This window comes from Aplidium turbinatum, chromosome 6, assembly GCF_918807975.1.
Source record: "Aplidium turbinatum chromosome 6, kaAplTurb1.1, whole genome shotgun sequence".
In the NCBI taxonomy this organism is placed as follows: domain Eukaryota; kingdom Metazoa; phylum Chordata; class Ascidiacea; order Aplousobranchia; family Polyclinidae; genus Aplidium; species Aplidium turbinatum.
Genome location: NC_137477.1, coordinates 14,391,038 through 14,523,404, shown reverse-complemented (window position 1 = coordinate 14,523,404; position 132,367 = coordinate 14,391,038). Strand labels below are relative to the sequence as shown.

The 132,367-nt window shown below is 38.0% G+C and overlaps 7 protein-coding genes and 1 long non-coding RNA gene across 10 annotated transcripts; 5 read left to right on the top strand and 3 right to left on the bottom strand.

Moving 5' to 3' along the window:
* Positions 1-1,428: 1,428 nt before the first annotated feature.
* LOC145772665 (uncharacterized) lies at positions 1,429-5,080 on the bottom strand. 2 transcript variants are annotated; one of them, XR_014289309.1, is made up of 2 exons: positions 4,946-5,080; positions 1,429-2,353 (listed from the first exon to the last, which is right to left on the bottom strand). It is a non-coding gene; the product is annotated as an uncharacterized LOC145772665 (long non-coding RNA). The 2 variants fall into 2 exon arrangements; XR_014289308.1 differs by lacking the exon at positions 4,946-5,080 and adding an exon at positions 2,786-3,179.
* An 11,322-nt stretch (positions 5,081-16,402) lies between these two features.
* On the top strand, positions 16,403-26,881 carry LOC145772434 (interferon regulatory factor 5-like). Its single transcript, XM_082584312.1, has 6 exons — positions 16,403-16,582; positions 17,374-17,560; positions 18,410-18,585; positions 22,691-22,895; positions 23,375-23,485; positions 23,746-26,881. The coding sequence occupies exons 1-6, from the start codon at positions 16,403-16,405 to the stop codon at positions 24,390-24,392; spliced, it is 1,506 nt and encodes a 501-aa protein (XP_082440438.1). The 3' UTR covers positions 24,393-26,881.
* An 11-nt stretch (positions 26,882-26,892) lies between these two features.
* Positions 26,893-51,874, bottom strand: LOC145771909 (uncharacterized). Of its 2 annotated transcripts, XM_082583671.1 has the most exons (9): positions 51,696-51,874; positions 45,330-45,449; positions 37,375-37,506; positions 36,812-36,931; positions 36,104-36,222; positions 34,837-34,933; positions 29,950-30,046; positions 29,337-29,404; positions 27,359-27,517 (listed from the first exon to the last, which is right to left on the bottom strand). In XM_082583671.1, the coding sequence occupies exons 1-9, from the start codon at positions 51,760-51,762 to the stop codon at positions 27,477-27,479; spliced, it is 861 nt and encodes a 286-aa protein (XP_082439797.1). In that variant the 5' UTR covers positions 51,763-51,874; the 3' UTR covers positions 27,359-27,476. The 2 variants fall into 2 exon arrangements, with proteins under 2 accessions (XP_082439796.1, XP_082439797.1); XM_082583670.1 differs by lacking the exon at positions 29,337-29,404 and having other exon boundaries at positions 26,893-27,517.
* Positions 51,875-60,262: 8,388 nt separating this feature from the next.
* Positions 60,263-80,286, top strand: LOC145772433 (caspase recruitment domain-containing protein 11-like). Its single transcript, XM_082584311.1, has 14 exons — positions 60,263-60,357; positions 61,831-62,000; positions 62,259-62,381; positions 64,886-65,081; positions 65,720-65,906; positions 67,840-67,986; positions 71,470-71,610; positions 73,257-73,382; positions 74,290-74,475; positions 74,859-74,919; positions 75,131-75,165; positions 75,618-75,680; positions 77,087-77,212; positions 77,370-80,286. Exons 1-14 carry the CDS (start codon positions 60,263-60,265, stop codon positions 77,460-77,462), a joined length of 1,749 nt encoding a protein of 582 aa, XP_082440437.1. The 3' UTR covers positions 77,463-80,286.
* A 3,414-nt stretch (positions 80,287-83,700) lies between these two features.
* Positions 83,701-95,329, bottom strand: LOC145771997 (uncharacterized). Its single transcript, XM_082583797.1, has 2 exons — positions 93,878-95,329; positions 83,701-86,101 (listed from the first exon to the last, which is right to left on the bottom strand). The coding sequence occupies exons 1-2, from the start codon at positions 95,294-95,296 to the stop codon at positions 85,913-85,915; spliced, it is 1,608 nt and encodes a 535-aa protein (XP_082439923.1). The 5' UTR covers positions 95,297-95,329; the 3' UTR covers positions 83,701-85,912.
* Positions 95,330-100,405: 5,076 nt separating this feature from the next.
* Positions 100,406-113,147, top strand: LOC145772432 (transmembrane protein 198-like). The gene is made up of 8 exons (XM_082584310.1): positions 100,406-100,538; positions 103,994-104,116; positions 104,388-104,495; positions 105,343-105,541; positions 106,362-106,450; positions 108,707-108,763; positions 109,561-109,793; positions 109,909-113,147. Exons 1-8 carry the CDS (start codon positions 100,406-100,408, stop codon positions 110,506-110,508), a joined length of 1,542 nt encoding a protein of 513 aa, XP_082440436.1. The 3' UTR covers positions 110,509-113,147.
* A 9,034-nt stretch (positions 113,148-122,181) lies between these two features.
* LOC145772431 (uncharacterized) lies at positions 122,182-126,798 on the top strand. The gene is made up of 2 exons (XM_082584309.1): positions 122,182-122,749; positions 125,109-126,798. The coding sequence occupies exon 1, from the start codon at positions 122,182-122,184 to the stop codon at positions 122,737-122,739; it is 558 nt and encodes a 185-aa protein (XP_082440435.1). The 3' UTR covers positions 122,740-122,749; positions 125,109-126,798.
* A 2,355-nt stretch (positions 126,799-129,153) lies between these two features.
* LOC145772430 (uncharacterized) lies at positions 129,154-129,870 on the top strand. Its single transcript, XM_082584308.1, has one exon. The coding sequence runs from the start codon at positions 129,154-129,156 to the stop codon at positions 129,868-129,870; it is 717 nt and encodes a 238-aa protein (XP_082440434.1).
* The last annotated feature ends 2,497 nt before the right edge of the window (positions 129,871-132,367 follow it).

The following is a 132,367-nucleotide window of genomic DNA, read 5'->3' as shown; positions in this document are numbered from 1 at the left end:
AAATTTATACTTTCTATTCGAACTTTGATTAATGATTGTATCTTCCTTGTGTCTCATCACAGCAAAGCGAATTTGATAAATTAAATTGGTAGGAATGTATTCTACTCCAAGTAGGTACCAAATGCACAAAAGTGCAAAATACAGGTCGCTCGTGTTCTTCAGCGCAGTCTAAGCCCCTATTTATGACATAATTCAAATAAAACATAAGACTTTTAGTGTTGCAACTGCAAACGAGGAATGAGTTTGCGTCAATATCGATGATCATCTTGCAGTAGAATGTTGTTTCTCGAAGCAGCAAACATATTTTAAAAAATGAGAATTTGTTTTGTTCGTGATAAGAAAATGTCTACAAAAACAATTCATTTATTTTCAGTGTGGTTTCTGTGACAAAGACAAGTTGATAAAAAGAGCGCAAAGAGAAAATCTCCTGCTGCAGAACTTTTCAAGTTTAAGAATTCTTTCAAGCCAAAGTCAATCAAAGAGCAAATTACAGTTGGATGACTACACCAACAAACTTTTGGAACAACTCCCACATTTAAAATCAAAACAAGCAGTTAAAACAACTCCAGATGGAAACTGTTTGTTTAATGCTGTTTCTATAGCTATGTGTGGAAACGAATCATTATCAACTGAGCTTCGACTAAGATGCAGTTTAAATATGATATTAAATGCAGAGATGTATCAAAACCATGAGTTTGCAAAATCATTTAAGATAGTGTCTCCCGATTATTGGATTTCTGTACGCGATTGTATCCTCGAAGGGGGATATTCTTCTTCTTGGACCCTTCTAGCTATTGCGGAATCAATACAGCGGGACACATACTCTGTGTATCCAAAATGTAATGGACCATGCGATCTCGTGTACGGCATTTTAAACAAAAAAATATCACCATCCATCCAATCGTCTCTTTCGCCTGTCTATCTCATATGGACAAGGGTGTCCGAACACAAGCCAGAAAGCGTTTGGATACCCAATCATTTTAGTGCTTTACTGGAAGGTGACCACAGCGATTTCAATGTACCTTGTAGTCCTAGCTGTTCTTCAACCCTAATTTTCAATACAACCGACTTAGATGATGACGAAGAAGATGAAAAACATGCGAATTTGCCTGATAATGTCCAACCACAAAGAAGTAATGAGAAACCAGGCGCTAAGGCATCGGGACCTCAATTGAACTCAAAGAAGAAACAAAAAGGTCAACCACTAGACAACAAGTTTCTGGAAAGTAGGCAAATTATTGAAACATTAAGTAACAAGGAAACTAAAGGATTGGAGAATATTCCACTGGGCAAAAAAGAAAATATCTACTTTGTGACAAAAAATATGAAAAACATCCAAAGACGAAAAATTGGGCAAACGCGGCAATTTTATGATGATTGCGGCAGTTGGAAAAAAGGGTCTTACTATTCAACCTTCTACAAAAAAGATAGCCTACGACAGATATATGTATTCAAAAATAAGTTTTCGTTTCGAAAAGCTACACAAAATGAATACACAACCATGGATCCACAGCCAAACCAGAGCGAAATTGTAAAAATGACAAAATACACATCGTTTCATGCAGCAGATTGTAATTACAAGCGGAGAGTAACGTGGCTGAACTATTTTGGAGAATGTAACATTCAAACCTTGTGCATATTTGAATATCTCGGTTTATCCCCTGGCCATATTCCACATGGAAATAGTAAACTCAATACAAATGACTACATCAGAGTAAAACCAGACATCTTTAACGATTTTCGAAAACAGGTTCCTTTGAAAACAGCCAAAAATGTATATGATGAAGCCATGCAAACAGATGATATGTCTCGTGTTCCCAGAAACTTACAACAGCTCCATAATTTGAAATATAATACGAAAAAAAATATTGATTACAAACCGACAGTTTACGGCCAAAATTACAGCGACGATATTCTAAAAGTCATAGACATGACTCAAACACATACATTTGTCCAAAAAGTATCTCATTCTAAAGGAATGCCAATTTCCATCATTTTGTTCGTTCAGGATCAAATTTTGGACATCGAACGATTTTGCTGCAACCAAAATGTGGTATTGTGTGTTGACAAGACGTATAATTTGGGGAAAACATTTCTCACCACAACGGTATATCAAAACGTGTCAGTGGTGAGAAGTACATCAGGAAAGGCTCCTCTTTTTTTAGGACCATCGTTTCTGCATGCCAAATCTGATTTGCAGACGTTTACAGAGTTTTTTTCGTATCTTAAGTTTTCTTTGAAAGGTGATCGCTTGATATTTGGAACCGACGATGAGAGGGCGATGCATCAAGCAATCTTGAATGCTTTTCCAAATGCTACTCATGTGTTGTGCTGTCGCCATTTGAGACAAAATCTGCAAAAGTATTTAGCTGATAAGATTGGTTTAGGCACATTCTACAGAAATAAAGTATTGAATGGTGCATTTTCATTATTGCAATCAAAAGATCACGTAGAATACGAAGAAGAAGAGAAGAATTTTTTGGAATATTGCACATTGCACTGTTCTACTGTCACACCATATTTGAAAGGGAGATTTCTACCACTGTTGAAAGACAAAGTGTGACAAAACAGACATACAGTGGACGTGGAATGGAGCAACAACTACGCTGAAAGCATGAATAACGTAATCAAAATCAAAACAAATTGGAAACAAATGAAATTATCTGAACTAATACAAGTTATTCATGAACAAGTGGCATCACAATTTAAAGAAATTGAAAAAGCAGTGATTGGTCTTGGGCCTTATAGTTTACGTGAACCTTATATGACATATAAAACGTCATACGAAAACTGGTGTTCTTGGTCGTTGGCAGATCGAAGAAGTCATTTTCAACGCTTCATGGCATTTGCTCCAAAAACGGAAAAACCGTGCATTTCGACAGATGGAAGGTTGCATACAGTGCCTCCTCCCAATTCATGTGGTAAAAAGCCAGGGCAGAGAAAACGTAAAAGGCCTGAAAAATGTCATTATCGTTCTTAGACAGTTCATGTGCAGAATGATATAGCCTATGCCTGACTATAAATGTTGTTCTGTAATTCTTTGAGTTCACATTTTCTGCGTAAACTGGCTTTTTGCAAAATGTGTTTCAATATTGAAGGCCTAACCTGTTTACGTATATTGCATTTTCGTTGTTATTTCACCGAATGATTATCACATTTATATTTTATTTTTAAGCCATTTTTATTTTAATCTCACATTAAGTTTTTTGGATTATTTTTTCAATCTTGATTAGCCTACAATACTTTCACAAAGGAAATCTACCTATCACGTTAAGTAGAAATCGTCATCGTTTAATTCGTCAGTTCGCCTTATTCGTCACATTTTATTCGCTCCCGGCAGAATTCTTATCTTTTTCAGTAGCCTACATGATAGTTCGTTTAATTTGTCGTCGTCTAACTCGCTCAACTCGTCAACTATATTTATATCTCCGAAAAGCATTTTGTTGGGGTAATTCGCCATTCGATTAATGCTTTCAAGTGCTTACGTGCTTAGATCGTTTGTTTGGCATTGACTTCGCTCTGACTATAATCCTGAAATGAAACGCAGAAAACGCAACTCCGATTCGTAGCCTACTGTCAAGTGAGGAAGCTTTTTTTAAAGCTAAAAACCTGTTTAATTTACTTCTTATATTTTATGTCGCTCTATTTAAAATTAACACTTCTCAAATGTTTACTAAACTTACACATTTTCTACCTGCTTCACAGTAAGGATTTAGAACGCGTCTCACACTTCGTCCTTCGCTTAATCCTATAAAGTCACAGCTTTGTTAGTTACAGCAACATAGATTATTTCACGCAGTCTCGTTAGTTAGATCAACACACGTGCGGTCCCAAATGAACAAAAGGTCATTTATAAATACAAATAAATGCGCCATGTATAGGCTACGATTCGTTATAGTTTTGACCTGTTTGCATAATTCGTCAGTTCGCCTAATTTGTTAAATTTTTCTAATCCACTTGAGGTGACAAATTAGGCAAATGCTAGTCTTATGATTTATTGTTTTGATGCTTCGGCAAGATTTTGCGAGTCACTGGTGCAACAAAAAACGCAGAAACCAATGTATTCTTGTTCAGTAGCCTTGTTTTTCTTCGTCCAGTTCCCTGGTACAGGCATGAGATCCAATGCACAATGACATTTCCAGTGTTGCAGAAGATTTGCTATGACAGACTAATCCTACATGGACAGCCACTTTATCTGGTCCAGATATGGTCAAATCCGTACCCGATCTGGTAAAGATCTGAACCAGATAAAGTGATTGTCTGGGTATAGGCCTACATTGCAGGTAAATGTTGATTTCGAAAGTACTTTATTATTTTGACAGAATCTGCAATCGAATAAGCTCTATCAAAGAGGTTTGGTTGATTTAACAGATCGAAATTTTGCAACCATGCCCAAATAAATTGTAGTTGCAGTCCACTACAACACATGCAACCGAATTGTTCATATCAAGCATTCTTGTAAGTTTGACAGCCGACAAAACAAAAAAGTATTTACAAGAAAAGTTGGAATAAAAACACCTATTTAAAAAAAGTTTGGCCTACACGTAGGCGTGGATGTTTTACTGAAGTAAGGTAATTCCAGGGGGATCAGAATTCCCACTAATCCTGAAAGTGATTTTTCAAGTTGCCGATTTTCAGTCTAAACGATTGTTATGCACTATTTGAGAAACCAAATGTCGCGATTGTCGTGCAACATTTTGTGCACTATGTAGTTTGGCTGTAATTGCGTAACTTTGACTAAACACCTTTGAAGACAAGCAGCGAAACCCTCGCATGCTTAGGACTGGGTTAATAAATACTACAACCCAATGAATGTCTTTCGTTCAGGTTTAAATAGCCTATGTCGGTCAATCAACAAACAATCCCCACAAAACAAAGATATATTATAAAGATAGAATGACAACAGTGCACAACAGTTTTGGTTACTACATGTCTGAATACCTACTATTGGCAATTTTCCCTTCACACAATCCTGATATATAGACTAGCTTGAACAGTTTTTGCATTCTATTTGTGAAATGAAGTCACAAACTTGATCCAAACTTGTTGCGACGGGTTTGACTTCTGGAAACAAACTCATCTACGGTTTCGATGAGATCGAGGGCTTCCACATGATCTCAATATGTACTTATGATAGCCAGGTCATTTAAACGTTGCTGTGTACCATAAATACGTTTACAACCTACGCAAAATAAAAAGGGATCATTCTGCTGCGCATGGAAAATGTTCGACAATGCCTGACAAACGTGTCAAAAACCAATAATGATCGACAATGCCTGGAAATCCTAGACAATGCTAGGAAATGCCCAACAATGCCTGAAAGTAGCTTAATCTAGAATGCCTGACTCCCCTTGAAAATGCTAGACAACCCCTGAAAATGTTCGACAATGCCTGACAAACCCGTCAACCACTAATAATGATCAACAATGCCTGGAAATCCTAGACAATGCCTTGAAATGCCCAACAATGCCTGAAAGTATAGCTACACTACAATGCCTGACAACCCCTGAAAATGCTCGACAATCCCTGAATATGTTCGACAATGCCTGAAAATGTTCTATAACGACTACCAAACCTGTCAATCACTGATATTGATCGACAATGCCTGGAAATCCTAGACAATGCCTGGAAATTCCCAACAATGCCTGAAAGTAGCTACTCTACAGTGCCTTGTAACCCCTGAAAAAGCTCGACAACCCCTGAATATGTTCGATAATGCCTGAAAATGTTCGACAATGCCTCATAAGCCTGTCAACCACTGATAATGTTCGACAATGCCTGGAAATCCTCGACAATGCCTGGAAATTCCCAACAATGCTTGAAAGTAGTTAGCCTACTCTACAATACTTGAAAACCAATGAAAATGCTCGACAACCCCTGAAAATGCTCCACAACCCCCCAAAAAGCCGACAATGCCCGACAATAACTGACAATGCCCGACAATGCCTGACATTGCCTAGACAATGCCCGACAATGCCTACAATGCCTGACAATGGGTATTTAGGCGTAGGCCTACCCCCTGAGAACCTCTGACACCTGAAAATGCTCGACAACCCCTGAATATGTTCGACAATGCTTGAATATTTTCGACAATGCATAATAAGCCTGTCAACTATTGATAATGATCGACAATGCCTGGAAATCCTAGACAATGCCTTAAAATTCCCAACAATGCCTGAAAGTAGCTACTCTACAATGGCTGACAACCCTTGGAAATGCTTGACAGCCCTGAAAATAAATGTTTGATAAAGCCTGAAAATGTTCCATAATCACTACCAAACCAGTAAACCACTGATATTGATCGACAATGCCTGGAAATCCTAGACAATGCCTGGAAATTATCAACAATGCCTGAAAGTAGCTATTCTCTACAATGGCTGACAACCCCTGAAAATGCTTGACAGCCCCTGAAAATGTTCGACAATGCCTGAAAATGTTCGATAATGACTAAAAAATCTATCAACCACTGATAATGATGGACAATGCCTGGAAATCCTAGACAATGCCTTTAAACTATAGACAATGCCTGAAAGTAGTTACTCTACAATGCCTGACAACCCCTAGAAATGCTCGACAACCCCTGAAAATGCTCCACAACCCCCCAAAAAGCCGACAATGCACGACAATAGCTGACAATGCCCGACAATGCCTGACAATGCCCGACAATACCTACAATGCCTGACAATGGGAATTTAGACGTACCCCCTGAGAACCCCTGAAACTTGAAAATGCTCAACAACCCCTGAATATGTTCGACAATGCTTGAAAATTTCCGACAATGCATAATAAGCCTGTCAACCATTGATAATGATCGACAATGCCTGGAAATAAATGTTCGACAATGCCTGAAAATGTTCCATAATGACTTCCAAACCTGTCAACCACCGACAATGCCTGGAAATTATCAACAATGCCTGAAAGTAGCTACTCTACAATGCCTGACAACCCCTGAAAATGTTCGACAATGCCTGAAAATGTTCTATAATAACTAAAAAATGTGTCAACCACTGATAATGATCGACAATGCCTGGAAATCCTAGACAATGTCTTTAAATTATAGACAATGCCTGAAAGTATAGCTACTCTACAATGCCTGACAACCCCTGAAAATGCTCGACAACCCCTGAAAATGTTCGACAATGCCTGAAAATGTTCTATAATGCCCAAAAAACCAGTCAACCACTAATAATGATCGATAATGCCTGGCAATCCTCGACAATGCCTGGAAATTCCCAACAATTCCTGAAGGTAGTTAGCCTACTCCACAATGCCTGACAACCCCTGAATATGCTCGACAACCCCTAGAAATGCTCCACAACCCCCCGAAAAGCCGACAATGCCCGACAATGCCTGACAATGCCCGACAATGCCCGACAATGCCTGACAATGCCTGACAATGCCCGACAATGCCTGACAATGCCTGACAATGCCCGACAATGCCTGACAATGGGTATTTAGAGGTACCCCCTTCCATGTGGTAGCAATGAAACTCAAGCAAAGATAATTGCTGTGGATGTGAATTTTCTTATTAGTATGGTATACAAATTCTCATTACTTGGCCACACAGATGACAAAACATGTAAAATTTCACTTTTTTTTATTTAAACCTACTCCGTGAACTGTCAAATTATTTTAGTCCATTTGATTGCAGATAGCAATACCATGTCGAGCTTCTGTTTACAAGTAGCCTAATCACCATGCTAAATAGGCTTAATAAGCTATAGGCCCAGAGCTTACCACGTTATAGAGTTTACAAAGCTTGTAAATTGGTTGAGTACCTTGAAAACAATTACGTAGTCTAGACTCTAGATAAAGAAAAATTTCAAGTTTTTGATAAAGAAAACTATTTGTAAGGTATTACAGTATAAAGTATTTTGACAGACTTCAAAGAGATAGCCTGCAGCTAGTGAACTCATCACTACTGAATTGATAAATAGGTTGAAATGTAAGTAAAATCTAGTTTCTCCTGCCCAACCCAAGGCATGAAACTTTACATTGTTTCCAAGGAAACAACAACTTAGAGGAAAACTTTAAAATGCGGAAATGCGGAAAACATTGTGAAAACTGAAAAGTCGAGGGCAAAGTTTATATATATTTATTTATTTATTTATTTATTTGGATTTTGTTTCAGACACAAGTAGAATTGGTCCATAGGATACAAACACACAAAGAAAACGAAATACAACACCACACAGAAATCGAGTAGGCCTAGCAGCTATCGGTACTACACAAATATTAAGCACAAGTTTCAGGCTGGAGAGCACGATCACGATGCTGGAAGAAAGCAGATTGATGATAACACTCGGAATTCATCAAATGCTGAATCCACGTATTCGATGTGTTAAAGCAGCGATCAGTAAATTTATATATACTTTTACGAAGGAGAGCATGAAACGTCGTAATTTTGTTAGTTACCATCACAGAGCTTATACTTATACGTCTCGGAAGATGAAATGTAATTCTATAGCTGTTATTATACGCTACACGTAGACGATTGATACTGTACGAAAAATATTTACACCACAGCTGAGATCCATACATTGGCATACAGTAGGATCGAAATAATACGTTTTTGACAGTGGTAGAACACCTGGGGAATCTTGCTCTCAGCATATTGCCAGAGCAGTTTTGTTTGTTCACAGGGATATCTGGTATGTTCAATACTCACGCTGGCTTGGTGTTCATGGTAATATTCAGTATATACAAAATCTACTAAATCATATGTGATACAAATTTTTATATGGTAAAAGAAAATGATACACAGTTGTCTAAGGCCTATTATATTCCTTTCATGTTTTTGTTTCTGACAAATAGATAAACTGACTGACTGCCTAAGCTACATTTTTCTCCAAAAAGCTATAAACAAAAACGGCAAGATTAAACAATGATGAGTCAATACTGGTTCAACTCTCGGGGACAGCCTAAGCTTGGGTAGCACATCTTAGATGCAGCTCTGTATTCAGCAGCACCTAGTAATTAGTACAGTAGTTTGTGGATCACTTAATTTACAAGCAGCAATACTTCAACAAGCGAAAACTTGACTTTGTCAATCGCTGATAGACCTCAGCCAGGCCAGGCCCTCCGCAAGTAGGCTATAGCAATGGAAAACTTCTAAGATTAAGCTTGCAGAGAATGTTTCAGTTTAAGAATAACGATTCCTACAATGAACCAAAGAACTGAAAAAAAAAAACATTTTTCTGCACTGCTTTCTGAGATTGATGTAACCTGTGTTTCGTTCACCAGGTTTCGTTTCGAATGCACAGGCGAAAAACGATTTTTTATATTCAGAAATTGATTTTGAAGCAAAACCAAAATAATGATTGTTTTTCTTGAAACGAAGTAGCCAACATTTATTTCCAACAGTAGGCTACTACAAATGTAACTTGCTCAGTTAATTCTGTGAATGAGAAACTGCTGAATGCATGCATTTTCTTGTAGCCTAAATGTTGTGAAGTAGGCTACTGTAGGCAAAGAGTAAAAATTCCGTTTTTCAATTCAGTTTTTTTTTTTTTTTTCATAGCGAATAAACAAAAATACACACAATATACAAAAGTACAAAAAATATACTCAAATATAAACAATAATATACTAAAAACGTCTTGCGCATTTACGCTCTAGCACAGTGGTTCCCAACCGGCGTGCGGCGGCACTTTGGGGTGCCATTTGCAATACTCTGGACATCCCTGACTCTGGAGACTGGAGTGCCGAGAGCTATTTGTCATGTTCAGTTTTTATCCGTCTTCAAACGGTTTGCTAAGATCAATGTTGCTGATGACATTCTCATGCGTGATTGTTTTTGTGACATTTCTGTACATGTAGGCGTAGCTCCACCTCCCAAGTACATGTAGCTCCACACAAAGTGAAATTTGCATGATTTTGGGCTCTTTTTTATGATTTCTCTTGTATCATGGGCCAATCCTATAGAAGTTTGCTGGTAATCTACATCCCTTCGTTTTCTTCAGACTGTCCGTCTATTGCACTACCCAGTGGTTCCAGAAGAAACGGAGTGGAATCAAATTACTCCTGGTGATTATTCTGGAGGAAGGCGTTCACAGCAGAACGTATTGAGAGAAGCTTCTGGGCCACACCTTATGCAAAGAGAAATGTGTTAGCCGACAGCCCTGCAAGTACATAGCGTCTTCTCGTCGTTAACTTTATTCGCAAACACAATACAAAATGCACCGTTGCAGAAGCGCATCGCCAATTACAAAGCCAGACGTTTGCTCTTACTGATAAAGAATTGAAAGCTTTCATTGCTGTCATGTAGGCCTATGCGCGGTAATTTGAAGGAAAAACTGATCTACCATTGGACTTAAAGATGGAGTGTGTGTAGGCCTACCATTGTGCAAAAGCGCAATGTCCAGAAACCGATTCTGTGAAATTCTCCGGCTCCTACGTTTTGATATAAGATTAAATTGTTCACACAGGCTTCAGACCGCTAAATTTGCTCTATTTTGGGAAGTCTGGAACCGATTTGTAGATAACTGCCAAACATCTTATAAACCTGGAGCTTTTATCATTGTGGATGAGCAGCTGTTAGTGGCTACTGTTACCTAGCAAGGCTATAGATGCCCCTTCACCCAATTTATGGCATCATCAAAGCCAGACAAGTTTGAGCACCAATATTGGTTAGCTGTAGACAAGGAAAGCAAATATTTGATGAACAACTTTTATATGTCGGAAAGGACGAAACACGCCCCGCAAATGACCGCGTTTCTGATCGTGTTGTAATAGCCTACAACTCATGGTCCCTTATCTGAATAAAGAAAGAAATGTAACAACTGATAGCCTAATTATTTTACTTCTGTGAAATTAGCCACTCAACTGAAAGAAAAGCAGACGATTCTTTTGGGAACAATAAACAAAATCAGGAGAAAAGTGCCATTATCTTTGAAAAATGTGAAAGAACTTCATTCTTGCAAGCTTTATAAATTTGGAGATATTACCCTAACTGTGTCCCAGGGAAAGGTGAAAAAATATGTTCTAATGCAATGCACAAGGACATTAGGCTACAATAGCTGATGATAGGCTAATGCAAAAAAAACACATGAAACAGTTGCTTCCTATAATGAAACAAAGTAGCCTACGGAGTCGATATACTAGGCCAAATGGCTAAGAAATACACTTGCAGAACCGGCACACGAAGGTGGCCAATCCAATACGCAGTTTTCAAAACACACTGGATTTTGCTGCTATCAATGCCTAGGTTCTCTATAAAGAGATTACCAATGAGAACATTTCTCGCACTCGCAGAGACTTTATACCCGCATTGGCGAAGGAGTTGGCTGAGCCACAAGTGCAGAAGCGAAACGGCGTTCCAGGACATGTAGCCTAACACTCGCCACCAGCAATGAAGAAAAATTAAAAAAGTTCTGTCAAGTGAAGATTTTGTGTAAGAGAAACCGCTCTGTTAGCGTGTGCACTCACTGTAAAATATCTTAATAAGGAACTTGCACTGCATTGACAATCCAACATGCAAGTGAAACTCCCATATAAACATGTTGACAGTCGATTTAACTATTATTAGAAAATCACAAGTTAGCCTACATACCAGCAAATAACACAATAAATGTTAGTGTGCAGAGGCAGGCACACTACTTCAATAAATAAAAAGGGTTCGCCCCGGGTTCGCCACTGAGACTGAGAAACAATTGCTGTTGGTTTGAATCTCCATTCTCAGACTGAGTAAGCCGAGGACGAAGACTCAAACCAGCGACCAAGAATCAACTAACCAGCGGCGCCGGAACAATTTTTGACTGGGGGGGCAGGATTATGAAAAAAAGGACATTTATATTGCTGAAAGGCATTTTTTTAAGTTTTAAGGTAAGATATAGCGATAATACTCATCTATCAGCTCATTAATGATACAAGTGCCCGGTATGCAATGAACAATGGCACGGAAGGGCATCATACAATGTTATAATTCGGGCCATTTTTATTTTGACATAAAAACATTTTTTTTTGACTTCATATTTTTATTCTATTTTGACCTAACGAAATTGATTACTTGCAGAGAGCACAGTTCTTCCTTGAATCCTACCAGTTACCCAAACATAATATTTTGTCGATTTCAGAAATTATTAAAAGTGCGTCGTGTTTTATGGCGATAGAAAAATCTCTACAAATCTGTCTAACTTTTGCTGAAGACGATTTCGCTTGCTTATAGGCATTTTTGTATTGTGGAATGCAGGGATATCTAAAGAAGGGGATACGAAGGCTTTTATTACGTCTGACAATAGAAGGGCTTTTGTTTATCGTAAATAATCTGTGTTTATCGTAAAATGACAATTGGCACCGATAGTAGTTTAATAAATTTTGTTATGATAACTTGCATTGTGCTATTAGCATCAGGCCTGGATATTCACAGCATGCTCATGGTTGCTTGTTAATTCAACTACCCATATGCTTGCTTTACATCTAGCCTACTGCAAAGGCTTTGTTCAAAAAAACAGCTTACTGGTAACTTTTCAACTGTCTTTGTAAACAAGTATTCTTTAAATATGCTCTAAGTAACATTTGCTAACTGTTTACTGTAGCTCACTGTACCAGCTGCACTACAAAACTTTCTACGATTTTAAAAAGAACCACATGTTTAAAGCACTACAAACTACCGCCCTGGTAGTGTCACGAGAATAAGGCAATCGCTGCGAGCCTTCATATCCCCTTCTCTAGATATCCCTGGTGGAATGTCATTAGGCTATTCCTAAAATCAAAACTGTTAATTTTCGAAAAAAACACGTTTGTGAAGAGGGAGTGTTTTATAAAAATTATTTAAATTGCTTACGTAACAATGAATAAACAATGGACAATTTGCGATAAAAGTTACTGCTGATCCGTGGTCATTGTGACATATTTTCTGCTTTTGTGGATTAGCCTAATATGGTTTAATTGTGTCGCAGTTCCTGATTTGGATTGCTTCCACGAGAATTTTGACAAAAATTGCTCTCAAGAAACACAAAAAGTTTGTCAAAAGCCATAATTTGACAAATTTTGACTTTATTGTCAATTTTGACTTGATTTTGACCTATAAACTAATTCTTAGAAGTAGTCCTTTAAGTGCTGAGAACAACTTTATTCTTTGAATTGCGGATAGACGAGGACGAGGTCCTTAAAACATTTTGACTTTATTGACTCTTGCGGGAAGTTAGTTATAATGATGTAACCTATACTGTGATACAGAATTTTGTGTCGTGAATGTTATTTTGAGGCAAAAATGAAAGATTATAATTAGGCTAAAAGCGAATAGCAGAAATGTTATATTGCATAATGCGCAGTAGCTTCCATGACCTTAAAAAGGCATCATTACCCCCCTGCCCGCCTACTCACAGAAAAAAGAGGGCAGGGGCATTTGCCCCCCTGCCCCCCCCCCCACTTCCGGCGCCCCTGCAACTAACGACCAATATGTGATTGTGTGCTAGAATAGGCTACAGCACTTGCGATTTGCGAAAGTTTTCCTGAAATAACGGGGAGAAACGTGAATACTGAATACCACCACCGAATTGCAACAATTAGGCTATTATGTAAAACATACAAAAACAGGACAATTTGATACTATTGTAGAGAACAAAGATTAAGAAGTACGATACGATGATATATTGTAAAGGTAAGTTATCCTTTGTATTGAGCACTTAAGGTACGCATGTATATCCAATTATCCATGCAACAGTTGGTTTTTGACATTTTTTTAAAGCCATTGAACGGTAAATCTTTTATGTCAAGAACAAAGCAAAAACAAACAAAAAGTAGCCATACAGGCAGTAGGCTACAGTTTGCTCATGGTAAGTTATTCAGAGACCGCTGACGTGTCACTGTTCAAACAATCAAACGATGAAAGCACATCGACTTTTGTTCATGCATTGGTTGGCTGGCTTGGTGTCAACAAACAAAGCAACAGCATTGCTGATCACATGATCAGTGAGTAATGATACCGAACCGGCGGCAATGGCCAATTGCGCTCGGAAGGGGATTCCCCTTCCACAGGATACCAGTTTTGCCCACAGTGGCAACTGGAATGTAAATACACGTCACACAGCACATGGGGATGACTGCAGCAGCACTAACACTAACAGATTCTGTTTATTGAAAAGGAATCGAACATCCAGATAAAGGGTACAACGCTACCGTCTGCTGAGACCGGAAAATAGCTGCGTCTGATTAGATAAACATGTAGTGCAGTAACTGTTACTAACTGGTAGGCTATAGGCCTAACTCTTAAATAACATGCACTTGTGCAACGGTTTGGAGATATTTAAGAGCATTTTAAAATAATCTAATATTTGCAATATACTAAATCTTGCTTTATGGTTTAAAACCTGGCAAATCTGATACCAACTGCAACATCTGCAGTGTAGCAATATTTAGAAATTAAATTTAAAGTTCTGACAGTTCATAACATACTTTTGATGAGACTTTCTTTGTTGCACAGATTTTCCGACTGAAGTAAAAACAAAAGGGTTTCTGACTTCATTAGCATAGAGCCCTAGACCTACTATATGCATGGTATGAATGTCATAGGCTATGTCTGACTCCATTGTCATATAGTACCTTTTTCTTGACCTTTGCTATGTTAACGTGTATTGTTTTTTGCTGTGATGGTCAGAAATAAAAACAGCTGAACTGTATGAAGAAAAGAAAACTTACCACTCCCACTAAGTTACCCACGTTTTATTGAATATGATATCTTATTATTGTATCTTCATGGAGATAGTTTAGACAGTATTACTGTTACAAGCTAATTAGCCTACCTGTGAATAAACTGCCTATTATCACCCAAGATTTTTGTTAGATTTGAAGTTCATAGCCTAATAACTTCCAGAAGTGGGTAGTAGAGAAATCATTACTAATCAGAAACGTCTGGTAAACTTAAAATGTAAGTCTGACTCCTCCCAGTTAATCTCATTCCTCACTGCTTCAACAACAATGCAGGAGGTAAGATACAACTCTTTTGTTTTTGAAGAAAACCAATTAGGTCTGAACTCTGAACGCGCTGTCTAACAGCCGACAGCATTTCATGGTTATAATATAACGCTTTGTATGGAGACAATATCGAAAGCCCATGAGGGCATCTGTTTACTTATATAATTATATGGATTATTTAGGGCTAGGACAGTGACCTTGCGTGACTCATTGGGGGGCAATTCAATACCACAAATATTTAACTTGAAATTAATATTTAGTTATGGGCAATTTTGGTCTGTAACATTTGAAGTTTTACCCACCCTCTAATAAACACGTTTGTAACATAATCTGACCATTTTCACTTTGTGCGCCCGCGAAAAAAAAATCATAACAGATAATGTGAAGACATATACGCAGTATGGTCTGGGACGGCAAACAGGTTTTACATAATATACTACCGTGACAAACAGTGAATTCGTATCAGAAAGTAGCCTGCTTCTAGAATTTGTAAGCTAATATCTAGAATAGTTAATTAGTTGTATATGTGAACTTTGCCATGTGATTGAGTCTAGGTTTTTTTTTCGGTCATATATCGGTCATTGACCAATTTTTTAGCAAAATGTCCGAAAAAAATATAGTAAATTTGGTCAAAATGTCCGAAAAAATATATAGTCAATTCTCTTTTCAGATAAAACACGACAACGTTTCTCAGCGAAACTTAATGTTATAGCTAGTCAGGAAGTGCAAATTTTGGTTTGTATCAGCTACTTGAAAGGAAATATTTTTATCAGAAAAAGTGACTGGATTTTTTCGAGTCATTTTGGACAAATGACCGAAAAGTCTCAGCAAAAAAATAAAAACAAACCAGGATTGAGTCTCACTTGGTTGGTGCAAACCTCACTCATCCAACAAAATCAAAGTTTAGATCTACTACTTCTTGTGTGCTGATCTTCTTTCTGCACACAACCAAGCTGTGCACATGATCTACTCAGCTTGTGTTAATAGTCTCAAAGCAGTCATAACAAAACTATTCAAAAAATAACTAAGTCTCGCATCATTTATGTCTTACGACATTCAGACCTAGGCCTAGGGATAGCATCATTTGTGTTTGTGTCATAAGTTACCTAAGAAGAAATCCCCTCAGTGCTGGATCAATGCTTTACATCTGCTTATACCAGTTCTTAGATAGTTGAGGCATTTTCATGATTTATGGATTTCAATGGTTCAAGTTTACCAGGAGTTTCCGCAGGAGGAAGTTCCTCATTGGTTGGTGTGGTTCCAGTGCCGGCTTTTTCTGCCACATTTGTTATTTTTCCAATAAATTTTTTCACTAACAAAGAGGTTTTCCTAAGTTTGCGTTACACATGAAATGTACTTGGCTTGTATTATTTGTTCAATGTAGATCTGTACCATTCATACAGTATTCTGTTCTCTTATTTTAAGTTTTATTTGTAACATAAACATTTTTATAGCCTATTTACTGTGATTGGTAGCTAGTTTTAAAATGCCATTGCGACAAACAGAAGAGGAGTTTAAACTTCCTTTGAGACAGTGGCTGATACATAAGATCAAGCAAGCACGATTTGAAGGCTTAGAATGGGTGGATGAAAATCAACAGCTTTTCAAGATACCATGGACACAGAAGGGCCATCCAAACTGGGAAAAGCACTATGAAATATTTATTGTAAGTTGTGTTACATATAACATTGACAGGTCCTTAAAAATGTTTGACAATTTGGTTTACTGGTATATTATTTTTTCAGGTAAATAGTAACAATACTGAGTGCTTTTTATAGTGATGTGTTCACTATGGGCAAGCATTGTTCTCAGTGCATTAAAAAACAGAACATTTTGATGCAGCGGTATAATAGGTTTCACTCAGTGGTGTAGCAGGACCATTTGTTGGGATGTTCACTTTTTTAAGCAATCATAAGTCTATTTGTGAAATGCTTTGTGTGCAGTTCAACTGAGTCACCTCCACTCTTTGATTTTTTTAAATACAAGTAGGTTAGGTGTATATGCTTCAAGTTTTCTAAAGTTATAGGGAAAAGATAAAAAATAGTCACGCTATACCACTGGTTTCCATATAGGTACATCCAAGCACATTATTCTAAATTTATTTCTCGATACTCATTACTCAGTGGGAGCAAAATTTAGTGTCATATTCATTAGCCTAGGTGTTTAGTATGACCTGATAAGGTTGGTATTGGCCTCTTGTCTGCCGACTTTAGTTGGGTTTAGAAGTTGTATTAGGGTAAAACTCAATGCGAATCTCTTCTTGCTTGATTGCATTAAAAACAATTGTAGAAGTGGAAATCAATAAAATTGTAGCGTAGAAACTTTATACTACAGTATTGCCATTCCCATTTTCTCAATTAGACAGAATGTTTGTATCAGTGACTGATTCAGAATATCATTTTTATGCATAACTATCATAACATGCCTTTATATTGGTATTTTCTCTTTCTCAATTAGGCTTGGGCAAAGCACCGTGGAAATTACGATGAAAACAATCCTCCTGATGATAAGAAACTGAAGGGAAACTTTCGTTGTGCCCTAAATAAATCTGATGACTTTGAAGAATTGAAAGCAGAGAGCAGAACTAACCAACAAATGGGAAACTACAAGCTTTTCAAACTTTTGACCTCACAAGAAGTAAAAGGTTTGTTAAAAGTATACAAACTGCTATGCAAACATTGTCGCTTAACATGCTTTTCAGTTAGGCAGTTTTTTGGAATTCAGGTAGGCTACATACCATATACGGTATTTGCTTTTTTATGCAACCTGTTGGACTTTGTAATCTTACAGGGTTCAAAAAAGTACCTTTTAATTTTGTTTTATTGAGTTGTATGAAAACTTACTTGACAGAAAAAATGATTATTTTGCTCAGCCATGCGCATTTCAAAAATGTGGTGTGATAACTTCTGATTGGTATCACAGAGGAACAAAGTGCATGTATGCAATCCAACAAGGTTCTATCCGTGTAGCGTGTATTTCCAACAAGGTTACCTGGCTGTGTAGCGTAGGTTTCAAGTGTCACATAGCTCAAGTCTTCATTTGCAGCTGCTGGGTTAGAAAAGACAGACCCTTTAGACAGGCGAAGAACACTCACACGAATTCATTTGTGAATTTGACATGATGTTTGTGCACTGTGCCTTAAAACGATTTATGAAGTTAAAACTGCTTAATTTGGCTGATTCGTCGTCGTGTCCGGACTACACTGGACGGCTTCTAGAGAGCAGCAGTCTTTGGTTTCATCATTCGAGACGTGCAAACCTTCCACTCCGTTTGTGGGCTTGATGATTTGGTCTGTTTCTCAGCACCACATTCACAAAAAGAGGAAGAGGCCATTCCCCATTGGTGCATGGTTGAGCGGAAAAGCCCGACGCCCGTACAAAGACAGTTGACTCATACTAGGTTATACGCTTATAAATAAATTAGTACCGGTAACGATATAGGTTGTAGATGTTAAGTTTATTTTTTCTGACTTCGGTGAACTTTATTTTCGCAGCTAAGCGAGAAATTCGTCATCGAAAACGTCCTCACCCTCGTTCCAACGACACTCCAGCCGCCCATAACTCACTAGAGATGCCCGACCAGAAGAAACCAACAGAAAGAATGCAACCACAAGCCCATATTACGATGCCAGTACCGGTGGATTTCAATGAAAACGAGATTGTAGACACGGTAACGTTTGCTGTGAAATGGTCAACCGTTAAAAAAAAAGATAACGATTTTTTGCAAAACAATAAAAGGACTGCTTTTGTTTCAAGGGTTGTTTTTATTTGTGTATACATACCGTATTGATTGCGATGTGTGTGTCATAAGCTGAAGTCTTTTAACTTCTTGTGACAATAAACTGTAAAACTAAGGTTTGCATTATCTTATATTTTAACCTAAAATATTACATAACTCTGTATCACATGAACAATTCAAAAGAACATTGAACAATTGTTTCCCTCTACATTTTCCAGTGCTGTTTCCCTGTTTTACAAACTAAAACATTGTTTACATTTCTTGCAACAGCTCAAATTTAGTCTTGCCTCTAACGCAGATAGGTGTTGCTGTCAGTTGGCTACTTTACTGTACAATGCAGGCAGTTTTAACGCAACTGTATAGATCCGCAGCCGATTACATTAAAAAACAATTAAAATAGAACCAATTTTGCTAGCTGAGGTAATTTTGAAAGGTGTTGCAGCAACTTTCCATCTACTCAACTGGGAAGCTAATTGTGAGCTAAATGTCCAGAACAATGAAAAGTCTCGGTCTCTCTGCCCCGAACCCAGGCCCGTAGCCAGACATTTTCAAGGGGGGGTTCCCAAATCCAAAAATATGGACCTTTTGATAACACTTTCTTTTTTGCGTGTCTCCAAGCAAGCAATCAAAACATAGGAAGTAGCAGTAGGCTACATAATATATAGACCAGAGGTGACAAACCTGCGGCCCGTCAAAGAATTTTGTGTGACCCGCAAAACAATTTGACAATCGCTCATGCATTGCATGCATCGAACAGTTCTTTTCTAAAATGCACTTTACAAAAAGTCGTTACAGTTAAAGTCGAGGCTGACAGATGAAAATCTTAGTAGGCTGTGCAGTTGACAGTTGCCACATCGTCTGTTCGACCTAATATTGAACGCTTAGTCAAGCAAAAACTTTCCAAAAATCCCAATAAGCAAAAAAATTCAATGCTTCAATGTTATTTTTTAATATTTTATGCTTCAATGCTGCATTAGATAGCTTCAGCTGTAGGATTTGCATGGGCTTTTGTTTGTTGTTTGAGAAAGAAATTTCATTAACTGATTTCTTGTTTCGGAGCATAATGGTCGAAACATTTAGTCAACTTGAGCAAAAAGGATATAGAGCCAAAAAAAGAAGAAATCATACCCATATGAAAAGAACGCTTCTAAAATTAAACTATCTTCATTATCAGTGCAAGTAGGCTACTGTTGCTCTATCCTTTTTGCTCAAGTTGATTTGTTTTTATTTTTTACTGTTGTAGGCCTTTGTTTCGATTCTGCGTAAGAGAATTTCAACTGCGTGAGTTTTATTACTTTCATCTCCCGTTTGTTACTTTTCATAAATAATATCTTGAGTCGCTTTTAAAAGATTTCATAGAAAGTTAGGCTACGATTAAAAAGTTGTGTGGCCCGATAACTCGTGTGTAATTGACAAAGTGGCCCGCGACCGCAAAAAGGTTCGTCACCCCTGATATAGACCAACAAACAAAACAAACTTCATATTGTCAACATTAAAAAAACGAAATAAATAATCAGGCTACAAACAATTTTCACATTAACATAACACATCTATAGGGGCGCCGGAAGCGGGGGGCAGAGAGGAGGCGGATGCCCTTTTAAGGCCATGTAGGCTAAGTTACTGCACATTTTGCAATATAACAATTTCTGCTTTTCGCTTTTAACCTAAATTGTCTACGAATACGATATGCGAGGTTCTAAACCAGGGATCCGCAAGTAGTGGGTTGCGACCCAAATTTGGATCGCGAGACCATCCATGGTGGGTCGCAAAAGGGTTTAAACTTTAAATATAGCTTGTATGTCAAAAATAAATACAATCATATACCGTAGGCTACTCTTTGACGTACTGAACTACTGAGTTTCGTCTCTCCACCTAAAACATCGGGAAGCTGATCGTGAGCTACATGTTCAAACAATGGAAAACCTCTGTCCTTCTGCCCCGAACCAAAATATCTTAGGGTGACACTAGGCAGATCGCTCGCATACCACCACCATTTGGTGTCACTGCGCATGAAACTGACATCCCGCGCTGGGTTACTCAAGCACCTGGCAGGCTCTAGCTGTGTGGCGAGGGCTGACACTTTGCGTATAGCAGCCTTAGCCCTTGTCTACTCTTCACCAGAGTTCTGTGCACCTGTTTTGGTGCTGCAGTGCTCACTGCCACAACATCGACACTGCCATAAACAATGCCCTGCGCACAGTGACCGGAGGCCTGCGTCCCACACTATTGAACAATCTCCGCATTCTAACTGGCATCCAACCCGCTAAGCTTTGTTGCGAAGAACCTAATCCGTCTCTCAGTCGACGGGCACTGGAGCCTAACCACCTTCTCCACCACAAGATCTCTGCTCCCCCAAACGAGAACCCCCGTCGATTAAAATGAAGACAACCATTTGTACCAGCTGCTCAACTTCTGATCAACGAAGCTGATGAACAAAACAGCTCTGCGGCTACTTGGGCAGACCATCTAAGAATTCTGAACGGAAGTCAAGTAGCCTGTTACCTGAATCCATTCGTTCATTTCCTACACCGACACATGCTCCATAGGCCTGACATTACAAAGACAGGCATGGGTGGGCCTCTACAGTCTTCGTGCGGGCGTCGGGCTTTTCCGCTCAACCATGCACCAATGGTAAATGGCCTCTTCCTCCTCCTGTGAATGTGGTGCCGAGGAACAGGCAGACCACATCATCAATGACTGTAGAACGGAGTGGAAGGTCTGCGCGTCTTGGATGATGAAACCAAAGACTGTCTGCTCTCTAGTAGCCTTCCAGTGTTGTCCTGGAACATCGTGAATTTTGGGGTGGTAAAAGGGTAGGTCCTCAGCCCCAGAGGCTTACACGACGACGACCTCAGTTAGTAGGTCCACTCGCTTATTAAGGCCTATTTGGTCCACTCCTGAATTACAGAAAGTATAGGAGTGGTAGACAATTCCCCCCGCTCAATAAACCCAAAATTGTCCGGTCTCGATGTGGGCTTAATAAGGGGGACGACCGTATTGAAATCGATTTTAAATTGCAAAAGATTATGTGCAAAATTATAATATATACTTCTGAAACGTTTGGACCGCGACGATTTCGAACGATTGTTTTTTGGGTCGTGCCAACAAGTATTTGCGGACCCCTGTTCTAAATAAGCAACAATATATTAACATGTTTATTCGGAACTATCTGGAAGGTTTCAGCTGATCATAGGCAGCTGATCCTGTGATCGTATGTACACTACACCTTCTCCAAATTGTGGACCTTTTCGACTCAAGGGGGGGTTCCCGGAAACCCTGAGAACCCCCCCTGGCTACGGGCCTGCCCGAACCAAAATACCTTGGGGTGACATTAGACAGATCGCTCACATACCGCCAGCGTTTGGCGTCACTGCGCAAGAAACTGTCATGGCGTGCTGCGCAACTGAAGTGCCTAGCAGCCTCCAGCTGAGGAGCGAGGGCTGACACTTTGCGTACAGCAGTCTTAGTCCTTGTCTACTCTTCAGCAGAGTACTGTGCATCTGTTTAATGCCGTAGTGCTCACTACCATAAACAGCGCCCTGCGCACCGTATCCGGATGCTTGCGTCCCACATTGGACGATATCCCCAATCTTGCTGGCATCAAACCTAATGAGCTGCGTCGCGAAGAAGCCGCTCAACTCCTGATAAACGAAGCTGATAGGCAAGACATCTTTGCGGCTAATTGAGTGGATCATAAATGGAATTCTAAATGGAAGTCAAGTGAATCTAGGGTGGTAAAAGGATAGACCCTTGGCCCCAGAGGCTCTTACGACAAAGAAGAAGGTGGTGCACGCTACTGTTACTCTTAGGGGATACGTCATTGTTACTTATTTGTAAAAAAAATATCGTTCGCTTTCGTTATATTTTTGTTTATGATGTTTGATTGCTGCATTATAAAACTTTGAGTCGCTAAAATGAGGTTAAGTACATTTAGTTTTTGTTCCATTAATCAATTTATGTTGTTTTGCGTGGCGACTTACAAAAACGCACTCACTATATTAAGTTGAAATATTTTTACTTTAATTGTGTTTTGCAGTATCTCAACATGCCTCTGTCTACGAACGCTGGTGCTTCATTTGCTAACATCACTCAACTCAACTCCCTGGAACTAAAACCTCCGGTACCGGTTGAGCAAAGTCACTTTGAGCTTACCCCACTGGTTTTGCAAGGGGCCGCCCCACCACAACCCATAGACGACGCCTTGGGTTTCATTGATGGCATCTTAGTCAGCCCCGGCCCTGGTGAGTGACAGCCATGTCAGCATAACATTTTTTCTTGTGTTGAGAGAGAAGTTTCTCTTCTAATGTAATGATGAAAAGGTGATCTGATTATCATTGCCACTGGAGTTCTTAAGAAAGAACTTTGGAAAACGTGTTAAAAAAACAAGCCCTAGGTCGAGTTGAAAAAAGAGTGAAATACCCAACACTGTTGTTTGTTCTTGTATGGCAGAAGTCTAAAAGAGGTTAAAAGCTACAAAACACGCATCTTAAATTGGGCTTTAAACTGGAATAACATCATAGATTATTAAAATCGGCAAGGTGCCCACACTTTCATTAATTGCATGTGAAGTTGCTGCCACGGTGATTTTAACAGTTGGTGAAACCCACAGCAAAAGTTACTGTGAAAGGTTTTGTTTCAAGCCAGAAAAAGTTGTAACTTTTTCCACCTGCGTTTAAATTTGTTTTCGGAAAAGTATCATTTTGCGGTTATATTTCTCCAGCTCCTTGTAATGAGGTTGTGGATCCTGAGCCTGCCAGTCCAGACGAAGAACTGTCATCCCAGTGGCAATGCCAGTCTTTTGAGGAGTTTCTGCACAAGTTTAACATCAACGGTAAGTCTCCACTTTGCCACTTGTAACATCTTAAAAGCATTCACGAATTAGGTTTTATGACGTACAGTTTATGTTTTTAATAATGATGCTTGTTTTTATATAGCGCTGTATCCATCGCAGAATACGTTGTTCATCGGCGCGTTACAAAGTAGATTTGTCAATGTTGGCAGCCTGCCTCGCCACGGTCTGGTGCCAACCAAGTCTTCTGGCATGAAATTTGGAGCATGAAATTTTTACAAAATTATTTTAATTACATCCAGGTAGCCAGCTGTCACGCTTCAACGTAACTACTCTTTACGAGAACACAGTTGTAGCCCACGGCGAGCTTGATCTTTCCAAGGGTATTCGACTAATGTACGGAAGCCATGACAAGCAAAAAACCATTCTCAATGTCTTCGGAAAGAAGCTGACCGACTTCGACGTTGTTCCCATACAACTTCCGCTTTATACCGGAAGCAACGGTCGCGTGAGGCAAATTCTTCAGTTGGCCGATTTGGGTATTGTTTTGAAGCTAGACAGCAAGAATGTTTTAAGAGGAACTCGTTATTGCCAAAGCCAGGTTTTTTATTTCGACGGCAACGACGGGGTAAGCACTAAAATGATCAGAAACAAGCGAGTCGAGTTATTTTCTTATCTCAAGTGCATCCGGAACTCGATCAAGTGCCAGATAGAACGCACCAATGGCCGCGTCGACACTGAGGCCGTTCTCGTGGTTGGTACACACCCAAGCCACCGTCGTTCCGCTTCATTGGTCAGCGTTGTCTTGGAACCGGTGGTTGCCCCTCAGTTGAAAGAGCACTTCGGGTTGCTCGACCATTCCTCTCTGCTTGCAATCAGCCAACAGAACTCGCTGGATGAACTCGTCCGAATGCTGGATGGCTTTGATATGGAAGGCTTTGAGCGATAGATAAGACAATGACGGTAGATCTAGTCAATGACGAAGGAGAAATAAAGTATGATTGAAGTATTTTCGTATACAGTAAGTTAAAATATACAGTGATGGTGCAACTGTTCTAAGTTATGATCGCAATTGATGATTTTCCATACAAACACTGAAGTGTAGACTAGTTTTTCTTACTCTAGCTTTATACGAATACATCACATAAACTGAAATTATTATAAGCATAAGACATTCTTCAAACAACCAACTGGTTTTAGTTTTGCTCATACAAAACAAAGTTAGACAATAACAAAATAACATCGTGCATAGCTATTCTTATTGTTACCAGACAATTCATCATGTATGCCTGACTTCAGCTGCCTTGGCAATGAAATTATATTCACCAAGTCACAAAGTTATTCATGGGTGAATAGACTTGGCAAGCGATAAGCTTAGTTGTCAAAGTCGCCAGTGGCACCACTTTCACTTGTAGCCTACGTTTTATCTTTTCACACTTTAACATTTTCTCAGTTGCTGAATTGAGAAACATATTTTTTGAGACATGTTTCAAAATACTGGAAATAAATCAGGTGTCAGTTAAATCTTTTAGTGTAAGATACCTTAAAACTTGAAAAGAGATTCTTTATATAAATTTATAAATAAGGGATTTGACAAACTTTTTGACTTCTGAACGTGACACTTACGCATTTCGAACAGCACAAAAGATACAATCTGAAAGTAAATCTTGATAATTATTCATATCGATATAATCCAGGAGTCCATTGTTTCTATTTGCTAATACCGAATTATATTGTATATTGTATGTACTGACTTCGTGTTTCTTCATTACATAATTATTTGTCGAGATAAATGTCATCAATGAAACTCTTCAAAATTGTTTTAGTACGTGGTCCGATAAATTGCTGATGCTTCAATACAAATCAAACGGCATAACCGAAGACCACTGTGGCGTATCGATCACTAGTGTTTATACTGTACTGCGTGCTTTCAAATGCAACTTACTTTGGAATCCTACTGTTAGCCCGTACGAAGCTGAAATTCTTCACATTACACTTGCCCCCAGTTGATTTGTTGTCTTAGGTGCTATGCGAATCCCCAGCTAGCAAAAGTTACCTTTCTTACATAGTTTTAACGTCTTGTAACGTTCAAGCGATGCAAATCGGGCAGCTTTCGCTAGCTGGGTGTTGGTCAAAAGCAACATCATGTTTTTCCCGTTTAAGATGCTTGTCTCTTACTAAATCTTGTCTTGTTGCTACGTGCTTAGTGGCGGGATCCGTGGTTTAGTGCAACTTTATTTTTTGAAGTTTCATGATGCTAAATTTCAACCTACATCGAGCTGGCACTAATCAGTCAATGCCAGATAGCAAAATGTATGTGTTTTCAGGGCCGGATTTAGCTGATGAGGGCCTGGGGCACTTTTAGATCGGGGGGCCCCCCTGCAAAAAAAAAACCGCCTCTGCGTCTACAGTAGCATCAATCCAGCACTGCACATCATTTTGCAGAAACTTCAAAGGCTGAAAGGAAGAAAAAATAACACATAACACAGCATTTTTTCCACGTAGGGGGCCCTTCTAAAGTCGGGGGGCCCGGGCACCTGCCCCCTCTGTCCCCCCTAAATCCGGGCCTGTGTGTTTTCGTTTGCTTGTGGCTAAAAATGCATTTGTGCTTCAATTTTGCTTTTCGGTTGAATGTGTAATTGAGTAGGCCTACTCTATTTTGACTGTTGTCAAGTATTTGCACTTTTTATTCGTTGTAGTACATTTCTGTTTTAGTAGTACCAATTCAGAAATATTGATTACGTTAAAGACAATACGGCATCGCAGAACTAAATGCTGTTCCACTTTCTCAGTAAGCTCAAAATATTTACCAATAACTTAATTTTTTTTAAGACAATAGGGTACTGTGCAACCGGGGAACAAATGTTTTTTTTAAATTTAATTTGAATTGTATTCATCCAAGATTACTTTTCTTTGACTATTCATTTCTCAGTCATAACGAACGTAACCAACGACGAAACGGCAATATCACGCCATGCTGGTTCAACTCTCAGAGGGTGCGTTTTGCGTTCAAGCAACGCATTCGGAACCACGTAGCAGATGGATTGATTTGCACACTGTAATAAGATTTTCATAATTAATCAACCGGTGACACGTCATGTTTTTGCTACAATAGTACTTGTATATTCGCTTTTTGATTCATATTCTTAAATAATATAGTTCTTTTGCTATGACTCAAAAAAGACTTCTTCATATTGCACATGTTCCGCTTTGGTGGCTGTGAAAGGTACTCTTTTGCTGTTCGATGTGTAGCTTACTTGATGTAAATGCAATCTGATACGTAATCAATGCAGCATTCCAATAACAACCAAACACCATATTTGGCGACGTATTGTTTTGACATTCCCAGATGAAGAAAAGCCCAAAAGTTGCGTGGTGTCTAAACGCTACGCACCGCCTCGAAATGCCTATTCCGTGCTCGATGGACACGAAAGCCCAGTCTGTCTAACTTATAGTTTTTTTGCAGTTTTGTGTCTTAAAAAGATAGGTTTATTCGAAATAGAATAAGCCTATTCCTGTACATTGTAACATAGTACGAAAGCAGACTAGCCAAATCCCTTAAATTTCACTACTTTAATGAGCCATGTACAACGGGCCAAATACGGTATAGCTCGCAATCGCATGTGGCGTATAATAAACAATATAAGAGTGTTTAACGAATGCATTACCGCACCATGCCACAGGGCGGAAGAAGGCCAGTAATGTTTATTACATTGAAACTTAGGATATCAATCGCAATAACTCCATAATCCATCAAGCACTTGTTTTGCTTTGCTCGCAGACACGAACCAGCAGGAAGTGAACAACAGCGCTTTAAATAATTGGATCGAGGCGAATCTTCATCTCTGCCTCCCGCAACGATAGATTGTTTCCTTGCCACTGCTTCCAAACAATACCACGGTCGCTGATCGTGTAATTAGAAAAATATTCTCCGTTTAAGTTAGCATCGAAGCATTGACCGTACCACCACCCTCCGCTGTGCCGCACCGCGCAGCTGCCGCCCACCCATTGGTCATTGTCCTTGTTTCTGGTGCTAAACTGAAGCTGGTTGTGGAACTGCAATTAAGGAATCTCCTGCAAATTAATCAAAATAATCTTAAAATCAAAAAGTTGGGATAAGGCTAAATACATTTGCTAAGCCGATAGAAATAACAGTTGCTTAATTATTATAATTATCAATAACGCCATTTGAAAATTTAGAACGGTTTAAACCAGAGATGTACGTATACGCCGTAGACTTTTTGTTTACGCTAACGCTTGCAGCCACATTTTTTTGGATAGTTGTCGCTTGAGGCTACGCCGTAAAGTTTTCGCGGTTTTTTTAGCGCATAGCGTCAACGCATACTTTTTAATGTCTTAGCTGTTGTTTGCATTTTTTTTTTATCAAACTTCAAATTTTGAAGAAGTTGAAAGAATGTTTTCAATGGGCAAACCATATTGAAACCAAAACGCAGCAAAATGTTAGATGAACACTTTCAGATGTTTGTGTTTCTTCGTGGAAATTCAAAATAAAATTTGTTTGTTTCGAGTGGTTTATACCGTGTGAATGTTTGGCACCTGGCAAACAAAATGAGTTTACGCTAGTGTATGCGCTGACGCCGCCAACTTTTTTTTACAAGTTACGTTGACGCATGCGGCGAATGGTTTTTCGAACGTTTGCGTTTACGCTGACGGCGTCAATATTTTTTGTATGCGCGTAGCCTACATCACTGGTTTAAATGCTTGCTATACCATTATATTGTGTTATACTATCCGTCCATACCCCATTAGGCTACCCCACATACTATTATGTTTGTTTTGTTTCATCTGTTAGTTATTTTTAAAGCACATTACATTTTTATATCCAGAATGTGATTGCAAGAAGTCACAGTTTTTAAGTGACATAGTAGCCTAGTAACCTTATCAAAATTCGAAGTGTGTAAACCTCATGTGTAACAATATGCTTAAAACTGACTATTGCATAAAAGTTTAAGGAAGATTGGATGCGATTTTTGAAATTAGAATCTCAAAACTTGCCTAAAATCGCTCTTAAACCTCAATTATCATAAGCTTGATTTAAATTGTTGAGTTGTATTATCAGTGAAAAACTGAAAATGCTGACTCACTAAAGTAAAATCAATCGATTTCACAATGTGTTTCGAGGAGGCTAAGAAGCAAAGGTTAGAGAACACAACACCAGAAAAAAATTCTCAAACTTTCATGTCTGGTGGCCCCCTTCCATAGACTCTCAACATTTGTGGCTGAGATTGTAAATACAAGTGTCATGATACCGGTAGGTCTATAATTAATATCATGGGTTTTGCAATGTCATGGCAAAGATATCTAATAAAAACTTCTGCTCGTGCCCCCTGAAAACGCTCCGTGCTCCCTTGGGTGGGGTGGGGGGGGGGGTAGAACTCTGGTTGAGTAACCCTGATCTGTACAGTCTATGATAATACTGTGCAACTTTTGTATACGGCTTGACCCTCAAAGTGACATTCTACGTTGACATCAGCAACAGATTGTATGGTCCTAATGGAAGCCGAATCCAATGCTTAGATAAAAACAAGAGCCCACGATCTTCCTTTTTTTAATTAATCAGTAAAGTTGCTTTTCGGATAAAGTCAGAACTAGTATCGTCACCTTAGCATCGTCGTCAAAACAATGAATTCACATAGTTTTGCGCTAAGTTCTTGGATTTAATTGCTAGTTAGGCGTAGGGAAAAATTAGTTTTTGGGGGTGCAAAAAAAAACTCTTGCCCAAGTACAATTAAATGCGCACAAACACTTTTGCAGAAACACAACAAAGCTTACAGCGCCTGATTTAAAGTTACAAACTGCTCTCAATAGTCTGGTCTGGCTCCTACGCCTACTGCATAGTAGGCCTATAGATGTAGTTTTTATTTGCACCAACCTGCAGTGCCATTGAAACCACTGACACTCAACGTGTAGTTGGTTGAAGCATTTCCAATTGAGAACGAACTAAACACAGTTCGTCAGCAAAGTAAAAAAAAGGGTAAGCTACCGGTTTAAAAGTAGGCTACGTTATAAAAAAACACAGTTTCTTGCAATGACAACGTTTGCGACAGTATGGGTTACTGTAGTTGTACTAAATGTTTGCATAGCCTACCGACAAAGTCTGAAAACATCAAAAAAGATTGCTTCTTTTCTAACAACGCTATCGGTTTAAAAGTAAGGCTACGTTATAAAAAAAAAACAATTTCTTGCAATGACAACATTTGCAACAGTAGGCTATAGGCTACTGTAGTTGTAAATGTTTGCATAGCCTACCGACAAAGTCTGAAAAAAATCAAAAAAGATTGCTTCTATTCTAACAACGCTAACAAATGATAAATAACATGCATTTAATTTCCTTTTTGCCAAGGAGAATGGAAGTTGGAAGAGCTCACAAAAGTTGAAAAATACATCCTTGCAAGAAAAGTAAATGCAGTGATATACCAAAAGATGTTATAAAAACTTGGCATAAGCATGAAATCGACAAAAACTACATTCTGATACACACTGACCTGTAGAAAGCGAAGGCAGAACTGCTATTCCAGTCTTTTATTTCCACTCTTAGTTGGTATCTGCCAGTGGCTGTGATCTGGTGCATCTTATTCAGTCCTGAAAAATATTTTTAACTGTAAGCCTAAATCTTTTGACATGTATTTGCATGGCGTGCCGCAAAACATAATGAAAAAGGAGGAAGCCTACAAAGTTTTCAAAAATTTCTAAAGAAAGCCACAAGTTCATCTCTCTGTTGTAGCCTGATCAGCAAGCAACTCAAGTTGCCGTTATGGTAGGCCTATAGCCTACTTACGTAATTGCAATAAGAGTCGGTCATTTCTAACACAATTTTAAGCAAATCCATCAAACAGACAAGTTTGAAAATGCTTTAAGTTGTTATTTCGTACTTCAAAAAAGCAGAAAAGTTGAGTTTATCGGCTATGTTGAATAACCAACCACCCGTGCACACCAGTAGCGTAGCCAGGAATTTTAAAAGGGGGGGGGTTTGACCACCCAGCGGTGGGGGGCCTCCCCCAGAAAATTTTGAAAAATTACTTTGAATTTGGTGCATTCTGAGAGCATTTTCAACAAAAATGTGGGTACGAATATTCCTGTAAAATGGTGCTGTCTGGTAGCATGGCAAAAGAAAAAGATCATGTTTTCTTCGGCATTTTTCGGAAAGAAAGCTAAGTCTCTGTGTTTTCTTGTTGCTAATTCCTGGCTGAGACGTTTGAATGTTTGGTATTGGCAAAACTCGCTCTTTTAATGCAATTTTGTTTAAAACTAGGCAATTTTTTATTAGACTGAAAGCATCATTTTCAACATCGTGACGTCACACGCTTGCCAAAGGGGGGTTGTAACCCCCAACCCCACCCCCCCCCCCCCCCTTGGCTACGCCACTGGTGCACACTGCATAGCTTAACTACCACATGTAGTGTTAAATAATTGTTGTGTAAAAGTGAATGGTTTTGATAACATCTCTTTATTGTCTTGATGATTACTTTCCAGTGACCGTAGCTAGGCCTACATCATTTTAGTCTTACACAGTTATTTAAGTTCTCATCCCATCTCTTTACGCAGCTATTTAAGTTCTCCACTTTCTGGAAATCTTGTCCATAATAAGCGCTACTGTGCTAGCAACGCCACATCATTAAGTCCCTATTTCTAAAAAATGTCCTTGTTTTTGACTTGAGTTCTTAACTTTGTCTTATTTTCAACAATTACAACACTTCTATCTTTTTTTTGAAAAACTGTAGCCAATATCAATAAATGATATCGATGTGAGAAGCATCCAACGCGCATCAAATGGGCCCTGCTAAGTGATCAAACAATTGAGTAGCCTACGAGAAAGTTAAAGGGTTGGCGTAGGGACAGTGATGTACGCGCATACAAAAAATATTGATGCCGTCAGCGTAAACGCAAACGTTCGAAAAACCATACGCCGCATGTGTCAACGTAACTTGTAAAAAAAGTTGGCGGCGTCAGCGCATACACTAGCGTAAACACAAGCATCTGAAAGTGTTCATCTGACATTTTGCGGCGTTTTGGTTTCAATATGTTTTTGCCCATTGAAAACATTCTTTTAACTGCAGCACTGGAAGGTATTGGCATGTTGTAGCGAAAAAAAAAGACATTAAAAAGTATGTGTTGACGCTATGCGCTAAAAAAACGCGAAAACTTTACGGCGTAGCCTCAAGCGACAACTATCCAAAAAAAAATGTGGCCGTAAGCGTTAGCCGTTAGCGCAAACAAAAAGTCTACGCCGCAAGTCTACGGCGTAGAATTTGCGGCGTATAAGTACATCTGTGCGTAGGGATAGTCATGGGATGGTAGAAGTACGAAGTACGGGATTGCTCACTCAAAAAAAGATAGACTGAAGGGTTATAAGTGTTATGACAAAATTTGGTGCATTTACAGCTTATAAAGTGTACCACCATATGTCCCATACCCAGGTGTAGCGTGTATCATGTGACCTGTCCACGCCTGTACAAACTGTGTATTGCCAAAGTAAATGCATATGGAAATACGTTATATCATGTTTATTTAATACTATTCAAGTCATGATAATGCAGCGTAGACATCACGCTACAGTGGCAACCGTAGATAGCCTCACACTGCTGCAGTAAGGTTCTGCCGATGTTCTAAAACCAGTAGTGCACCCAGAAAAAAATTTAGGGGGGGGCTAATTCAGAAATATCGGCCGAGTGATTTGCGACAATAGTGACAGTGACAATAGGCCAACGCCCATCCCTTTGATTAATATTAAAGGCACTCACGGCCCACAACCCACCGGTTGCCAATGCATCAGGATTCGCTCTCTCATTCAGATTAAAAGTTGGCCTAGTGAACCCCATGCATCCTCATCCCTACGTCCACTCTCGCAATCTTCTACAGATCTCGACTTTTTCGTCATGTATGACAAAATAGAATTAGCTTTCTGTTTGCAAACACAAATTAAGGCGAAAACAACAACTAGCACGAAAACAGTTTGAAACAAAACACTAATTTTGCAAACAGTAAATTTGATTTGGACATTTTCCTACTTAGCCTATCAAAATTCAAAATTAGTTTGTATTTTCAACTAAAGTCCCAGACGCCTTTGCCTCTCTGCTCAAATGTCGTATAAAGTTTTACACAGGCCCGGATTTATGGGGGGAAGAGAGTGCAGGTGCCCCGGGCCTCCCTTTTGAAGGGCCCCCGACGTGGAAAAAATGTGATTTTGTGAAATTTTTTGCTCGGAAGCCCCCAGATCTAAAAGTGCCCCAGGCCCCCCCATCAGCTAAATCCGGTTCTGGTTTTACATGTCCGTGTGACTTGGCATTGACGTACGGTACATCGGTTATGTCCGGCAGACATTTGGCCACGAGAGTACGGGAGCATCTGAACTTTAGGTACCGGTAGTTAAAGAAAAGTGCCATCAAAGACCATATCATGGAGTGTTCTTTTTGCACAGATCAAAAATTCTCTGCTGACATTTAAAATTTTCCGCAAAGGAAAACCCAATTTCACACTAAAATTCAGGAAGCAGTGGTAATCAAAAGCTACAACCCAAATTTAAACAAACAATTATTTGTTGGAGGCGCGTCCATTCTCCTCAATATTTACTTGATGTAGGCTATCACGTTCTCTGTGCTCTGTGGTGCAATTTTTTTGTAGTTATTTATGCAGTTGCCTTTTCTTAATGTGATTTTACCTTCAAGAAGTTGAAATTTATTGCATTTTTATAACTATTTTCAGGTTCCTGATAAGGGCTCAAGTTAAGCCGAAAACATTCGACTGTTAAAACTATTTGTAAATATTTAAAATATATTGTTATAATGCTCAGCCCTGTTGTATTGTTGTGTCTTATTCATATCTCACCTGTAAGCAAAAGGTATAAATGGGGAACATACAAAACTTCATTTTTGATGGCGGGTTTGGGGGAGGGGCTTGAGCCCCTTTAGCCCCATGCTGGGTGCGCTACAGTCTAGAACCCAAAATTTCAAGCAAAATATAGCATTTGATTTGATGAGAATGAATTTACGTCAAAGCAAAAAGAAAATTTTGCAGTTATGCCAATTTTTGAATATCGCGGTGACCCTCCAGCTTTCCATATCGCAAGGAAAATCAGTAACGTGGGTCATCCCGGTATTTTCCTGGACCCTGTCCTTAGGTTGGCGAAGCAAATTGATCTGCCAATAGCAATGAAGGATGAGTTGTTCGATGAGGACTCGACTTGCTCAAGAAAAGTTCAGATGATGTGTTGAGCAAGGATGAACCTGAGGACAAGTGGAAAAGATCTTTACTGGAGATCACTCTATTTCGTTGCTCTACAAGCTGATTAGCATTATCCTTTCCCTTCCGGTCAGCAATGCGTTTGTGGAAGAAGAATTCTCTGTTGTTTCGGCTCAGTGGAAATGGAATAGATTTAATGAAATGACAGTCAACCCTCTGCTACAAGTAAACTTAAACCTAGACCTGAGCTGCCGTGAGATGCACGAAGTATTTTCTACAAACAAGGAGTTGCCGGAACAGATTGTTTCTGGTAAAAGCAAGACACGTGATATGCTACGACTAGTAGAAATGTAATAATTTGTTCAAAAACATTTGCTTTGTGTCGTATGAAAATTTAATTTTTTGGTTGTTCTAATTTTGGGGTTCATGTCGATGGCAACCCTGAGTATAACCTATATAGCCTACCACGTTTTATTGCATCTTAAGCATTATCGTGCAATGTGAGTCTTCCTTTGCTTGTATTTAGTTGATATAATAAGGTTAGTATTTATATAAAAAGGTTCTTTAAAAATATATATATATAATATAAATCAAATGTAGTTATTACTATCTGAAGCCTTTACAAATTGTTTCACCTAACGGATCATCAGAAGGTCTTATTCAAATAGAATCTATTTGAATATTTATACAAATTAGATTCTATTTGAATAAGACCTTCTGATGATCCGTTAGGTGAAACAATTTGTAAAGGCTTCAGATAGTAATAACTACATTTGATTTAATTCGCTCTGCTTTGCCTTTTTGCTTGGCATTGAGCACTTTTTGTAGTATTAATAGTTTTCATTGTTTTTATATATAATATATATTTGAAAACAAAGTTTCTTGATCTTGATTTTGTTTCAAAATAATCTAAGTCTCTCACTGACGAATTTCGTTTAAGTTTGCTCAGAAATTTAAGCAAATTAGCTATGAGCTTGAAGTGAAATTGAGATGCACAAGGTTCTAATGACAAAAAACGCACAACCTCAAATTCATTAAAGTACGCAATAATAGCACAATGAGACGAATTAAAAAACACAACTGTAACAGATGGAAATATGGGAAAGCGGAATGGTTGTGTAATCTTGCCTGCAAACAAAACTAATGACAAAAAGAGTGAATGACTGACTGATTGATGGAATATCACCACTTACCAAGCCAATATTCATTTGAAATGTTCCCGAATCCCTGCTCGTACTCTGGAAAGTCTAAGTTGAAACCCACTGAGCCATCCCTTCGCTTCTGTATAACCTGAACAAGAAAATTTGTACAGCCAACTCGGTTTAAGCTGTGATTTATTGAAAACCTATTTTCATAATTTGACAAAGCATTGAGGGCGAAGCATACGCTTAGAAAATTCAGCACTTAGCCACTTACGTAGTGCTGGTGTGAACTTTTGTCATCAATTTGATGATGTAGGACTACCTCATCTCACCAAGCAGAAAAAAAATACATTCAAGTCCGATTAAAAACGAAACAAGTGCGATCAGTAACTTAATTTATCAACACAAAAATAGATCAAAAACATAGTAAGTTTAAATAAACACTATACGGGGGCAATTGTCCGGGGGGCGAAATTTTTTTTCCCACGAGATTTTTGTCTCATTGATTCTAGTCACTCTAAAAGTAAGACTTTCCGAAAGTGTTTTGAGAGATTGGTTGATTCAGATTGCGAAATAACTATTTGCCAATGAAATTGTGCAATGATAATAAAATATAAGCTTTTCCTAACCCTACTTTTTTGAAAAGCTCTTGTGCACCGCAAAAATTAATTTAAAGAAAAAAAAGTTTGACTACGACGGGTGTCGAACCCCCGTTCTTCCGATCAGTAGGCAGAGGATGAAACCACTGAACCAACCGTGCCAACAAGAAAGTGTTGCATTCACACGGTTTTAATACAAACTTTTACCAAAATATGTAAATGAGACAGAAATCTGGTGGGAAAAAAGTTTTCGCGTCCGGGGGGGGCTATTGTCCTAGATCCTAGTTTTATACCTAAAACATTTGGACTACACCGTTTTAACCCTTAAAAAGTTTCAACTTTCCATTATGGTCTCACTGCATTGGAGACGTTTCTCGTTAATTATTTCGCGATATGTCGAAAGTGAAAACTCTTACGTAAGGGGTCGTAGGACCCTAAAGTATAGCCTACTGGTAGCTTATATAGCGTACTGGATTGGTGGATTCCGTAAAGACAATGAAAACAGATGAAAAATAGAAAAGATTGAGTTAATTGAAAATTAATGACAAAATTGAATTACAGCAAAATCAATAACTTTGGAAACTCCAGCTTTGTGCCCAACAAGATCCAATCCCACTAGGCACCCCTTGCTTCAGTGTCGCATGATCGAGTCTAGTCTCTTGTTTCTAGTTTTAACCATAATAAGTAGTTTAAGAATTTTCAAATAGACTACTACTGACCGTCCAACCCCCACCATCAGTTTCCATGTCGCAATATACCAAAACGTTACTTCCATTGATTGTGATGTTATAAACCCCACTTTCGACTGTCCCAATACCATCAAGCAGACCTAGGCAATCTGTAAAAATGAGTTTATTAGCTAGTGAATACAATATGGACTTATGTAGGGTGTTCAATATTCATTCGTGGAAAAACAATACATAATGTGTTTTTTTAAATTCGCATTGGTTGATATTGCAGTAATATTATTATTTATGCTGCGCAAACCGTAGCCTATTTTCGTAATGGCTCAGGACAAGTTTTTTCTCGAAAATGATTTGCTCATTTAGTACGCTAGCTTATTCTTGGTTTAAAATTTCTGCCAATGCCGTTAAACTCAGAATTCAAAAAAGCCTGAATAGTGTATTTGCTTTCATGTAGGTCAAAGCTGGGTCCTATAAAATTAATGTTCTTATGAGAACTTACTAAAGTGACAACATATTCAACACAAGATAACTTAATTGTTGCTTAGTTAAAGAAACATCCTGAGTGATCGTCGGTTGATGAAAATTCAGGAAAATCCAACACCAGGATTTCAAATTTAGTTCCAAAATCTCAACCCTATGGGCTCTAGCATGTCCCAGCGTCATTGCATAAACTGTGATCTAGTTATAATAACGTTCACAATAATATTCACAGCAAAGATCGCATACAGTTTAACAACTTGCCCTTAGTAGATCTGGTTTGTACGTCGCAGTACACGGTCACGACGCTACCTTTCACCGTCAGGTTAGAAAGTCCTCTTGCATCGATGTCTCCGGTACAATTGCTTATCACAGGATATTCATCTTTTTGAACATAAATCAAGTCAAATTATATCATAAATTTCAAATATATAATCAAAATATATCAAGTAAAACTAGGCAAAATATATCGGAGAATCTGTAGTGGATAAGTTTAATTTTATAAAGAACTGGCGAGAAAGTTTTCAATGCAAACTTGCAATGTATCCGCTCAAGGCCACTTACGCTTAAAAGTAGCCTATACGGTTACCGTAACAGCATCACAGAAGCTTTTTATCTCTACTACATAGCCTAACCTAGATAGCCTATCATGATTTACTGAGACACATGATACACAGGTTAAAAAGAAAACTAGGTCGATCATACTTCCAAAATGTTTATCTTCACATGGAACAAGCAATATTGTGTCAGAATTGCAAAAGTTTTATGTCAAATTATTACAAAAAAAAAAAAGGTAAACGTTTGTTGAAAAAAGTTTATTTACTAACCAACTCGTTGCTTTCCGTTTATAATTTGTATTTCGCAATACACCAGCACTTTGATACCATTAACTGTGACGTTTCGAATGCTACTGGTATTTAGACCTGTAGTCAATAATTCGCGACAATTTTTCTCTCTCCCTGGAAAAGAAAAGTACCGTAGTCTATAAGCTACTCATATACAAAGTAGTCCACTTATGTACAGTACAAAGAAATGTATTAAGTTCCATAAACAAACTATATTACAAGTTTAGAAGTTTTCTAAGCCGCGTGCAACAAGATAGGGAACTGATGAACTGCATAATTCTAAAACAACTTAAATTCTTCGGACAAATCATTTAAAAAGAAGGTAGCCTGTAAAGATTTTTGCTTAAGCAGCCGCTTCTTTGGAGGGTTTGCCTGTGGCTGACAGAAAACAACATTTTAATCAAATTGGCTATCAAGAACGCCATGGTACACAGCAGGAAAATGGAAACGTTTGCAAGCGATAACCATCTACAGTACATAACTAGGGCAAGTCAACAAAGTCAAGTTTATTTTAGTAACTTATTGCTGTGTGGTTTTAAGTAAGAGTTCTGGACACAAGGAGGAGGTTTTAAAATCTTAATTGATAAGTTGATAACAAGTCAATTTTTTATTTATTGTTCAAGTTTTCAATTTTTGGTCAATAAAGTCAATTTTATGTAATTGACACGTTTAGTCCAAATGTTTTCTTTTAAATGTTGTGTGAGAAAAACTGATAGGCTAATGCTTCAACAACTTTTTGTTTATCAATCTCAATCTGTGCTTCGTTTAGCTTCTTAACATCAAAAACATTTCAAAACAATAACGATATTTTCAGAATAATGTGAACATCAAAAGACCAGAAGCTTGATTGAGCGCCGGTTCGACGCCACTCAAGAGCATGTGACTGTGTCTTTAGCAAGACACCAAACGGCTTGCCATCGATTGCGAAATGGCGCCTTTGCGACTATAGTCCTTGATTTCTTTCATGATAATGAACATTACACTGCTCTAGAAAGAAATACCTACAGCCCTTCTTAGGGCTATGGCCTACTGAACCGAACATTAGGTCACATTCAACTCTTGTTCTTGGTGAACGTGATGTTTATGGAGGAGTTAGCTGCCTGCTTATATGGCCTTTAGTCGTGCCTTATACAGTATGTTCTATTGAGGATTTTAATGTTTTTTCGTTGATTTACAATTTTTGTTTTGTTCAAGCAGCCTTATTTTAAATATAAAATGCAAGAAACAATGGTTCGTGTAGTCAATTTTTTTGGATCTTTTCTAACTTGCTCTAGTTATAACACATTATAACGTCCGCATAATGTCGCTTCTGCCTTTTTCTAGACCTCTGTTATGTTTGGCATATATTGCTTTTCGTTTTGATGGTCAAAATTAAAACAAAATTAACTGATAGTAGCCAAATCTAGTTCATTAAAGGCTTCATCGACTTTGATAGCCTACATACGACGAAGACGAAAAGATGTATGTGTGGCGTAATTCCCTTTTAAAATACTGCCTGCGTCTGAAGAGTGTTGGTCCGCTAGAGGTCGCCAAGGCTGGAACGTGGCTCCAGGCTTGCCAGATTGGCCTTTTTACGGCCAAATTTGTTAAATTTGGCCTTTTTTGAAGTGGTTGGCCGACAAATTTTTGTTTGGCCTTTTGACTTTTTTTGGCCTTTTTTTAAATTTCCTGATTGCCAAAAGCGTTTTGTTTAGATTTTCTATGAAAACTGCAAGAAAAAATATTCAGGCAAAAGGTGTGCTAAAGAGAGGCACGTTGGCAGCCGCTGTGGTGCCATGACATAAAAAATGATAGCAAATAGAACCCTATCAGGTTCTATTTGATATAAATAATTACAAAAAAATATATTGTTGCAGTTTGAAATATATTAGCAATTTTGTCTTATACTTTGGTAGATCTGTACTTCAGCTAAACTTTTATATGAGATGCAGCCTAAAAAGTGGAAGACCAGTTATGACAGTGGCGCCGGAACAAGTTTTGACTAGGGGCTAGGATTATGAAAAAAGAACACTTTTGTGGCTGATAGGCCAATTTTTTTTTAAAGTTTAAAGATAAAGCGATAATGTTTATCTATCAGCTCATTATCGAATAATGATACAAGTGTCCAGTATACAAAGAACAATGGCACGGAAGGGCATCATGCTATGTTATAATGATGTCACCGACTGTGATACAAAATTTTGTGTTGTGAATATTATGTTAAGGCAAAAATGAAAGATTATAATTAGGCTAAAAGCGAATAGCAGAAATTGCTATATTGCAAAATGTGCAGTAGTTTACATGACCTCAAAAGACACCATTGCCCCCTGTCCCCCATCCTCAAGCACCCGGTTCCGGCGCCCCTGGCCGTAGGTATAATTCCAATTGGGATAAAACATACTTTTGAGTGAAAAAAGCTGCAGGTGGACCGGAAAATTCTTATTGCAAGCTTTGTCACATTACTATAGCTAGTATAGCACCAAAAGCGAGTAATCTTTGGAGTCATAAAAAGTTCGAGAAGCACAAAAAAGAGCCCCAGATAATTTGCAGAGTAAGCTATCGTTTACCGGTACTCCTAAAGAAAATGAAAAAACAAAAACCGCAGAAATACCAATCGCAGTTAGCGTAGCATGCCATTGTTCTGTAGCTTTGATTGATCATTTAAGTGAAATTATTAAAGCTCATGGAAAAGAGACTGATTTCAAACTCTAAACAATTTTGGATTGGTGTGCTAGAGCACCCAAGTTTTAAAGACATGGCACATTTTGCTTTGGATTGCCTAGTTGCCCCAGTCCGTAATGCTGTGGTCGAGAGAATATTTTCTCTCGTTTTTAATGTGAAAACAAAGCCAAAAAGCAAGATGCAACTGCAACTCCTTCACTCGATCATTAGAATAAGATCTCGCCTTGTGATTTCTGGAAAATGCTGTAAAGACTTTTTTGCTGCAACCAAAATACTGCAACTGTTCAACTCAGAACACATGTACAATTGTACATTGTACAATATGTCTACTGTTGACATTGATGCTGGCTCCACTGATGTAGACAATATTGAACTGTTTTATTTTAAAATAATGTATAGAGCATATGTTTTTTTTTCAAATTTCTGCCACCCAAAAATTTTTGAAGCATAGAACTTCTGGGTGTGAGTGGCTTATAATGTAGGTTTCTTCGTTCTGCAAATGATCTAATAACTTTTGTAAAATTTTGCCAAAAAATCTTTGCTGATGATGTTACTTAATCTTTTCTTGTGCGTGTTTGCAAATCTTTGATGATATGTGATAATACTGTTTTCAAACTAAGTTATTTGCCTCACAAATACTGTTACAATGCTTATTTTATCTTGTTTGAGTTTGGCTTTTTTTCTAACTATTTGGCATGAAGTTGGCCTATTTTTTTGGTGAGTTGGCTTTTTTTGCAAATTTCAGTCTGGCAACCCTGCTTGGCTCGCGCAAGAATCTAACACTTGACACTTTTGACAACACCACTCGGCGGCAAGGCGTAAAGGAAAACCACCCAACCAAAAGACAGTAATCAAAGAAAAGAATGACATTCGGAACATTAATTCAAGGTTAACCCTGAACTTTGACTCGGAACATTGATTGTAGTGTTATGAATATTATTGTGTTGGTCTACCCTGGTTTAAATTATATTAACTTATACAAAGCTTACTTTTGTGTGATGTTAATAGGCAATGCACTCTAGAAGACATAAGGTTAAAACTTCGCCCCTTCTGAGCTAGGAGTCGTACATCGGTAGTGCTTAGCGAACACTATCCGACAATAAGAACCCCATTCGCCAAATCTGTTTTGGATCGTGGATCACATTCGATATTTTTAAAAAGTAAAATTAAAACAAAAGTGTATTAAAAAACGCTTTTCGGAACATTAAAGCTGGATCACATAGTCAAGACATGATCTGCTCGCTGGCCTGATGACTGGAGTAGCCGCTTCTGAGTCGGTAGATGTGCGAATTGGATATCCTGGAGTCACACCACTGATCTGATGAAACTGACTTATAGCCAGAGACGTAGCCAAGGGGAAGGATGAGGATGGATGCGGAGGATGCGCCTGGAAGCAACTTTATGAATAAACAACATGTATAAAGAGTTGTTTTGTGTGTGTGGTTTTGTTCAAAGAACAATTTTAGGGTAGATAAACAACGCGACATTACCTCTCAGCAACATCTAATCAATAAGGTACTTACACCGAACACTTCCGCAATAGAGAGGTCGTATTGACAATGCCATCACTATGGTCCTTGACAATTCGATATGACGACATACACTATTATAAGTAGCGAATATTTCACTATCCCATGGAAATATGTGGTTTTTCACTCGATTGCACCATAACATTTAAGTTGAATATAAGAAGAAAAAAAGTTAGGTCTATAAAAAAATCACGTGTTTGAGTCAGAGACATTTCATTCAACATGTTTACTTGCGAGATTTGCGGTCAGTGTAATACCCAAAAAAGAAGCTTAGAGAGACACAGGAAAAAACATTTAAATATTAGATTGATCTGTGAGTTATGTCAACAATCGTTTGCGAAAACTTACAGTCGGTCTCTGCATGCCAAAGGATGCAAAAAGTAAGTGTGTGTCTAATCAATTTTAGATCAACAATCTAATTGATCGTAGCCTACTAGCTGTAAACATGTTTTGTGGCCTAATCATGATGCGATAATAGTCAATCTTTTTGTCTGGATTGTTCACACGCATTGTTAAACGCCTGACTTTACAAAGTAACGCGGGTTCGAATCTCTACAAGTATACAAAACAGAAATAACCTTTCAGATAAAAATTCTCACAAGTCTTTTGCAAAATATTTCAAAATAGCTCTTTTGCCCCACTTTGTAACGTATTAAATTCTTGCAGACGAAAAACAGAAATTGGTATAGTTGATTCACTTTACTACCGTTCAGTTCCTTATTTTTGACAGCGCTCTAACTGTAAAATATTGACAGGGAGCTCGATTGGTCCAAAAACCAAGCTTCTAACAAAATGGATGAGGAATCAAATTCTGACTTTTGGAAGTGAGTATCTACATGCTTGGTGTAATATTCCTTATTTACAACAGTGCACTAATTGTAAAATATTGATAGAGAGATCGATTGGTCGCAAAATCAGTCTGGTGGTAACATGAACGAGGAACCAAATCCTGCTGTTGGGGAGTGAGTATTGGAATTCTTGGTATTCATTTATAACGTTGTTGTAAACTGTTGATAGAAACGACAATGAGAGAGGGTCGAGAAAGTTTTAAACACACAACTCGATGAAATTTCATTTAAGATCTTTTACAGGAGAGGTGAGGAATCAGCAGACAGAACCGAAACAGGTGAAGAGACAATAGACGATCAACTAAGGTAAGAGATGTAATGTTGAAAACAAAAGTTTAGTTTATGCATATTTTCTTTTGTGTGATGAAAATAAAATGTTAAACCCATTAAAGTTTCTACTAAACTCTCTACCAATATCCATCAGTGCAATGTCTCACAGGAGTATTTTCTTTCAGAACATTTATGACACAACATCACAGCAGCATAGTCGACTCAAGAAATGAAACAAAATTCAAGACGCTTTCAACTTTTCATTATCTCGTCGGAATATATTATAGAAGAGCTTCGCAACCAGTTAATTCATAATTTGAACAGCAAAAACATCGTTTTAAAATTAATAATAGCTTTGGATTTATTTTACACCGTCGCCTGAACAACTCTTTAAAATTTTTCCATGCTTCACATGGCTCAGACACCGTTTTAAAAATGGCAAAATTAATCTCAAACAAAGAGGATTTTTTAGAATTTTTAAATGCTTTATTTCACCAGGATTTTTTAGAATTTGCAAGGCAGCAACGACCAGATAGTTCATGGGTGGTTGAGAAAGTGACAAATGTAACTTTTTTTTATATATAAGTTGCCTAAATTTTTCATTGGGTGTGGGGTCGAGCTACCAGAGTTTATTCTCAATAACCATGGGATTAATGCCTTAAATATCAATAGACATACCAAACGTCAATACTCGGATCATCTTTGCTTTTTCCGTTGTTTAGCCTTGTTTCGTGGGTGTACACTTTGGAACCTGGAGACCACAGCACAATAATACTTTCACATCTATTACACACACTTTCACAAAGACCTCACAAAATTTCAAAGGGTAGAGCTTTGCCAAATTGGGGAAGTAGAAAAATTAATCAAAATCAACACTTTTGTATATTCGTTAGAATGGGATGGAGAGGGAGTTGTACCAAGTCTTGTGCAAAGGAGTCATTGCCACTTTCAGGACACCATGAGCTTGAATTTAGTTTTAAAAAAATTCAGCTACATTTTCAACATGACTTTCTTCGCCAACACATACAAATGCCCAAAATGCCAAAAACATTGGACGACTAACAATAACTATCATCGACACGTCAGAACCTGTGCTTCCAATGTAAAGTAAAAATATGTTGGTGGATCTTATCATACTCCTCTCACAATTTTTGAACAACTTGAGGACATGGGAATGGGAATTTCAGTACCATAATCGGACCGTTATTACAACTTCAGAGCGACCTAGGACATGAGTCTTTGTGTTCCAAAAAGCAACTTCCAAATCCTACTACTACGATTCAATGGGGGGGCTAGGGTTACAATTAGAATTTGTTGAGGGGTTATTCCTGGTAGTTTGGCATACTTGTAGAGCACTGGTTCTTAACCTTTTGCCTTGTCGGCACCACCTTGAAATTACCAACCAGTTCTAGCACCCCCTCTTAAGATTGGCTAAAAAGTAATAGACGCCAACAGTTCAAAATTTTTGTTGAAACCTGGTAAAAACAACTTTGCTCTTAGGTCGTATTATAACAAACCTTGATAATTCAGCATCCCCTCACAGCCTAGGCACAGGTATCGCACCCCTGGTTAAGAACCCCTGTTGTAGAGGCTCTTGATGCAGGGCCGGTTACCGAGATTGACGGAGTGAAGTTTTTGATTGTAGAAGTGTTGATTATTCTATCCATTAGGTGCCGCTGAATGGAGAGCAGTCCTTAAAATGCGTTTCTCAAACGCACACGCCGAGAGTCGAACCAGCGCCGCTTGATCTTGAAGCTCATTCGTTCATGAAGTCACACACTAATCAACTGAGCTATCGGGCAGATGCAGGATTGCAGGTGGCACTTGATAACGTGTCACCCATAAAATCCAGAAAAAACATGTAAATTTTCTGTGTTTTTGCAAAATTTTCTCGTTTTCTACCTCAATCCTACTTTTTATTCCAAGTGGCGTTGGGTACGCATGATTTCAGCAGTACAAAAGTTTCAACAACTACAGATATTTTTTTAAATCCTTTTGTGGTGGTGACAGAAAAAATCTTCAAAACGTAATTTCAATTTTAAACTAAAACTTGTCACTCTAATCTCTACAGAAATCCGGTTTCAATTTGATGAAATTGGTCAAATACAAGGTTTGCGTCTTGATGAAAAACTATTATTGAGCCCAATTTTTTCTCGGTCGGCTGATGAATAGCCCATGGCCTACTCCACTGCGCTTCCGTATCCGATTGACTGATTGTGCCACACTTGCCTGCTTGTAAAAGCGCTGGAGGAAGGCTACGCACACTCGCACAGCCTAATTTGCAATGCTAAATAAAGCTAATAGGCCTATAGTCTACATTCGTAGTATTGCAGAAATATATTTAATTTTTTTGACAAATACATGAAAGTCTACATTTTTTCTACAAACTGTGTTCAAAAACTCTTCATTTTCTTAAGTAAACTTTCTAAAACACAAGAAGCTACAGTTATTGACAAGTGGAGTGGTGTCAAGTGTGAATTTTCGTAAATATTAAGCGTTGGTCGATGAAACGATGCTCTGAGAAATCTTGCCTACGTAGCCTACTCACTAAATAGTAATCAATAAAGTCTCAGTCAAAACCATAGCGATCTATAAAGGTCGCCATGGTCAAAACAAACGAACCAATCACCTACTAATATAGGAGGCAGGAATTCCGACATTAGTCCAATAACAACAAACATCAGTCCTAGAAACGAAAGTAAAAACACCGCTGCAGCTTTTCTCCAGTCCTCAAGAAATTTTCTGGTTCCTAAATTAAATGAGTCAAAGTATAAATAGAACGTAGACAAAAACTTCAAGCAACAAAATCGGAAAAATAGAAGTGAAATATCACGTCAGAGTTGCAAGCTGGCCATATCTTTTAACATCCAGCGTGAATTTGCCAGCTAACAATCAACAAGAAAGATTTGGTTATATCAAACTTTTTTTTTTTTTCTTTTGCGCAACATATCAAGCATGTATCATACAGTCTTATATCAACATATCAGTCTTATATCAAACATGCAGTTGGTTTTAACTCTAAATCAGTGGTTCCCAACCTGGGGATAAATTACCCCCGGAGGGTAATTTGCCTGTTTTTGGGGGGTAACGAGACCCGATTTAGAAGCAGTGAAGCAAGTGAAGGTTGTGAACTTTATAAAAGCGAAGGAATTGAACAGCCGTCTTTTCAAGGAACTGTGCAAGAAGATGGAAGAAAGATACGAAGCACTACTGTACCACACAGATCGCCTTACCGAGTACTGTACCACAAGTATGATGGCTGTCTCATGGCAAAGTGATAACACGTCTGGTCGAACTTCGTGAGGCTGCCCATGTTTTTCGGATAAAAAAGAAGTCCGACTTGGCTGAATACTTCTCTAACCAACAGTGGATTTCCCAGCTGTGCTATCTGGTTGATATCTTTGGTGAATTGAACAAAGGCAATCTTTTAATTCAAGGCAAGAATGTAGCTAATTGTGATCGACACTAAAGTAACCGTAGCAGCATTTATCTCAAAGGTTAAATTGTGGAACAAGCGAGTTGGAAGAGGCACAGTTTCACACGCTTGACATGTAGCCTACCTCGAAGGCAATGGACTTGATTTGACAGCGGCGTTGAAGGAGGACATAGCTGACCACTTAGGCCAGCTAGCCAAGAAGATGGACAACTACTTTCCGAATTTGGACACGGCTAGTCTCCAATGGTGCACTGAGCCCTTCACATGTGATGACAGCCAGGTGGATGATGACGACTTTCCGACTAAACAAGAATTTATCACTCTCCAAATGAACGAAGAGTTGAAACTTGATTTCAAGGGGGAAAGGTTGAAACCTTTCTGGATTAGCAGACTCCAGGACACACCAACATTAGCGACACAGGCATTAAATATTCTGACAATTGTTTCAACAACGTAAGGTTATGAACAAAGATTTTCAACTGTCTTGGGAATGAAGACAAAGAAGCGCAATCGCCTGGATGTCGAAAGCGACGCAAGAATCGCCCTCAGTACCACAAAGCCCAGGATCACAAAGCTGGCGGCTGAAGTCCAGGCCCAACTTTCCCATTGAATGTTTACCACGCATTTTTATCTTGTATTCAGTATTATATTGCATTTTGATTGTCATAGTTAGCCCTTTGAAACACATAGCAAATCCCTGATAGCAAAAAACACTTTTGTTTTTGAAAATTGATCGTGGGGGTAATTGGCTCACTTCAGGGTGGAGATTAGGGTAACAGCCAAAAAAGTTTGGGAACCACTGCTCTAAATATTCTAAATTAATGAACAGCGAGTTTAGGGCTTTCAGCGCCAGCCGCTGGATAGCTATGATAATGTCAGGGTCTCAGGGAAATCCAATTAATTTACTTCTGTAGACGTCTAATCATTTTAGATAAAATTGATTTAGAGCAGTGGTTCCCAACCGAGGTGCCGCGGCACCCTGGAGTGCCAATTGCAATGCTCAAGAATGCCGCGAGATATTGAGATATTGCAATACTGTGGCCCAATCTTTATTTTAACTTTAACCCGTTAAGTGCAGAATTTATTAATTTATTTTAACTCTAATCCGCGGTAAGCCTTTGTTTTTTCGCCCTGAAAAAACAGCGTAAGAGATTTTGACTCGTTGCTGTTCTTTCCATAAAAACGTCCGCCCGATACCTCAGTGGTTACGCACCCGGCTCAAGATCACGCGGCGCTGGTTCGACTCTCGGGGTGTGCGCTTGAGCAACGCATTCTAAGGACTGCTCTCCATTCAACGGCACTTAGTGAATGGAATAATTCCCCTGCAACAACACTTCAACAATCGGAAAACTTTACTCTGGCAATCTCGGTAACCGGTCCTGCGTCAAAAGCCTCTACAAGTATGCGAAACTACCAGGAGTAACCTATCAAGGCTTTGGCAGGATAAAGATTCAAAACCAACCAAACCAAAACCATCATTATTGCCAGGTTTCATGATTTTATTTTGCGTTTCACGGCGCACAAAGTCGAATTGCAGTGATGGATTATTATCAGATTGTGTGAACCAGCACGATAATAAAATTACACGATTGTTTGCAAACCATTATAAAATTAGAAACTTTTGTTGGATAAAAATTGGACGAGTTCTGGATAAAAATTATACTATACAAAATTATGCGCACCATACTATACAACTCATTCTGTGTTATTTCATACAGTTATTTGAAATACAGAAACCTCATAAAATTGATCCAGTTTTGCCAGGGTCCCGCAAACTATATTTATCTCTTTGATAGGGTGCCGCAAGGTCAAAAAGGTTGGAAACCACTGATTTCGAGACTAGCCTAGTTCAGTTCAGTTGTTTTTATTTTTCACCATCACAGCAAAAACAATACACGTCAACATAGCAAAGATCGAGAAAAAGGTAGAAGCGACAAACGCGAACGTTAAAACTAAGTTGAAGTATTTAGCACGGTCGAAACACCTTCAGAAAAATTTAAGATAGAAAGGAGAATAAAAGAAAATGTTACAAACAAAAATACATAAAAAAAACAACAGCCCATAATATTATTAGCTGAAATTTTCAAGAATTGTATTAATAAACATTTGCTATGAAGATCGGCCATGGTGCGTTATCAAGAGTGCTGATGGTCTTTAATGAACACAACATCTAGATGCGTTTAGCTCATAGCAAAATGCAAGGCAGGCAAAGAAAACCCCACAAAGAAATCCTACCATGGGCAAAGCCATTTCAAGCACAACGCAACAGGCCTTGCACGATTCACAAAATAGTTACAACTTGACGCACGAAACAATGACAAAAACAAATAAAACAAACAAACAGAAACAACATCATGATCTTGCGGAAATTCAATTTTACCTAGGGAAGTTAGGTCTTGCAGATATCAAGCGTGCTTTGATATAAAGTTGCGTCGATAAAGTGATAATTGTTAGGGCAGGTCGATTTTAAAATTTGATATGGAATAAAGTACCGGTAGTTGCCAATAAGTGAAAAACATCTTTCGCAAGTAAAAAAATTAAGTAAAGTGCAACGATCGCTTGCGGAAATACGATTAAATTCTTAAAAGTTGCTCCCCGCGTTTTTTTTGAAAAGCGCGAATATGTAGCGCCGTTAGCGGAAGTCGTCATAACAGCCGCAAACGCGCGGTGACTTTCTCCATACTTTATAGATGATGTAGGCCTACCTAATCACAGTAAGTTAGCGGAATTTTATAAGAATAAGAGACCTGAACAGTGAAAAAGTTGTTGTTTATCTCGAATTGAAATTAAGCACTTAATTCAGTGATAGACTGTAGGCCTAATGCTTGTTATAAGCCTGACGCGTCTCTATATACTTAAGCTATTCATTAGATTGAGTAGCCTAATCAGCTTATCATTACAGCATTGGAAATGTGCTTCTTATGAATATAATAGATCGTTTTGAGCAATGACTCGACAAGCCAGTGAATGAGTTGATCTAAATAAAGTTTTTTTTAAAATCTTATTTAATTTCAGCTAGTATGTGATAAACTTTCTTAATTACAAACTCTTATTGAAACATGCCGAAAGAAAATCCGCGTTTAACACAACTAAGTGATCAGCATCATGGAGGAGGCCCTTGCGAGCTTGCCAAAACGGAACCTAGCACTTATAAACAACTAATTCGATATGATTACCAGCTTAACAATGCTAAAATTAAAAGAAATATTTGGGGTATTGTTTTGCGCATCAGAGAGGATTTAATTAGTATCTGGCAGGCAATAAGCTAAATCCTCGCCAACGTTTGATTGCTGACAAAGCCATCAACAGAAAAATTTAAGATTTATTGAAATAGGTTAAGAATATAAGCTGCATACACGCAAAAGGCCGAGCAAAAGCTAATCTGGGCATGTATTTGTTCGCTGGAAGTTGTGGCATGCAGGGATACTCGAGTCAACTGCAAGCTCTTGGATTGCAAGAAAGAGCACATTCTCTGTGTATTCTCTGCAAATGCCAAAATACCATAGGAACTTGGAAGAAAGAGCTTATCTGATGGATCAATCATCAAACGCTAAAAATTGGTCCTAAAGGTATCTTTCAAATGTTTTTGGTTGATCGATCAGCAATTTCAAAAGCGCAAAATATTGAAAAACGGCTACAAAAACTTCCCCATGACTTCCGCGAGGAGGAAGGCGACATACCTGGACCATCAGAATTACCCGAATGGATAAGTAGCTCAAGCACGTCAAGTTCGGCGTCAGACAAGGTAAGCACGATTTATTTAGTCGATTGAAAGTGATAGGCTACGTATGAATAGGTACCACAATGAAAAAACCAACACGTGCATCATATTGATGTTATTTAATAAGCTCAGTGCACAAAGAGTATAAGTAACCTAAAAATTTATATACCGAAACTATTTTACCTTTGTTTGCCATAAATCCCTGATGTTTGAATGTTTATAATTTAGGCCGGTAACATTTGATTTGTATCACAGATTTATTATTTAATACCCGGTACCGTAAGTTACTTTTTTTTTAATGTCATCGTGTTTTATTTTAGGACAAGCAAGAGTGCCGGCCTGCGAATACAGCACCGTAAAATTTTCTTTTTTCCGTTTAGAGCTTGTTAGGAGTGACTGTATCATCGCTTGGCAATGCATTATTACATAAAACATGTTTTGAGACCGGAAATTGATCTCCGTCACATTATTATGAATAAGTCCAAACTGGATCGAGCCAAAGCAAAAACCAAAGTTATCGGCAAAAAATTACAGACAGCAGCAAAACCTGAACTGTTTTTTTCTTGGCGTCAATAGTAAAAATTTTAGCAGTGTCTAACTTATTTTTGTATTTTTCTAGCGAGCACAGGGCAGCAAAAAAGATTCCATTAGGCAACTGGAATGCAAACGAGTGGCAAGAGTTAGTGGATATCAGCGATCTTGAAAGCCCAAACCCACCACTGACAAAGAAAGTTTCAAATTAGGACCTTCAATCATTCGTTGACAACGATCGGAAGCTGAACATTTCTGATGTAGGCTACCTTCACATTCGCAAAGTGTGGAGAGATGCGTAAAACTGGTTTCGGAAGCTTTGCAAGTTTCCTACGGTTTCGAAAATCGTCACAAAACAATTGTTGTCAAAGCTCTCAGTAGAAATATGCGCCGGCCGTGTCCGTCTTAAGGTCATTATCGTCACTCTTACGACGAATTGCAGTCCGAGCTGTGGCTCAGCTAGCCAACTTTCACTTACTGTAGTTCGCGTATACTGAATATTTGTTTCATTTTTATTAATTTTTTACTTCGAAGAGTACGCCTGAACATAAAAGTTTTCATTTTGAGTTCCCGAAGGATTGAGTCAAAGCAGTTTAAACGAAAAATAAACAACCATTTTCGAAGTTGGTTTTGCGCCATTTAGCGGTAATGCAATTTTCTTTCAAAAATCGAAAAAAATTCAAATCAATTTCCGCAAGCCGTTTCTCATCCGATATGGCTGATATTTCACAGAAGTGAGTTTTTCAGCTAAATCTAACTACCGGTACATTATTCACTTTAATATTCCAAAAAAAGTATAAAATTGACCTGCCCTAATAATTATAAGACCCCAGCCAGCTAAACTTGTCACCTCTGCACCGATCCAACGTCAGCAAACGTTGAATTAATAGTTGTTTTAAAAGAATCTAATATTAGAGCATAGGCTACTAGCCTACTATTTATTTTCAATGCAGTTCTCTGCTGCAGCCTTGCCAAAAAAACTAATTGCCCTGGAAATCCTTTAAAAAGCCATATTTGTTTGGAGTTTAAAAGTTTTTAGTTTAACATTTTGAATGTAATGGGCACTTTGTAAAGTTATGTCTAGGCTATGCTAGGCCATTATTTTTTAAATAATGATCATTGTTAATAGCCTATAACCGATCGGTGTAGCCTAGTATGATTAGTTGTCAAAGGAATTAATATGTAGCCTAATTACTGTACAATATTTTACAACACCTTGAACCCATGCTTCGTGGTGCTTCAGGCTAATACCTGTTCTATTTTAAACATATTCAAGGTTCGTAGGCTTGTTAGCTAGGCTACTGCACCTGTTTCAGAGTAAGATTGAAAGTTGACATTTTCTCCCGGTTTGCGTTCTTTGCTTTCTTCCATCATAAAGATTTTCAAGTCTTATCAGTAGCGCCGTTAACACATGTTTTATGATCGTGAAACTTTACCTTTGCACCAAACTATATTTAAAAATAATACAAACACATAGGCCTAAATGTAGGCTAACCAAAGTTCTGCTGGAAGCAGCTTTTCCAAAACTGAATCTAAGATATGTCAGTTGAATAAATATATATAAAACAGTTGAACTTAACTGTGAAGGACAAATGCCAAAAATGGTCAACTGAATTCATTCATCTGCTATCAATTTAACGTATTTCTGCACTACTCTTGTTTAGTGTCGATGTGGCCTAGTGACTTTTCCTGATCAATTCTACTGGCAACACTGTAGGCTATTGCACACTTAAAAGCTTTAAACTTGGGTCCAACAAAATAAACCTTGATCAAGAGCAAATTTAGACAAGTAATATTATAATGTAGCCTAACATCTAATCTCTCCAGTTTTCTCAAAATATTCGGAATTGACGCAAGGCCATTCCAATGACATCAATTGTTGAAACAAGTTACACTGAAAAACTTTCACCTCTACATGACTCTTCAGAAATAGCGTACATATTGTACACGTAACTAAATTTGCTTAATCCTCATTTAATTAAATAAACTTTCATTTTCATTTGATTAAATAAAATTTTTGACTTCTGGCTTTCTATTAGAAAGTTTCTAACTTTAATCCTTTAGCAGCCAACTCTAAGCCCAATTATTATGACGTCACACATGCCTCGAATAGGGGATTCTTCTTCAATTGCGGTGTCTGAAGATTGTGAAGAACCATGCATCGACGGCCTCGGATGAATAAATAATTGATAAACCAAGTATTATTGTGATATGTTGTATGAATGATTGTTTCTGACTTGTTAAATTGTTTCAGATGAGGTTGTCTTTGCATTTCAGGTGCCCGCTTTCCGAAAATTTTGCCAGTTATGGAGAGATGCTCCAGGTTTTGCTTTCTTATTACATGGCCGAGAAATTTATGTTGTCTTGTTGTACTATTTAATCTGGTTTGTTTCACTTGTGGTAAAACTTCTTGGTTTGTCTTCTTTGCAAGCTATGAAATACGTTGCATTCTATTTCTACGGAAGCACCACATCTCAAAAGCATTAATTTTTTTCAGCCATTTTTGTTGACATATTTCAGATTTAAGAGTTGTATTGAATGACAGGATAATTAATAGAAATTTAAAACTTTAAACCAGGGGTTTTAAAACTGGGGGTCGCAACTCGCAACCCCTATGGGAGTCGCAAATCGTTTTTCGGAGGGTCGCGAGGCGATTCAATGTATTGTTTTCAATTGTTTTTTGCCAGAAAAGATTAAAAACTGTGTTTTTTCGCAATCAACCATTCCTCGACCAGAGTTTATTCTATTGTTCAAGTTTTCAGACGTTGCAAGGTTTTAACAATTAGAAAAGCATTCGATCTTTTTCACCAAGTTTTTGTACGTTGCTTTGTGCAGACTAAAGTTAACCATTAGGCCTAACCACGCTATGGCAAAAAACTTACACTATTAAGAATCCTATGCAAAATATAGATATCTTAGTATCGTTTCCAACGGTATTGAAAAAGTTAGTATCGGCTATTTTGTTTGAAAGTTCTTTCAGCAACAAGTGCACGCATTGACAAACTTAATGGTTAGAAATATGCAGCATCAACCATCTCACTGAAACTGATTTGAATAAATCTATATTAAAGGATTGAAATAAATTCAACGGGTGAAAGTGTAGATTATTCTGATTATTTTTCTTCCTATAATCTCAACAAGCTTCATAGAAAATGGAAATAAGAATCGGAGCCTTCGGAGGAAATGTAATAAAAGCCGCAATTAACATCGCAAAAGACGTTTTTGGTTTCAGAAGTTTGCATGGGAACAGCAAAAGTAAACCTAACTGGATGTCGGCATGAATCAAATTTGTTCAAATTTTGCATCAAATATGCTTTTGTCCAGTATTTTTATGGGGGGTCGCGAGGCTACTTTGGTTGTCCTGAGGGGGTCGCAGTGGAAGAAGGTTGAAAACCCCTGCTCTAAACCTTGTTTTAAAGGAGATATTTTTATTGCAAAGAATTGGATTCATTTGTTGGAGGCATATGGTTTTGCTTGAGCTGTTCCTATGTTGAGTTCTGTTTCCTTCCTTGCATCCCAATTCACCCCAGTACAGGGGTAGCCTATTTAAATTTTGTGCTTATTTAAGAATTGTTCTATTGAAATGGCAAATTACAAATAGGAGTTTCAGTTTCTTTTTTTCTTTGTTATGACCATTGTTTCAGTTCTCTTTTTATTTAGTTCCGTGCTAAATATTTTCCTCTTTGTCCACACAGTATCGAACATTTCTGCAGTTTTACTTCTGTGTCAGTTATCAAATCGTTGTCATCAGCATTTATCGTATGTGATTAATGTTGCTTCCACCAATAATACTTCTTTCATCTTTAATATGTCTTAAAGTCATTTCACTGAACATAGTTAATAAATATACTTATTATTATACCGTACTTATTATACTTATATATTTATGAACTATGCATAAACCCATATTGGCATCAATCTCGGATTGGCATTAACGCAAAACTCCGCTTTTCCGCCAAGACTAGATTTCAATTATTAGTCATCTATACATTAGGGTGTTTTTAGCGTAATACGCAAAATTCTAACCATTGTTAATATTAATGTACAGGGTGGTGTTCATTTCCTTTCAGTAAAAAAATCCTTTTGGCAAATTTTTGTTGAAATCCGTCGACATTTACTACTTGCGCAAGGAAGCTAAAGTTTAGGTTGTTTAGCCTATAATTTAGCAGCGGAATATAAGCAATTATCGGTACTTGTAGGCTACGTCACTTCACAGAACAAATAAAGCATTGTTACGTCACAATTGCAACACCTCGTAAAACTACAAAAATTACACTGTCAAGTCTGTTGTGCTGTTGCATTTATTTCAGTTTGCTTTTGCCTATTTGGAGTCGAGCACGAATTCCAACACGCCATCAAAACCATGTGATTAATCAGGTGAAAAAATTACACCAGAAATGGCAAAACTTGAAAAAATCTATCAATCGTAAGAGTGCGCTTGAGTTAATCAAACGGACAGACTTTAAGAAATCATTGGATCACCTATTCGATATAGCACACAGTAATGCTTTGGAAATGAGCAACATAGAAGATCGCCAGTTCCTTCTTGCCCAGAGAGAAGAGGGACGCCTAGGTTCCATGGTTGGCGTTGATATGGTTCTATGCAGGAGAGACGAGCGAGTGAGGAATAGAGCATTAAAGGAGAGAGAGCGAGTTGAGGCGGAAGCAGTTCGTGTTGCCGAATCTACTAATTTAACCATACTGGAATCCAATGGTTCAGAAATGTATACTCAGCAAGAAGATAATCTCGACAAGTCTGGAGATGGGCGTCATCCATTAGCTGGTGGATCGACGTGCTCCGAACAGCCTGGGTCCAGTGCTGCAAGCTGTCTGCCGAAATTCCGACGAGGTAAAATTGCTGTAGTAACCCTCGAGATAGCAGCAGCATTGGACAGGACCAATTCTACCTCGAGGAAGGCCGTTCATATTTTAAATGCACTGGCGGTGTCCAAGCAATTGCTCCATCCAACCCGTGATCTGATGATTAGCCCAAGTTCAATTCACAAAGCTCGCCAGATCTATCGCCAAAAGCTGGCGGACGAAATTAGGGAGGCTTTTGACCCTTGCACCCCACTGACCATACATTGGGATGGGAAGATCATGGGTGATTATGAGCAATACAATCACATCAAAGACGTTACCAAAGTTCTGGCTGTACCAAAACTAGAATCGGGAAATCAATCGTCGAAGCTGAAACAGTGGTCTCCGAAATATATAGTTGGGGCATAGCGGATCTTGTACGTGCAATGTGTTTCGACACAACCAGTGTCAATACTGGCTGGCAGAACGGAGTTTGTGTTTTGATCGAAGCTTCTCTCAAGAAACAATTCTTGAATTTAGCCTGTCAACATCACATTATTATTAGATTCTGGACCGCTACACGGCTGACTGACACAATGTATTGCCCCCCCCCCTCCCTAATAAGCTTTCTAAATACGCCACTGCTTCTGATCATCTCGGTTATGGGTGAAACACGGTGTAAAGGTTGTTAAGGAATAGTTGCTTTGTTGCTATATTTGCTTTGTTATCCTATAAACGTGCCTGAAATGCGTGCATATTAAAAGCACTGAATAAAGCTGGTTATTTGGTTGCGTGTTGTAAAGTTGCTTGTTTTATTGATTTTGCGAATTTTTCAACCTCTTTGCGCAAGTTGTAAATGTTGAAATAATTTCTTGAAATTTGAAAGACATTGTTTTCTTACCAATTGTAACAACCTGGTGCCCTGTACAAATCAAACTTACGATATGAGAAAATTAAAAACACCCTACTATACATAGTAGGCTATCAATAAATGCCACATACAATAGTATACAGAATTTCGCAATGTGAATACAGTATAGCCTAAGTGCAGGGCCGGATTTACCAATAGGCTAGGCAGGCTGAAGCCTAGGGCCTCAACGTCCAGGGGCCTCGAAATTCGGTTTCGAAGTTTGAATTCCTTTAAAAACTTGACAAGTTTAAACCCTACCTAAAGTATATATATACAGTATCAAGCTTTTCAGAGTAGAAAATTCTATACACAACTGGTTTCAACCACATTGTATACAGTCATTATTACGTCGTTTGCATCATAATAAAGGCAATTATTACGCGCTTTCTGCTGGAAGCTTACCGTAGGAGAGAGATCTTTCCCAAGGCTCAAAAGCATCAAAAATAAACTGAGATCGACAATGTATCAAGAAAGGTTGTCCGCACTGTGTATTCTGTGCATTGAGAGTGACAAACATAAACAGATAAATTTTGATGAACTTTTGCATGATTTTGCTTTGATGAAAACTAGAAAAAAAATTGGCAGCCCAGTCTTACTCTATTTGATAGCTGTAACTATTTCTTATGTCCTCGTAAAGAAACTTTACAATATTGTAACGGTTGTTTGATCAAAGAAAGTAAAAGCAAAACTGCCTTAACTAAATTTTTATTCTTTTAATTAAAAATTTGCACCCATGAATGTGGAAAATGAAAAGAACGAAGAGTTTAATGCATTCATATTTTTAACATTAAGCAATGACATGTGATGTTGTTTAGAGCAGTGCTTCCCAACCGGTGGGTCGCGACCCATTGGTCGGTCGCGAAGCTATTTCAGGTGGGTCGCGAAGCATTTATAAATGTTACTGAATATTAAAATTTTCAAAAAATTACCGACATTACTATGGATCTCACAAGCCGCAGTTTGGTCTTGAATAGTACTGCGCCTTCACCAATCGACTACAAAAGGAAAATTCATCTATAGCATAATTCGATTCTTCTTGTTTGTGCAATAAATTTTTGAATTACATCGTCGTAGAAAGCTTGCTTTTGCTTCAGTTCTAGCAAAAGTTGTTTCCAACGCTGATCACCTCAAACTCTGATCCTACAAGCTAAAACTTGCTATTGCCTGGGATTCCCCCAATGACGCGCCAAGGTGTGCAGATCAGCGAGTGCACAGCCTGGCTGACCTAAAACCATTGCTGTTTTCGCTGCCTTGTGACGTCATTTTTCTTAATTGTTTATTTTAAATAGCACTCGCCAAGCTGTCAGTGCACACCCAGCTTAAAGGTAATGACCATAGACATCTTATGTCTATGGCAATGACCGAAAAAAATTAAAGGCACTGACCTCAAACGTTGGAGTATTAAAATTAGAAGGGGACGAGTTTTGCAATTGAAAAGAAAGCAATCAGCATGCAGCAAGATGTTAGAATATCATGAAAGTAAAGAACATCGACAACCGATGAAAATTTTCTTTTTTTCTGGATTTCTTGGGGTGTGCACTGTGCAGTGCACACCTTGAACACCCTGAATTAGGGAACCTGAATGTACGCCACTGCATAAAACCGTTATGGTCTACTTAGCCGAGCTGGCGTCTTACGTCATGGAAATTCCTAAAAAGTGAGCTAAGATTGCAACATACTTCGTAAGAGTATAGTTGTGGTCATTACCAGGGATTCATAGGGTCATTACATATACTTCGTAAGACCTGTAAAACATTGCACCTGTAGCATTGCATTGCACAATCTCTTTTTGAACACCTGTTAAAATGGCTTCATAATGCTTATCACTGTTACGTCACATAAGCTAGTTGAAATATCGCAATCAATTCGTCATTTCAGAATTGTCGTTTTGAAAAGTTGGTCGAATATTTAACTGTTTGCTTGTGCTTACCAACTAGACGAAATTTCCGTCTTTTATCTAAGTATTGTTCGTTTGTTTTTTTGTTTGTTTGTTTATCTTTATCCTGCATTGCGGGAAAGCGGACTTGAGCGCCATGCATCGGTGTACGCCTTCCGACATACACCTGACCCACGCTGCAGCCGACGGCAACGTCTGCTTCCGGTTGTCTACTCTACTTATGACTTTAATTTGGTACTACCCATTACTCGAAATCGATCACTGGGTAGAGGCAATTATCGTAAAGTTTCTTGCCTAGAGAAACAACAGCAAGTGCGGGTGGCTGGAGTCGAACATGCAGGCTCTCGACTGCGAGCCCAACGCGCTAACCACTCGGCCACGGCTGCCGACTGTATTGTGGTGACAAGTTTTTAGTGGTGTATCGCGTTGCACTCTATTTTCGACAGCCTGTGGCTATATTTGGCTGAAATGCAATGCTTGAAAAAAGACGTTTTCAGAAGAGTATTTTTTCGTGTCATCGCATACAGACGAACGGATCTGGGAAATTTATGTTACAACTTTCCCACAAAGATATTATGGTTTGCCGCTGTGACCAAGGCTTACGATGCCAGGAAGGTGATCACATTTAGACAATGATTCCGTGAGTGCAGAAACAAAAATCTTGCGTTGATTTCCTATAGTGAACACTGAACAGTCTCTTTTTGATTTCCAAATTTGATATTACAGCTCACTAATGATGCACTGCGAGAGAGGTTACAACAAAAACAGTCCTGTTGGCTTGGGCAAACCACCACAGTCAGCTAAAGTAAGAAGCTTGCAACACTCATTGCTTTCGTCGACAAGAGTATCTTCTCCACCGGCTACAAGAAGTTCCTTGCAGACACTATTGACTACGCCTGGACAAGGACCATAAAATACCATACAAACACCATAAAATTAGACATTGCACATGCACGTTTTAAAATTAAACCATTACGGTTTTGCCAACTTTTTTTTACTAATTTTGTTGCAGTATTATATTTCTACAGTAGCCTATCGTTTTTTTTGCGTTTCAAAAAATAAAAATAAATTGAAGTTACAACTAAAAAATCTGTGACTATTTTACTCGCCCAGTAGGTGCCGCTGTATGGACTGGAGAGTTATCTTATTCCTATTCCTTAAAATTAGAGTTGAGTCAGTCAGTCAGTCAGTTTATTTATTTGTCACAAACATAAAAAGAATACAAAATAAGCAATAATCTTCTGTGTGTCATATGACGAGGAGACTGCGAAAAGACCAAGCGGTCATCTAGTCAGCAGCCACCTCAAGCTAGGTGATGTAGGTCTAAATAACATACACAGTAAATACACAAACAATCATACAAAAAATCAAGAGCAATTGAGCATGGAGGCGGTGCAAGACGATTTCAGAAAATGCAGGGGATTTGAAGTTTTTTTTTCACCAAATTTTTGGAGTGGAGTCTACTCGGAGTTTGGTTTAGCAACTTTACCGTATATTTGAGTTAAATCGAATACGGTAAGTTCTAAACATAGAACTTGATTTTAAGAGTGGGGTGGATTCGAAAACAAAAATGGTGAAATGTTTTGGAGTTGGATTGAAGTGGAATGTAGTTTCATGGAGTCGGAGTCTCAAAATTTCGATGAAACGGATGATAAGTTATCTTTTACAGTGGAACTCAAAGTGTTTTAAGCCTTAAATGTCAATTGTGAAAATTATGTTATCTACCGGTAGTAGGCTAAGCTATACAACTTTCCAAACCTAGCAAACTTTAATATTGTATCGTACTGTGCCCAGGACCGGATTTAGCTCATGAGGGCCCGGCACTTTTACATCGGAGGCTACCGTGCAAACAAAAATTTGCCCAGGCGTGAAAAACCCCCTCTACGTGTACAGTAGCATTAATCCAGCACTGCACAGCATTTTGCAGAAACTTTAAAAGCTGAAAGGAAAAAAAATAACACAAAATCACATTTTTTCCATGTAGGGGGACCCTTCAAAAATCGGGGGGTCGGGACACCTGCACCTCTCTGCCCCCCCCCCTCTAAATCCTGGCCTGACTGTGCTCTAACAATAAAATGTTGCTTTACCACAAAAACTACAATAGGAATAACGTCAATAAACTAACGTTATTGCATTTCAGCTCATGTTTGATAGTCAGAGTGTTGAATCATAGGTACGGTACCGGCAGCATCCCTTTTGATTAGTGTTTTGCACTAAAGTGCTCTGCGTGCACAAATTGGTTGTCCATCTCAATAAGACTTTCCCAAATGGAAGATGATCATAAATCAGAAACACAAAATATGGAGTTTGACTCTGAATCTGATGAAGGAGACACATGGCAAGATGAGCTTCAATCTTATAGGCAAGTTTCTAGTTTGTTTGTGTTGACTGTTGACAGTTAAAGAAAATAGAAAAAAAAATGTTTATTTTGAGAAAACACATTTAGAAATTAAGGTATTGTTAGAAAAAAAACTAGAATTAACCAAGTAATTTATTTAATTGTGTATGTAAAGGTTTTTATTTGATTAATTGCACAGTGCATATGATTTTACAATAATTTTCTATTTCACTGTCAACTGTTGTGAAACTAAAAAAAAAACAATCGATATTGGATATGTATTTACGATGTATGTGTGTGCAGTGCACACTAGTAAAATTGTTGTTAACTGCAGAAACTTGATATGCCATAAAAAGCGCAGAAATTCTCATTATGCTGAAAGATATTTGAAAGCTACATCATACAGTAACAAAAATACACAGCTTAAATCTGAAATATTTCGTTTTTTATAGGCTGTTGCTATATTTACACTATAATGCTGCCCTAATTTGAGAAAAGTTTAAAGCTGTTGAAAACAAAAACTTGTATTTTGGAAATTTTTTTTAGTCCTGGGTAAAGATCAAAACCTTAACCTTATTCTTAACTCTAACCCTTACCTTAACCCTTCCTAACTTTAATCCTAACTCTGGCAACACCTGATTGTAACCATGGCAACAAGTAGGTGAAAATAACCACTTTGTTTTTTATATTATCTTAGCAGTGAAAGCACATACTATTACAAAACATAAATAGTGTGGTATTTTATTATATATGTAATTTTATATCATGTGCCATCTCCAAGATGAAGGTTGGCTGCCAATTGCTTCCATAGGTCACATTCTTTCGCTACTCTTTATGCTTTTTCAATGCTTGAAAAATTAGCCCACTGTTTTACATCTATAATATATGTATTATTTAATAGACGCTCTTGGCTTACGCCGATAGAACACTTTACTGGAGGCACCTTGCTATGCATTGCGCAAAGCTCACTGCTTGCAGTTTAAGCACTTTGGCAAGGTTGGCAGTAGTACCATTTTTGGAACTTAGGTACCACAAATGGGAAAATGTCACATGTAGGTACCTCCATGGCCATACCAATGTACCTACTGCACTGAGGAGGCCGGTGCGCTGTCTGCAGTTATTATGTAATTTATGTATATGTATTTATGTAATTATAGTGCAAATTTGATGTATATATGGTTTGGGTTCACTTCCATGTGTAGAATATATTGCAACTTTTACCGTTTAGCCAATCAAATAAACGAATGAGACTTAACATTGACCCAATCATCAGTAGAATCAAAAATTTTAATTTCTGGCAATAGATTTGATATTTTTTTATGTTCTGAACTGACGTTTATTGGTAATAACTGATTATACATGATAATTTTGAACATACATTACGTTTAAACAGAAATTGATTGAATATATACCTTCACAATACTTGTCAGTAAGCAATTAGCTTTAAAACTTTATTTGTGATTTTTTAAATGGTTTGCTAGATTGTATGAATTGTAGAAACCAAGTTATATATTTACTTTGTGTTACACCTTTTAGATGGATTATTGTTGAACGAATTCATTATCGTGATATATCTGCTCCGTTGAGGAGTGTGCAAGTCATCGACCAAGAAGATGATGAAGAGCTGTCAAACCCATTTACTCTTCGGATTGAAAAAATGAGAATAAGTAGGTTAATGTCTTCAAATTTACAGTGGATATGAATGATTAAAGTTTTGGAATAAAAGTTTTTTTAATGTTTCAACAAATTTTTATGCAGATTGACTACCGTAGTTCTAACACCAAAATGTAGAAAGTTGTTGGTTTCGAAAAAAGAATTTCCTAAACCATGAGCTTAAAGTAGTTTGACTTACTCTGTAAGTTATAATATTTGCAATTTTTTCAGTTTATTATTTATATTATCATTTATCAAGTGTTTTTACATAGATCGTTTACTGGACATCATATTGAGAAAAGGTGAAGAAAATTACAAGAAGTTTCTTAAAGTGTTAGGAATTTATTATCCTGATCTTTACACTGAAATTACTGGAAATAAACCTGAATCTACAAGTAAGGGTGACATCATGTTTTTGTGATCATGCATTTTTTTCTCATTTTATATGTTTGCTTGTTGATGTGTTGACTGAACACTTTATTCTTGTAGCTGCAGCTATCTTGTCAACAAAGTATGATTTTTTTCTGTGTAAAATTTACAAAAAACTAACCCTTTGTAAGAGTGGAATAAATAGCTTTTTGAAAAGACCAACTAGAAGCCAAGTACATTTTACCAACAGATCGTTAACTGTGTTTTTTTCTCTGGATATATATTGGTCATGCAAGCAAATTGCTTTCACTCTATTTTTCAATCAGCCCACTTTAATTTCAACAATTAGACTCGTTCTAAAGTGTATGTAAATTTGCCACCAAGTTGCTGTAAATAAATGCCCTTATCTTTCATATTGTGTTGACATGACATGTAAAATCATGTATTTTTAAGATGTCAAGTAATGCTGTGTATAGGCTACTCAATACTCATCCAACTACTTTCTAAAAACAAAACAGCCCAAACTTTGCAAAATCACACTGAAAACGCTTTGAAAGTTCTTTTGAACTCATCAACGGAACGATATTTGTAAGCATACGCCAATTTCAAGTTAAGTATTCAATGACGATACAACATTATGGTGCTGATTAGCACTGATGCATCCTCTGTAAAAGTAGTCTTTACATCAAATGCTGTCACATCAAAACACCTTCACAGTGAAACTGTCTAGTGGTGAAAGTATTAAGCATCACATACTCCAGTCGGCATAGGCGCCTAACTATTTTTTTGGCCGTGGGGGCGAAAGCGTGTTTCATCAGCAGCAACGTAAATTCAGCAAAATGTCACGCAGATGGATGACGTATTTATGTTGTCACAGTAGGATTGCTTTTATTGGGAGTTATCGCTTACTTTCGACCTACCGTTAATTATTATAAACAAAACTCGACCAAAACACAGTGACATGCTATGCGTCTGCGTTGGCTAGCGGTTGATGGACTGCGGCTCTTTAAGCTAAGCACAACATAAAGTTTAGCAACGAACTAGATTTATTAGCATGAAACAAGAGACGAAAAGGTTTACTAAAAGGTATTGTCTGTAAATCGAATGACAATGTTTTAAAAATGGAATGCAAATACTAACTTCATCATACGCTTGAAAATATTCATGTTTACATCAATTCAACAGCGAACAGCACGTCACCTTGAATAAATTTAAAAGTTGCTGACGTCCGTAAATACGTAGCCCTTGAAAAATAGTTACGGAGAGACGTTTGATTAAGTTTCGACTTGACATTGCTCCCTTTTCACTACAATATCGCAACTTATGACTGACCTGCTTTCAAAATTCAATTCGCTGTAAAACGCCAGTTTTCGTGTAGCAGATGAAACAAAAGATGCGAATATTCCCGCCTTTGATCAGGTTTCTATGGCAACGGTCGTGTGTGCGCCATGCAGTTTGCGCCAGTCCGTTGTTGCGTTGATTATGCCGCGTGTGCGCAATGCGGTTTGTACCAGCCTTGTTGCATTGGTTACGTTGGTTTTGGTTAGTGGTTACCTCGGGCCGAGACTTCAAGTTCATTTTCACAGTGAGCGATTCACTGCCGCGACAATTCACTGCAGAGGTTTCGACTTTTGAAAGCGACATCGAGTCTGTTTGCAAGCGCATAAAGCTAAACACACGCTCCGTCTACGTAGCAAATTATGTTGTCAAATTATGTCGCATTTCAACATCTGATGACATTGAATCGACACAAAATGATAGATTTTTGCAATGTCCCAGGCAGCAAAATCAGTTATTTTTACATTGATTCAACGTCTGCAGACGTTAAATCAATGTAAAAATGACAGATTTTGTTGTCTGGTGTGGGATTGTAGCATCGCAACTCGTTCCAGTGATTATTTATCGCGAAGCTGTTGCAGTTTGCATTAAAAAAATGTTTTCTCGTTGCGATCGCTAGTTCATCTATTGTTTTATGTATCAATGCAGCATAAAAAGTTACCCCCACGCAGAAATATGCGTGGGGGCCTGGCCCCCACGGCTTAGGCGCCTATGCCAGTCGGTACAACAGACACTGCCAATGTCGCTATGTTTGCATCTTGTTTTTGTGTAATGACGTGCAATGGCGTTTCTGTGTTTACTTTTGACATGCAGTTATACCAATCACTTGTACAATCAATGTCTTTTTGATGCTCTTTTCTGATTGATCAGTGATTGAATCACTCCACACTATCTTTCACTTGTTATGATTCTGTCTTCTATCTTTCATTTAGTGTTTTTTCGTTTGGTAGAATACAAGAATCTTTTATTTTTTCACATACACTTTCACCTTTGGATTATTTTTTAAGCTGGTATAACTTATATCATAGAATGCATATGCTTGATCAGCTGTGACCTCCCATATGAACTCCCTCTATTTTGTTGTATGCTATAGCTATTCTGAACTTCAGAGTGTTGTAGCTAATCTGGGCTAGTTTGTACGTCTAGATTTTTAAAGTTCAAACAACAGCACACATTTTAACTTTTGTTTTAGACTTTCCATTGCTGCGTAAAAACATCGTTGGTCCTGACAATCAAGAGTTAGTCCAATTGCTTATGCAAGCCCTCGAAGGCATGAAGCAAAAGTGCTTTGACCAATCTAAGCAGCTGGAGCGAAGTAATGTTGTTCTTGAAGAGCGAACTCAAGAAATTGAAAAACTGAAACAAAAAATTGAAGAGTTGTCGCACAGGTACAAGTTGAATTAAATTTATGATGACTTTAAAGATTATATAGCTGTTTCATGGTAATAAATTTTATGCCGTAAAATTTTTGCTCTGTAGTATTTCAGCTCAACTTGGCCATACAATTTAAGGTGTTTTAAATTTTCACCATTTTCAGTTAGAAAAAGCCTGGGATTCGATTTAGTGGGTTTTAGATGAAAACAAGACATCCACATTGTTAGCTGATTATAACGTTATGAAGATATTAACACGGTCCTTTCCGTTAAAAAAAGACTAACTCCGGTTTGATGATTGATACAAAACGATGAACAATAACATTTTTGTTTGCAGTTTTTTGTCAAAATATTTTTTCTAGTTCTCCGCATTGCGCTCTGAAACTTTTTCAGAGAAGAGAAGTGTTTGTTTTTTTCAGTTTTTGTCAAAGTCGGTTTCAATCACAACTTAAGTAAAACGAAATTTTAAATAATGAAAAAAGAGAAAAATTAAAATATCTGACAACATTAAAACCGGAGTCGGCCAGTTATAAACCGAGGAATCGGGGTCGTATATTTTTCACCCGATTCCACAGCCCTGGTTAAAAGGCGTCTTTGTTGCAGAAAAAAAGTTATTGTGAAAAAATCTGTTACTCTAACATATATTTGTGCAGAGTGGCACGCTATGAAAACGTGGACAATGAGATGGCTGGTTTGCGAAAGGAAGTTGACCGGCTGAAGAACGAGAATTACACGGTGTGCATGCGGATGTATAACGCTAATGAAGAAAACAGAAAACTTCGAGAGTCGAACATGACGCTGAAAAACAAAAATGACAAACTGACAGTTGAATTACAAAAGGTACCGGGACTAGATATTTACCTTTGGCACTGTATCCCTTTGGCCGGATACTCTTGTAGAGAGGCACTAAACTCTATCTTGTTTTCAAGCCCCTGATGCCCAGTATATCGGGTGTTTGATTGTCTAGTATTATATGCATCTGAAATTTAAAGCTTAAGCCTGTTGTTAGCTTGCTATATTTCCTGTTAAGGGGATGAATTCAGTTACTCAGACAGCAAAATTCATCATTTTTACATTGATTCAACGTCTGCAGACGTTATATATTAAATGTAATTTCTACAATCAGTTTACGTGTTCACTTTTGTTTTTTGTGTTTTTGGCGATTTTTAGCGGTTTGACCTTTATTTTCCCCTTGTTTTTAAACAAATTTGTCAAACCGTTTGTACTCAAAAATGCATTTTTACTCGTTTTGGTTCTCTAACTGGTGGTATACAACTAATAATGAGTTGGAAAAGTGTAGATCAGTGGTTCTTAATCTTTACTAACCTGCCGAACCCTTACGCTAACCTGAAAGCTTTTGTTGAACCTCAAATTTTCGCTGAATCACAAAAACGAAAATCTACCACTTTTAATAGTAATACATTACTGTACCAATGAGACTTCTGCTGATGTTTTTCTGAGACCAATAGTGAGATTCGAAGCTTGTCTCGGAAACAGCAATTATGTCATTTGCGCATGCAAGCCGGTTTCGTTTTTTTTGCTTTAACATCCACCAGAATAGAAAACGCATGCTTTCATAAATAAATAGTTATGAAAGGCATGAGAACTTCAAGGGAAACTTTTGTAATAAGATAACTTTCCATTTGTTGGCACCAAAACGTTTGAAAATTTGTTGTGTTGAAGTTTTTTTTTGCATCTTGCTTTCTTGAAGCTCGATAATGTACTCCAATAGCCTATGGACTGTTTATATCTGCTGTTGTTGAAAAAAAAATTGAAAAATAGAACTAAATTTCCTTAAACTTTAAGGAAGTTTCCTCAAAAGTGAGAGCCCTGCTTTCGCAGTTCCATGCAAATAGCAAGGGTGAGGAAATTCATGCTTTGAGAAAATGAAGTTTTTCTTACCGATTGTTTTTACAATGTTTGATAAAAATACAGTTTTTTTGCATTCTGTGTTACATGCAGAATTGCAGATGGCATCATTACATCACGCGTCAAACACACAGATGTTTATTTAACATCATGTAAGCGCAATCAAGTTTCGGCTGGACCATATTTTCCAAAAATATTCTCTGATGTACCATTCAGTAGGCTGTGTGTTAATGTTTTAGAAGACGTTCGCGCCGAACCCCAGAAACAGCTTCGTCGAACCCCAGGGGTTCGATCGAACCCTGGTTAAGAACCACTGGTGTAGATGTTGACCACGCAGGCAATCCTGGTCCCACCCGTAGTGGAACATGTGTTCGTAGTGGAACATGTGTTTCAAAACAACAATGTGATTTTTATTAAAAGAATGTGCAGTTGTGGCACAGCGCATTGTATCAACGCATTTAATTGTCCCTGTGTGCAATATGTTGATGGTTTCTGTGAGTTTTTCTATTGGTATGTGGTGCACAGGTGCAATGAGGTAACTTGACTATATAACTAGCAAGGTCGTGCATTCCTTAAAGTTCTCATAATTTTACTAACGCAGAAAATAATACAAAGCATTTTTTGTATATTTGATCAAATTATTTTAAAACTTTGGGCGTGAAGTTGCCTTGTCCCGATGTTTGCGTGGAAAATATTAGGAAAAATGTAGAAATTGGTTTTGAAAGCTCCTTTCACCTGGCCTCGTCAGGGATTCAAGTAGCTGTGAAACTCCCATGATTAAGTTCAAGAAGATTTTCTCCGGTCGTGGATAAGCATTTCCTCATCAAATAATATTTAACCTGGCGTGATATATCTCTCAATCACTGGCTGGTCATTTTTTAACTGATCCTATATCTTCAACCAGATGGAAAGCTGCGTTGCGCTTGAGCGAACACAGTCGGTCCGATTGCGCAATCGCTTGGACTGTAGTCCGAGTGACAAAGATATCATGGAGATGAAGAAAGAAATCGACGAGCTGAGACTGAAGCTGGCCAAAGCAAATAACCAAAAAGTCAGTAAACATTTTATTTTTATAATACTAGTAGCAGTCCCCGCTTATTAAGTCCACCTCGGAACCGGACGATTTTGGGCTTAATAAACGAGTGAGCCTATTAACAAATAAGCCTATTAACTTAATAAGCGGAAACTACTGTATATGATTTATTACTTATTTTCTATTAAAGTTGGTTTGCAAGTAATCAATTTGGTGTTAGTTAGTTTCACCATACTCTGATGTATATGTTTGACGTTTGTGGGAGCAAGTCTTTTAGACGCAGACAGTTAGGTGCGGTCAAATAGACGCACACACTGTGGCGTCTGGACATTCAGGTGCGGAAGCACTGCGGCTCCCGTTCATTTAGGTGCTATTCCTAGAAAGTCTGCAGATTGTATCAGTTTGGCAGGTAGAAGGTAGGGCAATGCTTTTCACACAAAATGTTGTATTGAACAAAAAAAATATGTCATGGCTTCCGTGAGTGAAGCTGCTTAAACCGGCAATGCTTTTCACACAAAATGTTGTATTGAACAAAACAAATATGTCATGGCTTCCGTGAGTGAAGCTGCTTATACCGGCAATGCTGTTCACACAAAATGTTATATTGAACAGAAAAATATATTGTATTTTAAGGCGCGTGTTCGGCATTTATTTGTTGTTAGTCTAGGTTTGCGTTGGCGAAAGCTTTATCATTAATTTATTCAAGTTTCCGAACATGACTGAGTTCACTGTCAGTGAGTTAAATAATAAACTACACTAAACATCAGTAAAAAATATACCGTGGCCTATATTCAAGCTGGTGGTAAGCTTGAGTGAAGAGTAACTTAGTTTTCCGTCTAAACCCCGACTAGGTTTAATAACGAGCAAAGTTGCACCATTATGCTTGCAACTTATACCCAAGGTTCATATGCCCTATAGAAATGTATTCCTGTAGTAGAGCGTTGTCTCATACGTACTTGCCAGTCGCCACACGACGAATCTATCCAGAGTAGAAGTAATTGCGAAAAATAACAGATTAAGTAAGGTTCGATCTGGCTGCAACCTGCGTTCAGGATGCACAGCAAATGTCCTGTGGAGATGTGCTAATATCAAGAGTAGTAGAGCGTTGTCTCGCACATCATCTTCACATGCGCATTAACAAAACAACATACTTTTCTGTTCAATATAACATTTTGTGAGAAAAACATTGCCCTACCTTCCTAGCCGATACAATCTGCAGACTTTACTAGGAATAACACCTAAATGAACGGGCACCACAGTGCTCCGCACCTAAATATCCAGACTCCACGAAGTGCACGCCTATTTGACCGGCGCCTAACTGCGCCTAAAAGACGTGGACCCATGTTTGTTGTGTGCAGGTTTTGAGAATTTGGCAGTCGAGTTCAGTGTTGTATATTATGAGCAACTTTGGTTGTGAATCTGTTTGAGCTGAAACTTCAAATTTATTTCTGTTAAACTTTCACGTATATTTCTGTAACGCAAGTTATTTTTATTCATCATCATCAAGTTCCTTCCTCTCATCGAGGGTTTGAGGCAATGAAGCGCCTAGTTTCTCTGTTGCGAAATTTTTCTGTTGCAATTTTGTAATTACGTCCTTGCCAGTCTTCAATGTCATTAGTCCTATCATTAGTAATATCGTGTGGTCTTAATAATTCAATTTTCTTGTTTTGATTTTTTGTAGAATTTCTATCTTGGTTTGTATGCTAACTACAGGCACAGCAGTACATTTTCGTTTCTGAGTTTTTCCTTCCATGAAATTTTAAGCATTCTATCAATCTACATTTCAAATGCCTTTCTGATGATATTGTCCTTGTTTCTGCATTGTAAAGTAATGTAGTCCTTCATAATTCCTTTTTCGTGTGTGGATGTTAATTTCGCGTGTTTTATTTTTACAATTTTGTTTCTTGCTATTTCTGTTCGTCTCAATATTTCCGTATTGCATCTGCCATTTTCAGTTATTGTGTCTATTGGTGATCCTTCTATATAAAATCACTGGACGTTTAAACCACACGTTAATACCCTTTGCATCATCATTTTTATAAAGTCGGTCAATGTATGTTCGCATTATTCAGTGTCAGCTTAGCCTACTGGGGTTCGAGCTGTTTTTTTTTAACTTGGAGCTACATAACGGGAAAACGTTTGAAAATCTCTGAACTAGGCACACCACCAACCATGCGATCGGCACACACGGCTTGGTTGTGGCGGGTTAGACTTGCAGTTTGCCTTGTGTTTATTCCAGGGTTGAGAAAAACCCGGGTTTTTTTAAAAAAGCCCAACCCGCCCGGTTTTTTTTAAAAAAAAACGGGTTTTTTTGGGTTTTATTGGGTTTTTTTAAAAAAGATGCAAAAAAAGGTAGATTCATGCTTATTTCACCTCAAAACTACTTTTTACGAGTGAAGTGCCTTTCACTCACAGTACATGCTTGCATAACTCAATAAAATAATGCACTAGGGCTGTTGTTGCTTGAATGTTGCATCATCCATTAGTTTCAAGATCAAGTTGGATGTTGCATCATCCACTGATTTCTATACCAAGTTGATGCTACTGTGGTAGAAATCACATTATTGCATCATTTGTTTAGATTTGAAGGCAAGGAGCATTTATGCCATCATGTTTAAATATTTTTTATCATTTATATATGTTACTTGTATATGTATTATATATAGTAATAGATGAGCAATTGAACGATTGCGTGGCCAATTAGGCAAATGCTCTGAAACAGCCATGCGTTAGAATCCAGAATCTGTAATTGGTAAATAGCCTCCTAAATTGCATTTCACATCATATATATATACAGACTACAGTAGAGTAGTACTTTCACCAATTTAACTATAAGGCCTTCTTGCATAAATGAGTTTTAGTGTAGTATACACAAAGTGACATTACTTGATTTTTGTGTACTGTGCAATATCCACTGCGTTTTCAGTTTATTCTTGGAAATTACTTCACAATCACATCCTTAAGTCCTAATTTAAAGTTTGTTGTAAGTACCTTGTAGTGTTTTTGTAAATTTTTTTAATTTTCCAATAAAAACTGGACAAATATGATGCTCTGGGTTTTTTTATGGGTTTTTTTGGTTTTTTTTAAGTGGGTTTTATTAAAAAAACCCACCCGGGTTTTTTTGGGTCGGGTAAAATACCAACAACCCTGGTTTATTCGACACTGGAGTTTTTGCAAGGCAACTAAGCCGTTGTTGTCTCTATATCGTCCTTTCGAGTTGTGCATGGTTCTAGATTGTTCTTCAAATTGCTAGTCGTGGAAGTTGAAAAAAATAACTGAATTAACCCACCGATAAAAAAACACATCTTGGTAATTTGGTCACACCATATTATACCAGAAAAGTAGGAGAACTTTTGAAAGGTCTCATATAATCATAAAAACAAAGTCTCAATGGAAGAAAACGAACAGTGGCAATAATTAATTTCAATTAATTTTTTCTCGTTTATGCTTGAACTCTACATTATTGTGCCTTGCTTTTGTATTTTGCTTACTGGTTTCTAGTTCCGGAACGAAGACATTGACATGCGGATCCAAATGCTTCAGCAAGACAAGGAGGAAGCTATTGATATGTACGCCGAAGCTCTTGAGAACCTCAACAAACTGCGGGAAGATTCAAGCAGTGCGGAAAATTTGAAGAATAAGGTGTTTTAACTGTAGTCAAACACTTTCATTGCTCAAGCAGGTCAATTGTATGCTATTTTTGAACAAGAAAACTATATTTTAATCACGAGGCTACTGTTCAGTCTGGACCAGTCGTTCTCAACTGTTTTCAGTCCCACAGTCACATTTAACACCTGAAGTTTTTCAAGCCCTGCACGAAGGCAAAGCAGTTTTTTTTACAAAATTAAACATTAAAAAAGCAAGAAAATAAGTTATATATGAAACTGTTTTATGTGAAACTTGATATTGGTTGCTAGTAAGTTTGTGTAAGCGAGATGTGATGGAGGAGAATGCAGCACGTAGAAGTTGCATTTCATCTCATCTCGCTTACACAAACTTACTAATACTATGGTGAAGATGGTGGTCACTCAAACGGTTACCACATTGATTCAACTATTTTGCGAAAAAGTACTTCACACCCGTAAATTGATCCAAACACAGTTTTTCAATGCATTGTCAATGAAGTTACTAACCCCGAAACTTGACTATAAAACTTAAATAGAACTTCGCTTCTAAATGTTTGTTTCAGCGACAACGGACTTAGATGTCTAGCAGCTCTAGAGCGGTTGTTGCGTCTACTGCCATAGAAGGTGTCGCCTATTGCTTTCCAGCACACGGGGCTAAGTTTCAATCAAATCGTTCAACTTTTTATTTAATTTTTCTGTTTACTTTGTACTCTTACGACAGTTTGTCTTATTGCTGACGGATTTCGAAAATCTCTGAAAAAGGCTGTCTCCGAATAGTAGCAGACCGTATTTTTATCTCCTGTCCAGTGACCTGTTTATTGCAACATAACTGCGGACAGGATGAATAAATTTTCTTGTAGTCATTAACACGATTATGACATCACATTCGGTAGTCATTAAAGTAGGCCCATAATAATGATTGAAGAAGATTATGGTGGAGTTAGATCCGGCAGCTGTGTTACAATTAGCAAAGATATAGTTTCGAAAGGACTGGGCCTTCTTGCAGCCTCAACGAGCACAGCTGAAAGCGCTGTTGAGAACCACTGGTCTCGACCGGTTCCAAGTTTTTCAGTGCAATGAAACGTTGTTATGTTAGGCTACAAAATTAATCTAAAAGTTCTAATGTACACTAAGCAGGTTTATTTTCAACTGTTGGAACATTGAAGCCGGTTTTGTGTTCATCAGTTTCGGACGAAATATCACGTTTTGTCTGTTTAATGTAAACAATTTTGCGCGGAACTTGGTGCATCTACCCGTTTATCAATTCTGTGATATGAATGTGACTTTGTTTACATTAGATATTTTTAAATTTTCTTTACTCGTTCGGAGGTGTTATCATTCGCCTCTCCTCGCAGAAAGGCAATACCAACATGTTAAACTGAAGATACAACGCAATCTTCAAAAACACTGCGTTTGTGACATATTGAAGAGCATGACACAGCGTGTTGACAATCTCAGACAACAAAATCCATCATTTTTACATTGATTTAACGTAAAAATGACGGATTTTGTTGTCTGAGAGATCCAATAAGCCTGAAAGAATGTAATTTTATGCGCTAAAGCAACTGTAACGTGATTCATGTTTTCATCAATTTTCAAAACTCTCTTCCATTCTGTTCAATCTCACTAAAAATATTAATAAGTTTTGTTGTTATTTTGCAGTACCTAGAAGAGAAGGAACAACTTGACTTGGAATGCAAGGTCTTACGTAGCGATTGTGACATGTACAAAATGAGGCGCGACACCGTGTGGCAGCAACTGCAGGAAGTTGAGAAAGAAAGAGAAATCGTGAGGGGATTACCAATAAATTACAGTTTTTTTATTGGCGCGACTGGTTGCTGTTGTTGGGTTTTGTACGTAAATGTTTAACAAGTTGTGTACGTTCACAGCTTTCCTAGGTCGCACAGTGGGTTGGTTACATATGCAATTCACATCCATTTTTGCATATGTATCAGAAAGTTGTGATAAAGTGGCTAAGCACGAAAAACCGGTACTTGCTTAAAGGCGAAGTCGCACTGGTGCAGCTATCTTTGAGCTCATTGTATAGTTTCATGGCCTCGAAGGAAATATGAACCGTCCGCGTATTTGTAATCTGCAGGTCGCTGTAGCAGATGGAGTGTTTTGACCGGTAAACGCTTTAACATAGGACAACTTTCTCTATGAACCAGCTGACTGCAGTCATTATGACCCTTCTACCACTCAGCCAGAGAGTTGATTCTTGCTTTGAACTTTGGTTGGTAATTCATCATCATCACGTGCCGTCTCCGCTCCGAAGGTTGGCTGTCATTTTCTTCCACATGTTAAATACAGAAGAAAAAAGAGCAATGACAGGGCTGGGAATTGAACCCACGTCATCGAAATAATTGTTTCCTAGCCCTAACCCTCTAGACCAAGCTGGCCACGGCGAAATGTTGAATTAATTTACTTTCTAACGTACATAAGTCGCATGATTGCAATCAGCTGATTTAAATTTTGCCTTTTGATTGGCTAATATACCTCATCTACTGCAGCAACCTGAAACCGTTCTATGACCGATATTACTTACACAGATGCTAATCTTACGGCGCTGAAACAACGCTTTGCAGACTTGGAATTTTAACAATACATGGTGAAGACTGAAGATTGCTAGAAAGCTTTTACTTCCATTTCGCCACTTTGCATTGATTCGATCTCTATAACCACGTGACTTGTGCAGTTGATGAAAGAACGCAACGACGCGCAACTGAACACGAAGATCTGCATGCAAGAGAAGGCGAAGTACCGGACCCAGATCCGAGAGCTGGAGGAGAGATACGATCAGGTCACCCACAAACTCCTGGAGGGCGAGCGGGAGCTGATACGTCTGCGCCGCGTCGCTAAAACCGATAATGCCAACGAAAGGGTTCGTAACCGTTCTTAAAACTTTTGTTAAAATTTAACGGTTTTCTCAACACCTCTATCTCCTTTAAATGATAATTGGCTTCCTTTCAAAGACATTATCATTCCCTCTCGTTGTTGATCGAGTGTTTATTTTTAAATCTGCCAGCCCAGTGAATGAACCTTTACAAGCTGCGTTTTAACCGAATTGAGCCAAATAAGATATAAATCACCTCGCTCAATCGTCTCATTTGCAAAGCGAAGGCGATATTTTATCAACACGTTTGAAAAATGCTTTCATCTCTTGACATTCGCTGACATGTTAGAAGTTTTTTGTTAAAACCGTTGCTGGCAGATGGATGTCGTTAAGCCTCTTGATATAAATTACGTCACTTTTGTTTCTTTTAGGGCTCTGCATGGCCGTTGAGCGGAAGCCAACAAACAAGTCATAGCGATTCCTGTCCAAGCGGTAAGTTCACGTTCTGTTCTACGTCACGAAACAAAGCAGACAACCAAGATACATAGGCGTCTTGTCGAGTTGTCAGTTTCTCGAGTCGTTTTTACTCGTGTGTAACGTTTTACTCGTAAGCAAAATCGACGTTGAATCAATGTAAAAATGATGGTTTTTGTTTTCTGGGATAGCGCGATGTTATTGATTTCCAACGTTTGTTGTTTTGCAGTTACAACAAGCGACCAAATGACCAACCCGACGTCTGTAAGTGAACTTTCCTCCACTGTTTCTCATTTGTCTACTAGCTACTGCAGTGGTTTCCGTTTAACTGGCCATCATCTGTTTCTAAATTTTCTATGTCAAATAATCATAAACAAAAATTGCCTTGAAAATTAGAAATTAAAAGTGCGAAATGTCATTGCAAAGCCAGGAAAATTTAGGTTTTACTGATAGCAGTTATTGGAAATTCTTTCAAAAACAAGATATGAATCACTTTGTACAGTTTGTATAATGTATATTGCATATGTTCTTCCGTCCATTAATATCTTACCTGAATACCAGTTGTGAATATAGTCGTACGTCTTTTCTGTGGATGTTTTAAGCTTGCGAAAGTCAATCCTTTCAAATATTTTAGTGTTAGTAATGATACTAATCAAGTATTTAATAAAGAAAATAATTTGGTCAACTCATCAGTTAAATATTTCCTGACGTCACAGGTTGCGTTGTCGGAACCTGGCAATTTCAGAAGACGAGCATACGTCACCAAACACTACCCCAAGGTGAGCCGATCAATATGACTTGACCAAGCTTGATTCGGAAGTGAATATGAACATTGCTTATATTGTTACCATTTGTTAGTTCCCTGAGAGCCTACGTTGATCTCTTAGTGAGAGTGGTGCTTGGAGACAAAGATACCAACAGAACAGGCTTTCCAGCACCGGCACCAATTTTTAACATCTCGGCTGAATTTGCAGCGAAGATTCTTAAAGCTTTTTGCCTAACTTTCAAAATTTTGTTCTTGACCTTAAACCGGGCTTGTGTCTTGGGTTTATGATGTCAAACTTCCGTTCGGTTTACTGGGTAATTGGTCGTACACTCAAGTCTCTTTCTTACGTAACGTATCTTGGCAGCCAGTCGTTCATATACTAGAAGAGCATTGCGTTCAAAGCGAAAGCATCGTAAAACGTCACATGTCCTTGTAGCGAGTACCTCCAATCGATATTGGAAACAAATGTTTGTTTAAAAAGACAGACACTAATCGATAGATCAGGTGTAGTTCAGTATTTACTCACGTGTTGACTTCGCGGTCGCGCCATCTGCGCTTTTCTGTGGCTCATGCTCATCTTCAATCCAGCGACTGACGCCGTTTTGAAAATGTTTTGAGGACAAGTTAAAAACATGCGTTCGTCTTTCTGTAAGGATCATCATCATCATTTATTGCGCTTTAATTTCGTCAGATTTCCATTGGACAAGTTTATATTCACAATAGTTTGACTTCCTTTTAAAATAAAGCGGGCAGGATTTTCTTGCCCGCCTTTGAGCATGTTGTTGTAAACGTAAAACTTCTGATGCTCTTTTCTGATAGGTTGCGTTTAATTTGATCCTGCGTTGCTCGGTGCACAGTCGACGTGTTGGCTTTCGGCATGATTCATGAAACCTTTGTTCACGTTTCTCAAAGTCTAATTTTCAGTTCAGTCAAGTTGTGTTGTGAGAGTTGTGAAGGCTTTAAGTGCTTTGTGTTTTTTAAAGCCGTTGTTATGACAACTTTATTGATTAAATAAAATATGTCAGATGTCACTGTGTGTCTTGCTTTGCTCTTATTGGGCGTCGAACCGACACGGCAGCCATTACCTTTAAAATTTTGTATCAGATTTAGAATATCATCAGTCATCACATTATTACCCGACTTATCCTCACTGCGTTATGCAAGAAAGAACGCAATCGGTAATGTTTTTAAAATCTTTTATGTGACCCGACCTAAAATCGATCTCAGATTTACCAGCACTGGAGCCAAAGTTGAAACCACTCGGCCACTGGGCTGGTCCACCACTCGGTTGAGCAGCCGCTAATATGTAGGAAACCATAAACAGACGTGCCACTTAACATTGACGTGGAGCTTGCCTTCGTTGTCATTTCTTAGACCTAAGATGTCAATTTACGTCATTGCAACGTCACGTTTGTGCAGTTTCTGAGCAAGAGCGGAGCGGTGATGAGCGGAGTTGTGGAGGACTTCGGATCATCAACGAACGTCTTTCCGGAAATAAACATGGCCTCGGACTATGGACCACAAGATGGCGAGCTATCTCATAAGGTAAACATAACTTGTGTGGTTTCATTGTCAAACGATTATATAGTTTTTTAAACAACGCTGGTTGTTACTGTATCTATCATCATCTAGCTTTAGCCGCTTTATGATACCTAGCTATGCTGCAATCAACTATAATCACCAATACACATGTTTATCTTAGGTCAGACGGGTTCGCCTCGCCACCAACAGGCCTTGGAACAACTCGGATAGAGTTTCCAGTGACGCCACGACCTCCTCAGTGTCTAGTGATTAAGGCCTGTCACAGTCTTTCTCCAGAATTATTTTTGTGGGCCACCTTTGACTCCTTGTCATGCAAATAGCTTTGACGCCACAACCAATAGGATGCCTCACTGAAGGTCAAACGTCACCTAACAGCTTAGTTCAACACCAGTGATTGAACGCTTGAAAAGCGGTTTATTTCATAGTGAAAATGCTAATTACCACGTTTATTCTGCTCAATGTCATTGGATGCACGTGGGTTACTTCAAGCCACCGCCTGTGCTTAAAGATTGAAGTTTCTTACCAACGACAAGTTTGCATATGCGGTTCTTATCAGCCACTGCCTGCGCTATAATCAATTGCTACCCAACCAGGTGTGGGGAGAATTTATCACTTGTTTACAGTTTAATTGTGTACAAACTGATGGAACTAATTCAATGTTATTAGCAGCATTGTCTTTTCTATTGGTAAATACCTTGCCATCCCTTTCCTCGCATCGAACTTCAGTTTGCTGATGTTCCTTAATGTTGTAACAATCACATACAAAATGTTCCTTAATTTTGTTCTATAGCAAGCGTACTTACGATGATATTGTAAATTAATGTTAAGCTGCAGTTTCTGTACCTTCTGCAAAGACTATATTCTAGGAAATGTCCATATACGTCTACTGTATTGTTCGTCATTGAAAAACTTTACACGTAACTGCACTTTTATGAAAGACGATAAAATTGTAAGTGAACTAGAACGACGTTTGTCTTTACATTTTGCACATTCTGGACGTCATTGCTGCTTGTAGTGAAGGTCACGTGGTCTCCTCGTCAGTGTACGTCTCTGTGGCATATTTGACGTCATGCGTTTCTGACTAGATTGGCTCCTCAGAGTGCGAACCAAAGTCGTCGATGTTGCTCTGAGAGATTCATTCATGTTCCTGCTATTTATCAATCATTTGATGCGTTGTTTTTTCATCATTCATGTTTCGAGTAATTCTATTTACACTCTTTCAACATCAACTTTATCCAGTTGTAGCACTTCTTTAGTTTGTTGTTCTCCTTTTTGTGCAATCCCACCAGTGTCAAAGTGTGCCTTGGTGATTGTTGCTTAGTGCATTCTTGCAGTGTTTTCATTGTTGGTATGGATAGAGCAGTTTTCTAAAGCTCACGTTTTCAGATGATTTCTTTTATTGTTTTATTATTATTGCACTGTCACAAGTTCTTTGAAGCCAGGAACAGTCTTGGAAAAGGTTGTTCTGGTTACATCTCGCTTCCTGTCACACTGTTGTTGTTGTGATGCAAATCAAAAGCAACTCACAAAACTGAAAAGGTTTTTCTTTTTTATAAATGATGTATTGTACTGTATTTTTCAAGCAGCTTTTAGAAGTTTCAAATTGTTTCGAACATACGTGACGGAACTAAAACTACGTTGTGATCGAAGGTAGTTTCAGAAATGAAATAGCTTGATTTCCATGTTTCAAAGCCAAGTTGTGGCGGTGGTATATTGATACATTGCATCTCAAACAATAGGTTTGATTGACAGGTGTTGGTGCGTAATGTGACGTAGTTTCCCAACACCGGACAATTGGACATAACGTATCTAATCAAGGGTCGGCAATCTTTTGACGAAATTTATGTCAAAATATAACTAAATTTGCGTGCCAAAAGTTTTTGTTTTGTTTAGCTGCATTTGGTGTAATACTGTGCGATGTTTAATTCGAATAGTAGTCAGAAAGCAGCATTACTGATTTTTTTGTATGTAGATTACTTTTGCTTATGCAGTTGAGTAGGTCTTTGCTTTTCTCAAATAATTGAGGTAATCATTAATCATCTAGAAACTGCCGATCACTCAAAACATACAAATCCAAGTCCTTGATGCAGTAGTAGATTGATTACAAAAGAACATGCACAAAGCCATTATTCAGTCTGCAAGAAACTTATCGGATACTCTTTAACGCAGGGTTTCCCAAACTTTTTGGAGCCACGGACCACTATTTGTGAATCTGTTTATTCGCGGACCCCCAATACAAAGGTAAAAATGAATAAACCCGAATTTTGTTTATTTAAAATACTTTTATTTAATAAATTTACGATACTGGATAGCAAAAGCAATTATTATCTTTGACAGTGTACGACGTACGTACTGTACAACGTATATGTGTGACTTTTTAATTTCTTGTCATATCGCCACGGACTACCCGTGCAGTCGTCGCGGACCACAGTTTGTGAAACCCTGCTTTAACGGACGATGCAGACCATCGAAAACGGAAGATCAAACGTTAACAATACCCAAAATATAACTATCACTATACTGTGTTACGTCATAAGGTGTTTTGATAAATGTTGCCGGCCCTTGCTACAACTGGAAGTTGATAGATCAGGCATTTAAAGTACGTTAACACGGTCTTTCTATTATCCCCGCTCTACCTACCACACCTATGTGCCACTGCCTTGCTATTTTCATATGCACAGCAAACTTGTGCTAACCTCCATGTTTGCCAACACCTGAGAACATTTTGTCGGAATCACGAGGCCCCATAAGGACAGTGTGCCTGCTGTCTGCCTCTGAGGTTTGCCATTGCGAGTTGATGTATGGTTTTGCGTGCAGTTGAAAATGCCTTTCTGTCTCCGTGTGAAGTTTAGCGTATATTATCTTGAAGTTTGTTCGAAATTTTGTTTTTTGGTACCGGTACTGTTCAAGTATGTTTTGTGCTCAGCATATTGACAAAGACGCAAGGATAACTTGCAAGTGGCAACGGTTTAAAATTACAGATGTGTGTTTACAGCAGGTTAGATTTCACGATTGCTACAATGCTAGTCATCATGTCAGTGTAAATACTGTACATCAATAAATTTGTTTTTATTTCACGGTGTGCTTTCATCATAGACGTTTGAATTGTGGAGATCTGCAGAGATACACAAGTGCTACCACGCAGAAGATCGAGTTTCCGCTTTCGCCTGTTTACCAAGCAATGACCATGAAGTAGATGAGCATATAGAGAAAGTTATCACATAAAACCAATTTCTAATTCACCATTTCACTGCGTGAGTGGGCTATTTTAAAAATCGAAACTCACAGAAAAAGTTGATGCTTTCTGTTAACAGCAAAATCTACTTAAGGTTGTTAAAACATAACTTTAATTTCGTTGGCACTTGAACATAAAAATTTTGCTAAAACAAATGAATCATTGGACCAATCAGAAGTTACAGAAACAGTGTTTCAACCAATTAGAAAGTTACAGGTAAAACAGAGAAAAAACGCAAACATTTCTGATAGAAAGTAAAATCAGTGAACGTTCCGCCGCATCCTGCGTGGTCTAATGCAGGGATCCGCAAATGCTTGTTGGCGCAACCCCAAAATACTTTTAATTCTTCGCGACCCAAACGTTTCGGAAGCATATATCACATCAGAGTATATGATTATATTTATTTTTGCCAAACAAGTTATGTTGATAGTAAGTTTAAACTGTTTTGCTACCCACAGTGGATGGTCTCGCGACCCAAGTTTAGGTCACGACCCACTATTTTCGGACCCCTGGTCTAAGGATAACTTTTTTTCTGTAATTACCAAACAAAGTTCAAAGTAGGATTAACTTTCTGGCTGAATGCTAGAGGAGTCACTTAAACATATGTTCTGATTGGTTGGCGGTACCTTACAGGGAGTTGTCATGCATAAGTGGCTAACGATAAATTTCACTTTTTTTGTGTAAAAACAGGGTTGTACAAATCCATTTTTTTAAATGAAACCCAGCCCGCCCGATTAGGCCGCTTTGAAAACTATTTCCATAAATTACACAAGCCCGGTGGTTTAGGGCCTGTACATGAAGAAACCACAAGATCAAACAGCGCTAGTTCGGTTCTACGGGTGTGCTTGAGCAACGCGACACTTCGAGAGTCGAAACATTACTCTGCCAATCTCGGTAACCGACCCTGCGTCAAAAGCTTCAGTCAGTATGAAACTGTCAGGAATAGATCCCAAGCTTTCTCGGGTAAAGATTCAAAGCAAACAAACCTTTTTGACTTTGATTCGACGTCCGTTGCCTTCCAGCAGGTTGGCGATACCTAATTAGGTTTTTGTGAACTACAAGCATGCAGCTATATGGGTCTGCTACTATTCGGCTAGTCCGATTCGGAGAGTTCCCTATTCAGAGACAGCCTTTTTCGGAGAGTTCCCTATTCGGAGATTTTTTGAATTTTTTTTTTAAATTATTATTAATTTTAAAAATTAATTATTTAAAAATTATAGGTTTACTCTAAACTGCCACTTAGATTTTAACTTCATCTTTTATGGCAAACGCTATTTGGCAACTGTCTTTTTTTTAGTTGAAACGTATTCGCTGAGACTTTATCTCATTAACCCCTATTGTTAATCATGAAAACTGTTGTTTTGATGTAAAACACATATTTTGAACGAACCCAGACAACAAAATTCGTCATTTTTACATTGATTCGAACGTCTGCAGACGTTGAATCAATGTAAAAATGACGGATTTTGCCTTCTGGGAAGGCACTCAAAGGTGAACACTGGACAAAATGCAAGAATGCAAAAGAAACGATATTGTGGAATAAAATACAAAATTCTCTAAATAAACAGAAGAATCGGACATACATCTCTCTGTTATCATTTTGAATGCAAAAATTCCTTTCGTGGTCCCTTTGTCTGGAACAAATAAAAACTGTGCTGTTGAAATTTCTGATTGTAGTTTTGGTCTCAATCTCATCATCATGATTGTTCTGTGGAGTGAGCATTCTGTTGCTCCGGTTTTCTTTGGTAAAGTTATGAATATGGAACGTACCATATCACTAGGGTCTTTCCGGTGTCATAAATATGATTTAAGATCTCACTGGTTAGGTGTAAACCCCACTCATCTAAAGCTTCGATAATTTCAACTATAAAAGAAACGATATTGTGGAATATCCTAGTAGGCTATGCGTGTGCTAGTCAGCTAAAGTTCTCTTTTCTACACGATTTCAACGTTAAAACGATGTAGAAACGGCAATTTCTGCTGGTCGGGATAACTAGGCTACGGTATTTCAACGTTTAGCGACGTTAAAACGATAGGCCACACATTTGGTTATCTGTTACTACAATATAAAAATGAACTGTTAGGCTAACTGGGAACAAAATTTTTATATTCTTGGAACAAATTTTTACTGGTCGGGATAACTAGATTACGGTACCCGATAATTTCCTTTCAATCCAAGCTGTAGGCCACACATTTGTTGATCCAAACTACCGGTAATCATATTAACTATTCAAACATACTAACTTATAGACATAAACATGATTTTTTTTGTAACATCTTCTTTTTTTAATTTTCCCTTCATATCTTAAATTTTTCTGAAGGTGTTGCGGCCGTGCCAAATTTCTTTCAGCTTAATAACTTACTTCGGTCGCAAGAACGTTTTAACGTTCGCGTTTTGTCGCTTCTACCTTTTTCTTAACCTTTGCTATGTTGACGTGTATTGTTTTTGATATGATGGTCACAAATAAAAACAACTCAACTGAACTGACATGACGAATTTTCATTTAATTGTTCAAACATTTTATTTCTTTTTTCTCTGCACGATTTCAACGTTTAGCGACGTTGAAGCGATGTAAAAACGGCAATGATAAATAGGCTACGCACCCGATAACTTTCGAAAAAAAATTTCAAAAAATCTCCGAATAGGAAACTCTCCGAAAAAGACTCTCCGAATAGGGAACTCTCCGAATCAAACTCGCCGAAACGGGCCATTCCGCAGCTATATGGACCACATTGATGACGAAATCCTACTGGCACTGCATCATCAGTTGTCAATTTGTGGTTTTGTTTTCGTGCACTCGCAAGCACACCACATGCACAGCATGCCATGCAACTACTTTCCAAAAAAAAATCGGCTAAAAGCTATATCTTGTGAAATAATGACACATGTTTTCCTCTATTGATTTGACTATAGAAGTTCATTTCAAAGTATGTCTACATTAAGGTGTTGCGACTGTGCCACATTTTAAACTGATTGTCCCGCTTCAGCATCAATATCATGCACGTTATAACGTCCCCATTTTGTCGCTTTTACGTGTTTCTAGACCTCTGCTATCTTTGGCATACGGTGTATTGTTTTTTCGTTGTGATGGTCAGAAATAAAAACCAACTGAAGTAAATGCGGTAGGCACTAGGCAAATTATTTTGCACCCTTGAAAGAAATCTGCTGCTTTAAGCTACAAGTTGGCTTGCACATACATCATACGCATCTTTTCTTTCAGTTTCTTGGGTGGAGACCATGCAATTTTTTCCTCACTATTTTATACAAAAATACTTCCATAAATACAGTGCGGTATTTGCAACGTCATTCGCACAAAGGATGCGCTAAGGTCAACTACCCAACAAGCAAAAATGACCTTACCAGTACCTACATTGAAAGCAATACAAAAATAACCAATTTCCTTAGGGGTTAAGATTTAAAAAAGCAAATTAATCGGTTTCGAGTTTTTTACGTTCCTACGTGCTCAAATATCGTACGACGCCTTCAGAGGAGGGGAGGTTCATAGCATTCATATTGCGATATATATGTTGGTGAAAAACCGTAAACTTTGGCGTCATAACCAGTAGAGACAAAACGGCGTCATATGATATTTGATGAGCATTGAACAGTTTAAATCAATCCATATAAACAACATACATTCAATTTGAAGTCGGTTTGGGTGAAAAGTTACAGATCCATTCACCATTTTTAGCCAAGCCCGTTGTACTCACTACATTCTTGGCGAAATGTCAATCAAATTTCCTGACGAAGGATACAGTGACCCACAGTGCGAGAACTTAACACAGTGAACAATAGAAATATAAAATAGAAATATCATTATTAAAATTGACACGGAATAGCGATACGCACCACAAGAAAGCAATTCATGAAGCAATAATATGTCCGGAAACCTGTAGTATGTGATGTGAACCGAGTAAAATGCATGTCAAAACACTCGGGCGGCTAATGCAGCAGAGCAACAGCTTTTATCGTGTGAAAATGAAAGCAATCTAATACAGACCCAAGTGGGATGCCCACAGCATAGCTTGTTACTTGTTGCTCTACAGATGCAAAATAAGCAGACAAAGCGAGTTTGGAAATAGGTAGTGTTGGGAAAAGTGAAAAAGGGAAGACGAAAGAAAACATGGGAAACACAGTGAAAGATGATTTGACTAAGAGAAACTTAAACAATGAAGATGCCAACGATAGACAAGAGAGAAGTGAAGAAGTCGATGAAGACAACTGGTCACGGGATGAAGACCAGGCTTCTTTGAAGTAAAATGGAGAGAGAAGAGAAGTGCAAAAGATAGGCGCGCATAAAGTCAAATTGGAGATGCAAAATTAAGTCACAGCACGTTAGAGCAATAAAACTACTCATATGTAAGTTCATCAACGGTTCAAAACAACTATGACTTTAGTGCCAAAATTTGTTTTGGAACATATGGAGACATGTAGGGATTGCGGGCTGTACTCAGTCAGAAATATTTGGCACAAAAGACTAATTCAACTCTGGCAACAATAAAGTTTCACCATACAATTTTGTCAGCCAGTGGACATATTGACCTCACAAGTCCAATTGAACGAAAAAAATTGGGCCACATATTTATATTATATAATAACCGTCGAATACAAAATGCGCATCGAAGCTTGTGGCTTATGATCTGCCACTCTACGACATTTTTTTGGAAGTAAACTGTCAGTTTAGTTTTTAAAATGCAGCAAAGTGGCAATCTTTGAAAACAATAAGTCTAAGGCAACCCATTAATGAAATTGTTTGAGCAGAACATTCGAGAACAGCCTGTGAGCTATACTAAATTACGCCGTAATTTTTTTTAGGAGTTTTATGAAGCGCTGGAGTAAGTTTCAAGACCAGTGTGAAATTTGACGTTGTACAAAAGCCACAAACACCGGTTTGACTAACAAAGTTCCGAACGGAAACAGCACGAGTTTGAACTCAACAGAGAAGCAGCATTTGAGAAAAACACGCACAGGGTTTGTCAAGTGCCAGAGCATCACATCAAATGTTATATCAAAATAGCATTTAGAAGCCGACAAAAATTTGGCTTTGTTGTTACAGGGCAATTCAATTTTAAAAAATGACTACTGGGAAAACCTTGTTGCTTTACATCCCAAAAAGCACCAAAATCTCTTCGGTTGTTTGTACAAATAAATAAGTTTCAAACAGGAATGATAACAGTACAGTGGATTGAAAAATAACAAACACTTAGCTACAACACAAACATATTATTGTTGCAAAAGCATAGACAGAACTGTTTAAATATACGACATGCTCAAGAAACATGTTTCTTAGATAGCCATGCTTCAGATACTTGTAAAAAAAAGAAGCTCAACAAACCAGCACACCATTGAATTGACTAATGTGCAATTTTATCACAAGGTGTTTGGTTCATAAGCTGCGGAAAGATAACAAAAAACTTAGTTTATAAAATCTTAAAAACGATAGAAAACATTTTCTGGATCATGTCTGTCAGTCGTCAATCCGAGATTTCAAGGTATCTGTGGCTTTGTAAGCACCATTGATAGCCATTACATTGACAGATTGGGATGTGGATGAATAAGGCCGCCTAAAAAATCCGCTGCGAAAATCACGACTGCTTTGTGGTCGTTGTGGGGAACGAGGAGGAGTTGGGGTTGTGAATGGAGCTGTTGGTGATACCTGGTGAAGTAGTAAATTTCTTTACATTATTTCGCTTTCAAATACACAGCGTACAATTGTAGGCGAATTTAAAAGTACAATCATTGCAGAATATCCATATGATCGATTTAAGCTTCTGGATATGGGATTGACTTCTAGGCTCAAAAACATGGGACTGCTACTATTCGGTGAGTCCGATTCGGTGAGAGCCTTTTTCGGTGAGAGCCCTATTCGGTGATTTTTTTGATTTTTTTTTGAAAATTATTGGGTACCGTAGCCTAATTAAAACCCCAAACCCCCTAACCCCAACCCCCCAAAAAAACCCAACCCCCCAAAAACCCCAAACCACCAAAAAAACCAAAACCCCAAAAAACCCCAAAACTCCAAAAAAAAACCAAAACCCCCAAAAAATTCCAAAACCCCCCTAACCCTAACCCCCAAAACCCCCAAACCCTAACCCCCAAACCCTAACCCCCAAACCCTACCCCCCCAAACCTTAACCCCCAAACCCAACCCCCCAAACCCTACCCAAACCCTACCCCCCAAACCCTACCCCCCAAACCCCAACCCTAACCCCCAAACCCTACCCCTAACCCTATAACGGCAATGATAATTAGGCTATGGCGCGCAATAATTTAAAAAAAAAAACTCACCGAATAGGGCTCTCACCGAAAAAGGCTCTCACCGAATAGGGAACTCACCGAATCGGACTCACCGAATCGGGCCATTCCGCAAAAACATAGGCACTTGTCAGGTGGGGGCCTACACTGTAAAGCTGAATATTTTAAGGGCTTCCTTACTGTGGCATCGGGTGATTTTGATGGTATTTCAAGAAAAACATACTGTATTTTACTTGGTACTTGTGACAGACTGACAGTATGGTGTATTATATTAATTCATACCTCACTGAACCTAACATATTATGCATGGGTACTACATTAGGGTGGTCCTCAAAATGGAAAATTTTGAAAAGTTAAGGTGCTTCTTTTTTAAATGACAGTGTGTTTTGGTGAAAAAATAACTTGTGTAAATTTTTTTTGAGAAATATTAACATTTAGAGGTGTCACAGCAGCCCCAAAGTTTGCACCCCTTTTCAAGCTTTTTATACCAAACCGCTAGATATCGAAAATTTTAGTTTGTCCTATTGAAACAAACTTGGTGTCTATTTCACCATTTGGGAGGGTGGGGATTTCAATAAACACATTTATATTGATGTAGCTATAACACAAGTAGCAATTTGAACAGTCTTGAACTTTATTTTAAAGCAAAAAATTTGAGTTAGTAGGCTAGCCTACAGGGGGCCTAGGTTGTTCGAATAGATAGTTTATCAAATCAGTCTAAATTAAGTTACTTATCATAACTTATATTTGCAGGATACGCTTTACCACTTATCAGTATTTGGCTAACAGTAATATGTCTTCTAATACTAGGCAGAAAAAATTGATATGGCTTGTAGGATTTCCGATTGATGAAATGGCAGCAAAACAGCTTCCTTCGTGGAGTGAAAGTTTCAAGCGATATTTTAAACTGCACCGTGATGAAAAAAAGACTGTGAGAGAAGCAGTGAGATTGACGGTGAGAGAAGTATTTCGTATTTGGGATAAGGCCCGGATTCCTGTTATGGAGGAAAGAAATGCTATCACCAAGTTTCAAAAGCAGCTAAATCAATATAAATTATTGTTCAAGGGGAAGTCACGAAGATCTAATTCGCAGAAGAAGAAGGAAGAGGATTTTACAAAAAAAATGGACACATTGTTTGATGTTGCACATTCTATGGCATTATCTATAATCAAAATTAATGAAGACAAGGAATTTTTGATGGCACAACGACAAACAAGGCGTCAAGGCATTATGATGGGTGTTGACAGAAAATTGATGAAAAAAGAAAAGCGGAGCATGCAACGACACAAACTAAAGATTGCTCAGGAAAAACGACAGCATGAAAAGGTTGGTGGTATTGCTGAAATGGCACAGTTGGCTTCAAGTTCCAGTAGTGCTGAAGAGACTACTGAGTACTGAAGACGGGGACTGTGAATATGAAATCTTTTCACCTGAAAGTCCAACAGCAAGCAGAGTTACAGAAGCAATTGATGAACATTTGACAGCTGCCTTAGACCGCACAAAAACAAGTGACCGAGCAGCAGTCCATGTATTGAAAGCAGCTGCTTCTGCAATAGGTCAGAGTGTGTCTGGATTCGCCATCAACCGCTCTTCAATACGACGTTCCAGACAAAAGCATCGAAAAAGCGTTGCTGAAAATATTAAAAGTACCTTTTCAACTGAAGCCAAGCTTGTTGTTCACTGGGATGGCAAACTTTTGCCAGATACTGCCAACAAAAGAGAAAAAGTAGACCGCTTACCTGTGTTAGTTTCTGGGTTTGGTACATCTAAACTATTAGGAGTTCCAAAGCTTTCATCTGGAACTGGTCAAGCTGTTGCAACTGCGGTGAAAGCATGTACGGACGATTGGGAAGTTACAGACCAGATTATTGGCATGAGTTTCGATACCACTAGCAGCAATACTGGTGTTAGACTTGGAGCCTGTACTCTTTTACAAAATGAACTAGAAAGAGAACTTTTACATTTTGCATGCCGACACCATATCTTTGAGATTGTTGCAGAAGCAGCTTTTTTTGTATGCTTTGGACCATCAACAGCACCGGATATTGCAATTTTCAAACAGTTTCAAAAACAGTGGCTTTTGATTGAACAATCGACATACGAAGTGATTTAACTGCAGAGGTTTCCAAAGTATTTGACGATAAGAGACAAGAGGTTGTTGATTTTTGCCTAAATGAATTGCTATCCAAGCAACCTCGTGATGACTATCGTGAGCTGCTAGAGCTTACCATTATCTTGTTCGGTGCTATTCCCCCCAGAGGTGTCAGGTTTTATCAGCCTGGGGCTCTTCATCGAGCTCGATGGATGGCTCGTCTCATTTATGGCATCAAAATGTATCTTTTTCGGGACCAATTTTTCACAACTGCTGAATGCAAGAGCCAGGCAACAACAAGATTTGTTGCTTTCGTGTGCTTGGTTTATGTAAAGCATTGGTTTACTGCAAAAAGTGCAATCACTGCCCCAGCGAATGATTTACAGTTTCTACAATCCTTGATCTCGTATCCTGATCAAGAAATTGCAAAAGCTACTAGCAAGAAATTTGCAAATCATCTGTGGTACTTGAGTGAAAGCTTGGTGTCATTGTCGTTTTTTGATCCTGATGTAAGTGTGAATGATAAAAAAAAAATGGTGGAAGCTCTTCAAAACCCAGCATCAGAAAAATCGTCTCCTAGACCAAAAGTGAACGTTTGTGCGAAAGATGTTATCACTAACCACATCCTAGCTGATTTTGTTTCATCGAAATCCTTAAACTTCTTTCACATTTTTTCTTTGTCAACACAATTTTTGGCCCAAGATCCAGCAGAGTGGCAAGTACTGAATGATTATAAAGCTGCTGTTACAATTGTGTCAAATATCTCCGTAGTCAATGACTTTGCTGAAAGGGGAGTAGCCCTGATCCAAGATTACGGGCAAGTTCTCTCAAAAGATGAGGAACAGCAACAGTTTTTGTTACAAGTGGTAGAATGGCACCGTCAAAATTACCCTCAATAAACACTAAAACTATTGATGACTATTAAACTGAATGTGATTGAAGTTAATTTTTATGCTGTAATGATGATTATACGCCGTACAGTGATTTGATACCAGTATTGGTATATTGGTTTCTTTTAAAGACTTAAAATTACCATAACTGCTACTTGTGTTGTACCTACATCAATATAAATGTGTTTATTGAAATCCTCACCCTCAGAATTGTTGGGATAGACATCAATTTTGTTTCTCTAGGACAAACTAAAATTTTCGCCTATAAGCGCCATCTAGCGGTTTGGTCTGAAAAGCTTGAAAAAGGGGTGAAAATTTTAGGGCTGCTGTGACACCTCTAAACGTTAATATTTTTCAAAAATATTTTACACAAGTTATTTTTTCACCAAAAGGCACCATTTAAAGAAGAAGCACCTTAGCTTTTCAAAATTTTCCATTTTGAGGACCACCCTAATACTACATGGATCATTTCTGAAGGTACTGTCATAATTTTTCCATTTTGCAGTTGGTAGGTAAGTAGAGAATGGTTTGCATGTAGAAGATACATATCAGTGCCTAACTAATCAAGTATAGACAAGAACTCATCTAGCATGCTCTTTTTGTTGAGCAGATGGATAAATATGCAAAGTTTACATTAAGCAATAAATAGGTTACAGAGATCCCAACATTTTGTAAACTTGTATTATTCAATGCAAACTTTTTGTGGAAAATGATCTAAATGCCAAGCTAAAAAAAAGAAAATCCATGACTATAGTTTAAACATAAGCATTATGATCAAAATACGGGAGCAAGTCTTTTAGGCGCCGGTCAAATAGGTGCGCACACTGTGGCGTCAGGATGTATAGGTGCGGAGCACTGTGGCGCCCGTTCATTTAGGTGCTATTTCTAGTAAAGTCTGCAGATTGTTTCAGCTTGGCTGGTAGGGCAATGCTTTTCACACAAAATGTTGTATTGAACATAAAAATATGTCATGGCTTCAGTGCGTGAAGCTGCTTAAACCGGCAATGCTTTTCACACAAAATGTTATATTGAACAGAAAAATATATTGTATTTTATTGCGTGTGTTCGGCATTTATTTGTTGTTAGTCCAGGTTTGCGTCGGCGAAAGCTTTATCAATAAATTATTCAAGTTTCTAAACATGACTGAGTTCACTTTTAGTAAGTCAAATAATGACTTACTAGTAAGTCAAATAAATAAAAGTCTAAAAGACTTACTTACTAGTAAGTCTTTTAGTAAGTCAAATAATGTGTAACATCAATTATACAAACTGGGAGGAAACCGCAGAGGACAGGCTGCTCTGGAGATCTGCCACTCAGAAAGGTGTCGCCACGTTTGAGAAGAGCAGATCTAAAAGGTTAAAAGAAAAAAGAATGCAAAGAAAAGAACGACAATCACACCCACAACCAACTCTCCCAAACGATCTTAAATGTACCAAATGTAACCGAACTTTTAAAGCCAAGATTGGACTAATTAGCCATTTAAGAACTCACCGTTAGCTTTTATTTTATTGCGAAGGCCATCATCCTCGAAGACGAGGGATAGCCATCATCATCAGTAAGTCAAATAATGAACTACACTAAACATCAGTAAAAAATATATTTACCGTAGCCTATATTCAAGCGGGTGGTAAGCTTGAGTGAAGAGTAACTTATTTTTCCGTCAAAACCCCGACTAGGTTTAATAACGAGCAAAGTCGCACCATTATGCTTGCAACTTGTAGCCAGGGTTTATATGCCCTATAGAAATGCATTCATGTAGTAGAGCGTTGTCTCATACAAACTCGCCACACGGCCAATGCATCCCGAGTAGAGATGTACCGATACCAATATTTTGGCCCATACTGATATCACTTTTTTAGGCCGATACAGATATTTTGGCCGATACTTTAGTGTTACAAAAAGAAGCAATTTTGGTATTTGCAAGTAATTATATCAAATGCTAAGTTTTACCTTATTTGCATAAAACTATTAAAAAAAGCTTTGAATTGGCATATAATACCAATTCAAAGCTTTTTTTAATAGTTTTATGCAAATAAGGTAAAACTTAAAGCACAAGATCAAAAGTAAAACCACAAGATCTTGTGCTAAAACACAAGCCGTGGCACCACCGCGACTGACACAGTGACAAATTAGTCTAAAACCAAAAAATCTCCAAAATTCAAAATTAGATGTGTTCAAGTTTGGCGCTTACAATAAATAAATTCCAAAATACGCCACAAAACCAACCAACTTCGGAAATTTATAGAGCAGCAAGGGGAACTTCAAATGGGCAACATTAGGTGCCAAAGGGGCAATATTATGTCATTATGAGCGACAATGGATGGATTTGGAAGTCCTTGGCACTTGAAGATTCAAGAATCCAATCCCAACTCCATGTTGTGTCATAATAGTAGGTTTTAGTAATAAAAGACCACCGTGATTGAGGACTGGGGTATAAAGGAAAAAACATTACATCATAATTGGGGTTTCTGAAAAATTAATGAAGGGTTTGCGCAAACTCTCCGAATAGGCTATCATAATTGATAATAAGATGTAAAATGTAAACCAAGTCATTTGTGTAGTCGTACAAAAACTATTCGACAAGTAATGTGCAACCTAAGGGCGGTAAGCACTTTAACATACTGATATCCCATTGAACCACGAACCATCAACCAATCAGAAGCTACGCTGTTCATGACATCATCAAGGTTGCGTTTCTCGGAACAAAGGAAAAATGCAACTTCCCACCATTGCTATTGCAGTATTGCTCTTGTTTGTTGTGTAATTAGCACAAAAAGTTTAAAGTAATCATCAACTCTCTGGCTGAATGCTGAAATGGTCACAATTGGACGGACAACCTAACATCTGTTGGTTCGTGGTTCGGGTTTGTTCAATTGGATATCAGTATGTTAAAGTTCCTACCCCTATTAAGGGCGCTTGTCGTTTGGTTGAGAAGCTTTTGCCAGGCCAAGACTACTCAGGTACCAAAAATGTATAATTTTGCATCGTTTTTACGTTGCTAAACGTTTAAAAAACCCATGTAACTTGGTTGTTTTTAGTAAGCTGGTTTTATCAGTTTGTGATTTAATTTCCACCTTTCGTTGTAATAAACTCATCCAGCTTAAACAATGTCAGAGTAAGTAGGCTGCGCATTGCGCAACAAACTCCCACAGCCACAGTTATCACCACTTGCTGCTGACAAGTCAAAGAAAACATCTATGTCTTTTGATGTTGCCGATTTGCGCCACATTTTTGTGTTTTTTTTATAGTGATACTTGCTCTTGCTATTTCTGTTACGTTTAGATGATGTCACGTCATTATGTCGATTTGAGATATAATTCAATTCATGACGTTGTATGAATGAAAAACTTTTACAAGTTTTATAGGCCTACTCTGCTGAGAGGAAAAAAGAAACAGAAATGATAAATATTGGAGAAATTGAGTCTCCTTACACAACTTAGAATCGAACAACGCAAAACTGCTGAAACAAAACGTTTTGTTTTAAGTGAAAGAATCACTGTAAGCAACCAATGTTAAAACGTGCGTGCAAGAAGTCATGGGAGTGTAACGTATCAAAAATTTGAACAGGTTGTTATTTTTCTACATCAATGTGACGTTAGTTACTACTTAAAAAAAATTATATTTTTGCTTCTGTAGAAAATCCGCAGCAAACGCCTTTTTTTTGCGTGTTTAGTATCGGCCACAGCATCGGCCAAATTTAGTAGAGCCAAGAGTAGTAGAGCGTTGTCTCGCACCTCATCTCCACACGCGCATTAACAAAACAACATATTTTCTGTTCAATATAACATTTTCTGTGAAAAGCATTGCCCCACCTGCCAAGCTGATACAATCTGCAGACTTTACTAAGAATAGCGCCTAAATGAACGGGCGCCACAGTGCTCCGCACCTAAATATCCAGACGCCACAGTGTGCGTGCCTATCTGACGAGCACCTAACTTTCTGCGCCTAAAAGACGTGGACCCCAAAATACAACCACAAAACACCTAATGAAAATGAAATGCACTAGTGCCAAATCACCCAGTGCAACACAACCTAAGTATTTCAAGGTCACAATGTAGTGCTTTCTTGACAGGTGCCTAAGTGGTGTCTAAACTTAAAAGTTCTGTTTGTACAAATACGTTTAAATTTAACTGTCCAATCTTGGATAAAAAACAAATAACACTTATATAAAAGTAGGCACAATACTTAACTTACCCTGGATGGTGGAGATGGGGATTGATAAGGATATGATACTTTTCTTTCAATAAAGTGATAGGAAATGGGATCATGGGCAGATTCTGTTATAACTACATTACTTGAACTTTGTTTATTTTCTATTAATTTATTACTTAATGCATTGCTGTTACTAAGTGATTTAGTTTTGATACCATAGTCCAAACTTTTCCTCCGATTTTCGGTGGTCACTTTCATAGGCCGCCGCAGTCCAATAGATGTAGAAGGTCGCATGATCGGTTTTGAGATAAAGTCAGTTTCTTGATTGATAAATGGCATCACCGAAAGATTGGCATTTTTCCGATGCTTCAAAGCTTGCATTGGGTTGCCACAAAGAGGATCGCCAATAGTGAGGGGGCTAGAATCATCGAAATGCAGCAATCCACTATCTGATCCAGATGAGCCGGGTCGTGCACCACTGACTGGTGAAGCAGTATCACCTGACATTTGTATTGGTGGCCGTTTTAGAGCAGAAGCTGTGGCTGGTCTAGCCAAGTTAAATCTTCGAGATGGAACCATTGAGAAAGAAGAAGGGAGTACATTTGATAATTTGGCTCCATCTTCATGAAAATTTCGAGGGCTGGAGCTTGTTGATGAAAAATCGATGGAATCTGTATCACTGACAATATCTATACCTTCCTTAATTGCCTTGGTAATGAGATCTATGTCTTCCTGAGAGTGAGAAGATGCAGTAGCAGAAACGGCTACATTAGCACCTTCTCCAGCATCAGATGAGGCTTCATCATCCAATTGCTGTAACTGTGGAACTTTTTCTAAAACAAAATTTCGAAAGGTTTGCCCAGCTTCACTTGGAAAGTTATGAGTGATGGCATTTCCAGACAAAGTTAGGGTGGTTAAACATGTCATTATTGACAAATAATCTATTTGCCCGATGTCAGATATCTTATTAGCTTCCAGATCTAAAACTTCTAAAGCATCTAAAAAACTTATTGGGCTAATGTCATCAATGTTGTTGTAGGCAATGTAAAGTTCCTGTAAATTTTGCATGGAAGCTATTCCATCAACATCATTAAGACCACAACGTGACATCCACAAAATTGTCAGACATTTGAATGATGTTCCAATATCTCGTACAGAAGGTATAATGCTATCACTTAATTTTAACTGCATTAAAAGAGGAAGGTATTGACCAAAGTTGCCAAGTGTTGTTTCTGTTGTATTCACAATCATTTCTATTGCTTCAACATTCTTTAAATCCTGTTGTCCAGAAATTTCTCGCAATTTTGCTGGTGACAGGAATTCACTCACAATCAGTTCACTTTCCTCTAGAACAATTGGCTCTGGATTTATCAAACTATCTCGAATACTATTTAGCCAATCATCAGCCATGATGCACCCAACACAGGTTTTTCTTGAGCCAATTATATAAAGTATTGGCATCAATAAAATTGTAAGCAGGTTTTTAAATTTGAGACTACCATACATTCATATTCCATCCTTCAAACCTAATTAACAAAGTAACATGCAGTGGTCCAATTAATGATTTCTATAGTCTAAGGAAACAGTCACATGTTGTCGATATACCGTAGGCCTACCAAAATTCCAATAAACACGAAAAGATGGCAAAACCTTGAAAGGGTTAACACGTGCCCTAAAAGTAGATCAAGTAGTAGGCAGCATTGCCACAAAACCCAAAGGGGTGCAACCTAGTTTGTACCTTGAACCATTCGTACAGTCAGTTCGTATCCTGAAAAGATCGAGAAAAAAAATAGCAGAAACTGCGGTTAACGGAAACTGCGGAAAAAATGTTTGCGGAAACTGCAATCAGCGAGGGTTAGAGCATAGATTACTCTATAGTGAAGGTTAGCAAAAACTGCGATCAGCGAGGGTTAAAGACCATAGATTACTCGAGTGTTAGAGTTAGGGTAAGCGGAAACTGCGGAAAAATGTTTGCGAAAACTGCGATCAGCAAGGGTTAGTGCATAGATTATCTATGGTTAGGGTAAAGGTTAGCGGAAACTGCGGAAAAATGTTTGCGGAAACTGCGATCAGCGAGGGTTAAGGTTAGAGCATGGATTACTCTATGGTTAGAATTAGGGTAAGGGTTAACGGAAACTGCGTAAAAAAATTTGCGGAAACTGCGATCAGCGAGGGTTAGGGTTCGAGCATAGAACTCTATGGTAAGAGTTAGCGGAAACTGCAAAAAAATGATTGCGGAAACTGCGAACAGCGACTTCGGCTTTTTTAATTTTTTCTTCATTTAATGCTGTTTTTGTTTTACTGTATTATCTTTATCCTGCATTGCGGGAAAACGGACTTGAGCGCTATGCATCGGTGTACGTGTACGCCTTCCGACTAGGGACTTCCGACGTACATCTGACCCTAGGAACGGTACATTACGGGACGCGCAACTCCGTTGTTCCTTCAACATTAGAAGGGTCAATTGGCAATTTGACATTTTTTTTACGCTTTACTGCTGGCTTGCTTTCAATTAAAAACCTTAAATTACTTTAAAACCAACTTCACTCTTCTTATACAACCCATAAAAAGTAAAATATTTTGTAAATTACAAAAAAACGTAACCCTTCTAGTGTTGCGGATAAGCCAAAAGCGAATGAAGTTTCGCATCCCTATGATCTACAATCCCTAATCTGACCCACGCTGCAGCCGACTGCAATGTCTGTTTCCGGTTGTCTACTATACTTATGACTTAAATTTGGTACTACACATTACTCGAAATCGACCACTGGGTAGAGGCAATTATCGTAAAGTTTCTTGCCGAGAGAAACAACAGCAAGTGCGGGTGATTGGAGTCGAACATGCAGTCTCTAGACTGCATGTCTAACGCGCTAACCACTCGGCCACTGCCGCCGACCTAAATTAACTGTCTTAAATTAACCGACTTGATAAGTGCTACAAAGACAGTTGAGGATTGAAAAGTTACGAGTTAGACTTCACTTTAATTTTAATCTAAATTTACAAGCTTTTTTGTGCTCATAATTTGGTACATAGCGATCTGTTTACACAAACCTTGGCGACACGCAAGCTGAAGGCCAATGTGATTTCGATTTTGAACTGCTAACGTTAAATTTGACAGGAGGCTGATCTGCTACAGTTGATTTCAGTCAAAATCGATAGTAGCCTACAGAAAAAATAGTTGATGGTTTGCATAGTAGTTGATAAGAATAGTGTTTGTGTTAAGCTACTTTTGTGTTTTTCATATCGTGCAAATAATTATAGTTAAATTTTGATACCTACTTGTTCTGGAAATTGTCCGCCCCGTTAATTCAGTGGTTACGCACGCGACTCAAGATCACACGGCGTTGGTTCGGCTCTCGGGGTGTGCGCTTCAACAACGCATTTTGGGACTACTTTCCATTCAGCGGCACCAAGTGGATGGAATAATTCTCCCCAACAACATTTCAAACAACATTTCAAAAACAGGTGGAAACCTCACTTTGTTTATCTCGGTGACTGGGCCTAGGTCAGTGGTTTAAAGCCTCTACACTCTACAGTCAACATCAGTACTTCCCAAACTTTTTCAGCTTGTGGCACACTAGAAAAATTATGAAACGCTTGCGGCACACTGACAAGAGAAGAAAAGTTGCCTTGAAAAATTGTTTTTACGTTTTAATGCGATGGATGTGCTTGTTTATACCAACACATACGACTGAAATGAGGTTGCATTGTTGACAAACATACCCGCATTTCATCGTTAATTCTAAGCAGTCTCTCTCGTTTACAGCTTTTAATTTCAGTCAAAACAGAAAAGCCATGTTCACATGGCCATGAAAATTGAATATGCAAATGGCAATATAGTTTCGATTACTTTTGCACTGATCATGGAATAGGATTTGGAAGCAGACAGCCAAAACTCATCCAAGTTTTTTTGTGGAAACAGCGTTTGAAAAAACAGGTCGTTTCGTAAATCAATGAGCTGTTCTTCTGCTTCTGCAGAAAGATTGCTTCATTCCTTCCAAATGGTGGGAAGTAATGTTGCAGTGCAAGCTGAAGTCCAGACAATGTGCTCACAATTTGCGGAAGAATTTCTTGTTAATGAGTTGATTCATTAAGAGCGGAAAACGAATCCAAGACTTTCTTCGAGACTTTTATTTCTCCCCGCATCGTAGGACAACCATCAGTACAAACGCTCAAGCAGCTACTGCATTTCAACTCAGAAAGTAAAATATTTTCATCTGCCAATTTGAATATGTCTTCTTTGATTGTGTCCCTCAATTCTTTGCAAAACAAACATTCATTTTATCATTTACCAATGTTTCAGTGCTAATTAAGAGAATAAAAGCCAGCAAATGAGATTTCCCAGTTCTGTCAGTAGATCTGTTAACTTGTAAAGATCATAGCACAGACAGCTCGTTGTGTGTAGCAACAAAGTGTTTGCGAACTTGATCCATTAAACCTGAGGATAGCTCTTCTATCGTTCGTGAAATTAAGTTACAGTATGTTATTTGACAACGGAACTCTAACTTTTTTGGGAGAAGCACTACGGTACCAAACATTTCTTCAACAACAACGGCTAATGCCGGTCCAATTACTGTTTCTGCATCCATGTGTGCTTTTTTGTGTTTCGCCAACAAGTGAGCCACTTTGTAACTTGCAATCAATCCTTTTTCCTGCAGCTTGAGGTAGTATACTTGATCTTTGCCTGCTTGTTTGGGACTTCAGGTTCGCAAAATATCCTTTTGGTTTAGCCTTCAATGTTGGATGAATCTTCTCCAAATGTCTGCTAAGCTTCGTGGGAACAAGCGACTCATTAGATAGGCTAAGGCTTTATTGCAAATAATGCAGAAAGGTTGTTGGTTATCTTCGGGTCCTGAAGCAATAAACCCGTAATGAACGTATTCTTTAGCAGCCCAATTATGACGTGGCAGTTACCCTACTCTATCGGCAATGCCATAGCTGGTTTCATCATCACATGTGTTTATTTATCATCTATTGAAGCAGTTAGAGCGCTTTTAAGTCGCATATGCTTGTATGCATGGCTTATTTTAAATATTTATACAGTTCTTTTCCAAAATTCCAAAAAGATTCGCGGCACACTTGAGAATCTGTGGCGGCACACTAGTGTGCCGCGGCACACAGTTTGGGAATCACTGGTCAACATGTATGCGAAACTGCAAAGATCAAGCTCTCAAAGAAGCTTTCTAAGTCCGAGAATAAACATCAAATCCGAAGATCATCTGGCAACACTAGTAAGAGAAAAAAATTTGCCATTTATTGTGAAACTAATGGAGAGTCTCTCCAGGAGACACGATAGGGGTGTTTTGTAGCGATAAAAAGAATTAATAGTCATACTTTGGAAAATTGGATTCTCAAAGCTACCACTTAAAAGAAACATAAAACACATTTAGCCTTGAGTTGCTTTGGCAGTTGTGTTGATCAGATGTTCAATGATCGAAATTTTGGCTGTTAGGCCTTCTACATTTAGCTGTAGCAGCGTGATGCCTTCCCTTACGGTGTTAGAATATACCTGCCCTAACAAGGGCACATGATCAGGGGAGGCGTCAAAATTGGCTTCAAGTCTTTCCATTCGGCTGACCACAAAGTTTCTGCTTCATACGAACAACAACGAGCCTTGAGTTAAAAAATACATTGTTCGTAACTAATTGCATTGGTTAACTCGTTGTACTGTACGGTAGTACATAGTTAAGCACCTAAGGTACGGTATATAACTCAAGATCAAGCAGCACTGGTTTGGCTCTCAGGGTGTGCGCTTGAGCGATGCATTTCAAGACTGCTCTCCATTCAGTGGGACCTAATGGATGGAATAGCTTACAGACCACAACATTTTAAATAACTAGCTATAGAAACTTCACTAATGTCAAACTCAGTAGCCTACGGTAACCCACCCTGCATCACTGGTTCAAAGTCTTTGCAAGTGTGTGAAACTGCCAGTCTAAACAACCTATCATAAGTTTTGTCTGTCCGAGATAAAGTTTTAAAACCAACCAACATTGACTCCCAGTTATTATTAGAGGTTCACATGTTGGCAAGGCTTGTTTATATATATGATTTGCCATGGTTTGGTAGTTAGTGGGCTTAGTGTTGTTTCATATCTTACACCAATTCAGTGGGACCTAATGGATGGAACAGCTCACAGACCACAACATTTTAAATAACTATCCGTCCGTCCTCATAGCTCAGTTGGTTAGCGCGTGACTTCTGGAATGAAGAAGCTTCAAAATCAAGCGGCGCTGGTTCGACTCTCGTGGTGTGCGCTTGAGCAACGCATGTTAAGGAATGCTCTCCATCCAGCGTCATCTAATGGATGAAATAGCTCCCCGGCAACAAGACTTCAACAATCGGAAATTTCACTCTGCCAATCTCGGTGACCCTTCACAAGTATGCGAAACTGCCAGGATTAAGCTCTGCAAGAAGTTTTCCCAGTCCGAGGATAAAGATCCAATCAATTCATCTGCATATGTGTATTGTGTAAACTACTGCGCATTAAACACAGTATTTTTAAAGCTTATACTAATCTACAAGGTTTATGGCTTGCTTGTTTATGGTACTGCAAAAGCAAAAGTGACCATGTCTGTACAAAACATAACTGGTGTAAATAATTCATTGAGTTGTGAAGAAGTGGATTTCAACAACTATAATGCTGTTATATCAGCACTATGTGGAACGTTATGTTTGTTTGGATTAGTGTATACATTTTTTGGTAAGTTTTCAGATTTGGAATTTGTTCACAGATTTTGCAAGTTAGCTAATGCATAAGTTATGTTATGTTAAAGTGAAATATTCCAACATTTATCACTGAGTTAGTTCAGTGGTCGAGTGGTTTCTGCTCTGGTACCGGTACTGGTAGATATGATATCGATCCTAGCTCGGGTCAAACCAGAGTAGAGATGTATCGATACCAATATTTTGGCCGATACCGATCCCGATACCGATATCACTTTTTTAGGCCGATACCGATACTGATACCGATACTTTGGTGTTACAAAAAGAAGCAATTTTGGTATTTGCAAGGAAATATATCAAATGCTAAGTTTTACTTTATTTGCATAAAACTATTAAAAAAAACTTTGAATTGACATAATTTATTAAAGATTCAAGAATCCAATCTCAACCGCATTGTTGTGTCATAATAGTAGGTTTTAGTAATGGAAGGCCACCGTAATTGAGGATTGGGGTATAAGGGAAGAAACATTACATCATAATTGGGGTTTCTGAAAAATTAATAAAATGTTTGCGCAAACTCTCCAAATAGGCTATCATAATTGATAATAAGATGTAAAATGTAAAGTTTGGCGCTTGTCGTTTGGTTTTGCCAGGCCAAGCTTTTGCCAGGCCAAGACTACCCAGGTAGCAAAAATGCGCAATTCTGCATCGCTCCCACCCCGCCAAACGCTCAAAAAACCTGTGCAACTCGGCTGCCCCCAGCAAGCCGGCTCCACCAGTCAGCAATTCAACTTCCACCCTTAGCCGCAACAAAATCACCAAGCCCAAACAATGTTGCAGCAGAATAAGTAGGCCCAAAAAGAAAGCAATGGGACCACAAATCCTCAAAAAACCAATCAAAATGGTCCCGTTGCGCCCAAGATGACAACCTCATTGCGAAGAAAGGAGCGTCCTCCCGGCCACCAGCACAAGGCTGAGCACTCACCAGCACAGCGAGCTGCCGCAACCCGCCAACGAAAACGGTGCAGCTTCCACACTAGCCATTTCAATTCTTGTCGATGTCAATTGTTGCTACAAAACGGCTGCCGAGAAACATATAGTTGATTGGATGGTCTAAATGGCTAGCGTGGAAGCTACATCGTTATGGCCAGCGAATCGCAACAGCCCGCCGCACCAGTAAGCGCCCAGCCTCGTGCCGACAGCAGGGAAGGACACTTCCCCCCACAATGAGGCCGCCATCCCAGGCGCAACAAGACCACTTATTGATTAGTTCAGTGAAGATTCGCAGTCCCACCCCGAGCCCGCCCAATCCGCCACGACATTGTTCAAGCCTGGTGAGTCCACCACAACGAAAGGCGGAAACCAAACCACAAACTGACAGAACCAGCCCACCAAAAATAACCAAGCCACACGGGTCCCTCAAACGTCCAGCAATGCAAAAACGATGCAAAACTACACATTCCCGCCACCTGGGTACTGGGTAATCTTGGCCTGGTTTTATCCTCTGCTGAGAGTAAAAAAAAAACACAAATGAAAAACATTGGAGAAATTGAGTCTCCTTCACAACTTTGAGTGAAAGAATCACTGTAAGCAAACAATGCCAAAAGGTGCGCCCATGAAGTCATGGGAGTGTGAGGTATCAAAAAGTTGAACAGGTTGTTATTTTTCTACTTCAATGTGACGACATTGACGTTAGTGCCTACTTTAAAAAATCTATATCTTTGCTTCTGCAGAAAATCCGCAGAAAACGCCTTTTTTTACACGTTTAGTATCGGCCACAGTATCGGCCAAATTTTGCCGATACCGATACTCAAAAAATGGCCAATATCACCGATACCGATGCCGATATCGATGTATCGGTACATCTCTAAACCAGAGACTTTAAAAATTGGGAGCTGGTATACAAGCCCCCCCCCCCTGGTAACTCATGACAAAGACAGGTCTTGACCAAACATATAGGGTGAAACTACTTTACCTTCGCTTTGCTGTTCACACACTTCAATCCATATATATGTTTTAGTCAATTCCTCTTTGTCATGAGTTACCAAGGGGGGGGGGGGGAACTTGTATACCAGCTCCAAAAATTGTACTGTTTGTGTCTTTTCTTGCATAACACAGTGAGAGTAAGTCGTGTAATGAGATGACATTGTAAACCTGATTTAATATTAAAAATAAGCCCTGCCGCTAAAAGACCTTACCTGTTGTAAAGTGACAATAAAATTACCCAGATAGTAAATCAATCGTTTTTTTCCTCTGCCGATGTTAAATCAATAAAAAAAGGTTTGATTTACTATCTAGGCATAACATTATTCTTATTTATGGACTGCACCCTAGCAGTGCAACGAATAGGTTACACAAGTGCACACACGCTGATTGGCATCGTAGTTGCCAGTTTCGAGGTTTTCTCGCAGAATTGTGATAATCTTATTTAGGAGTTGCAAGTATTTGCCTGAGACTCCCGCGCTGTATGACCTGGAATTTCTTCACTTAGCAATAATGATATTACGTTTATATAGTTGATAAAATTTTACATTTTTTGGCTAATTTTTGAAACCAAAATTTTGAGAGTAGCTGACAGATACTTTACAAGAATAAACATTCTCGTTCTTCACCTTTAGTCAATTGGAGATTATCATTTCGTATATTATAAATTGAAATGTTTCAGTGCTTAAATTAGATTTGAAAAAATTTACAAAAAGTAAAAAGTGTATTAAAATTTGTTTTGAACGCCTAGATGCGTTCATGCATGATATTTGCAGTCTCAGCAGAAGATTGTATAAATTGACGATTTCGGTGCTTAACTTATCATCATTCTATGCTTCCAAGGTGTTAAAAAAAAGAAATAACAAATTTGTGGTGATTCTTCACAGTTTGTAACTTTACGGCAACGTCAGGAAAATTTATAATGTTAGATTGCTGGATTTGTAATGCTAAGATTGCGTGGAATTTCATTCAGGCTACTTGGTAGCATTCCTTTTTTGTAAATGCAAATTCATGTATGAAAATTTCTATATTTCAGCACTACTGAAAAACCTAAACAATTATATACATGTCATTACTCACAATCGAAAAAGCATAAAAACAATTTTCATTCAGAAATTTCAGATCAGAATAGAAATTATGCTTAATCAATTTAGTTGGTCTTCATTGTGACAACATAAAGTATATACAATTAAAAATACAGCGCAAAAAAAGCTGGAAGAATTTTTACGAAGAATTTATTTTACAAACAATTGTTTTACAAACAATTGTTTTACGAACAATTGCTTACGAATAATTGCTTTACAAAGAATTGCTTACAAACAACTTGTCGGACACTGTTAAAGAGTCGGCAAAAAAAAATAAATTTAAGTTCAAATAACTAAAAAACCATAAACTCAGACGTTAGGGCTAGCACATATGGTAAGAATAACCACTGCTTGAAAACTAACTTATCGTACCGGTACAATTTAAAAAAAATATACTTATTTGCACATAACATTTGTTTTAAAGGATATCGTTGCTTCAAAGCTGTCATGTTTTTGAGTGGATTGATCTTTGGTGGAACAACGGTTTTTATGATCTGCAATGAAGAAAGAATTTTTCAACAAAATGTTTCCATTGAAGTAACTGCTGGTGAGTACTGAATAGTGCTAATCATTGAACTGGTAATTTGGTATTTGTTTTATATAATATATGCTTGAGATCAAGCAATTGACAACTAGTTCTGATGGAAATACAGTACCGGTATTATAAATATGGGAAAATTTTATGAAATGCAGGAGATAAAATGCTATGCTACAGCTAGGCATCATTTCCTGAGCACTGCAAAGGCTACTGGTTTAATATATTCTTAATCTTACAGGATTATATTCATAATTAAGCTCGATTTTATTTTTGATTTCAGGCATCTCTGTTGGAATTGGCATATTGTGTGGTTTTATAACAATGCTTGTGCGCTATGTTGGCTTATTTTTGCAAGGTTTCTTTCTTGGTGTTCTGGTTGCTTTTGCAGGTAATTATGTGGTCGGCAGTGTTATGCATTTTAATAAGTTTTAGTAATTCATGAAATCTTATGATCAAGGGTCTCTAGATGCTTGATGTTTCATAGAAAGTCTGCAGAAGTCAATCGAGACTGATAAGAAATCATAACTTTAATGCATGTCTATTAATGTATTTGTTGTCCACATTTCCATACAAGCCCTACTATTTGTATGGTCCCGCACTGCCTGCAGTGATTTGAATAGGAACGCAAATCCGAGAAGAATCTAAATCATCCATGATTTACAACTCTGTAAACAGTTTCTGTATATATGTGACCTGTGAACATTAGCATCTCTATCAAGTGAAAGGTGTTCAGATATGTTTTATACATTTCAAATCACTTTCATGTCAGCAGGCTTAAGATTTCTATTTTTATATGTGTAATTACACAGTGCTTGGAAGTAAAGTGTTTACTGTTTACTATGGTTGAAGTGTTGTTACATAACTGCCATGTTCAGGCCAAGTGTACTAAGGGTCGTATGTGCAAATAAATGGTTTGGATTTTTAGTTTGTCTTTATTTTTATAAACATCTTCTTTTCGGTTTATGTATTTTTGCTCAATTCATGTTAGCTTTCATTTATAACTATGCACATGTTCAATTTTTCATAATAATCAGTTAATCACAGATCACTCATAGTGTAATCTTATAAAATGATTATATGATAAGCATTGTCGAATCTCCTTGCAAGTGTGCTGTGCATGGCCCATTTGTCTAGAAATCAGGTTAGTTGTATATTGGAAAAAAAGTTGATCAGTTTCCAGAACTCGAAAGTTTTGCTGCACCCATCACATTTAATTGTCCTTATCATCCTTCTAGGCATCATTGGTATGCAATCATTCTACCATCCCTCTACTCCATGGATTCCTGCAAGCATTTTATTTGGAACTGGTGTCTTCTTTTCAATACTTACTTTAAAGTATCAAAAGCAATTGATCATTTGCAGCACCGCCGTGTTTGGCAGTGTGCTTATCACCTTGTGCATTGATTATTTCATTGAGAGATTTTTTCTATTTTGGTATGTATTTTTGTCTTTATGTTTGTCTGCTTTAAACGGGTTTGCTACTATTCGGTGAGTCTGATTCGGTGAGTCCGATTCGGTGAGTCTGATTCAGTGAGTTCCTAACCTCTAACCCCTAACTCCTAACCCCTAACCCTAAAACGGCAATGATAATTAGGCCACGGTACCCAATAATTAAAAAAAAAAATTGAAAAAATCCCCCGTTAAGGGATCGGACTCACCGAATCGGACTCACCGAATCGGATTCACCGAATCGGGCCATTACGGCTTTAAACATGTCTAGAAAATTAAGGTTTTCTTTAAGCAAATCCATGAGCTGCAACATCATTTTATTTTAATTGGCCTTGACTGTGTTTGTAATGTCATAATGTCATTAATAGCTAATATTTGTGTTTTGCATTTACTCATTTTATAAGTTTTATTTATTTGTTTGCTGCTCATCATTTGGTGGTCACATGATCGACTTGTTTTTCATGGCATGTACATTGTGCAACTTATTCCATTATTTCAATTGATTCTTCAGTTTTCTTAATTGTCAAATTGTTTTTTTTTCACCAGATTGAGAGTTTTTTGTTAACCTCAATAAATCGTGTCAAATCTACCTTAAGTTGCAATTCAGCACAGGCAGCATCAAATAAAACAAAACGTGGTTTGTCAAAAAAAAAATCATATATAAATTACAAATACGAAGGTTGAAATAAACAAAACTTCTCAATTTCGAAAACATACTACTGGTTGCTTGGTGAACAGGTTCATTTAATTATTTTTTTGTGAATCACTGTCATTCTTGTACCTTACCACCGCGTTTTCCCCACAGGTATGCATGGGAAGCACTCATGGCAACCCCTTCGTTCCCGTCTTGCTGGTACGCGTGGGTGATCCTTGCAGTATGGCCTGCGTTGTCGTGTGAGTAGATCATCGAAAGTATTTAAATGTGCAACTTGTGTGGTGGATGTTAGGAAGCGATCCGAATGACTTCAACCTAAACGACGTGACCCGTATATTCTGAGCCTGTAATGGCTTGTTATCCGAATGCTGCAATGACTCCAAGTAGAATGAAGCGAGACTTGCTTATTTTGTTGATGTTGCACTGTTCAGAAATGGGTCGCTTACATTACGAACATAACAAAACCATATCTCTAAATGACTTGCATCACTATTGGGTACAGTCCACCGACCACCATGGTTTACGATCATGAGCACTCTTGACAGCATTTGTATGTATAATTTAATTTTGTCCATTATGTAATAGGTAGGGCCATTTTTATTTTGACCTAAAAAAAATTTGTTTTGACTTTCTTTTTATCAAATTTACTTTATTTTGACCTAACGAAATTGCTTATTTGTAGAGGCCACAGTTCTTCCTTAAATTGATACCAGTTACCCAAACATATTAATTATGTCGATTTAAGACCCAAACGTGTTCAATAAAATGAGATTGTTCAAACAGGTTTGCCTTGATTGCGATGCTTGTTGTCGCTCCAATCCAGCTTGATGGCGTTTACTTTTCCTGTGGCTTCCAACAAAATACTTTTCATCGCACTTTTATGGTGCAATTTTTGCGAGTTTATAGTGAAGTGCGATGAAAAGTATTTTGTTGGAAGCCACAGGAAAAGTAAACGCCATCAAGCTGGATTGGAGGGACAACAAGCATCGCAATCAAGGCAAACCTGTTTGAACAATCTCATTTTATTGAACACGTTTGGGTCTTAAATCGACAGGGTCTGCTACTATTCGGTGAGAGCCTTTTTCGGTGAGAGCCCTATTCAGTGATTTTTTTGAATTTTTTTTTGAAAATTATTGGGTACCGTAGCCTAATTAAAACCCCTAACCTCAAACCCAAAAACCAAAACCCCAAAAACCCAAACCCCCCCAAAAAAAAAAAAAAACCCCAAAAACCCAAAACCCAAACCACCAAAAACCCAAAACCCTAACCCCCAAAAACCCAAAACTCCCAAACCCCAAAACCCCCCTAACCCCTATCCCCTAACCCCTATAACGGCAATGATAATTAGGCTACGGCGCGCAATAATTTAAAAAAAAAACTCACCGAATAGGGCTCTCACCGAAAAAGGCTCTCACCGAATAGGGAACTCACCGAATCGGACTCACCGAATCGGGCCATTCCGTTAAATCACACCCAGGAGTTGCATTAAATTTATCAGGAAAATTTCGACAAATCTGTTTCTTTTGCTGAAGACGTTTTGGCTTGCTTAGGCATTCCTGTATTACAGAACGTCAGTAAGCTATTCCTAAAATCCAAACTGTTGATCTTCAAAGAGACCATTTTTTTGAAGAGGAAGTGTTTTAAAAGAAATATTTAATAAATACATAACAATGAATAAACAATGGATAATTTGCGATAAAAGTTACTGCTGAGCCAAGTGGGCTTCGTGACATATTTCCTGCTGTTATGGGTTAATGTAGTTTAATTGTTTTGCAGTTCCTGATTTACAATGCTTCCACGAGAATTTTGACAAAAATTACTCAGATGAAGATACTCAAAAAGTTTTCAAAAGCCATAATTTGACAAATTTTGACTTTATTGTCAATTTTGACTTTATTTTGACCTATAAACTTCTTAGAAACAGTCCCCTAGGTGCTGAAAACAACTTCATTCTTTGATTCGTGGACAAACGAGGTCTTTAAAAAGTTTTGACTTTATTGACTTTTGCGGGCCTAGTAATAGGTTATTTAATGTCCAAATCATTTTTGGTCTACTTTTGTTCTTTTTCTATTTATCTTTTATGTAATTTTGTAACCTAATGCATTTTGCCGCATTGTGGGTCCATGTCCTGCGTCATTCGGGTTGAAGTCATTGCGATCTCACGGCGTTCTGCTCTGGTGGTTTTACCAACCGATTGGGTTGAAGTCATTTGGTCCGCGTCATCAAGACTTTCTTCGCTCACGTTGTCAGATGAATGATGAGATGACACCCTTCATATATCTGTTGCTTTTTGTGCATACAACTTGCACTTTATCACACTTTGATGCTCGATCTTGGTTGATTCCATTCCAAACTATTCATCAATAGCCGATGATCTTTTCAGCAAATCATGCTTTTGCTCAGCAGAGTGGCCCTTACACTGGCAAGCAGGTGTGTTGTTAATATGTTTATTTCATATTTTTTCTGCTCCTAATGGTGACAATACGTTTCCACAGTGTCTGGTATTCTCATCCAGTGGAACGTGACATCACAGGGATACGACCATACCGACGGTATGTCATTTGTATTGTCAGGAATACTGATTTAATTAGTGTTTTAAAGTAGTGTTTGAATTTTTACTCGGATCCAGACAACATTCAAGTGGTGATAGCTTTATGCGTTCCTGAATGTATTCTTTGTCCTGCGTTCTGCACAGTCTAGTTGTGAGCCTGTTAGCCTTCGGGATAGTTTTCTTTGTATAATTTGACCTACAGGAAGTTGCATAGCACAACAATATTATGCGTTGCAGCAACTTCCTTAACGACTTCCTTGTGTGACTAGAGACAAGTGATCATATTGAACAAGGTTACTCGGTCCACGGTGTAAAGGTCTACCACACCAATCTACCAAGATAAAATTCGAATCTTACATAAACCTCATGGACCAACAAACTCAAAGCAACAAGCCATATGCATGTGCAAAATACTATTTCGAGTAGATTCCAAAAAAATCCATCTAGTTTATTTGCGTAAAGTATGTTGACCATTGAACTTAAAAAGAAATAAGTGTTTCACTTTTACTGCAGTTCAACAGAAGAATTTGCTAGTTGAATGGTCAGTATGTTAAAATACAGGCTCCTTCTTCAGACCAACAGAAGCTTGGCATTAGATATCCAAATTTTGATTTGTTTTATTTGTTAATGTTTCATTGTTTTATTCAGCTTCGTAGGCTAAGGGATCAGCAACTTAGCACTGTGTCCACTTTGCACTTCATGACTGCACCTGTAATCACAGGCAAAGCATAGTAATACTGTCATTGGAAACTTGTAAATTTAATTACAAGCTGCTAAACTTTTTGCATCTTGTTGCAGTTATAATTGTACAAGGTCGTCGCAAACGAGTCCGGACCCACTTGGTCCGACAACGGCGTGGAGAAGTTTATTCGACTGTGGACAGGAGACCCCCCACTCGCCGAAACACATCCGTTGTTGGCCAGAGCAGATCCGAGCGCCGCCCATCCCGCCACCAGGATGCTGCACGAGTCCCTCCTGTTGCCACCACCGCACTTCAGGAAGAGGATCCTACTTCATCTGCGCCTCCTCCGGTATGTTGAGGGTTGTACAGCGCAAATTTACACTTTTTTTGTCTTTTACGCGACCCAGGTTGCAAGTATATCGAGTATGTTGCAACTGTGCGCTAATTACGATCTCATTACACAGAGCTACTTCGAGTGTGTTGAGCTGGGAATGGGGGAGCCTGTCAATGAAGACCATAATGTCATCAGAACCGAACTCGGAGCTTTTGTTTCTCGTCGTTCGACACCTCAACATTCAAACTCCACACGAACCCCGCTAGTAGAACAGCTACGCAGTGGAGATGGTTACTCTCTCGAGTCAAATCAGCCTTCGACCAGTGGTGGTTACCTAGCAGCTGCATCGTCTCGAAATCCTCGCTCGACCCGGGATCGTTCCCAGAGGCCCACTGAGCCGAACCATGAACCTATCGAACAATTTTCTGCAAGGTCCCGTCAAAAACGGCCCAAGCATGCCCAAAAGCAACCCAAAGCTCCCAATAAGCGCCGAAATCAAGGTGGTGGGGCTAGACGCTACAGAGTGTCCCCAAGTGGACCTCAGTCCGGACAGACAGACCCTGGTCACATCAGCGACACTCAGCTGCTTCTTTCCGACTCCACAAATGCCCGTTGCCATAGTAATGCCATTGCAGCCCACGCGCAACGTTTACAGGTTCAAAGGTCAACACGCCCCCCTCTTCAATCTTCGGATCCATCGAACGCCCCCTCTGGTAGTGGCGATGTGTAGCCGTGACATCCTTTGGGCGATCTGTTTTTCAGTGTTATCACAACTTGCTGTTTTACCATTGTCGTATCTAATTCGTATTTACGCTCAATCGTAATTTTGTTGTGAAGTTCTGTGCTATAACGTAGATCAATTTGTTACGAAATTTGCTAGTTATTAATCATGTGTTGAGTGAAATGTTCTGTTTTTATTAATTTTAATTGGAATTTAGCAATGTAAACTGCAACAATATGATATAATTTCTATCGATTCATGGGTTAATACCCGCCTACCCGCTTCTAAGACGTAGAATCAATATTCTGACGGTTCATACCTAAGACATTTCGAAAGTTGTGGTACTAAACTTCGTTTCTTCTTGCACTTAGCAAAGTCCTGGGCAGAAAATCAGTCCTTTTTACATTGATTCAACCTGTGCAGAGGTTGAATCAGTCTACAAAAACTGATTTGCTGGTTGGGGAAAAGTTAGATTTTTGATGACACAGTAATTTTCTGGGCTGCGCCTCCATGCGGCTGTGCTGAAACTGGTTTGTAAAGCGCAAAGAGAAATGCACATCTGCGATACAAACCGGGTCGCATGAACACACCCATTGCTATAAATCGTTTTAATCTAACACAATGCATTTTGTTTTTACATCAGTTTTAAAGTCTACTGTGTCCAGCATATTTTTATGAGTTTGTGCTTTCTCCACGTTTCTACATTAGTCCAACTTTTTTAACCATTCTTGTGCAAATTGCGTCATGATCTCATTCGTTTCGCTATCAACCGGTGGCGGATCTGGTAGTTGTTGCACCCAAATGAGACATCGCCAAACTAGTCTGTTTTTGATTTACAATATAAACAGTATTAAACAGGGACTCCTGTTTTCTCTCAGCGTGCTATTTTTCCCAACTATATGTGACGCTCTTGGTAATAATCTTAATTCTATCAGAAGTGTAGAAGTTTTTGTAAGTACAAGCGTAAAATTCACAAAAAAGTCTTGCTTGTGACTTCATGCATGGCTATTTCCATTTTGCTACATTAAGTTGCTTTACAATATAATATGCAGTTGCACTCTTCGCACATCTTTGGTAGAGTACAAAATCCAAAAGTGTAGCTACGTCACGAGCTTTGGTCTCCACGCATCTTTGATATATAAGGAACAATTTCTGCTCGCTTGAGCGATGTGATCAATGTTTTGATTGGCCAGAACGACACTGCCCTGAAATGCTCGCTTGCCAAGCAGTGACGAGCAACTATAATGTCGTAGTAAATCATTGCGTGGATAATAATTGGAAGTGACTTTTGTTGCAGTCACCTTGTTTGCAATAAAGTGTGATTTAATTATTTCTCGAATACTTTTCTGCTTTTATACTCAACTTCGGTTGCAGTGTCGACCAGGAATCTAATTCGAGCAGGTGTTTTTATTGAGTTTTGGATGACTGGCGCCACTGTGACAATTCGCACAAGGTCGCATTGTTGTCAAACGATTTATTTTTGCAAATGGAGTGATGTTGGATTCTGCTCGAAGCATTTCCGTATTATTGACTTTTTTTTTACATATCGTCACAATGTAAACTTTCGTTGAATGTACAACGTCGCACAACTGTGCTTTGCATCTGTTTGTGTTTGTAACTTTTGTTCTAAATTTAATTTGTCTTTTATTGTGATTCAGTAATTATTTTTATTGACTGATTTGATTTCGAGCTTTGTACCTGATTTAAATCTTTAAAACTAATTTTAAATAAGATCTAATTTGATTTTTTTTATTTGGTGCATTCAGCAGACATTGGATAAAGTTATTTGAATTTTAAAGTAACTGTGTTCGTCAAAATGCTGCTGCAGTAATGTATTAGGCTACTACAACTGTGGAGTGAATTTTCCCCCAATTTCCATTTTCTGACTGAGTGTCTGATATAATTTTTCTCTTCATATCATCTCGTTCCATTCCACTGTCCGCTTACAAATTTTCCACATCTTTTATGCTACATCCGGGCGTACATCGCGTATAATTTCTAAAGCAGTTTAAAACAAAAAGTCGATTTTTTTGCCTCGTTTGCAACACATGTTTGTCTGAAAAATTTAGTTTTAGAAGTCCGAGCGATTTGTTTTATCAAACTTTCACAACGAAAGCTTCAGAACAAAGAAAGCGCGGTACAATAAAGTGGAACTGTATGTTTCGCTGTCTCTGCTCCGGCCTCTCCATGTTGTGGACACTTATAAGTTATAATACAAGGATCCACGTACTAATATGTCAGAATATGACTCAAGCTTCTTTTTCATAAAAAGTTGCCCAAAAACGGAACGCCCTGGTAAACAATAAACATATGCTAGTTTCGAGTTACATTGCTTGGTAAAGAATTTGTTTTACGTCGAACCGTTTTCTTGTATTTTACATCATTTTGAACAGCCCTAATGTTTTATTTCAATGACCAAAGTAATGAAAATTTTCATTGGATACTCGTGGAACGAGTGAGTGTCCAGTGTTCATGCTGGCTCATAGTTACTCAGCAAAGCTAAAACAGCTCTTGAAGCTGTTTTTCTAATAAAAAAGACTGACACTTTCAGTCCTTTATCTTTCCAGTTCACGTGGATCTAAAGCATTGATCGTTTGTTAGTTTCGCATTTATACTTAATGTTTGTTTCAACATGAAAGCATAATCTTGTCAAAGTCTCATAGGGAGATGCTCTAAAGTGCGCAGTTCTACTAAGTTACAGTTCAGTTTTTTTTTGTTTTTTTTTAACGCAAAGCAAGTTCGGTTCAAGAGACAGTTCAGTTGTAGCAAACTTTCAAATGGCATTGCACAGCTGCTCACTTGTCGGCAGCAGTGGCCGAGTGGTTAGCGCGTTGGGCTCCCAGTCGAGAGCCTGTATGTTCGACTCCAGCCACCCGCACTTGCTGTTGTTTCTCTGGGCAAGAAACTTTACGATAATTGCCTCTACCCAGTGATCGATTTCGAGTAATGGGTAGTACCAAATTTAAGTCATAAGTAGAGTAGACAACCGGAAACTGACATTGCCGTCGGCTGCAGCGTGGGTCAGGTGTACGTCGGAAGGCGTACACCGATGCATAGCGCTCAAGTCCGCTTTCGCGCAATGCAGGATAAAGAAATGAAAAACAAACAAAACACTTGTGTTTTATGGCGCTTTCTGAGTTTTTTGTTGCGTTTCTTCGTGCACGAACGATGTTTAAGTTTGTTTAGATTTTGAAACAAAGTAAATTAAATTTGCGTCACATTTCTTTCCAGAATTTTTCATTTCACGATCTTTTCTACGTGGTATTATCATTATCAAAAATTTCCCGCAACTTCAAACATTATCAAGTTCTTAAGAAAATCAGATCTAAAGGAATTGCCATCAGAGGTTAAAACAGTCATTTCAGGCGTCAGATGGTAAAGTATCGGGCCCCCTTCTGGATACTGGGCCACTTCAGCTTTCTGGTGGTAAAATGGCCACTTCAGCCACCAAACAGTAAAATAAGGATTTAATCTAGTATAGTGATTACCCTAATCACGAATATTACCCGAAACACGAATTTCAAAATAAACAGGTTAATATTTGTTCAAACTCAAAAACTGAAATGGCACAGGTAAGAAGATTGCTATCCCTATTTCTGCACTAAAACTTAGACCAAAACCGCTTTTCAGATTGCAGCAATCAGCAAATGTTTGTCCTACTCCTAGGCCCAAACACCTTTCCCAAATCAAATTGAAAACTTTCTGCACTAACTTTGCTGTAAATTCTGTTTTGGTGAGCCTAGAATGACCAGTCAAACATAATAATAATAATGTTAGTTTTTATATAGCGCTGTATCCATCGCAGAATGCGTTGCTCCTCAGCGCTTTACAAAGCAGACAGTGTCAATGCAGCCGTATAGAGGCGCAACTGAGTACATTATTACCCGAATCCACTCCATTACTCAGTGCCAAGCAGAAATTAGATTCAGTACCATTTTTAAAAAGTCTTTGGTATGACCCGACAAGGTATCGAACCCATGCCTACCGATTCAGAGGCGAGCGCACTAAGCCACCGAGCCGAATCGGGAAGTAATACTCTAGCGCCATGTGACAAATAACCGCTAGATAGTAGATAGTTTTGCGGTTCAAGAAATTTTAAGATTGCGCAAGATTTGTTAAATGGCCATGCTTAAACGACATGAATAAAAGTTTGTACACAACCTTTATATTCATAACATTGTCGATGAAGGGGGCCCGAAAATAAATTGGTACCGGGCCCGAGAAATCCTGTCAACGGCCCTGGGTATTATTGAAGGCTGATAAGTATTATATTTTATGAAAAAGTATAAATGAATAAAAGTAGGAGCAAATGTGTTTGGAAAAACTTGCTATCGGCAAAGACTCGGTTATTTCTGTTACCCCAGGCCTATATGTTGTTTCCAATATTAGGCTGCAGATGTAGGAGTATTAGGCTATTGCTGCGATTGAAATTCAGATTTTGTTGAAAAAGTTCAGGCCCGCGAAGGAAAGTCGATTTATTTGATCAGTTTATTTTCAACGTCTCCTGAGACAAGACCAGCAATTCAAGATTGTTCTGGCAGCCTAACATTAAAAATGAAAGGTTTTTGTAAAATTTGCACAAATCAGATAGCACTTTAGCAAATAATCGTGCTCGGTGTTTTGATTTGAAATATTACATACTTATGCCCAGTAGCATTGACAGGGAGGTCCAGAAAGTACTTTTGGACCCGGCTAAGATAATCTTAGAGGCCGGAACCTTTCCAAGGGGTCCAAGAATTTAAAAAAATCCACTATTTCTATATTATATTATAGGTGTTCTTTAAAGATAGTGCTTTTTTTTAGAAGGGCCTTGATTTGGGGGCCAAGAATCGTATTGGTACCGGGCCCAAAATGTCATCTCAATGGCTCTGGTTATGCCTTCATTTCTGTGTCTCGAGCCATCAACCTGCATAGTTTCGGTCGCTGGAACAAAATAAAGTTTGTACGTGGAACTGATGCAATGGAAAGCATCGACAAAAATACTTAGAAATCTTTTTGATGCTTGTAATTCATATTGGTAGTTGAGTTAAAGTAATTGATCGGGAAATACCAGGGTAGGTTGTCCTTGCGCAATGAACTGTAACTTTTCGGTTCCTTATCTTCGATCGTCATAACCGGGGAAATACATTGGAAAATGATTTTGTTTAGCGTTTTAATAAGCCCTCCTCAGTCAGTTATGCAAAGTCATTGCATTTTCTTTGTAGGTAATCGCTTATGATGCTTGTGACGGCGCCCGGATAGGCTACCTACTGCATTCTCAATAGAACTAAACACGAAATTTATATTTTGTGTGGATGTTTATTTGCAGAACTGCATAAGTACAAAACTCTGAGAATGTAAATTCTATGCAAATTGTTTACAAAAAAATGTTTCTTTTTTGCTCTAATCTATTTTTAAAAATCAGACATAGCAGTTTGAAAAAGAATCGCAAAAAAGCATCTCACAGCTTTACTCGTGTTGCAAAACATTAAATCGTTACCAGCCAACAAATATCGTAGACAGGTTTACAACAATAATATGTAAATGACCAATGACATCATCAGCGATTATAACGCATTGTGTGCATGGCACGTATGGTGCATACGATGACCTGACGTAAGGGCTTACGTAAGCGTAAAGTTTGCCAACTTTTTCAACATTTTTAATTTTTTTAATATTGATAGGTACTAAATTAAAGAATTCTTTTTCTTGATCAGCAATGTGCTCAAAGGAGAAGTGTATGTTGAAATGCTGTATATTTTTCTTTGAGAGTGACAAAAAATTGATCCAAATCGTTGTTATTTTTTCAATAATATTGTATTAAAATTTCAAAACATTTTTATTGGTCTTTTTATTTTTATTGTTTCTGGATAATTTCAAGAAGCTAATTAGTTTTTTTCTATCATCGATCGTTAACTATCAGTAGGCGAGTTTGCATAATCGGGACGCGTTTTTGAAGGCGCGTTTTAAAATAATAGAAAACCTTACGTCACATCCGGCGTGACGTCACATATTATCAGCATGACGCAGCACAACTCACCGGATTGATGTCACCAGGTGTCTGGGTCACAGAAAGAAAATCCCATCTGCAGACGTTGAATCAATGTAACAATGAGGGATTTTGCTGTCTGCAACCTGCTCATCACAATCTTGCGTTTGTAGACGGCTCACACAACTCAACCGTCACACAGAAGCGTTCACAAATTGAAGGATCGTTTACAGCGTCTTTGAACAACCAACCAATGCGATAAAACATCAAGAAAGAAGCGACACTAAGAACTTTATGAATCTGTGGTACCTAAGAATAGGTCTATGTCGTAACATTTTAGAATACTCAAAAGTTACATTAGGTATATCACACACTGTGAGGTAGACTGTATTCTATCAGCTTGATGTTTTTTAGACAGACAAAACAAAGTAAATTTAACGGGTTTAGCATAATGTATTACACACAAAAAATATAACATTATGAAAATAAAATAAACTTTAACGTTTTCGACACGTACTCGTGTCCGCATAAGGAATTACAAATCTGCAATATAACTTACATAAAATAAAAATTATTGTGATGTTCATTACTATGCTAAAACTACATGCTAAATATCTTTAAAATAATTAATGTATTTTAATTGCACTTGAATCCTATAATCGTGGATATAAAACAATTGGTACTATAGATCTTCAAAGTTCAAACTGCTTGAAGATAAATAGTTGATAAAGTACGCCCGTTTGTTTTCATATTCTTAAAGAGGATTAGCTGCTATATTAATTAAGGCCATCACGTGATATGATCATTCCGGCACCACTAGTGTTCTATCTATGGGATGTTCAAATTGTCCCTAACAACATTTTCTAGCCGTAGCCTGCGGACAAGGGGTTGTCAAGTAGAGCAACTTCTAGCTTTCCTTGCGCAGCTCGTATGAATTAGTTATTCTAGCGATAGCCTACTGCAGGGATGGCGAACCACTGACCCGCGGGTCACGAAGAGACCCATCACAGATTTTCAGTGACCCACTTGTCTTTTTCTTTACAACTTGGAAATGGAAATGATAGACTTTCAAGAAAGTGCAGTTTGGAAAACAAAATTTGTAGACTTAAATCATCTCCTACAAAAAATTGAAATGAAAACGGATATGGATGGTTGTGACTTTCCTGCTGTTGAAAACCATGCTGAAAATATAATTCTTATTTCTTACAGAGTGGAACTCCCTACCAAATTTGTTTAAAACTATGAAACGATTTGCGGTAGCTCTGTTAACGTTGTTTGGTTCTTCATATTCGTGCGAATCTTTATTTTCGCACAAGAATTTTATACAATCAAGCACACGGAATCGTCTCAGCTCAGATATGAGTGCTGCATGTGTGAAGCTAAAAACTACGGATTACCAACCAAGGATAATAAGACTTGCAGAGAAGATGCAGCAGCAAGTTTCGCATTAACATGTAGTTTCGCATTAACATGTAATTTAATGTATGACCCACTTTTGCTTTTTCAAGGATTAAGGTCTCTTTTGTGACCCATGCACTAAAAAAGGTTCGCCATCTCTGGCCTACTGTATCTGATTGGAACGAGTCTCTACTGAAGCAGGTTTTAAAATATTTATTAGCTGGGTACGTCGAACAATTGCTTTTCAGTATACTGAGTTCCTGTTTTAACTACTTTCAGCTTGGAAACAACGTCGCAGCTTTTACTTCCTTGTGTACCGTATTCGAAAGTATAGCAATAGAATCCACAAACAATAGCAGGAGGAATTATTTATGTGATGACGAACTAACTTCGGGTCCTTGAAAGATAGTGCATTGTTGACCTCTGCTATGTTTGGCATATATTGTTTTTTGTTGTGCTGGTCAGAAATACAAAAAATCTTAACTACATGTAAGTTGGATGAGATATTATCCTATATCACTAAGCTCGACCGCAAAGGCAATCCGACTGTTGTCGAGTAGGCCATATAGATGGAAGTGGTTTATTGAATTGGAGCGAAATTACAATGATACTTGACGTTTTCGTCAACAATCTCTCAAACCACAATTCCGAGTGAACGGAACAGGAGTGATGAGGAGAGAAGTCGTTTTCTGAAATAACATAAAACCACAAATCACGCATTTGCCTAAAACTACAATGCAATAACGATTAATGTGAATTTTTACATTGCTTCATCCATCGTGAATATGCGTCGATCTTAGCGCTTTACGAAGCAGATAGTGTGAACAACATTAAGTCAGCAACAAAATTCACATAATTAAAATGTCCATACCAATTTTTGCCAAGTAACTCTGTGGAATTTTGACAACAGCTACGGTCTGAAATTCTTTACACAGGATTCCAATGCGGTTACAATTCAGCAATAACAAATGAAATAACGTTACGATACGTCGAAGATACGTAGATCATGCGCAATATAGCTGTGTCATTAAGTAAGCCTTTTTCAAGTGAACACAGCGCGTACAAAGCTAACGATTAACTTATAGCAAAAACCAAATTTATAAATTAGCAATCAATAGTACTCACTTGAAGCAATCTCTTTAACGTTGCTTATCCGAATTGTACAAATATCGACTTACTAAATACGTCCGAATTAGCTGACAAAAGCGCTGTCACAAGCTAAGTTCACAAATAAACAGAACTCTTGCCCATCATTTGAATAGCAGATAAATTTTTATATGTTTTGAAATTCCCAAGTTACCATAAAAAAGCAACAAATCGAAAACATTACTTTTCGATAAAATCGTGGAATGTTGTTTCTGTACACAATAAACTAAATCCCAAGGGGCGATTAGTTGAGTAAATTGTTACATCACTCACAAAAGCTTGGAACCGCTATGTTTTGCAACGGCTGAGAAAATCACCAAAATATTTCTCAAAACAAAGTTTTTTTTCTACATTGTTTCAATCCAAGAAACTTTCCAGTTGATGAATCATCAGGAGAAAGTTGCCATGCCGTCAGAGGGAATTTATCAATATATTGCCATTTGCAAACACGTGAACTTCAAAGAACTTAGGCAGTGTAGAGAATATATCTTACACTGGACCTTCGTAAAACACAAAGAAATGAAAATGAATTGCGTTGGCTATTTTTTTGCTATCTGTTTTCAGATATGCTTCATGTTGCCGTAAATTCAACCCAATCAAAGGTTAAGGTTAGCAAGCTACATGCGATGTTGTAAAGATAGTTAAAAGTCGTCAACTCCTGTAACTTGTCACCTGCACTGAAAAAATTTATCGCTTTGAACTGAATGTTTTTCAATTTTTTCATAAAAATTTTTGTTTTTAATTATTTTAAGCAATTTAAAACCCGTCAGATTGAAGTCAAATTGATTCTAAACAATAAACACTATTAATACTACAAAACGTGCTCAATAACAACAAAAAAAACAAGCAAAGCGCATTTACACCAAATGCAGTTAGGCTACTAGTTAACAGTTTTTAACAATTCAAACACTAGCTGAGGCAAACATGTTGAGTTTGCATAGCGCTCTGCTAAGCGCTGCCACTCTACATGTTGATCAAAGTAAATAAATAAATCTGCTTCTTCCACTGAGTGATACGTCAGCTACATGAAAGTCAATAAATGGTTCATAAAAAAAATTCCCTCCAAACCATTATAAATAACAGCGATCAATCTTATTGATAAAATTGCTATCGTTTTCGAGATCTTAAAAAAGTAGCCTATGTTTAGAATTGGAATGCAGTATTTTGTAAGTTTCGTAGTGAATCCTAATAAAGGCTTGTACAGAAACTGTTGCGATTTCAAACTTTAATTACAGTACAAAGTTATAGCCAGAGATCTTTAAGCTACAATACAGTACCACCAGCACAGTTAAGCTACAAATAAAAGTTTGATCAATACATTGTTGAAGGCAGTTTAATTTTGGGTTTTTTATTTGTTGAAAAGCATTAGCTTCTATTTTAATGCTCAAGAAATCCCAAAATACATTGCTAATTCATATTTTATGTTTGTATATTTATCTTTATATTTATTTATTTTATATTTATGGTATCATTATATATTTTACCCATAAGCAGACACAGGACATGTGTTTCAAATTTATCGTTTTTGTAGAAATCGTTTTTATAATGGAATGTTGTAAGATGCAGCCAGTAGCGTAGCCAGGAATTTGGAAAGGGGTGGGGGGGTTGTTGACCGGCGGGCGAAGCCCGACGGCGTGTTTGACAAAGGCGACATCCAGCGGCGGGGGGTCTGGGGGTCTTCCCCAGAAAACTTTGAAAAGTTACTTTGAATTTGGTGCATTCTGAGAGCATTTTCAACAAAAATGTGGTTATGAAGGTATGAATATTTCTGTAAAATGGTGCTGTCCGGTGGCATAGAAAAAGGATAAGATCATGTTTTCTTGGGCATTTTTTGGTAATAGAGCTAAGTCTATGTTTTCTTGTTGCTAATTCCTGGCTGAGATGTTTGAATGTTTGGTATTGGCAAAACTCGCTCTTTTAATGCAGTTTCGTTTAAAATTAGGCAAACTTTGTTTTAGAGACATAAAGACTGACTGTCCGTTTCCATGCTTGCAACACTCGTCTGGCCATATCTATGATTTGGCCTCTCGTTGACTTCCTGGTTTACTTTTTTATTTTTGGCAAAATAAATTAAATCGGTAATGCTCGTCTTTCGCGTGACATGTCTCAGAATCAAACACTACCCTAGTAACATTAACGACAGCTTTCCAAGTAGCCTACTCGGTTGCTGATTTTATGACATTTATAGGGCGAGCAAGTATAAGTTATTTGTTGAATTAAATCCGTGAAGTTTGCCAACTTATATTGGATCTAGAACCCGACTCACTTTAAACTGGATTCCTTATCTACATTACAATGGCCCTTTTTACAGTATTATAATGTTGGTTGTGGACTTTTTATGACAAGTTTTCTGCTTGTTTCAAGATCTTAACTTTCATGGAACGAAAAGTTGTTCTGAGACAAACCTAAAAATAGAATTAAATACACAATGGCGGCTATATAAGCGCTTCGCTTGCTACGTGCAGTCATTCTTATGTCTGGGCTTAGACTTCACCACAGGGCAGAGATGGCATGTACAACTCAAAAGTTGGTTTTTTCGTTCCCGAATTCCTTTGAATTAGAAAATTTTAGTTTTGATGCATACTTTCATCAATAAAAAGAATGCACATATATACAAATTGTTTTACAGCACAAATTAAAACTTATCAGCTAAGGTAGAAACAATCGCGTGTAGCCTATTTCAAAGAAAATATTAAATAAAAATGCGATTATTAGTTTTAAATCGTAGCTTATACGCAGAGCTCTCAGACTGTTTCATGGCTTCGAAACAAGAGAAAATAATGCTAATCTGGAGTATAAAGGCGCATTTTAGTAGTATTGAAGTTCTATCATTGCAATTCAAATTTAAAAAAATATCTACTATTTAATTTTGATCCGCTACAATCAATTTGTTGTAACTTGTTATCACAAAAAAAAACTTTCTTTAAAGAAGACTTACGTTTTAAAGCGCTTTAGTGTGCTGTTTTATTTGTGGTTTATATAGGCTACCCTACTATACCCCACCATAAGCTATGTAAGTTGGGAAATCGGAGGCTATCTGTTCTTCCGCTGACTACGATTCTTTATTTCAGAATTAACGACACACTTTTGAATTCTCATAAATTTCTGTGAATAGAAAGCAAGAAAAGTGATTTTAACTTGTTTACCTGTGACGTCATAAAAAATACGCTATGGCTTTATGTTGCAAATTGAGGAAAGGAGATCTGTCGAGATGCATCCCACTCTACGTGGTTGGTGCTCTTCTCTTGCTGGTCGGGATTCCAATGATGGTTGTTGGAATTGTTGCCAGCTTCACGTACTCCGACTTCATTGGCTATGCAGGAGGCATAAGTAGCTTCTTCGGAGTTCTTTTTCTTTGCATTTGGTACATGGCTACAATTCCTAATTTAGAAAAAATGCGAATTAAATCAGAAGATGCAAATTCTACCAAATCTACTAAAAACATTCTGGCCAAAGGAGAGAACCCAAATAGCTATGCAAACTTTGCTTATGAAAAGGAAACTCGTGGTCACCCTGTTTCGTCACATGCACGTCATGGGAGCGCATCGTCATGCAACAGTGATTCTATAAACGAATTTATAGGGATGCCAACCCAAAGCAACAACAGCAATAATGTGGCTGCCAGTAAAGAAGTCAGTTTAGATCAAAGGAAGAAAGATCTTATTGCTCCAATTTCTAGCATCTCTGGTACCAGGATCTCTCACCAAGTCATCGCTTCATCAACGTGAAACTAAATATGTGAGAACATATATTTTATATTAACTTTGTTTATAAAATGTTGTAGAATTCTATCACGTCAAAGTAATTAATTAAATGTTCAGGATTATTTTCTCCTGATTACGTTTTGGTTGTTCAAGCATTTGGATTTTCGTTCGAAAATTTTATTTTCCCTGCGTGCTTGGCAAAACAAGCTTTGGTGCTGTCTGACAGCCAACAAACAGTTGTTTGAGTCAATATCTATGCTATTGCTACAACCAACAAACAGTTACTTTAACTTGCCAAACATTCTAACGCTTCTTTCCTTGTAATCCGTAAAAACAAATAAGATTTGAATTCTAACGCTTCTTCGAAACTTGTTAAAATAGTTTCTTGAAACTTTCCATGTAAGTTAACATGCTAGGCTACTAGTGTTTAATACCTTTGTCATCTTTACATAATTGAGTAATATCTCGCATAGTTCAAATTGAGTTCTTCCGAATAAAACAGCAAAAATGCAAATATTTTTTTGTAAAGTTGTTTAGATTTTTTCAAAGACCAAGTTTTGTAATGCAAAGATATTCCTAAATGATGATATAGCCTATTTTGGATACCAAATACTTGAACAACTGAAAATTATCTGAAAAGTGAAATCTTTTTAAATCGCGAAGGAGCAAGTTCTGCAAACATTTTCGGATAGGCTGTAAACGTCCTTTTTTTTTAAAATTGATCATAGTGAAATAATCACCATAAACCTAGCGACACAAGTTTCACATTAGAAACAACAAAAACATTTCACCTAACAAATTGCCCAAAACTTATTAGAACAAGAATAATTACAATGAATGCTTTCATTTTTGTATAAAATAATGTTGAATTTTCCAAGAAAATTAATCAAAATTATAAGCCATGTTATTTGATAGCAAATGGTTTAATAGTAGGCCACCGTACGGGTAACCATATTTAGAGATCTACTGGCATACGCTCAAGTTGTTTCGTATCCACTTGAGATGTTATGCCACTTCGTTTACATATTGCAGCTTCCTTTAATTTTGTTTCATTGCATCATCACGCGTTATTAAATTTGGCGCAATATGATGTCAGAGCAATCTTTAAAAGTTGTTTGCAGTAGTTTCCATAAAATGTTTTTCATATTTTCATATTAATAATTTTCAATATTTCAATTCATAATTTTTCAATATTTCTATTTTTTCCATCAAATATTTCGAACTTATCCATTTTTTTTAAAACTGGTATTTAATGAACGATTAAAAAATAAAAACAAAACATGAACAATACTAAAAATTAAAAATCTCTATGCAAAAGCTTTGCAGTTGCTAAGTCAAACTGAGCGAAGCGAGTTTCACGGTAACGAAGACGTCATCGAAATCGCACAGTACGTCATTTCAATTGTAAGCTGTTGAACAGTCTGAATATTTTAGAAATTATCAAACGAGTTAAATCCCACGCATTTGTCTGTAGTCGTTTCACCTAAATATTTCCACAATAGTTTATATCAAAATAAAGTTATTCGAATGGCACAAATACTCGGCATGTTTGTCTCGATTTACAAAATTGTTTGCTCGCGTTTCATATATGTGATGTCACATTTTGTGTTTGTGACGTCACCAACACAAAAAGTAAATAAAATTTTCCATCATGATTTGCGACCTTAAGCAAACGCATAAAATGTGTTATATTAATTTTACACTATGAAGATCCAATTTAAAAGTCGACTTTGTGACGCTGTTGGCAATTATAGGCAATCAAAAGTTTGACTGCTCTTATCCACACTACAGATTACGTGACAGTGCTAGTGGATATAAAGATTTATATAGAAGTGACGCAAATAGGGACGTCATTGATGGTTACGCAAGAGTTTGCATTCTTGTCAGATAACACGCGAACACTCATGCAGTGTAGTCTACGAAGTATCAATCAATTTGAAATCGTTGACATATTTTTGTCTTGTAGTATGCAGCACATCACTAAATTTGAATAATGCACGCAAAGGGCAACTCAATGAAAAGAAATGAAACTGAAAACTAGGGCCTTTTGTATCCCACATTAATCTTCATCGGCCATATTTGATTAAACATAACTGGTTTTTTGACTTACTTTTTGTTTCAATATATATTCAAGCTTTTTGAAAGGTCTGGTCAGAAAAAGTTGGGGCTTCTCAACACTTTTTCAGTTTTTTTTTGCATCACAAACATAGGCTACCTAAACAACAACATTATGTAGGCCACATTTAGCGTTAAAATCATGGAAGGTATTTAAGTTTTGATACATATGTAATGCATCAAGTAAACATCAGATACATCAGTGAGCCTGCCATGGAGAATTCAAAATCTATCCTTCCTATTTAAATTCAAACTTTTATGCATTTTTGTTTTTACAGTTTATCGAAAAAACCTTAAAGTGGTCAACAGATCCCGTTTCAGATCATTGGTCAACAACTCGTCGTTGCCAAGCAAGGAAATGGATATTAGAATCGAAAACGCTCGATGGTAAAATTTTATTCCTTTAAACCACTACATTTCAAAATGCAGCCTGCTCAACGCAAGTTCAAGAAAGCACAGCCATCTAGAGAGAAAAGTTCCAAAGTTTCTATTTTTATTGATTGAAGAACCACAGAAAATTTGAGTCAAGTCAAGAAATTTATTGGCTTTAAATCAGAACTTAAACCAGTATTTTGATTTATCACTGTAACGTATTTTTATTAGAAAACACGTATTAAAAATGACTAAAAATATTTTTATTATGTCTAAAATTTATTTTCTGTAATTGTTCTTTACCGCTTGGTGGTAGGCAAACAGCCTACCAGAGGTGGGTTATATTAATTTGTTTCCAGAGATTTAATTGAGGTTTTGGTTACGGCACGGAAAGCCAACACTACAGAAAAGAAAGAATTACCCTATCGCATGACAAACTTCTATTTAACTTTGCACCGAAAACTAAACTTCAAAACAAAGCAGTTTTTGATACTTAATTTTTTACTGATAAAAACTTATTGGGTCGATCATTTGCTGCCGTACACGTATTGTATCTTTTTTTTATACAACTGTCTTACGTTTTTATTTTGTTTGTAGGCTATTTATACGTTATTATTGCCGAAAACCGTTGTTATCTGAATCGGGGTCAATTTAGAATATGATGTTTTAACGGTTTGTAGGCTATGTTAAAATTGTAATCCCTTTCTTGCATTGCTTTCTATGGTAGTCTACGTACTGTAACTCTTACCTCAGTTTGCATTTTTAATCTATTACTGAAACGTGCCATTGCGTATAGATTGATTGAGCGTCAACTAACTTGTTACAGAAAATCTTCTGCAGACGTTGAATCAATGTAAAAACGGTTGATTTGCTATTTGGGTTACCGGTTACAGAAAGTGATATGATATAAAAACTTTTATGGTATAATGAGATGTATAAAATAAATTATAATATGACAATGTTGATTGGTTAACTGGCAAACACTAACTTTTTCTGCATGCCTCTTACATTTGCTACTTTGTGGAGATTTTATTATATGCAATATAGGCTAATTCACTAATCGAAAAACACCTTTTACTATAAAAAGATAACTGCAATAAAGGGTTTTGAGAAACATTTGGCTAACATGAAACTTACATGACTTTGATCACGTAGTTTTTCCTTTTTGTCACGATTTAAGCTATGTTTGAATTTGAATATATATTTCTATCCAACATTTTCTATAAAAAGAAAATTATGAAGAAAACATCTTTAACGGGTTGTTTTTATGGGAATTTGTTTTATGTTCTCTTTTTCAATTTGCATTTTTCAAAGTGAGAGCAAAAATTGATTCTATGATGAGTAAATAGTAGTTTTTTTATGATATTGACATGACAAATGGCCTAGCCTTTGGCTGCTTTGCCTGTCACAAAGAATTGTCGTGGATACTTTACGATTTATCGTGTGGTTATAAATATATTTGAATGTTCCGTGAATCAACTGGTTTTGAAACATTTACATATTTTGATGTTAAGCGTAGCCTACCTACTTACTGTATAAGCCAATGCTAAGCCTAAATCTATTTTAGATCTCACTATTTTTAAATACATCTTTTCAATGAAATTTTCTTTGTGTCTATCGGGGATTTTATGCACAAGGAGTAGGCTACAATAAAGTACGCAAATGGCAAACAAGGGTATAGTCGCAAAACAATTTATTAGTTTACAGCAGTGGTTCTCAAACTTTTTTAAAAAAATTGTTGAACGGTCCCCTTGCAATTTTTTCCACGACTGGGGGTCCTCCAAAAACTTAAGTCAAATTAGCGACAAAACGGTAAATAATAATTTATTTGTTACATGCAATTAAAAATGCACACGTCAATAAAATGGGTGCACCTGCTTGGGTGTTATCAGGTCTATGTTAGGTTCCGTTGTGTTCAGTATGATCTTGATATTATGCATTACATCCAACATGCTTTGAGCAAGGTATAAATGTGACATTGACTTCTGTTCTGTATCTTTAACACCACCGGCGACAAAATGTTTTCCGATATTGAAAATCTGGATGATGTGTTACCCGGGTGTCTTTTCAGCTTGCTACGTTTTAGAGCAGAACTTGCTAAAACTTTACAGCAGGGCTACTCAACTGGCGGACCGCGGTCCGAATCTGGACCTTCTGGGTGTTGCAGGTGGACCTCGGGCTTCGGGAAGAATAACTTCATTGCAACATTTTAGGGCCTCTTTAAACAGATTTCCAATAGGGAAAAGCAATTTTTTTGTGGTTATCCAAGGAGCTGGCACCAGAGCCAGTATATAGTGGCTCTGATCCACTCAGCTACAGTATAAAGAAACACAATACATTTTTTTCCTTTTTTATAATATTTCTTTGTTTGTGTCAGACAAAAATCCAAGTCGTGTTACATAGGCCTACTAGCCTACCTGAAAAGTGTTTCGGTGCTCGTACTGCTGGTTGTTTAATTTTCATGGTTGCATGTGAAATATTCACCGGACCGCAGAGATATTCAACTTGTCAAAATGGACCTTTGCTAACATTAGTTGAGTAGCCCTGCTTTACAGCATAGCACGCACTGCGGATTTTCGTCTCCAGAATGTATCACAGTGAAACCAAATTGAACATCGGAATCATTGAATTTGAATCTTAATTTTTTTCGAGGCTGAGAAAGTTTTTAATTTTTGGCTAATTTGACTAAGGCTAAAAAAGCTAAAAGTTCGGAAAGGCATTCAATTCAAAATTTAAATCAGTAAAAATAACCAACCTTAAACAAGCATAGAACACGTATCAAATAATGGTGAATATGGTTTAATCTGATAAGGTTACGATATATGAGAAATATTGATTATTATGCATTTTGAAGAGTGTAAACTGGGGTAAAGAGCCCACCCGGGGTAAAACGCCTATGCCCCGTTTTTTCTAAAGCGTTTGGTGAAATAACTCTACACTGCCACCACTACAAGGTATGCATTGTGGGTATGTTTTGCACGTGAAAGGATCGAAAAGAATGAAGTGATAATGTTGTTGTGAGAGGTTTTCAGTTTTTCATGAATATGTTGTAAAATTTAGAAATCAATTCTTCACTACTGTGCTCATTAAAAAACAACAAAGTTGAAAAGTATACTTGTTAAATTGTAGATCATTGTGTATAATCAGGACTGTAAGAGCCAGTTTCGTAGAGTTCGCACAGATTTAGAACAACAGTAGAAAATATAAAATGGATGCTTATGGGGTAAGAAGCCTACTATTCATCGGGGTAAAAGGCCTACTGTGGGCTTTTTACCCCAGTGCAGTAGGCTTTTTACCCCAAAACTAAATACATATACATAGCAACAGATGTTGTATTTGTTTTAGGATATCGTCTTCATGTAACGAACATAGTCTATATTAAATTTGTAAAATCGCAATCTCTATAAAATGCCACGTGTTTACAAGCGTAAAACATTGCGAGCTTCTTACACAGAAGACGATTTGCAGAGGGCTCTTGCAGCAGTTAAAGCAGGCGGTGCTTTAAAGTCAACGGCGAAAGCTTATGGCGTTTCACCTCGAACGCTACGACGACACAGGTACGGGAAAGTAGAGAAACCTGGGTGTGTTGCTTTAGGTAGGTTCCTGTCAGACATTCCCGATGAGTAGGCCTACGAGACTGAGCTTGTTTCGAAAATCCAGTTTATGGAAAAAGCATTATTTGGCCTCGCAACGAAAGACGTTCGTCGCCTTGCTTATGATTATGCTACCCAGATGGACATTAAACTTAGGTTTAATACAGAAACGAAAATGGCTGGTCCAGACTGGCTTAGTGGATTTATGTCTCAACATCCGGAACTGGCGATCCGCAAACCTGAAGCCACTAATATCGCCAGAGCTGTAGGGTTTAATAAACCACAAGTAAAGAAATGTTTTGACATTTACCGCTGTGTGCTAACTAGCCACCAATACAGCCCAACGCGTGTCTGAAACATGGATGAGAATGGGATATCTAACGTTCACAAGCCTGCAAACATCATTGCTACCAAAGGTGCCAGAGAAGTGGGCAAAATAACTAGTGGAGAAAAGGGGAAGACCGTAACTGTAATATGTGCCACGAATGCTGCAGGATCGTGCATACCCCCAATGTTTATATTTCCCAGAAAGCGCATGGTGGGTGCTCTCATGAACGAGGCACCTGCTGGAGCAATTGGCCATTGCACGGATAGTGGTTGGACCGACGAGCAAGCGTTTTTGAAATGGCTGAAACTCTTTGCTACAATTGCAAAACCATCACAGGAGGAAAAATACATCATCATACTTGATGGTCATCACAGCCACAAAACACTTGCAGCTATAGAGTTCTCCCGTTCTATTGGGATTGAACTTCTCACTCTTCCACCTCATTGCACTCACAAAATGCAGCCATTGGATAGAACGTTTTTCAAATCTTTGAAAAGCGCGTATAATGCCTCTGCCGACACTTGGATTGTTGCCAATCAAGGAAAAAGAATCAGCTTCTTTGAGATTGCCAAAATATTTGCAGTGGCATATAATAAATCAGCTACGATTGAGAAGTCAGTTAAAGGCTTTAGGACATGTGGTCTTTGGCCCTTCAACGACAACATCTTCTGCGATGATGACTTTGCTGCATCTGCTCTTACTGATGAGCCAGAACCACACCTAGAAAACTTTGTAGAATGCCATTAAAACGATTTTTCTGTTACTCCAAATGTATCTCTTTCTAATGGTCAACAACATCCAGAGCAATCTGCTTCAGTCGGTACAGATGAAGAGCCACAACGACAAACAGCCAGCCATCAATGAGAAGACACAAAACATGATCAAGAAGATAGCATACAGCATACAGAAATGTCGGCATCAGACGAAGAACAGCAAGCAAGGTTCAACGATGTCGATACAACAGCAGGGAACCTGAATGATGTGCCATGTTCCTCTTCACGTGAAGATGCACGATCACTAGCAATCAACATTGTTACAGTCAAACGAACGCTGTTTGAATTATGCAAACCTGTAAAATCTATAACCAAACGCACACGAACACGTGTCCCGCAGCAGTCGAATCTCTTAACATCTTCCCTTACAAAAACTTTCTGAAAGAAAAGCAAAAAACTGGTGCAAGTAGGCCAAAGGTGAATATGCAAAAAAGAAAGCAACTCGTATTTAAACAAAGAAGCAAGAAACAAAAATTGTCCGTCCAGAAAAACACTGTTGATGAAAGTTCAGAGGATGAAGAATGGCCATGCCTCGTGTGTGGAGAGCCATTTTGTAATAGCAGACCAGGTGAAGGATGGATCCAATGTGTTTCATGCCGGTTGTGGGCCCATGAAGAAAGTACACCAGGAGAACCATTCTACAGGTGTCAAAACTGTGATTCAGATGACGAAGACAACTAGAATTCGATTTAAATCATGTTGCCTATTGGCTTGTCATTGTTGAAACTGAATCCATTTTCCATATGGTGAGAGCAATGTGTGGGGTGAAAACGAGAAGGGAAAAAAGGACTGAAGAATTGTTGGATATGCTAGAGATGAGAGAGACCATAGACCAACTGGCAAAGGCAAATGGAGTAAGATGGTATGGACATGTGATAAGGAGGGAGGAAGGAAGTTTTCTTAGAAAGGCACTAGATCTAAAGGTGGATGGGAAGAGGAAACGCGGTCGTCCAAGAAGAACGTGGAAACAACAAGTGAAGGATGAGTTTAAAAAAGTCGGACTGAAGGAGGAAGATGCAAGGGACAGGGTGAAATGGAGAAAAGGGATTAAGACAATTGCTGCGCGGAAACAATCGGCCACCCCCACTAGTGGGGAACAAACCGACGATGGATTATGATGATGATATCTAGAGTTGCATCATTTTAATGTTGAGAGACTTTTTTTTTCAACAAATAATTTCTGTACTGTAGGCTGCCATTTTAAGTGAATGAAGTATTACTTTTCATGTGCTCTAAAAATAATTAGCCCACGAATTCCACTACAGTAGGCCTACTTCATACTCTTGTTCGTATGTTTATGAAATAGTCCATTTTTATTTATTACGCATCCAAACATCCTTTGTACCGAAAATTAAACGACAATAATGAATAGAATATTGGCCTACAACAGGATTATCATAAAGGGATAAACAAAATACTACAAAAAACAGTGTTTATGTAGATTACAATAAATTGCAGTATGACGTATCATTATGGGGTAAAGCGCCCCCCTATAGGCTATTTACCCCAGCTGCGGGGTAAGAAGCCCCTCTGACTAAAAATACATTTTTTAATTTTTTTCTTAAAATGTGAATGCTGCAGCCACATAACTAAACGCTTTTCATTCGGTCGCATTTCTTACGCAGTTTAACATAAAAACTCTTTATTTACCAAATCAATGTGCTGAGTTATGCCGTTTTGTCCTTAAGGGGGGCTCTTTACCCCAGTCTACCCTAAATTAAAAAAAAGGCCAAATCTAGAAAAAGACCAAACGTATAATTTCTAAGGCCAACAGACTTTAAAAAAGGCCAAATTCGAGAAATTTGGCCTTAAAAAGGCCAATCTGGCCACCCTGTAAGCAATGTTTTAAATTAGAGAGTAGGCTAGGCTATACCAAAAGATTCAAGGAGTTTTGAAGATAGAAAATCAATATGAGAAAGAAAAGAAGGATTCTTGTCAATGAAGATAGCCCACCAATACATTTAGCAGTAGGCTAGGCCTATTGTAGCGCCTGCGGCTTTTCTTATGTTTCCTTGCGTCTTATTGCCGTTGAGAAACCTGTGTTTGTTGGGAATCTGAAAAGCTGGCTAGAATTTGGGCGTTACCTTAGGAATTTGTACCCTTTATTAAGGTTTGATGCACATATAGGCTACCGGTACGTAGTTTTACGTCGTTGTAGCGTTGTACATCGGCCACAGGCTGCATTGCTTGGAGTACTGAGCTTCCCTAAAATGATAAAATCAACTGTCTAGCGTGAAACAAAAATTAGTGTGGTTTTTCTCAGTCATTAAGTGGTGCGTTATTTCAGTCAGTTCACCACGGATTCTTTTCTTGGAAGTCACGGTGTCAGTTAGTCATGGATGGTTGTATAGGCCTTTGGCTGCAACATTTTCGATCTGGAAGTTTGTTACTTCTTTGCAATATATTCATAGCCTACTTGCAGAAAACCAAGGTATCATTCTCAGATCATCCCCACTGCCATGCTGGTACTG

Bases quoted from the DNA above. Each gene is read 5' to 3' on its own strand.
- LOC145772434 (XM_082584312.1), top strand. From the start codon at position 16,403: ATGCCATTGCGACAAACAGAAGAGGAGTTTAAACTTCCTTTGAGACAG. The intron at 16,583-17,373 runs GTAAGTTGTGTT...TTTCTCAATTAG, and splicing joins AGCACTATGAAATATTTATT to GCTTGGGCAAAGCACCGTGG. The intron at 23,486-23,745 runs GTAAGTCTCCAC...AATTACATCCAG, and splicing joins GCACAAGTTTAACATCAACG to GTAGCCAGCTGTCACGCTTC.
- LOC145771909 (XM_082583670.1), bottom strand. From the start codon at position 51,762: ATGATGGAAGAAAGCAAAGAACGCAAACCGGGAGAAAATGTCAACTTT. The intron at 45,450-51,695 runs GTGCAGTAGCCT...CATTTAATTTAG, and splicing joins TCAATCTTACTCTGAAACAG to GAACCAGAAAATTTCTTGAG. The intron at 30,047-34,836 runs GTAAGTGGTGAT...AATATTTTTCAG, and splicing joins TTCAAATGAATATTGGCTTG to GACTGAATAAGATGCACCAG.
- LOC145772433 (XM_082584311.1), top strand. From the start codon at position 60,263: ATGGAAGATGATCATAAATCAGAAACACAAAATATGGAGTTTGACTCT. The intron at 71,611-73,256 runs GTGTTTTAACTG...GTTATTTTGCAG, and splicing joins CGGAAAATTTGAAGAATAAG to TACCTAGAAGAGAAGGAACA. The intron at 74,920-75,130 runs GTAAGTTCACGT...GTTGTTTTGCAG, and splicing joins TAGCGATTCCTGTCCAAGCG to TTACAACAAGCGACCAAATG.
- LOC145771997 (XM_082583797.1), bottom strand. From the start codon at position 95,296: ATGCCAATACTTTATATAATTGGCTCAAGAAAAACCTGTGTTGGGTGC. The intron at 86,102-93,877 runs GTAAGTTAAGTA...CTACTTCACCAG, and splicing joins CCCCATCTCCACCATCCAGG to GTATCACCAACAGCTCCATT.
- LOC145772432 (XM_082584310.1), top strand. From the start codon at position 100,406: ATGTCTGTACAAAACATAACTGGTGTAAATAATTCATTGAGTTGTGAA. The intron at 100,539-103,993 runs GTAAGTTTTCAG...TTTGTTTTAAAG, and splicing joins ATTAGTGTATACATTTTTTG to GATATCGTTGCTTCAAAGCT. The intron at 109,794-109,908 runs GTATGTTGAGGG...CTCATTACACAG, and splicing joins CTTCATCTGCGCCTCCTCCG to AGCTACTTCGAGTGTGTTGA.
- LOC145772431 (XM_082584309.1), top strand. From the start codon at position 122,182: ATGGCTTTATGTTGCAAATTGAGGAAAGGAGATCTGTCGAGATGCATC.
- LOC145772430 (XM_082584308.1), top strand. From the start codon at position 129,154: ATGGATGAGAATGGGATATCTAACGTTCACAAGCCTGCAAACATCATT.